The sequence below is a fragment of the Clinocottus analis genome, unplaced genomic scaffold, assembly GCF_023055335.1.
Source record: "Clinocottus analis isolate CAN_PGR_092001 unplaced genomic scaffold, fCliAna1.0.p SCAF_17, whole genome shotgun sequence".
In the NCBI taxonomy this organism is placed as follows: domain Eukaryota; kingdom Metazoa; phylum Chordata; class Actinopteri; order Perciformes; family Cottidae; genus Clinocottus; species Clinocottus analis.
Window position 1 is genome coordinate 9367146 of NW_027175898.1, and position 135222 is coordinate 9502367.

Consider the following 135222-nt stretch of genomic DNA (forward strand, 5'->3'; position numbering starts at 1 on the left):
TGCACGCCACTGTAGTCTCGCCATGTGTCCAACCGGAATGGCTGAGACCTCTCCTGTCACCGTCTCGGGCAGCCTCGCTGATTCAGACATTTGGCTCAACCAGTGGCACGTGGTTGAAACTAACTGCCAAAAACATGATTTTAAAATCGCCAGGCCTCTCACACAGGTTTACTTGAAATTCAACACATGTCCAGTTCTATAAGTTTTTAAAAAAAAATCCTTAATAACCACGAAAGTCTGTCAAGATTTTTCATCATTTTTTATTTATTTGAAAAAACACTTTTTTGACTGCATACATTGTTATGATGCGCGATTGGTCTCAGTCTTTAGGCATAATTAATCCAGCTGAAGTGACGAACATATTAAATACATAACATATATCACATGTTACATACACAACATATGTTCCTTATATTACATTTAAAATATATATGCGAGTGTGTAACATGCTATGTTACTCCAGTAAGTTTCCCCCCGTCCCCCTCCCTGCACAATGACACCGCACTACAGGTATTCAGTTGGTAAAGGTCTTCATTCGACCCAACTCTCACAGACTGTCTGGCGGTGGTCATCTCGGTCTCCTTCCACCTTCTTCCGACTGGTGCTCGGACCTTCCTCCCAGTTTTGCTTAATCAGGTCGAGTGCCCCCTGTGGTGTCCTGCCAAACAGCAGTTCAAAAGGGAGAAAAATCACGTGGAGGCCTGGGGAACCTCCTGCACGCAAACATCAGAGAGTCAAGCCATTTATCCCAATTACGTTCCATCATCATAAATAAATATAATAAAATTACGGATCATGGATTTTAAGGGCTTATTCAGACTCTCCACCACACCGTCGGTCTGGTGGGTAGTAAACGCTCTGTCTCGTTCTATAGTCTAAGGCGCTTCTTTGGGTCCTTATTGACACATGCCTTGAAGAAATCGTTGCAATCTGGAAGAAAGAAGGAGAAGAAAGAGTAAGGACAGCTCCACTGATCCATCACAATGTGAACTCAAATGAACAGATTTTTGAATGCCGACATGCTTGTGTATGTTTTTCTTACTTTCTGAATACCACCATTTCGGCCTCTGTTGCAAAAAAAAAACTACGTCCGTTCTAAATGATGGATTTTGGAGCATGTCGAAAAGGACCGCTCCAATCTGGTATACCGTGCTGGGCCCGGCTTGGTATTCCCGCTGACTGTGCCACTCTCGGGGGACGTGAGTACCTAAAATATACAAACATAACAAAAAGACAGTGAGGAAGAGGAGCTTTGTTTAATGGGTAAAGTTAGTGAAGAGTAGGTGTAAAACTGGACATCTTACCCAGAAAGGTTTGATAAGCGTCTTCTTCCTCGGCGAAGCAGCTCAGCCCAAAGTTAGTTATGCGGACTCGGACGCCATTCTCACGGAACTCAAGGAGGAGATTTTCCACCCTAATGTGCTGGTGGAAAATGCGTCTCTGCTTGAGGTCAATGTCGGCATCCAGCAGCTATCTCAGTATAATCTGACAAACAAAAACAGAGAGATGAGAGATCAGAGAGGAGAATGCTTGGACATGTTTTCATACCTGTGACTGAGTTGACTGCAGAAGCTTACCTTTGCTTCCTTTTCTTGCAAGCAGCCTCCATCAGCTGTGATGTAGGAGAGGAGGTGTACTGCCGACCACGGCCTCTCCGGTCTTCCCCGCGTTGTTCTCCAAGAGCCAGGGGAAGGTCTCCACTTCAACCTACTCAGGCTTCTTTGTCCTGTTAGCTTGGCCCCTTGTGACTTGTCGAGGGCCAAAAAGGCCTTCAGCGTTCTTGCAAGGGAGTTCTTACCGGAACATCGCTCATGGACCGGGGGAGGGTGTTGGAGAGTCGGCAACCCGAATCACCTGGTCCACTTCTATCAGCGGACAACTCCGTCTGCCTCTCTGCCTGGAGCGGTCTCCTTCCACCAACTTCCTACTGCTCTTTTGTAAAACTGGTGTAAAACTGGACATCTTACCCATAAAGATTTAATAAGCGTCTTCGGCGAAGCAGCTCAGCCCAAAGTCTGTTATGCAAACTCGGACGGTGTTCTTGCGGAAGTCAATAAGGACATTTACCACCTAATGGCCTGGTAAAAAAAATTCTGCTTAAGGGCAATAGCTGCATCTAGCAGCTGTCTCAGTATAATCTGACAAACAAAAACAGAGAGGTGAGGCATCAGAGAGGAGAATGCTTGGACATGTTTTCATACCTGTGACTGAGTTGACTGCAGAAGCTTACCTTTGCTTCCTTTTCTTGCAAGCAGCCTCCATTAGCTGTGATGTAGGAGAGGAGGTCTACGGCCAACCACGGTCTCTCCAGCACCAGGATCTGGACATCTTACCCATAAATATATTGTAAACATTTTCGTCCTCGGCGAAGCAGCTCAGCCGAAAGTCGGTTACGCAAACTTGGAATGTTGGATGTTTCATTCTAAACATAAAAAGAAACATGAGACTAGAGACAACTTATGTAAAAAGAAAACTCCAATGACGGCGCAAATAGTAGAATAATAATGATAACCAAAACAGTAACGGTAACTAGCAATAACAATGATGATGGCAGGAGTAAGTTCTTCTCATCCCTCGCTGGCTTCCCGTTGTCAATCAGTTTTTAATTTAATATTTGTATATTATTTAATATAATAATATAATAATCGGCTGATCGGATCCTGCACACAGTGAAGTCATGAGTGCAGTGAGATTTTCAAGCTCTCACTGAAAATAGCTCTTGGCTGAGTGAGTGAACCAAAACCCTGAAATCTGTGAGTCACTTAAATCCATTATTTATATACAAAAGAAAAAAAAGACTGATCTTCTCACCTACTCCTTTGTTCTGCAGAAACTGTTAAGGTTGTAATTTGGTTGACAGATAGATGATCCTTATCCTTCTTGCGTGGCACAAAACTGTACAATAAACAAATATAATCAATACTCTGTCCACTTTTAGTCCATGTTTGCATTTAAATTTTGCTATCAAAAAGAGCCATATTGTGGTGCATCATCCTATTTTTGTATTATACTTTCTTTTTGTTTTGGAGGGACCCTTTAGCGCAATGGTCTCTAAACTACGTGGAAGCCTGCGGAATCTCCCGCACGCAAACATATGAGAGTCAAGCCATTCATCCCAAATACGTTCCATCGTCATAAATAATTATAATAAATTTACGGATCACAGACTTTAAGGTCTTATTCAGACTCTCCACCAAACCGTTGGTCTGGTGGGTAGTAAACGCTCTGTCTCGTTCCACAGTCTAAGGCGCTTCTTTGGGTCCTTATTGAGACATGCCTTGAAGAAATCGTTGCAATCTGGAGAGAAAGAAGGAGAAGAAAGAGTAAGGACAGCTCCACTGATCCATCACAATGTGAACTCAAATGAACAGATTTTTGAATGCCGACATGCTTGTGTATGTTTTTCTTACTTTCTGAATACCACCATTTCGTCCTCTGTTGCAAAAAGAACATGTCCGTTCTAAATGATGGATTTTGGAGTATGTCGAAAAGGACCGCTCCAATCTGGTATACCGTGCTGGGCCCGGCTTGGTATTCCCGCTGACTGTGCCACTCTCGGGGGACGTGAGTACCTAAAATATAAAAACATAATAAAAAGACAGTGAGGAAGAGGAGCTTTGTTTAATGGGTAAAGTAAGTGAAGAGTAGGTGTAAAACTGGACATCTTACCCAGAAAGGTTTGATAAGCGTCTTCTTCCTCGGCGAAGCAGCTCAGCCCATAATCAGTTATGCGTCTCGGACGCCGTTCTCACGGAACTCAAGAAGGAGATTTTCCACCCTAATGTCCTGGCGGAAAATGCGTCACTGCTTGAGGTCAATGGCTGCATCTAGCAGCTGTCTCAGTATAATCTAACAAACAAAAACAGAGAGATAAGAGATCAGAGAGGAGAATGCTTGGACATGTTTTCATACCTGTGACTGGGTTGACTGCAGAAGCTTACCTTTGCTTCCTTTTCTTGCAAGCAGCCTCCATTGGCTGTAATGTACGACAGGAGACCTACAGCCAGCCACGGTCTCTCCAGCACCAGAATCAGCTCCTGGTCCAGATCATACCAGTCCAGCAGGTCAATGGGTGCTGAATGCCGCTCTGATTCGTCCGCCAGTTCAGCATGATGGCAACCTTTATGGGGATCTGCTTCCCGTTATTGTCCTCGTACATGAAGACAATTTTGTTTTTGGGGATATGTTTGATAGCAACCTGGGAGATACAAAAAATAGTTTTTAGTTATACTTACTGACCGTACTGTATGTGAATCTGCATGTGTGTGTGTGTGTGTGTGTGTGTGTGTGTGTGTGTGTGTGTGTGTGTGTGTGTGAGAGAACATGTATCAATTTTATGGTAGCCGGCAAACAGGGATCCGAATCCTGCCTGGCCCAGTTTCTCCTGCTGCTGGTACTTGGCCTCAAACATGGCAGATAGGTCCAATATCTGCCTCTTCCTTTCAACTGGTCCGTCATCGGCGACGGCCTTCCTCTTCGCCCTTCTCTTGCTCAGAGCTGCCTCAGGTGTGTTTCTGCTTTCTGCAGGTGAGAGAAAAACATAAAACATTACAACATTAGTGTGTCGTGAGGTGGACGACAACTCATCGTCACAGGGGATGGAGTCCAGTCGCCTGCGTTTCTCCTGTGGGTTTTTATCTTCTTCTGTTGCTTTTCTCATTTCTGCTTCATAGACGATGTTCTCCTCCAAAGAATTAAAGCGCTTTCCAAATGTGATGTCCTTGATAACTGAAGACTGCTGAAGACCTTTCTAGCAACTTCTGTGTCTGTTCCTCTAAGGCTGGAGTCTATATCAGCTACTCTCTGAGTGTTCTAAAGCTGTGGCTTTCATGGGGTGTTCCATTATGAGGTTCTATTCCACCCTTCTGCAGTCTGTGCCCCTATCTGATCTGTTTGCCTCATCGGTTAAGAGGCGGTTGCGGTATTCAAAGAATACAATCTGCGCCGACACTACGAATCCCGTCACAAAGACAGGTATGATAGCTTGCAAGCAGACAAACTCGCAAAGCTTAAAAGTGGACTGTTAACTCAGCAGAATACAGATTTGTACGCCAAGCTCAGCTGAACCAGTCATCCGTTCAGGCCAGCTTTGGGGTTGCTCAACTGACAGCAAGCAACCTTTCACTGATGGAGAGTTTGTCAAGAAATGTTTGAACGCTGTCTCGGAGGAGGTGTGTCCCGAGAAGAAAGATGGTTTTAATGCCGCGAGTCTGTCGGCGAGTACAATCACCAGACGCATTGAAGAAATCGGTAAGTAGTGTTATTTATGTCATTAATAGTTATTATTTATTTCCTGACTTTTTTTCTGTGAAGATCCCGGAAAGGGTTAACACTTGGTTATGTGTGGCCTTCTTGAAAACAATAAATGTTTACGTTTAGGCACCCCTGCGATCGTCACACTTTTTCTGTTAGAAACGGACGCCGGCCCCTCATCAGTGAAGGGAAAAGTTATGTGAGCCTCACAGGAAAAAGACCCCTGCTTTAGTGTTAACTTTAAAATAGTGCTAATGTGTTAATTTTCCGACAGCTGTAGTCTTCCCTTTTCAGCTCTTCTTGCATCCGGATGGGCTCCAGCACATTCATAATGCAGTGTATCAGCATCCATGATCATAATAACAGGAAATGCTGTCAGTGGAGTTCAAGACCTTTTCCAAGTATTAAGAAATAATCATTGTCTGCTATTTTGTGCATGACACACTGCCTCATTTGACAAATTTAAATACATTTTCCCTGTATCGTAAGCTTCTTAGTTCAAAATTAGAATCATGCAATTTACCATTGCGAGATTGGGACTGATGTGAAAACTGAAACAAGACATTTGTTAGGCATCCCTGTGCTTTCCAGCTAAATGTTTGACTAGTCTTCTCCCCCTTTGGTCTTTCTTGCTGCAAAAATGGTTTTGGGTCTTTACGCACTATGAATAAGTTAGTCACGATCCAGTTGTTTTGTCTGTCAACTAAATAACATCATAATATGCATAATTGCATGACACATCATTGTTTAGGGGCCCACTTGAGTAAGTGATGAGCTTATTAGTGAGAACTAGTTCATGCCCAGGAGAGGAGCGAGAACCATGACAGGCGTTTAGGAATCATTCTGAGAGACGTAGGATGAGATATGTGAAATATAAGGCATATGTAGAGAATTAATTGCAGTAAATCTGTGTTGCAGTCAGAAGAAAAGGAGTGAGACAAAGAACATCATAACACACTTACCGTTGTTGTGATAAAGACATTTTAATCTGGTATGTACAGTATGTACAATGTGGAGTTCTTGAACATTCAATAAAAACAAGTTTCAGTGCAGAGCAACCTTCAAGAGATATACTATATCTACTATGATGCAACACCTCTCCATAAGAGCACTTAACCAGAGTGCTGTTCAGAACTGTCTGTGCTGAGAAAGAGGAAAACCGCATGAGAGTGATCACATTTAAAGTCAACACGCAAACTAGAAATGTATCATTTCCTTACACGTTCCATTTTCTTACAGGCGCCATCATGTGTTCACAGAGCACTCTTTCCTTCTTGTTCACTTTTATAGCAAAGAAGCTATAATATTTTTTTAAATATATTTTTAACTTAAAAGAGAGAGAATTAAATTAAAGACAAGCCAAGGCTTTCAACATGAATCTAATATAATATAAAAGATTGGACACAATGCAACATATACCATTTTGTGTCCACTGACACACAGATTTGAATTACTATCTTTTTTTCTGATTCTAATGAGACAAAAACGTGTTATTACTGTTGTCATTCAATTAAATCTTTGATTGCTTTAAATTAAATATATAAACTTGTGGAATATGAGGCTGATATTTTGGAAGACCACTGAGAATTGGTGACTTTGAGTCTTTGAATGTGTTAAACTCCTCTGAAAATACTCCCACAGATCTCTTTGTTGTATCTGGTGTTCTGTTTCACACCTGAAACACAAACCTTTTTTCATTTCTGTCTGAGGACTGCATTTCTTAAATTGATTTTTGAGGCTTCAAAGAAAGTAAACGTTGTTATTGTTATGTATATGTTGTTTATTCTAATCTAATGTTTTCATCATCTTCAGACATCAAAGGATTTTGTCACCAATAATAATGATGAGATATTTTGGAGTCTATTTGAATGTAATTTGCATTAAAAGCTTTTTTATGGAACATCATGTAAAAGCATGACAAACTAAACTATTTTTTAAGATGAATGTCATTGTATGTGCTGAAACCTTGAAAAATAATCACTGTAGTAAGTGCTTGTTTTCTTTTCTTTGGCTTAAACAACCAGACAGGAAAAACCCACTTTAACAAAAAAACATCTGGAATAAAACTAAGGGGAAAAGAAACACACATATTGGCTCTATAAATTAAATCAAATCCAGTGAAATATAATTTCTCTCTGCTCATAACAAACAGTCTGTGTCTGTGCTGAGATGGAGGGAAGAAGGTACTGACACTCTGACCGGCAACAACGTGGAGTTCTTATTGACAAAACCATCATTGTTTTTACATCCAACTCCAGATTCCTGATGATGCGAACGCCTTCACTGGTTTCTTGTCGCCATTTTGCAGGTTCAGTTCCCTTCCCTCACCTCCAGATTATCTCTCTCTCTCTCTCGTTCTCTCTCTCTCTTAGTTTGTCTCTTTGACTCAGATGATTTCCAGAACGTCACAGGGAACGAAGCCTCTCTTCTTTCCACTCGTCACTCTGATGAAGCCGCTGCGTTCGCCCTCGCTGCTCACACAGATCTGAGGCAGAAAATTAAACTTACTGTACTGCTAAAACGAATAGAACGTAAAGTTTACAAGTACAGTCAAACATAGCACAACACATTTTATTGAACATTTCAATACATCTGAGTAATTGATTGAAGGGCACAATGTGCCTCTAAATACAATTTACAAGCGGTTCTGACCAGTTGAAAGAGTCATGCGCAATCCAAGTGTAAGATTTACACTAATGGATTGTATATTTCACTACTTCGAAGCTATTTTGAGTTTAAAAACCCAATAAAAATTGAACTTCATAATTATGTTGACATCCGGTTTATCTCCACAATTGGAATCATATAGCCTAACAATATCACAATTAATTAAAATTAGTTATTGATGCTATATTAATATAAACATCTTTAACTGTAAACCTACATGAATTATTCAACTCCCTCTCGTTGCAGTCATTGATTTCCCGTATGCGAGTAGGTGTACACAGTACAGAACTTAATGTTGAATTATCATAGTACCTATATGTACTGGACATTAGTTTTTCACACCAAAAGCGTAGTGACATCCTGTTGAGATACATCTGGCAAGTTACTTCCTATTTTCACATATTTAAACATGGTCTAAAGATGATACATGAAGAATACGTTCTGTTATTTTCAGCAATTAAGTGACCACACTTTCCTTTCTTTCCAACTCGGTCATTGACCCTCATGATGGACCAGAAGACATTGTATTTGCATGCTTGCTCTGAGTACTCTTAGTATCTTCCCCTGGGTTTGTGTGACAGGAAAAGAAAGGCAGCGGGTCACAAACTCATCTTGTTTTCGGTGGTTTCATCTCCACTGGGGGTTACTTGATTTAAGTCTCATATGAGTTCCAACATGCTCTGGAAAGCATTGTGGAAAAAGGAGCCTGATCTAAGTACAGCTAATATACCAGAAAAAGCTAATCTAATGGTAATTCCTTGGAAGGAACCCCTGTCAGCCTGCTCCAGCTTTCCAGTGAGTAAGCACATGCAAGGGAAGAGTTGCAGGAGGTAAGAGGCTACATGGGAGCTGCGGGAGGGTAATAAGATGGCTAAAGAGCTGCTGGGTAATGTGAATCGGATGTGCTCTAATGGCTGGGGTGTCATCATGAATTAGACACAGACGTAATGCCAATTTTTTAATGGCCAAGGTCATTGCTTCTCCAAGCCATGATGAAGAGGACGCTCATGTGATAAAGCTTGCTAATGTTTGGTCTGACTAAGTCCTTGTTATTAGTTTCAGATTTATCTGGCAGATTTTTTTGAAAGGCATTAATTCACAAGAAGGTTGCCGAGATTCTTGGAAGAATTCCTTAAAAGTCAAAGGTGTGATTCAATATTTCTAACGTTACTGCTCTCTAGTGGTGGCATCAAAAAAGACATCCAGACATTATTCAGCTGGTGTTTTTTTCATATTTGTGAAAAACCTGTGACTCACTGGGCATAATTGAATTTATAGTATATTAAATATTATATATATTATTTAATTGTAATACATTCCACACGTATTGTCTTTAATTTGAATGTGACATTTTCCTTAACAATTCCACAACAAGTTGCAGACATTGACACAGAAAAACCCTTAATAATGAGGCAGGAATGATTTAGAATATAATTCAACTATTTTAGCGAAGCATTCCTACCTGTCCCTCCTTCAGGGTGATCTGGCCTTGTCCTTTACAGCCAATGAACGTCCTGTTACACCTGAACACTTGGTCCTCAATCCGCAGCTGATGAGCAAAGGCTGCTGGGAAGAAACCGATCCTATCCTCAATTATTCCCTGAAAAAAAATCAGCAAACATGAAAACAGCTGACCCATCGCCGGGTTTCACACTCCATAAGAGGATTACAAACTCGCGGTTGTTTTCAGTAAATGTATAAAGTTATATTTTGGATCATACTATCTTATATATAGCTGGCCAATAGACATAAAGTAGATGTACTGTGTATGTCTTCCTTTTCAGTACCTATACATTGTTCTGTTTGCATGTATGAAATCAGGTAAAGTATCACTGGTCAAAGACCAAACTGGCCAGATGTCTTTGTTTATCTACAGCCTGTAGAGAACAGCAAGGAGTTAAAATGCGTGATGAGTTGCTTCGTGGTCTGGTGGCAGCCGGCTGCCTCTGTGCAGTCACGGTTTGGCCCTTTTGTCTCCCTGATTTATCTGCCATGCAGTTGTGTCCTGAGGCAGCCTGTTGCCTGGCTCCTATAATTTACAGCTGGACTTCCTTTAATTTATCAAATTCATTTTTTTAATGTGGGGTAATGTGTTGGTTTCGTACCTACCTTCCACCAGTCATCATTGGAGTCATCCGCCAACAAGATTCTGTCTCCAGCCCTGTAGTATCGAGCAAAACAAAGGAAGATATACTCAAAAACAAATTTAAAGTAAATCAAATTACTGTATATCCTACAATAAAAGGTCAATTCTACAATCATGGATCATTAAATGGTGAGGATGCTGACTTTTCACCTCGTACCTATTAGCATTAGCCTCAGTCTTAAACCCGACATCATGTATGTATCATGGCCTTCAGGTAATGTAAAAATGCAAACGGGTTTAGTTTGTTCTGGTTGTAGAAACATGGCAGTGCAACATGGAGTCTTAGTTTCAGGTCAGGATATAAGTTAAGACTCAATGTTGCATGTTGTAGAAGTACTAACTCACAGAGTGTGCATTCATTGCTGCTACAGTCATTTTTGCGAACCGGATCAATGGCCATTGGCTAAAAACTATAGCCCAGCACCTGACACTGTAAAAACTTATATACATGTGAAATTGTTGACCGATGCTTTTAGCCACATCAAACAAGGGGGTGCAGGGCTTGGAAGAGGGTGAACTAAGCGACACCGAAAAGTTAATATACGTACTGTTGACAATGAGAAGAGCTTCACCTAACCACTTGATCTTGTTTTAAGATTCCCTCTTATGCGTATGCGCTGTAGTCAAGCAATAGAGAAGGTGTTTGTGTTTTCTTTCTGATTAAATGCACCTTAATCCTGTTTGCTGTGAGTAATTCGTCTTTGTCCAGGAAACAAATGAATCATTTCACTCCATGTACCATAATCATTAGCATCTGTTCGAGGCCATCGGCTAATCTGACCAATAAAAAATCAAAAGGGCCACACAGTGGAGCCAAATGTTGGTTTACGCAATATCCCCTTTTTCCTTCCACTTGTGGTTCAGTTACAACACTGACTGTCCTTTGCTTTATATGACTGCCATGACTCAGAGAACATTGTTTATTGTAAGCGAGAAAACAGCACAGCACCTGACACTGTAAAAACTTCTAAGGCGAAAACAAAGTAGACACATGTTGTTTCAAAGAATACCAGGGAATGTACCGTATGAGCGTACTGTGCCATCAAATCAGCTGAATTATGAAAACGAGAACCATGAAAGTGATAAAACATGGTTGGTGACATCATTGTCTCTTAAATAACGAAAAGGAAGAGTGGTTTTCCTAATTCTGTATTCTAAAAGTGCAGAACTCATCATCATTACAATCACCACGTAGTTGAATGTAATCAGGTAATCAGAGCAAGTGGCTGCGACTAAAACTAATCACAAAACCTGATTTTCTCACCTAAAATGAAAACTGAACCTTTTGATTAAAGATTATATTTTACTCCTCATTTGTACTTTATGTCTCTAAGCATTTCATGTTTTGGTTACTGGCTGTAGCGAAATCCAGACGTGAAAAACATTGATGGACGCTTTCATAAGAGAATACATTTAAAACGTATCAGTGGTCAGGGAGTCCAAGAGGAGAAGTCAATGAATAATAAATGATGCTTGACGATGGAAGTTTCCCTCGACAAATCCTTATAGAGACTCAGGCTGAAGGACTCATGATGAATACTCTCTTCCTGAGGGTCTATTTCAAAGCACGTTACAGGCGATGCCCTCTCAAGCATGGTTAACAGATGGGATGCTCTGTGGCCTGAGTTTCAGATTGTATTGGGGATAATGACATAAACTCAAGTCCATACTATAGACTAAGTGTGTACAATATGTACTCTCTGCTATGGTTACCCTCACTACTGGGCTTTAATCACACCAGATTCACGAAATAGCCTAATTAGTTTATTGGCTGTTGTTGCCATAGACTGCATAAAATAAGCGTTTTCACTTATTTAACGAGTGAAACCACAAACACACAAACTGTGCATCGCTTCTTTGAACCCACTGAATCTATTGTGTAAGTGTTGATGATGATAGTGCAGCAGCCCTTTTTTGCGCTTCTGTTGACATTTCTGTATTTCCAAGTGTGAGACATTATTGCTGTCGGAATTTCCTGATATCTCCAACTCGGTATTACGACGGGTGACGTGGACTGCTTTTCATTTTTATGAAGCACTTTCTGTAGTTTTCTCTCCATATTCATAGCTGAAAGGGTATTTATCAGCACAAATCAAGGATAATCCATTTTATAATTTTAACCAAAGAATGTTGTTTTTTTCCCGCATTTAAAAATAATATATCCCCGCTTACCACTGGTACACTGTGTACGCCTCGTGGGACCTAGAAATAGACTTCTTTCCAAAGACTCTTAGGATGAATCCAAGAATACATGAGATTGACTGATATTATTAGACCTTTGTCACGCACCCACAGGTACTATTAATGAGGCCACTCCAGAGAAATTAGTCTTTGAGGATCATTACCTACAAAGATGAAGCTAATTAGTCCAAGTTGTACATCTATTCTTTTATTTTTTAACTTAAAACACTCGTTGTATAAGATAAAACACAGACGCAGTAATTAACAGACAACAGCATTATTGGCATTACAAAACAGATGAATATTGAATAGGATTGAACGGCTCTTCACCAACTTGTCATCTTATGAAACACTATATGTACGCGTGTACTTTGTGTTTTTGTGATTGTGTGCCTCGCTCTTGCATTGAATGACTGTATACGAGCAAAATGTACACTAAGATTGCATTTCAGTTTTTTGTCTTTATTTATCATTGCAAACTCACATGTGTTGCTCCAGAGCATACGATTCAGGTTCAGAGTGACGTGTGCAAACTAACCTCATGTCCAGGTCGTGGCTGTCTTGGGGAGAGAAGCTGAACAAGGCCACATAGGTGTTGAGTTTAAGGACATCCTTCGGTAGTTGGCTCTGCTCCACCTTGATGAGACACAAACACGGAAACACATGAACACACAGATTTGGTTTTGAGTCTCTCGGGAAAAGCAAAACATTGCTGACAATTTAAACAACGCTCATTCACACTTTACGAAAAACAACATAAGATGCTCCATTGTCAATTCTCTCATCGTCGTATCTCAAAATAGTCTTTTGGCATCTACATAGCGAGAAAAAAGCCTGTGTTTACAGAACACTACTAGACTGGGGAGCAGCTTAAGTTGTTCTACAATCTGTTCCTCTTAATCCACCATCAACATGAGTGGGAGAACCAGGATCAGCGTTTTCAACACTCAGGAAGTTAAAACAGGACAGTGGTGTGGGTGGAGAAGTTGTTGTCAGAGAGGTGTGAGCACAATTAGCAAGGAGATGAGCCGCTATTTTGGGGCTCATCACACCTGCTCACAAAGCTTGTGGGCGTCTTATTTCATCAACTGATACCTTAAGTCTGAATGCTGCCTGCTGTGCCCCTGAAATGATCCCTCCGAATGACAACATGTCCCTGCATAATGCCTGGACGGAAACCTTGCCAAAAGATGTAAGAATGACTTTTTAAGACACACTAATGGCTGTCGTTGTGGTGCTGTAGAGTTAATGAAGAGACGTGTTTCTGGTCTTTTGTGTCTCTCCGGTCATCATCGATGTGGCAAAGTGCCTGATGGGCGAGTCAAGTTAAAAGCAGCCGTAAGGCAAACTGCCTATGTGGCCCCTGGGTGTAAACAACAACATCAAGCCGTGGCTATCCATTACCGCTAACTAAGAGCTGATCGATGCCTTGAGAGATTCTTGATGCTGCGAGAGGCCCAGGTAACGACGTCCTTTGTAACTGATCTATCTGAAAAGAAGGCAGGGTTTAAAGTGAGGGTCAGTGTTGTGAAAGAAAAAGACGAAATAAGGAATTGGAAAAGCAGTGTTCATTCTTTTTGAATTTGTAGTAACATGTGAACATAACTTTACCATAATATCACCGTATAAACCTTTTTCATGATGAATGTGTCAGCCAATGTCTATTTACATAGCCAGCAAACATAGAGGCTTCATGAAGTCATGTTTCTGGCCAACTGGCAATTACAAATCCAATATTTACTCTTCCTCTTTATTTACTCAAAGCCACGATAAATCTACACGTACACTGGTGTATTCTTTTGTATTATTTTGTTTTATTCTTTTGCATTTTGTATGTTAAGATTTCATCAACTCCTGAGAAGAATATCTTGCTGTATAACAGCTAAATGCTCCATTATCGCTACACATAGTCATTTGATTCACTGCTTTATAAAAATTTTGATTAGTGCAGCTTCGAGAGGTAATTTTAGAAATCAATATTCAAAAAACAGTCGTTTTGCTTTTGGAGACAACACATTTTACATTTCCTGCAATAACAAATGCAACAGAGGTTTGTTTGGATCAGCAGAAGCTGCCTCAAATGTAGAGACCAACAAAACAAAGAAAACGCCACCAACAACAACATAAATCTTTTCAAACAGAGAATCCAAAAAAAAAAAAAAAAAAAACCCAGCATGTGCCAGACTATTTTACTGTCAACTGATCTCAGGTTGTTTAACTCTGAACCTGAAAGAGCGAACAGATGGGGATCCTGTGTGTGACTGCATGTGTTCCATTTGTGCGTGTGAGCCTCTCATCTCAAATTGGAGGCTCCTACTTTGGCAAAGCTGTTTTTGAGCGTTTTTCTCTGCTCATTACCCGGCAGCGCCTCCATCTGTCTGTCCGCCAGCCTGAGCTAATGGACCTGTCGGCTGACAGACAAACAGCCTGTTGCCAGCTGTGCTTGGTCCAGCCCGATAACGCAGCACAATGCGCTTCACGTCTCTTCCCCAAAATGGTCGGCTGGACTCCGAGATTGTACTGCGGAAGATAGGTGAGTGTGCGTTTTTCCTTGTATGGTTATTTGTTATTTTTTGTGTTTGTCCAAGTGTCTGCGGTGTTTTTCCATTGTTGACAATGAAGATAAACATGTTAAACTATAAAAAGTAAACAGGCTGCACATAGAAAGTGTGTGCCAGTAGCACTGATACTGCAAACCCCATTATGGAAGATAGAAAGGAAAAGAGCCGTTTTGAAATGTGCCCATGAAATATTCATTGTCACTCTGCAGGGGGTGCCAAGATATTCACAGTGTTATCACCTTTTTCCTCCCACTAGCATGAATTGTGCACCATCAGCTCTGCATCTTCACTGTAGAGAATAAAAACAGTAGCACAGACCCCAAAGCTGCAGATCCAAACATTATGTAAGGTCAAAGCTTCTCTCTATCAGTGCAGGCCAGTGGTCCTGTCAAAGCGGGTATGATTTGTTACTGCAGGAAAAGAAGTTTTCCCTTAGAGTCCTGGGAAATTCAGCAGTGACGATGGAGGCGAGGGGCAAAGTGCAGCATGCATCATGGACACAGAACGGACTGGCTGGGTATCAGTTCTCAGAGAGACCACAAAAGGTTCAGGCCCTGGTCAGTGGACAGTGTGTTCTCAGACTGCACCGATACCAAGACTCTGAGCTGCAGAATTACAATCAGTGTGAAAAGTCAGGAGAAAGGTTCACACCCGGAGTTGCTGACAGGACAGTTTAAGTTTTGCCATTTCTCTAAAAGGTTATTCAGTACATTGCATTTTCTTTTTCTGTGAAAAACACCCCCCTCAAAAGGTTACAGCTTTAGATATGTATATGTATATTAGATCATTTTATTAAATAGATGAATTTCTTACCAGCAAATCGTCAGGTTTTCTCTCAGGCTGGAAGTAATGATCTGTCCCGTTCTCAATAACTGTGAAAACTGAAAGGTGAAAAAAATAAATACAGAAAAAATGTATTACAAAAACAAAATAAATCTGTTTGCAACCTCTAAAATCTGCATATCTGTTAGATTATATGTTGGACACGTAGAAACACATACTGACTCAACTTGAAGAACTATGCCAGAAAAGTAGCAGAAATTAGAATCTTTATCCATGAATAATTATTACAAATCAAAAAGGCAAATTTCATAGCAATTAACTAGCTTGACTGCAGCTGGAAACACGAGCCTGCTGGCACTAAATCAGAGTCATTAACTCTGTTAGACTGCTGTAGCATATTCTATTATCTATATCCATGCACTATACTCAACTATTATACAATAATGTATTATTATGACTACTATTAAATTACACCATAACCTCATTCCTACTATACTATATTTAATACTATACCATGTTATTTTAATATACTGTTTTCCTACATCATATCCTATAGTATAGTGATATTTGCTTTATTACTACAACACAAAGTATCATGACTAAATCACAGGACATTATTCAATGTACACTGTTAATGTTATAGACATGCAGCTATTAATCATACTGTGTCACTTTACCGTGTAACTTGTCAATCTAACTTCTAACTACATCGCAGGTTTGTCTTTAATTGCTCTTGTTTATTCTTGTATAGTTTCTACTCATATCAGTTGAATATTTGTATACTTTATTTTACTTTTGTGCAGCTGTAATAGCATCTATTCTGGGGCTCAATAATGGCTTATTTTGTCTTGTCTTATCCCATTTATTTGAAGATATATATATATATATATATATATATATATATATATATATATATATATATATATATATATATATATATATATATATTACATCCTTTTTTCCATAAATCAGAACACTTTCAAGAAGCTAGAGCAGTGCCGCGGTCGACACATGGCGCAGGCTCAGAACACATTTCTTCTTTTGTTGGGTCAGGTGCTATTCTCTGAAGTAAATTGCTCAGCAGCATTGTATCCACGCTCCAAATTGTCCAATGCAAGGAAGTACTTTGGATTACTGTTCCCCTTGTAGTTCTGCCTTCACTGCTCGGAGGGAATGCTCCAAATTGTAAAGGGTCAGTGCGTTTCTCTTTACTACAGAGACTATTGTTGAGATGAAAACACCCCAGCCACCACTATAACAAGAGCTGCACACAATGCCGATTAAAAAAAGAGAGGTCCACATGTTTCTTTGGCCTTTCTCTAAAGGATATTCTCGAGCAGGGTCAGAGTGAGCAAGCAAATGGAGCAACTTCAGTTCTGTGGTCAACAGTTAAGAATCTTTGATGGTTCAGAGGAGAAAAATGTAATGTTGCAACTTTCTCAGACTCTCTTGTGGCAAGAGCAATGGCAGTGTTGTTTTTTTTTCGATGTGTCACTACATGGCTGTAATCCAGATGCACACAGTGTACCGCAAAAGATACTCACCATCATCGCTGTGTTTTCTCGACAGCTCCTGCCTGCTGCTGTGAGCCACCACTTCCTCTGGAACCTTATCCAAGTCACTGGTCTGCACAGAGCGTTCAAAGAGGATTTGAGTGCAGATAGAAGAGAAAAAACAGATCAGATAGATAGAGATATATACTGTAATGACAGATAGACAGATATTCTCCTCTGATTCAGTTAAAAATAGCTAAAAATTCACTCGCTTTCACAGTCCCAACAGCTGTTTTGGAGAAAACTGTAGTGTAGCAAACATGCTGTTTCTAAGTCTGCATTTGGAAACTATTATCATAACCCCTGTTGAGATCACATTGTCTCTGTGAGCCGTCACCAACACACACATTCATTCACTAACAGCTGCACAGGACAGAATGGCCTAAATCCAACAGCTTTCACTTGTCTTCATACAGAGGCCCGTATCCAGACCGCATACACAGTTTAGATTATATCAAAAGTGGTAAGCTATGAAAAACAGATTTCCTTGTGGATTCCACAAGCACAGAAAGGAGGCTGGAGAGTGTAGCTGTACAGTACAATCGGTCTCGTCCATCTTCAGGGCTGTAACATGAGTGTTTGCACCAACATCTCCCTTCATCACTGACAGTACCCGACTGCCTTTATTGGTAGTGTTTACAGCCCTGCAGCAGCAGTATCTATTGAGACCATCAGCTACAGTATGTCTGCTGCAGTGGGACAAAATATAACTATAGTATATCAATTGTGATAATCTTTATTATATCTTGACGAAAAGAAAACTTAGGAAATAGGATAAATAAAACAGAACGTTTTAGTGACCGGTATTTTGTGTTGACGGGGTAAAAACAAACACAACCAAGCATAATAAACGATCCTTTTCTCACCGAGTTTCTGTGTGGCGACTCGGAGCCGCTGGCCCTCTTGGCCTTTTGCGCCAGCGACGTCCCAAATCTCAAGGCCTCATACACGGGGTCCACCTTGTTGCCACAGGCTTCAGAAAAGAATGGAGACATGATGACAAACTAATGCTACGCTTTTAAGTTAGCCATGTGCTGCTTTACAATACTATAAAAACAGGAAGGTGAATCTTGTAAAACAGCTAAGTGGATAAGGGGTTCTGGAAGAGTGTAGGACAGTTTTTTGCTTTAGTGCATGTCATCCCACACAGAGTTAGAATTATTATGGAGATTTAAGCTGCTCACCGATGGGCATGACTTCTTTAATGCAGCCGTATTGTTCCTGGATCAGCAATGGAGAGCTGTAGTACCGTCGAAAGCCTTTTGGCTGAAAGACAGAGAGGGAACAAAGAGGGCTAAGCAACAGACTTTAAAGACAAACCAATATGCAGCACCACAGCAGCCCGACGCTGAAATACTGCACATATCTCTCATCAGTCTGACATGTCTGCACCCACACTGGATGTCAGAAATCACTGTTGTTAATGTTAAACAGACATCAAAATATTATTCAAATGAAAAATATGAAGGACTGCAGTTCCAAATCGTGCATGTGTCAAGGTCAAGATAGGAAAACAAATGGTATTAAAGTCACTGTCTTCATTTTATTTCATTCATCATGTTCTCCCTCTATCTCCAAATGCCCTAAAACATTTATAATTCATATATTCATCACCAACCTGCATCCTAGCCAATCAATACTTTCCCATCTGTTTTGAATCCTTCTTAAGTAAAGAAGAAAGACAGGAGATTGAAATTCTCCTCAATCACTGGGTCATGATTAATTCATATATCTTTTCAGATTTTTGGCATATTATTTTCTTCTGGAGATTGTCCTGCATACATATTTGACCATTTAAATTCTTTACTGGATGTGACGATCAGCATTGCAGACCTACATATTATTCGACTGTTTTTTTTGTTTACAAATAATGTATGTATTTAATGTAAAAAGATCGGGATTCATTCTTTATTTGACACTTTTGATGAGGAGAAAGCTAAAGTATCCCACTCTGAGCTCTCCAAGTCCAGCTCGAGAACTGAGATGTCAGATTTTTGGGGGCAAACTCATAAAAGAATCTGATTTTTTTTGGCTCCAAAGAAAATAAACTACTCAATGTTGCTCTCAGTGACTTCATTTAATACACTGATATTGTGACAACAGTGATTGTAAGTTTTGGGAAAATCTGGGGGACGAGTCATGGTGGCTTTTCTTCTGTGTCTTGTGCTTGTTTCTGTTCATCAAAAGTCACTCCACTCAAATTATTTATGCAATAAGGTTACAACCACACATTCCAAAGTTGTACAAAAACAAACACTGTTTTTGGAAAACAATATCTGCCTGAATCAGTGCATGAACAAAGAATCAAATTTGAGAGCTGTCTTCTTAATGATTTTTGATTTTGACAATACAGCACCAAGAAATGAAGTAACTTGTAATACTGTACATTAATAACTGCATTACACTTCTAGCTGCAATCAGTCTTTATAAAAGCTTACAGTTGCATTTCCCCATTCCACATCTTGACAGGTTTCTGTTTGATCTCACAGAGAAATTATTTCAAAAGCTTTTAAATATTGGGAGAGAACATGCTTATGGTGACTGTTTTCAGTGATCTTGTCTCTGTCAAACACTGAGTCAACGTGTGTCGTAAACACTGGGCACCAGGGACAGAAAGACATCTGGATGAAGCTGTGGCTGAAAACTGGAAAATGGGAAAACTGTTACTGGAGTTGTCGAGTCTGAATCTAAACCAATACTGTGTGTTGGGAGAAGCGAAAGCAACTCATTTTTAGTGAATGGGCTATTTGTTAGCTCAATGGGCTACATCCTGTGTAAGTTTCAAAATGTCACTGAAAAAACAAACTATTCTTTCACAGAGTCTTTGAAAAATCATAAAACATGAGCATCATTAGCTGATTATGGCTGAACGTGAAGTGATGTTATGTGACCAAAATGTGTGAACCACAAAGGCTTTACTGTTTAATAACAACATTTTTAAACTATATGTCTGATGAATTAATTGTCACTGTTTCAGTCAGAAACCTGTAGGGAAGAAATGGTGAAAGCCTGGTTTCATGGCCTATAAAGATTCAGAGCATGAGGCAACTTGATCTCTTTGCTAAAGAGTTCTCAAGCCAAGAGAAACAATCATGGCTGCTGAAGTATCCAAGTTTAGAGTAAGTTGAATTTAGAGCTGAACTCCACTGGGGAAACTTCCTTTTTTATCTATTGACCTCTCAACCTCATTTTCCACTCCTGAGAGCCGATCGTATCTTAAGGCCTCATCCCTTAGGCATCGAGTGGAGAGATGTCACAGGGCCGCCTGTACAATTAGTATGACTTCAATATCATTTCCATATGACATCTATGAACTTTATTCTCTCGGATTATCACAAACTCATCTTATTTCAAATTTCCTCTGTAACTCCAGCCACATTTTCTTAACATGGTGTAGCCAAAAACAGTGGGGAACAAGGTAAGAAAAGGTAGGAAATCACACATAAAATGTCCTGACAGTGTTACAATCTCGTTCTCCTCAGTGTGGGATGTGTGCGAATGACTAAAGAGTCCCAGTTCAGTCCTGACTGCCAGTTTGCTGGGCTGCTATGAAAGTAAAAAAAAAAACGTTCTTGGAGCAGCCTTTCGCTGGTAAACTGAATCCTCCCTAGTAAACATGCTCAGCCTGTCCCAACAGACCAACTACAAAATCAAACGGTTACATTTTACTGCAGGTTCACGTAGTATAAGAGACAATGATTGTGAATTGTGACACTTTCAAATATCATCACCCAAAAATGAAGAGAGGCCCCAAAAGTCTGTTGCTGGGAGGGAAAATGATACACAATGAATGATAACAAGGTTTGATTTCTGAATTAATGATTTTTAAGTGAGGAGGTTATTACAATACATGGTGGTGAATTACTACTACTGAAAAGCTGACTCATTGACTGTAGCAAATAACAAATAAATAAATCCCCCCTACTTAATGAGGCAGTTTTGCTCTAGTTCTTTATGTCAACATTTAAGCACATTTTAAATCAGAGCTAAACAAAAAGAAAAAGGGAATTGTGTGTCTTCTTTAATATCACCATTAACATTTTTCTCTCCGGCTTTTCACAAACAAACAAAAAATCCATCCTCAATTTAAGTTTCATCAAAGTTTTTCAGTAAGGTTTTGAAAAGGGTTAATAAGCATAAAGGGTTCAATAATTTCTTTTAAGGGGTCAATATGCTTCAAACTAACGAGTCGACCGCCGATCAATCGTGCCAACTTTCCCAATTTTGTAATAAAAAATGAAATTGAATAATTAGTGATCTGAGAATTGTTCCAGATATTATTTCACACCCTCTTATTTCACAAACAACCCATGCTTGACTTGCATATTAAAACACATACATCAAGGCTGAGACTGTGAAATGCCAAACACATCATAACACTCTCACACGTGACATCTTCAATAGAGGTTATGAAGTGGCTTCAGGGTGATTGTATTGACTCTGTTTCAGTGGTTTATGCTGACAGCAGCACGGCAGAACAGAGGTCAGGAGGAGGTCAGCGTTTTTGTAAATAGTGCGTTGCATTGCTATTATCTAACACTTAAGACAGAGTGATGATATAACGATTATGAGGACGATGACGAGGATGGATGGTGGTGACAGATGTACCAGCACACTCGCACATTAAGTGTGATTTCTGAATAAGCACATTCTAGTGGGAAACGGTCAGACGGCCAATTCTAATATGTCTGTTTTGGTTTCTATCATACTGACATAGTATTTATAAGCTCCTAAACTGTTGACAGCAAAGAGAAATGAATGTCTTCATGTTTGTATTATTTGGTGTCATGCATCTTACCAGTTTGCCCATGCAGCGCTGCTGTCCCACTCCATTCTCACATTTGTGATGTAGGCTCATCTTGCAGGCTTTGCAACGAAGCCCATGCTTTGCCGTGTTTCCTGCCAGGAACACCACATGCTTGGCTGTTGTGCCTGATACACACACAGAAAAAGAGGCAACAGGTTCAGATGTGTTATGCAGGAAGAGGCTTTGAATGGTTTCCCAAAGTGAACAGCACATTACATGCAGAAAAGGAGGGAAAATATACTGTTCAGATAGCAGTTTCGTGAATTAATTAATGAAATGAATTGTCTTTAGATGATTATTCGTCGCCTAAGGTTTCTGGAGTCTTTCCCTGCATGCACTAGGGAAAACCTGTGAAGATACATGTGGAACATTTTAACAGGGACAAAATTTAGCAAGCGTGACACATGATGTGCATTTCTTTAAAACCTTTAAAACAAACTGACTGTTATAACCAGGTGCTTTCAAAACCAGGAGAACCCATTTTAAACTGCTGCCTGTGTGAGGCTCACCCTCACTTATGAATACGTGACTCACAGTTGCTGGAATAAATGAAGATTAATCTGATTTATCAGTGAACCAAAGTTATGCAACACTGCAACAGCAAACCTTCAGCATGCTTAATGCACAGAGGTGTGTGGCTATGTCACAGATAAATATGGTAAATATGATAAACAAATGACAATGATAGTTTTGTGGAGATGTGAGATAGTGAAGAGAAAGGTGTTGGCAAAGAATAAACGCTCACATGGCAACCACAACAGAATGCCTCAAAGCAATCTTTAATGAGGATCACTGGGCTGGGGCACTGTCGTTGTGTGTGTTTGTGAGACAACGAAATACAACAAAAGGTTGAGTGATGAATAGGTAGGTACAGAAGTAAGTGTTTAAAACTGGTGATTTTACATTTAATTACATTTCAGCAATTTTTCACTGCTTGGAGGGAGTGACGTGGCCAGAACTTAAAACAGCAAGTATTAATAAATATTCCACACTCAAATAACATAAATCAAGTAAGGCTGACTGGCTGGCATTGACTTAGGCTGAGAGCTGTCTGCATGGACTGTGGATGTGTGTAAAATGTAGAATTGTTTTCGTTTATAAGAGGATAATGTTTCAAATGATCCTCACAGAAGACAAAATGAAAGAAGGGTTCCTGAGAAGAATTATCAGTAAATCATTATTATGGTCCGCATAACAGGACAAAAACACCACTTGCAGCCAGCAGCGGTGTAACGTTTGCCAGTCATTCCACATTAGCAAGAGACGACAGTGTTAACAAGTCCCAGGGCTGTTATTAGTTGTAGTCTGGCAGATATGCACCTCCAGCTCTTTATTGATCAGTCAATGAACATGTGCCCCGGCCTGGCCTCACTCCGCATGCATGCATTTGAAAATTCTGACGTGCAAAGGATTCATCGATCTTCATCAGTCTGAGTTAAGAGCACAGGGAGAATAATCAGAGCGTTAATCCTCACAGAAAGATGATCAACATTGTTCACAATTTTCATGTTTTGTCCAGTTTTTTTGTGCATTCTGAATGGGCAATTGTGGCAAGCACACTCTGTCAGCGTTTCAATCTAGATTGCAACATATTGAGTTTAGATAACACTGTAACTATGAAACCAAGAGGAACACCTGATCCCCGAACAAGACAGCAAACACCAGATACTGTGTACCTAAGGTGCAAAGCCCTTTGTGTAGTTTACTTAGCCAACAGGGGAAAAAGAATCTGTGCTTGCTCTTCACGTGCTGCAATGTGAACTGGTATCACGGATATCTGGAGCTGGAGCGCAGTGACAGGAACTCAGTAATGGGTGGAAAACTGGATATTATTCCCCATTTTAAGCTCTTGTGTTGCTTGGCGGAGCCTGACTGCCACAGAGCTGGCAGACTTGGTGAAACTGAGACGGAAACCGAGAGAAATGAGATCCTAGCCTGAACTTTTCGGTCAACACAGATCGACACAAAAAGCAACAACGGCAAGAGCAGAGGCAATGAGCACGACCTGGACCACTTTTTAGGTCACTCTAAATCAAGTCAATTAGCAATGTTCAATGAAGACTTATGAGTTTCATTCGGTCATCTTTCAGACACCCTGACTCCTGTCTGTCTCTCTGAAGACACAGGACAGGAAGCAAAGGAAGCCCTTGACAACGAGTTGTTGATTGGCTTGTTTGAGCTGACTCACCACAACATGGAGGAATAAGGAGATGCCTCCATGTTAACTCGTAACAGCTACGAAGGGAACAAACCACTGTGTTTCCGTAGTCTGATACAAGAAACTGACATTGTCGACTTCCTTCAGCAATGGTTGGGTAATGACGTGAGTGCATGTGTGTGTGTTTAGGTGCTTTTTCCTCCAGGCTTGGAGAGGAAGCCAGGACATTACAACTGTGGGGAAAGTGAGTGACAGTGCAGCTCTCCATGGCATTTACTCTTTCTTGGCTACTCTGCTTTTAAAGTTTAATCTTCATTTATAAAAGAGTAAAGGACTCCTGCCAGATTTCCCATACTTCTTGCCTCAAAATAAATTTCCCACAGTCTTTCTTCCTCAATTTTCCAATCTTTCTCCCAACAGAATCTCTCTTATGCTGCACACTCTTTACAATTGCCACACATTGATCCATTAAGCCACTGTTGTTATTTCACGCCTCTTTTTCTGTGCAAATAACCTTCATCATGACAAAAACTCCTCCACCTCTTGTTCTTATTAAGCTCTTTGGTTAATTTACATATTTTAATTAGTTTCTCCCACGGCCATTAGTTTTTTTTACTACTAAATATCCCATTATATACCCATCGAGAATCAGGGAACAAAGGCCTAGAATGCTGAATACAAAGGTAAAATATAGTTGTTTGTTATGTGTCCATCTGCAATTAGGGATTGTCAGGAGTAAGGACAAGTCTACAATCATGCCAGCATCTCTGTGAGACTACAGTTCGAACTACCTGCTAACATTTGCGACAAGCTCATGTTTTGCAGATATAACGTTTACCATGTGAATCATTCTTTAAAGTTTTTATGAACTGGCTTTTTTCAGCTGACATTTTCCACGCTGGCGCCCATGCAGTTTGACATTCTTTACTACAACTTAATAATACACTGGTGTGAGAGACATTTTCAAGACATGACAGACAATATCAGCTTTCAATTGTAACACTTAAATGAATCAATGGGGTATTAGTGCCATTGCAAGGTCATCACAACACACGGCTGTTGTGATGACAGTAAGTGTGGGTTTTGACTGACATGTGTGTACATTGTGTGTTTTAATGCAGGGAGACGTAGGAGAGCCTCAGTTTGCATCACAGTCGTATCTGTCGAGTACCCCACTTTGACCTCTCACCCCTCTGATTTATTTCTCTCTTGGATCCACCAAATGTGTCATGTGTATCTCTGGGATTTCATAGCACAGATTAGTGCTAAATTAATCAAGTGAGATTACTTTCTTATTCGTTGTGAGTATCAACTTGTCGTATTAGTTAATCCAGAAATTTGGACGCTTTGATTTGAGACATTTAAGGGATTGTGTAAGTAAATCACTGCCTAATCCCTAAATGTTTATGCAGGATCAGTGATTCCTGACTGACAGTGATAATAGTTTGTAATATTTTGTAATTGAAGCTAAAATTTCAAGCATGCCCAAATAACTATATTTCACCCTTTGTCAGCCACAGGTAACTCCATTCACTCATGTAGACATTTATTTAATACGACATTTGCGGCAAAGTCCTGCAATCAATATGTCATCATCAGCCCTTACTCTATCAGAACAGTTTTATGTTCCAGTGAAACAAATTCGCTGTGTGCCTCACAACAACTTTTATGGACAAAATTAGAGCACTGCACATAGTGTTTAGGCAGTGTAATGAAGTGAAACACAATAGAAGAGTAACCTTGGCATAAATAAAGGAAAATGTGGTTAGACGGGCACACTGAATACACGTCTGAATTAGGTTGCAATAGTACTCTTAACTTCTTCTTCTAAGGCTCTCCCCACCCACACAGGTGTTTTAAATTACTCTGGCTGGTCAGGTTGACGTTGGGTGGAGCTGTGTTTAACTTTACGATGTAATAACAATGATGATAATGTCGATATACGCCCTCACAAGTACAGCTAAATGAACAGGAGAATGAATTGAAGTGTCAATCACACGGACCTGGAAAGAGATCTAATCAGGCAATGGAAGTGAAAACACCTGTGTTATTACTCTGTTGGTCGGAAAGACTAAGAGTTTAAACTGGCTGTGACTTTTTTATTTTTTTATTTTGTTTTATTCCTAAAAGGACTCTCCTCTCATTTGTATCTTCAAACAGATGAAATGTTGGCCTTGATCTTAGTTAAAAACATGAATTGATCTTGATAAAAAAATAAAAAAATGACTAAAACATATTAAAAGCACTATTCTGTTTAACTGAGCATAGTGTATGAGCTAGTCTCTTATAAATACATGGTTTTAAAACGAAGATAAACGCCTACAGAAAAATTGTAATATATTTATTGCTCTATCAAATATTTACTAATGTAGTTCTGCTTCATCTAGTAAACCTAATAAATGGGTCAGTGAGCACTTTAATGTAATTCAGCCATTTCTGTTATGGATGACACAATTAATTTGTACAGGCTTTTATACAATACAATAAAGGATCCTCATCTCGGAATACGGTGAGTGTTTAATGTTTCCACGCCGCCTTTTACAATATTAGCATATTGTCATTAATCTACGCATTAGGGCGCGTTGGGAATTGAAAAACCTTTTGACTAAAATAGTGACATTGATTATAAGATTGCCTCTTTAATCCAATTAAACATCACCATAGATTATACACTATATTATATCATGTATTTTTCCAACTTTTGTTTATTGGGCAAAGTTAAACAAACAAACATTTTAGTTATCAAACATTTTTCTTTCCTAACACCATTAGGTATTTGCACCATCGCAGCTCATCACACACACACACACACACACACACACACACACACACACACACACACACACACACACACACACACACACACACAGAAAAACAACCTCCACCCCGACTCTCTGCTGACCGCACTGTGTTCTCATTAAAGCAGGATAAATGAAGAAGAGGGTAGCATCTCTTTTCATGAGTGGACCGCAGGACTCGGCACCTATCACCGAGCCAAGAAGGCCTGACATCATGCTTTTATTATTAACAGACCTCCAGAGGCCCATTCGAGGCTTCGGCCAGTGGATGCGTCTCACTGGCCACACCAACAGACTAGTGTAAAGAAACAATGGTCATAAATGTGTTGAAATATGTTTTATGGTGGGATGAACTTTAGTTTCACGTGATCATTTCTGAAGACCACCAAAACTGAAAGCCAATAGATGTGTTAGTGTCTTCCAAAAGAAATGTGTGCTTTTTGAAGAATTGTATCACGCTTTTGAAGAGTATTTATTTCTATTTCTTGTAGTCACCACGTGTCAAAGGTAATGGAACACCTCTATGCATTCGATGTACAAAGCTGGAAAACACAGATAACAAATGTTTGTCTGCTCAATAGCACTGTAAACGTGGAAGTGTACAGTTTTTACTGACGAACAAGAACCAGCATCAACTGATTTTTTTGGCCACTTGGAAATCAGCTGTGAGTACAGCACTGACATCTTATCAACTTAGAAGTTGATATTGTGAATTTGTCCAAAAGCAGTCGCTTGTTTCAGATCCAGCAGATGATGAAAAGGGACATATTAGTCTCTTCGGCTGCTAAACGCTCCTCTCTGTTTATCAGCTAGTAGTAATGTTCTCTGTCTGCGGTCTGGTGCAGGACAGGTCAAGTTTGTTGGCGGCTGTGGCTGGAAATAATGTTAATGAGAGAGGAGAGACTGAACTGACATAGTAAAGTTGTAGTCCATTTTCAGCTATGCTTATTCGTTAAACAACCAAAATGTCCAAAATCGATAATTTTAACATAAGTAATATTCTTTTTTTATTCCACATGTTTAGTGAGTTTTGACTTAATCTCCAAACTAAGAACTTTAAAGGACCTGTTGAATTTGCTTTTGTCAGGTTAGAAGACGGAGACCTTGAACTCAGACTAATGTACATGAGACAAAACTAAATTATCTCAATTATACAAAGAAAATCAAAGACTGTTGGCAAACTAATACAATACAGTTGTTACTCCAGTGTTACCCCAATAGTATACACACACACACACACACACACACACACACACACACACACACACACACACACACACACATGTATTCAGGCTTACAAATATATAATCAGGGGCTTGGTGAGCAGATGGTCATTGTCATTATCGTGCTGCAGAGGCCCTGAGATATAAAGACTTAGTGCTCCCTCAGTACTGATGGTAACAAGGAGGGGAGCGGCCAGAGAAACCAGAACATCTGGCGAGGGGAAAACAGGAAGGAGGAGCTGGCACTGTTGTTGGCTATATGACACCCGAGCAGACAGATGGAGGGACCTGGCGCAGTGTGCGAGAAAAAGGACGACTGAGACATTTTGGTCGCGTCAGCGGGTCAGGTTGGATGCTCAGGTGTCTGGGGCCTAAATGTCAGAGGGTGTTTGGATACTTATGCCTTGTGTGTTCCTTCTGAATAAAAAACATGATAAGGAGGATATTAAAACAAAAGGTTGGTGCTTTAGGAGACTCTAACCTTTTACATTCTGCTGTGTCCGTACCATATATGCATGTTATTGCATATGCATTACTCTCTTATTTTGATTCTGATGACAGAAAAGTTTTACGAATAACTTCAATCATGTTATCTGATGAAGGTCTCATTATGAAAAGGTTATTCCCAATGCTGTGATTGCAAAGTTCATTAGATAATGTGCAGGACTTTTTTATTTGTGTACCTCGCTTCCTCCTCTGATCTTGACACTATGCTTTGTTTGGTATTCTGATCACGCTCACGAAGGAGGGCTGCGTTGTAACCATACCTACGATCATGTGGTTGCAGACATCACAGAATGTGGGCTTCTTGAAGATGTGCTCCATGAAGCAGTGTCCGGCTGAGTCTACCTGCAGCGGGTTGCGTGACTGGGAGCGTGATGTGGGTGGAGGTGCGGAGGGGATGGCTGGAGGGACCGGAGGGATGGGCAGGTTGGTGGTGTGCGGCGGGGCCATCCCAATGTTGCACAGATGGCCCGTGCTGCTGCTCACATCTGAGAGCAGCTCCGTCTTGTTGTCGCTGCTTGTTCGGAAGAAGTTGTCTGCGCTCTTGCTGCGGATGCTCTTGGTCTTGAAGGACAAAGAGCGCTTGAGTCTCTGCAGCTAAAAGAAAGTAGAGAAAAACAGTTGGAGTAAAATGAAGCAAGGGAGAGAAACAGACAATTAAAAGGAGAGACAATGACAGAGGACAGAGAATAATTCAGTGGCAGGAATCAATTCCTGTAATATCCTAAATAAATTACAAAGTCAGTCTCTAAAACCTTCTGGCAAATGTCTCAGTGTCTGATGGCTGATGAAAGGCAATTGAGAGGGGCAACTTATCACTGCGCAATAAACAACCTTTAGGATTGCCCACCTGGAAGGTAAAGTGATTTCCTGGTGAGAGCAATGCATCACATCAACACTATTTCTCACATGCTGTGCTGCCATTTCTGGCTGCATCCTCTATCAATCTCCTAAGGCTCCTCTTTTACAGTAATGCTATTCATAACACTCCACACTGACAACCCCTCATTTAACCTCTCAGTGTGTACTTCCTCCTCCATGAAACCAACTTAATCCTGGGCTTAAACACGCAATAAAGAATCTTTAAGCTACTGTATTTGATTTTATAGTTGTGGTTTCTGGCTGGTGTTCGGCTGCAGGTCTCAGATTTATGTGACTGATGGATAAGGAAGGACTCCTACGGATCTTTGTATATCTTAACACATAGGACAAATGTGTGGATTTACAGATTTTCTGCGTGGTGCAGAAAGGTTGATCTGTCCTCTTCTAAATTTGTTCCAAAGTATTACCTATGTACACACAGACACTGTTTATGAATGACAACGTAAAACTGATTCTAAGTTGAGATACTCACGTAGACTTAAACAACACAATACAACTAAGTGAAAAAACAAACGTGAATTGTTAGCTGTTGATGTGGTTGGCTAAAAACATTGAATCACATAGAGCTTATCATTGAAGCTTTGGTATGGTGAGGATCAATTAATTGAACGGGCCACTGTGGAAAAAATCAATTTGGAACCTTTCTCTACCATTACCACCCACACACAGGAATGCACAACCCACATGACAGCACACATATATTCTACAGCAACCTTGTCAATCTTCACTTGCACGGCTTTTACACACCCTGAAAAGAAAGTTGATGGTAACACATCACAATAATGTTAACGCAGTTAGGTCTTGATAAGTGAATTATATACACAAGACATTTTTGACTGGACATCCTACACGTGTTGTACCTATTTAAAAAGGCTGTAATGGTAAAGGATACATCTTCACCGTAAGGTGGTTTTATACATTGAAACTTAAGTAAAGATCTCTCTAAATAATTGAAGTGAGGCGAAGTGCATGCATTGAGGAGCTCATGCTGAGTTTGACGTCATCAAATCTGTGGGAGCTGATTCCCATCTGAAGCAGAGAAGGTTAATGGGGGCTGGACTAGGTAATGCAGAAATACATTAAATAAGAGCCATGTATGGCATAATATTATATATGAAATCATTGTTAATAAATAAATGTAATGATGCAGCCTCGATACAAAGAGTGCCCTCTATAAATATGAGTGACTGTGGATGAAACCTTATTTGGCATTGATGTCACTAAAGTGATCTATCTTAAAGAGCAGGAAAAGTTGTAACGCAAAACCACTTGTTTATCTTTATTTACATGCAATATGCTGTTATGTCACAATGAACTAAAATCAACAGTGCGCTACAATTTACACAAGAGTGGAAGCTCACCTTGCGCTTCTGATGTTCAGGTCTCACAGTATTCTTAAAGGAGGAATAAAAACACAAACAAAGCTTCACTGTGTGGAACTCACTCTACTTGAACTGTCTGTAAGGAGGATTAAACAATTATATAATATCTTTTTAGCCTTTCTGAAGTGTTCTACGACTAATAAAGTAGTAATAATAAGAACTAATGGAAGGGAGTGTGGTTGTTTGTTCGAGGCTTTATGTGAAATGTTAGCCAGGACTCTCTTAGTAGTGACCAGATGTGCCAAAGAGCTCACGTGCACAAGCTTTAAAAGACATAATACAAAGAGGATGGCACATCTGTGATATTGATGAAAGCTTGAACGTAAATATTAATAAAGATAAAGTATGATTCTCATACGTCATTTATATGCGCGTTGGGACAGGAGAGGAGAGCGAATGTATCCATCCACTTGCATAGTGAGGAGTTTCATTATTGTACTGCTGGTTGTAGTATCTGGGCAACATGTGACCGACATAGATGGCAAAACGCCTGAGGCAGCAGCTGTGGATCTCTATCACACAGCCTACTTTCCTCCATCAGCCACAAGTTGAGAGCACAATCCCATATTGCACTTATTTATTAATGTATACATAACCGTAATACCATATTATCTCTTTTACCACTACAGAGCGTGTTTTAGGTGAATCGAGAGCTTTAAAGAGTTGTTACACCGTCATTGATCTCGCAACAATTAATCTAAATTTTAGATGAACACACACACACTTTATACAAAAGTCATAAAAGACTTTGTGTGAGGCTCGATTGTGAGTTCAAACTGATTTATGTAAAGTGTTTTTAATGGTACATTATCGTGATGCTATTCTTAAGGTATCTTTACCCACTGGGGTCTGTTGTACTTAGAATGAGTCTGTAATCACCCTTCATGGCACTTTAAATGTTTTTTCGGTCTTATTTTTACAACTGGTATGGTATCCTCCAGAGTCATAAAAACGACATAGTTTGCATGTGCGTTGTTTTTCTTTTGGGGAGCTGGTCCCTGTTGAGTCGATTTCCCTGTCATAGTGTGTTTGACCAGCTCTATTCATACGAGTTATTGGACTGATGAACAATACGGATCCCCCCGTATTACATCCGGGTTGATAAATAATAAATAACAACAGGATAGTCCTACCTTGGTTTCTTGCTGGCTGGCGTTCGCCGACGGGGATTTGGGACTCTCATTCTGGTCCCGTTCGTCCTCTTTGCCCCCACTTTCGTCCTGAATCATGTTGGCCGGTGGGATCATCCTCTCTTTTTGGGATCTTTAAAAAAAAAACTGTTGCTCTGTAGAGTTTGCTTCCTCTCAAAGCTCTTTACATATTTTCCATTCCTCTGTAGTCACCGTGACCTGCGGATACGAGGAGGGGAAGTCATTCAGCCCCGCTGCTGCTGTCGCGAAGGGAGAGATCCGAGTTCCATCCGCCGTAAGGAGAAGATGAGAAAAACGCTCTGAGGCTGCTGAAATAAGTGCTTTTCAAATCAAAAGTTGAACAACAGTCCAGTTCCGCTTGAAAGTGCCCCGTCCTTCTAAATGAGGCGTTCGCGTGTATCGTGTCGTCGTGCGTAATGCTGCCAAGACATCTCCAAGTCCACGCTGCGCGCCACGCACTGCCAGCCCTCCGATGGGAGGAGAGCTGTACGCGATCAAGGGAGGGAAGGATGTGGAAGGAGGAGAAATGTGACACAACGACTCTGTCCTGCCGGGATTCAGAGGGAAGACACTCAGTGTGAAACACCCATATGGTCAAATGAAATCACTGCGAAGTAAAACGATGTTTCACGTCATTTCATGTGTTTTATTATAGGTTTATTTTAGATTATTTTGGTGGAAGTCTTCCTGTAAAGTCTAATTGACAGTGACTGAGAGGATGTTCCTAAAAATAAATGATATGGTCAAGACAAGGGAGAGGAAAATAGTTGCATTTAAAACAGGAAGAAGCTTTGTTTTGACCCAAATTAGCCTGGATTTTAAAAAATAAATAACTCAACATGTTTTCTTTCCGGGAATTAAAAGAGACGACTGAGCAGTTTCATGTTGGCTTTCTCTTAATGTGATGCTACAGCTATATCAGACTGTCAAGTTATCTTAGAGTAGCTTAGCATAAAGACGTGAGGGAAGCCTGGCTCGCTCCTAAAACTAACTTCCTAGACTCCCAGTATCTGTAAAGCTCAATGATTAATCTTGTAATACATAAACCATGAGAGGAAAAAATGCATCTTTTACGGAGGGCTTATGTACCTGACTTTCTTGGAGGTACCACTAGTACAGCAACAAACAAAAAGCAAGAAAACTAAAATAAATAGTGTTTGTATTTATGCTAGGCTCACAGTCTGCTGGTTGTATCCTGCTCATAATTACCGGCTGTTAGCTTCTAGCTAACCGTTAGTTGGTTAAGGTGAGCGTACCTCACGGTTAGAAAAATGATACTCGAAACCAGGTGTAAAATCATTATTCAGGTAATTTATTCATGCAGCCTCAGGACAGTTATTTATCCAACTTTCAGATACTGCAGCCAAAGGTTAGTTGTTTTAAAGAGAGAAGAGAAAAGAGAACCCCAAAAGACAAGGGCTAGAAAATATAAAGTTCTCTAAGCAAAAGTACATTTTGACATTTGGGAAAGTATGCTTATCGGCTTTCTTGTCAAAGGTAAGTGAAAAGATTGATACTACTCTAAATGATTGTTCATTTTCCAATCAGTTTTCTCATCTTGCTAACTCTCAGCAAGAAAATGAACAAAAAGTCCGATTATTATTTAATAAATATACTGGAAGGTGGAGGCTATGTGTTGAAATTCATTTTTTTCTCATAAGACTCGAAAGTCAACCAAGGAAACAATGACGCTGTCATATATATATTAACACATCGATAAGCCATTCTTCGGCACAAACACCATTATGACACTGAAGCTTTTGCAGTGAATTATGAGGTGTATCACCGGCCTCAGATTGGATGTGATGCCCGCTGTAGTGATACATCACGCTGCCTCCTAAAGGCCCCCCCTGTGATGTGATGTCCTTGAAGTAATATTGCGAAAAGAAGGAGGCAGGCGCCAGACTGCAGCCTCCTCACTCTGACATGCATGCACACACCAACACAGGCCCAAAGTGAGTCTACATATCCAGCTTTCTGCTGGAAATCAATAGGGATTCCCCCTCAAACACGCTGCTACATCCCCTGACTCAAGACTTGTACGATCTAAATACTAATCATTTTAGGGCTTTCGTTAGAATCCTTTTATATTATATTATAGTGTTTCTTAATGATTTTTACTCATTACTTTTCATTTATCACAAGTTACAATACTTTTGGAGTTTTCTAAGGCATTGAGATGAAACTTCTAGAGACCACAACAGAGCTGAAGATGTACGCATTCGCATGGTAGCCCACCACCGTGCACGAGACAATCCCTCGAGTTAGTCAGAGAGCCAGACGACCAGAACGTGAGTCAATGTTGGATGTGTGCATGTATGTCCACGTGGTGTGTGTGTGTGTGTGTGTGGTTACTGTGAATCATGTTTGCAGAAATGCATGCACAGTTGTGCCAGGAAGCCATGAAGAGAGAGAGCAAAGCGCGAAAAGAGGGGACGACAGACTGAGAGAGAACGTTATGATACTCATCGTAGTGGAGGGAGGGCATGAAAAGACGAGAGAGGAAGACAGAGCGATGCAGGAGAGGAGGACAGAGTATCGGAGAATATTGAAAGTGGGAGGTTTCAGCAATGTCTTTTTGAAGATTTCTTACTTTCTTACAATAATTACGTGTGTTGATTAACAATACGAGACTTTAATACAAGTCTTAAAGACACCAGTGTGGCCTCCATCCATGTGTTCTAACGTTGAGGTATTTCCTCTTGTTTACCTGCCACCTGATGAGGCAGTCTGTAAAAATGCATTTGAAATGTTTAGCAGATTGTACATTCCTTTCCAGCAGACATTTCCGTTTGGAGGATCGTAGTCAAACTTTCCAGAAACCGATTTCAGTTTGTTTTTTAAACCCTGCTCTGGTCGTTGTCATGCATTTATTAGCAATGCATTCACTTTCTCCAAAACTATGATGATCAAAGATGTTGTTTAAAGTCAGATTGCTACAGAACTGTCAAACCAAACCGACCTTAAGATGACTCAGCCTCTTCATCGCTGGAGATGAGGGCAGACTGGGAGAGACTCGTCAATTGGATAATGATTTATTAATCTAAAACTTTGTAATGTTTGACAACAATGTCTATGATGTGCACTCATGACGTTGTCAGGTTGAGCTTGGATTTACATGTGTTGGCAGACTCGTTGATGTATATTAGGATGTGCTGATATGTGTCTTTGTGTGAATACTGCTCTGCAGTAACTGTGCTTCACCAGCTGTTTGCAGGTCGCTTCCACAGAGTTGTAAATGGTTGTTTGAGCAGCACGCTGCATATGTAATGATTTCACACGTGAAGGTGTTGCATTGGTTAAAAAAAAACATGTCACTGTAGCTTATTTCTACCTTTGGGAGATTAAACAAATCTCCAACTGTCTGGGTTGTTGCTGGTTGGATTTAATCAAACGGGATTCAGCATATACAGTCTAACACAAAAAAATATTAATGTACATTTAATATTTCCCTTTCTTTTGAAGGTAACAATTATTGATCACTATTCGGAGCTAATACAGGGTAAAAAAAAAAAAGACATGTATTTTTATTATATTTGATCAAATACATATAACACCTGCAACCATTTTCTTTAATCATTCATCATCATTATTCTTAGAATAAAGTATTTCTGTAGTAGCTACTGCCCTGACTATGAAGATTATATGTCACAACACATTTTTGTGAAAACAAACATGAGTGATGAAAGTTGTAGTGATTGAGGATGATCCGTTTTTAAATCATAATGGTTTCTGTCGCTCTCTTTTGAGCTTAATTGCATGTATCAAACTCCACATATTGCATTTTTCTCTGGGAGACTCAACATGTCAGCCCACAATATATTGGAGTAAAGTTTCCTGCTCACGCACATGATGATCACATCAGTTTCTGCCATCAGCGTTATCACATTCATGGAAGAGGAAATAGAGCTAACGTATGATTGTAGTGACATAATTAATGATCCATTCATTTGTATCTTTATTGCTCTTCTTTAGATTTAATACAACACTGATTTTTTTTCAACTCCATGGGAAATTGATGAGAAGGTGACTCGTTTTTGGAGGTTGTTCTAATTTGGATTGTATCAATGGAGCTTTTGTACCGTGAAGCTTTTTAATTTAACACTGCAGCAGTTCTATGAATGATATGGTTCAAATTGCATTGCAAAGCATTTCTTTTTGTAAATGTAATAATTTCAGAGCCAACAGCAAATAGATGAAGCATGATAATGAAAACTTTGATCACATGTCCTGCAAAGCGATAGATAAAGAGTAAAAACGATATTAAGTAGTAGACATTGCCCTTTAACGCCTGTCATCTAAAAATATTAGCAATTACCAATGACCCAGCCTGACACACACACACACACACACACACACACACACACACACACACACTTGTCCCAGCATGTGTTACAGTAATGGGCAAATGGATTCCCTAAGAACCAAAGCTAATTAGCCCATCTCATTACGAGACATCCCAGGAATAGTCTCTGCAGGGTACACAACAAGGAATGATAGATAGATATATGCTGTGTGTGTGTGTGTGTGTGTGTGTGTGTGTGTGTGTGTGTGTGTGTGTGTGTGTGTGTGTGTGTGTGTGAGAGAGAGAGAGTTAGAGAGAGAGAGAGAGAGAGAGAGAGAGAGAGAGAGAGAGAGAGAGAGAGACATTTCACTTTAGAGTTAAAAGGTCAAATTATGGGTCTCTTTGGCAATATAACTTTTAATAATGTATACTTTCTAATGACTCAGACTTGTTTTTATTTTAAAATGACATCAAAAGATTGACACTATTATTATTATGGAGTTATAGCTGATGAACGTTGGTCCTCTCGTGTTAAAGCTACAACCATAATTGAAATGTGTGTGAACATGACAGGTTGATATTAACACTCTAAAGATTATGAATTGCTAACTTTTTCTCAGCATGTCTCATTACAAACGTGTTAAACACTGTCCTGTTATCTCGCTGGACACTGATCTAAGTGAGTGCAGCTGTTCAGATTGGGGCTTTGTTCTTTCATCACTGTATTTTCTCCAAATGACGCAGTGCTGACACCTCTAGGACCATAACTGGTCTCCAGCTGGTCACAGCAAATGAGACGGCAGAGGGTAAAAACAGCTCAGCAGCTGCACCTCTGCATCACATCTCAGACAGGTTGATGTGATACACAGGTTTTGCTTTTATTAGTTTCATTTTTGAACATGTGGCATGATTGGCAATTGCTTGTGGTCACAACGCATGTTTTTGAAAAAACACAAATTCCTCATGTGTCTGTACAAGGAATGACGTTTACTGAGTCTTGTTGATAACCAGCTTCATGATCGTAGGGTCTTCATGCTGCAAAACACGGGACTACTTTTGAAAAGCAACAGTCGATCAATCAGTCAATCAATTAAGGAATCATGAACATAATCAAGCTTACATTTGAATATTTGTATGCCTGATAATTAACATGAACATACTCCACCACAATTTGAACGGAAAAGGCTGACGTCATTTAATGCTCAAACTTGTTGTTTAAATTTACGGGGCGGCCCAGAGGCGACTGTGGCTCAGTGTTAGAGCAGGGCCATCCTTCAGTCGGCAGTTTAATCCCCGGCTCCTCTAGTCCATGTCGATGTGTCCTGAGGCGAAACACTTGACTCTGAATTGCTCCCTTAGCTGTTCCTATGGCGGCTCCTGCCATCAGTGTATGAATGGGTGTGAATGGGTGAATGATGACAAGTAGTCAGAAGACTATGATGCCATTTTCAAATGTTATATCATTTTGTGGTCTCATGATAGTTGCAAAGATGAGTGTATGAATTCGGCTACTACACGTAAAGAATCCCGGATGAAAAGCAGTCTTTTTTTTTAGACACATTTGATGACTGGCTGAATACTACAATCAAACATGCAATTAATGTAAAACAACTGGTCTTTCATTCATACAGTTTAATTATATATTTGGCACCAGTTTCATGGTCAAGCACATTCCTAATCAACCTAAAATATTTGAATTTAATGGTGGTGCTAAACCAATTAGCTCAAATCTGTAATGGCTTTTTTTAAATAAGAGACTTAAGACTTTTGTTGTCTTTGTAGCACTTGTGGTTATTTTATTAATCCTAGTTTTATGTGGTAATATTCACAGTTAAAGCACAATAAACTGAGATGTTGTGTTCAAACAGGACTCAAAGCTGCTCTTTTCTTGGTCATATTTGGGAAATGATCAAAATGGGAGGCGTAAAGATATATTAATAAACTACTCATTGACAAAACTTCAAAAATCAGCTTAACAATAATCACCCAACAAAAACGATCACAATTTATCAACACTGGTCTTGTAATTGTTTAATTATTCATCAGTTTCAGCTGAAAACAGCACACTTAAAATCCACTATTTGATTAAACAACCATAAATATGTAAATAATTTATCACAAATATGTTTACAGTACAGAGCATATTGACTTCTTCCATTTTGTTTTGTTTTCTACAAAAACTGCATAATTTATGAATGGCTGACACATAGGCCATGATACTGGGGTACCATCTGGGACTCACAAACTGGCTCTTATCAATTTATTATCAAAACGTGACTCTGAGCTGAGGGAAAGAGAATTAAAATATTTTCTTTGTCTGCCATGAACCTGGGATTTTTTTCTTTTGTTGATAACTTTTAAGAGGCTATTTGGGTCGTCATTTTACAATATGACTATTTTCCTTTAGAGATAGTTTCCCGTAGCTGATGAGTGCCAGTTGCCACCCACGAGGAGCTGGCAGTCTGAGACAAGGTCATGATGATAATTTGCTCCAATTAATAACGTAAAAAATGATGAATAGGAACACACCGCAGATATCTGGGTGCTGTTCTGTCCTGATACAGATTCCATCAGCTTCATCTGTGGTCCCTCGTCACTACACGGTTCACTTTTGCTTTTTTTCCCCCATTCATCACTTCTTCCATCCTACTTGTACATTTTGGAGGCCACCGTTAAAGCCAACTTCACACGACACAATTTCAAAAGTCATCAGATCAAACTGGCTGACTTGTAAAAGTGAATCTTGAATCTTCTACGCTTTGTCATGAAAACATAAACTGTTGGCGAGAGGAATACCAGGGTCAAGGTTGTGTTGTGGAAACTAGACATAAAGGTATATTTTGACATTTCGAGGAAATTATTATACTGGCTTTCTTGCCAATAGTTAGTTCACAGGATTGATACCACTCTCATGTTTGTCATTTGAATTTATGGCTATAGACAGAAGTTTATGATCTTAGATTTGCATTAAGAGCGTAAAGAAGTAGACCAATGTAAGACCACAGTATGTCCTTTTTACACTCAAAATGAGAAAAAGTATATTATTATTTAGCGTTAGAGGAGCTGTGGGTTTTGTTACTTTGTTAAAGGGCTTGTCAGTTGTTTCGGTGTCCAGTCTTTATGCAATGAGACGTGAGAGAGGTTTTCATTTTCTCATCAAATTTTCAGCAAGGAAGCAAAAAAGGTACATTCCCCAGAACATAAAACTACTGTATTTCATTAAGGAGCAGTGGTCAGATTAAGGAAAACAGATTGAATCAAAACTATCTGAATTACAGATATTTGCATCTGCTTCACAGGAAACATGTTGATCTTAAGCGCAGAATAAAAAACAGCAGCAACAGGTCCACGGGGAGAGGCAGCACTTCCGGGCCATCAGCAGCTCCACTTATGGACGCAATTTACTTTGCATCACAAAGCAATCATGTTTAGAGGGCAAACCCACGAATACGACAGAAACACGACAAAGGTCCTAAAATAGAATCAACAGGGTGAATTCAATGGAGCTGCAGCCGCTCTTGTGGCGCTGTTCCTGTTGTGAGTCATAAGTGTTAGTTTTGTGTCTTGATGACGCGGGCGGATGCGTGGGTGACAGTGGGGGATGGGTGGGTGGGTGGTTGTGCGGGGGTCCAGGAAGGAGGAGAGGGCGGAGGGGGGCAGCAGCAGATGCATCGCCTGCGTTCCCCCAGACCCTTGTCATCCACTCAGTCTCGGCTTCATTCAGCTGGTTGTTGCTATGCTACAACATGGGAGATGACACTCAAAGTCAACACGCACACAAACACACACAAAAGCTGTTATGTTTTTACACATTGAGATTTTCTTTTAAATTCTATTTCTGAAACTATTGAAACGTCTGGCCAAAGTTTTAAACTTCAAGTGGAGTCGAACCAGAGTAATCTATCTGTGAACACTGAACAAATGAGCTGCAGCGGTCGGCATGTTAGTTATTTATTAGTCAAAAGAAGAGCCTGCGAGTTTTATCTTGGGTGATCTGGGCAGCTCGTGGTTCTCGGACTCACTTCATCTCATGATAAGGAGGAAAGAGTTTGGGAGCTTTTCTAATCATCATAAAGCTCAGTGCACTCTGTTTCTGGTATTTCCTTTTTCAAAGTTGAAGGCCATCCAGTCTATAAAACCGTCATATCGATGCCAAAAAAGGGGTACAACTCCATAACCCCACTAAAGAAACTAACTCCAAACCCTTGTGTTAAAGGGACTTGTACCCAGATATATAAATGTATTAATTCAACATTGAGATATCGTCAGTGTGCCACAGATTTAATGTTGGAAAAATAAATATTATATAAATACAAAGGCATACAGATTTTATAAAATGGCAAAATATTGTCTCATCGTCTCAAGCCACACTGCCAACAAAATATTTAAACATTTGGACATGTTCATTTGAAAGAAAGTACGGTGATGAGGCATGCAACCTGTTTAATTCATTCATATTTCAGTTGCATATCAGGAGAAATTACAAATAACATATTCAAATGCACAAGTAAAATAAAGATAATGAAAACTACTGATTTCAATTTGTTTTCAACCAGAAGAGTCAAAACTTTTTCCTGAAAATATTTCACTGATGAATCATTTGTCTTTTGCTTTCTGGAAAGCTAGAAATGTTAACTTTGTTAAGTTGCTTCTCTTTGATGATAAAAAAAACATTTTCATGCACTTTCAACTATTACTTTGAATTTAAAATGCTTATGCAGCATCTTAAGACGTGCGCCGTGAATGGAGTGGAGGCATGAGCAAGGGTGCCAATAAATAAGAGGCTACCTACTGTGACATGTTTCCTGTACCACCTGCTCTGTGAGCGTGATAGAGTGATCTCCGCGCCTCTGGTTTCGCTTCAGCACAGCTGTAGCTCACATTCAACCTGCCTGCCGCAGCCGTACTCCAAACATTTGTCAGACCGATTAATCAAAACCACAAACCCTAACAATGTTTCTGTCCAAAGTAAAACTTTAAGACACAAGAGCAATTCTCCCCCCACGAAGGGAAACCAACAAAGCAATTCATTTGATGTTATTGCCCCCTGAAAGTAACAAATGAGCTTGAAACCTGGCAGTCTCTGGGGCAGCAGGCGAAAACATTGAGGACATGGAGGGAAGCTTCTGTTTCCAGTGACAGGTCTACTTATGAAGAGCTTCCAGGAACATAAAGAGACATTGATAAAAAGCTCTGAGGTCAGGGAGATGGAGGGGCCACGCTGGCCCGTCAGTATGACAGATACTCTGCCTGCCGGCGTGTCTGCTGCTTCACTGCCACTCATCAGAGCGGGAGCCTGACTGGAGCGACCGCCCGCATGGCGGAGACACATCACCAGGTGGGACCAAGTGCCTTGTAAGTCATACAAGTCACAAATATTCGTCAAACTTAGTGATTAAAATTACTAATTTAATTAATTTTCGGTATGTTCAAACACAGTGAAATATAATAAATTCGAAGAAATTAATTTTTTTTTTTTTTCTTTGGTGATGCTAGCAGTGTGGCTCTAATGTCAATGTAAGTCTCTTCAGCCTCTTCCTGAAGACAAATGCTCAGGAACCGCCACAAACTGCTCATAAACACATGTAATAACCTGCTTTGAAATAATTTCTACAAACTTGTAGTGATGAAAATGTCTCAGTGTCACTTTGAACTGTATTTATAGGTTTAACAAAGCCTCGTTCTGACACTGAGCTCGATTAATTGAGCTCTCCACAGACAAGTTTCTGAAATAGGTAGGAAGTTCATCGTGGAAGGTAAAGAGGGACAAAGTAGGCCAAGGACTCTCACAGAAAATAGACTCATGTGGGTTAACAATAATTAAAACTCAGAGTAAAAGCCATTATCTCCATCCCCTGTTCTCTACAGCTTCTAATCATCCCATTCACTGACAGAAAACACTGCTTTAACTGGATTGGTGAAATCAGATGTATCTGCTTAGATGTTTGTGTCAAATGTGTGTGATACATTTCAAAAGTTTATCACATACATTTAAAGTGGCTCAGTACTCTATTATAAAATAAAACACTCATGTTAATTGTTTTCCCCTGCAGTGTCCCCATGTGGTGATAGTTGGCACTGCAAAGACAAATGAACTGTTCCCACAGACAACACATGGTCAGTTTCAAAACATCAGCCAATCTTTATTTACAAGTCCGAACATGACAAAAAATAAAATAAAAACAAACATGTGGTGGTGGGCTCAACCCTGCAGATGGTGAGAACCCCTTTAACAGGACAAGAGAAACAAAGTCAAAAGTTCTTTGTGAAAAATCCTCATCAACTAAATTCTCCTCTGTATTTATTCGCAGGACTAGTGATGCAGTTGGCAGAGTATGCGGTGTAAGATTTAACATCGTCTGTAAGGACACAATATTAATATATTTAAACTTGCATATAGTAGTTTTTTTTCTCATCCAGTCACTTTATATGTCACTCTGTCCGATGAGGAAATGAAGTACTGAGAAGATCACAGAGGACAAGTTGAGGGACAACTCTAGCAAGACAAAACACACTTTAACGCCACAGCATACGGCGACGCACACGCACACGCACACACACACACACACACACCTGTGCACACTGCAAAACTACACGCAAGAACTCCCATGCAGGCATAAACGTGACGGATAAAAACCAGAGTGACATGTGGAGGTAAAAGGGACTTAAGAGCAAGTGTTTTCTTATTGGGGGGTTATTGTCAACAACACACAGAAATGGTTTGTTTGAGAGAGAAAAACATCGGAATTTTAATAAAGATGAAGACGGAGGGCACATTCAGTAAAGGGCCAGCAATGAGAGGTGGGCTAAACAATCCCATGGCACTTAAACTAATAAAGGAATAAAATCAGGCTTTGGAACAGGCAGCAGATTTGCGGTAAGGCGTCAACAAGAATATTCATCATTATCATCTCTACCCATAGCTTTGTCAAAACTCTGCAGACAGAATGTTCTGTTATGTTGCGTCATAAAAAAGGTGGTTTCAGCGAGTACTTGTACACAGGCTGGAAAACTGGAAATGTGTCGAAAGAGACCTGTAAGCTTGTATCTGTCATTGCCTTTACCGGAAACACAAATGACTACAAACAATGATGGGTGCACATTTCATTCACACACACTTCTTTTTACACCACACAGTTAACTTTTATATATATTCTCGTTTCAGATTCAAAATCCGTCCTATGGTTCAGTGACAATTTATCTATATATTAATCACAAACAAGAGGACAGGCATAAGAGGTGCATTGAAGCGAGCAACACAATGCTGTGCACGTTGCAGACTCTCAACTGTAATGCAAATAACAGCACAGATCTGAAGCTTTCCACACACACACCGATAGGAAACAGTACATTTCTGCTTGTACAGTAGATCTGTTTCATTTGGACTTAAAATACGTTCAAGTATGTTAGAGGGTTTCTTGACACTGAACAAAAACAACTAAATGTTTTTTTGCATCTCATCTGTGAAAAATGCAAAAGGAACAAAGAATTGTGTTTATAGCTGTATGGATAAAGAGATACTTAGGGACATCCCTGAATTTAAGTCCACTTTAAGTCCAAACTTTGATGTTTGTGGATATCAGCCCCTCCATGATGTCCTTCAACAGTATTAAAAAAAAATGCATCTAAAATCCAAATAGCGCAGACAGAGTAACTTTTTTTATTTACTGCAATCTGTTGAGAACTTATCCAAAGATGAATTTAACATACAAGTATTTTTCCCCCCAGAGAGAAATAAACTGGATGCAATATGAATATTGTTATCAAGTGTGGGCAGATCCGCCTCACACTGCACCAGCAGATTTTAAATGTCTGAGTGTTTTTGTTCCAGCTATTGCCTTGGGCCTGAGGAGCAAAGATGTGGATCCATGGGTACATATTCCACAGGGAAAGGCCTAAAATAATGAGAAGAAAAAAAGAACACAACAACTAAGAACTCACAAGTGAGCTAAAAACGCTCTGCCACCAATCGCATTATCAATGATAACCCACCACATGCTCTCAAGGGCTCATCATACAAAATATAAAAAAACAAACTACTTTCTACAACCCTGTCCTGACTTACATGGAGCAGCAGGTTCGGGTATCGATGAGTAACACGTGGTTGGGCTACTTCCGTTTCACAGCGTCAGTATCTTCTTCCTTCAGGACAAACTTTTTCCTCAGAGCTTCTGAAATTAGAGAAGCTGAGTCCTCCTCTCTGAGGGACGTGCAGCCTCGGTTGTACCTGCAACGACACCCATAAAAAAATACAAACCATGTCTGAGAGGGTATACAATGACTCATAAAGGAATATAAGCAAATTAAACAGGAAAAATCTTCAATAGAAATATTTAAACAAAATTCTAAATCTCGTGTCTGTGTGGCTTTAATGAAGTCCAACTGACAGCTCTTACCTGTCCTTGCTCATCTTCATGCGGTTCATGTCCTTCAGAATGTCCATAACATCAGCAAAGCTGGTAGACTTTGATAGCGACACTGTATCCTCCTCTGCCTCCCGGAAGTCCATGCTGGGTCTGTCAAGGTCAAAGGTCGCTGATGCCGTCATGGAAACAGGGGGCAGAGGGTCGGGGACAAGCTCCGACACCACAGAGACCACATCTTCCTCTTCTTCATCCTCCTCTTCCTCCTCCTCCTCCGTGACATCACTGATGACAAAGGAAGCAGCAGCAGCTGCGGCGGCCGGCTGGTAGGGCACTGTCTCGAAAGGCGCCATGGAGAAGCTCATACTTGTGTCGTCTGGGGAGAGCAGGTCAGGGGTCAGCGGGTTGGAGCCTGAAAGAAAGAAGACAAGCAGAGAAATGAAAAGTCTTGTTTGTGTGTACTTGTTTAATGAAGTTTGGGTTGGACAGTGTTTAGAGATTGATCACAGAGCTGATTTGAATATCAAAAGCACAGAGAGGGAATGCCATTTCTAATATGAATTTAATTGTTGCTTTCAGTGGCTCTCCTCCCATGCTCCATTATAGCTGGAGTGGAATGCTGTGAGAGTCTACGCTCCAATGAGTGACATTTTCTCTTAAGTAGCATGTGATTTCTTCACGAGATAAGCATTTATTCTTGTTTAGTCCTCCCCTGGAAGCCCAAATGCTTCAAGAATCACATTATCTAGCTCACAGCAATGACTGTAAAACCAGTGGGAACACAATATTTTTGAATGTGTGAAACTTTCCCATGACAACCGTTGAAATTTCCAATGAAAGACACAACTGCCACTGAACTGCAGAGATTATCTTTCTCCACTGGCCTACAAAGTGATGCCAAGACATCTTAGTATCAAATAGTTTTAGGAGAATCAGGGCAGCTGTCTTGGCAAAAAAAAAGGATCACAGTCATACAAAGACATTACCCCAGCAGTGAAACATAGACTCAATAAAGCAATTTTCATTCAACACTGTTGAGAGCAGATTCAGGAATTATAATCTGAAGTATCAATAAAGAGTATCAAGTTGCGTGTCAAAGGAGTTGTAATGGCCCAAGTCTTTATCACTCGAAATCAAAGTTCAAGAACTACAGTGGACATGTATATAATGCGAGTACACTTACATTTTGGCTTTGGTTACCTACCAGAATCACTTGACACAATCTTGGCGATCTGTGCACGCAGTCTGCCGAGCTCGTCTTGCAGGGCCGTAGTACGATTTAGCGCCGTCACCCCAGGCTTCCTAAGCCCCTCTACCCTTTTGCAATCACGGCGGAAGTTAGGTACAGATGAGTTCCTGTGGAGCACCAGTAGAGGCGTGGGCCGCCATTCGTGTTTCAGAGGTCGACTGTCTGTCCTGAAAAGAGAAGAGTGGGCGATAAGCGTTACTGAACAGTAATCTTTATAAAGTCCGGCTTTTGAAGTATGCTGCGTGTTATCTCATGTCTCTCTTACCCTTTACGTATTCTTTAGAACATGCCCTAGTACTAATCAAAACTTTATCCGCAGTGTATTACAGAAGCAGCCCAATCTAATAGAACTACAATAAGTCATACCTTTGTTAAGTTTATAATGTTCAGTTTTCACCGCTACCTTCAGCTGCAAAAACTGCACTGCATTTCTTTACTCTGTATATGTGCACCGACTAAGATGGAAGCTATGCAATAATGCAGTTATAGAGCTCTGACTTGGCACTACACCATAACCTTAGTGGGTCTGTCTCAGGGCGTGGATATTTACCGCACTCTGGCATATGTCTCCTCTTCATCTGCAACAATCCAGGCTATGTCTGCCAAGGTAGGAACAATGGGGCCATCCATAGGCCGAAGAGCAGGCATGCCTGGTAGTTCCTGACGCACAAGGAAACAAGTTATTGTTGCATTTGCAATGCAAAAAAGGGGAACATTATTGATAGATTAAAAAATATATTACATGCAGGACATGTAGGATCTAACATACCTGGAAACATGCCCTTTGTGGAGGTCTGAGTGGCAGAGTGGAACCTATTCTTCTCACAACACTACGGGTGGATCCATGAGGCTTATTCTGCCAGATAGGAATAACTTCCTGTAAAGCATATATTATATTGAAAAAAAAACAGTCTCTACACAACGTATAATACTTAAATGTCAGTCTCTGAGTCTGTGATTTGCATACCTGCAGAGTCATGTGTGAGAAAGGCAGTGTTAAGCTAAACAGTGTTAAAAGACATCATTAACAGCAAAGGAAGCAAGCTTACTGTATCCGTTTCCATGGTGAAGATGGAAGTTGCACACCAACGCTTGGTGCTGACAGCGGCCGATGACGGAGCAGTTCAGTGGACAGATGCCATGTCACAGCTCACGGCGACTGCCAACTCTTGGAATATAAATGAGTGATTAGTTAAGAGCATCTGTTGAGAGACACGCAGGAGGAGACCATTGCATTATTACACCCACCAACAAAACAATAAAACGTAAGGATTATTTTGATGACAGTTTGTAGGTAACTTTTATTAATGATCACATCTCAAGTGCACTGCATGAGGTGGATATAAATGGCTTCTTGTTTTATAAAGTTGTAAATGATCATTATAAAAGTAGAGAAGCCTGAGTACTGGACAAGAGGTTCTACAATAAATATGGCCTGCCACACGCAAGCCAACAGAAAGCATGATCACTATTTGCCCAAAGTAAAAAAGAAGTTGCTAATTAACAGATATTAAAAGGTTTGGCGATCCAACTCTAAACAGTGTGTTGGTACCATGTCGTCTTCTTCTCGTGATACTAAGGCCACATAAATGTATTAATGAGCAAGGGAACATCAGCCAGCTAGCTAACTAACGTCCTGCTTGTAAAGCAGTTGACGTTAGTTGTGGCTGTTTGGACACCATAGATTGAGAATGATGACTGACAGCACAGCAGCTTTAGTGCGGTGTTTTGTGGACACCATTGCTCAGTTGATCATCAGTCGGTAGCTACGTAACGGGCATCAAACACCGTCCGTTAGCTTAGCAGTAGCAATAAAGGCCCCCTGGTTGACCCTCAACGGGCACCGATATCACTATTGGTCACCGTGTTTCCCTTCCCCTCACGAAATTAAATGAACGCCCGCAAGAGCACAACTTACGGTAGATTTCGCCTGCAAATGGGAACGCTGAGTCGTTCAATTATTCACAAGCAGCCGCTTCTCCTCTTCGTCTTTCAGCTGAGAGTTGTGTGTTTTCGCTCATTAGGCCGGAAAACCTGTTCCTCCCTTTCCTGTGATTTGATTGGCTGATAGGCCGGTGAGCTTCCTTCATTGAAACCTGTGCAACAGCGCCCCCAGGTGGAGAGGAGCAGATACAATACTAAACAACTGAAACTTTACTTTGGACAATGGGTTATTTTGATCCACTAAATATGACAGGAAATCTTGCTCTTGCCTTGACTTTTACAATTTTATTATTTCAACCGAATTATATATCAATGAATTAAATATATAAAACATACATATCTATTTGACCCACTAGTAACCATCTAAAGATGATGCATCTGAAACAATTTTTATCTCTATTTGTATGCTTGTAAACCCACAATTTCCTCATATTCTCTGGAGCTCTACATGTAGAAGAAACACTTTTCTATAATGTCATTGAACAAATATTAATCTATAAACATCAAGCATAGGAATAGGAAAAGTCTCTGTTGGCAAACAACAAGGCACATTACACGAGAAAGACTTCACACAGAGAAAGAAAAACACCTGACAATAGATTAAAATGCACAATATCCAAACTAATACAACAAAATGAATGAATTAAATAATAAGTAAACAAAAGAGAAAGGTCCCCAACATAGACTGTGTATAGCTCAAGATGTATCACTCCCATCTACTTCCGCCTTCACTGCTGTCAGCCGGCCCACGGGGATCTATCTTGACTGGGCGGAGCTTGAATATTGAACTTGTAACTGTTGTCTGCAGTGATATCACAACACTGCAATATGAGGACACGCTCATGTGACCGCCACCCGTCTCCATCCCTGGGCAAGGCACAGGTCTGTAAATATATTGCTCAGTTGACATGATGTTGCCATGAATTCTTCATCTCTGTTGAGCTGCGGATGCCATATTTTGTTCTTCCAAAGCAGCAGACGCGATCATTCTGTAATGTCGTCAAAAAATGCTTACTTCACGGTGATTATTGCACGCCCAGCATTATCAGGAAGCGGTCTGTGATCCTTTCAATCATATGCCAATATGGGTAATGTGAAGGCTGCAGCACGTTGCTGTAATGCAGAGCTACCAAGGTTTGAGGCTGGTACTGCTGTATGAGATGCCGAAACAGAAATGTAGCCAGAATGCATTCCTATGTGTCCTGAAAGAAACATATTGTGGTCATGTCTAAACGAAGCTGTGCCCTACTAATAGCTCACATATAGTTTCTTAACCATTTTGAAGCACCATAAACCGATTGATGTGTAATATTCGTGTCCTTTATATTATTATAGAAATATTAAGCTATTGAGAAATGTAAATTGTACCTAGTTAGCAACCTTTGGCCACAAGCTCACATTGACACATTGATAGTAAACACACACACGCTGTTTGTATGGATTGATTGACAACCTGGCTTCATAACCCTGCAAGCTTGTCTAACTGACTTATTTATAGGGTCATGTGGCTGCAGGTATAAGTTTTACCATCCCTTCTCCCTCCATCCGCCTAGATATTTATAAAATCACCTCATGTCATATGATTTCCTGTCTTGTGTAGCTGTAACTGGGGCCAAAGGTAGGCATGGGGAATAAAAGAAAGAGGAAGGATGCCCACTGAGCCCCTCATCCCAACACAACCACTGTCAACGTCAGACTAAAGAAAGATATAAAATGGCTCAGTCTGTGAGGAGGCCGGAAACTCTAGGAGCCATGGACCATGAGCCCCAGAGGGACAAGACCAGGACCAGCTACTTTGGCAACGTCAAGACCAGGTCAGGCTTCTAAATACATGGATTACTGGAGAGAAAACAGGGGAAAGCTCTAAGCGGACACGTGACAAGTTTCGCATAACATTTGCTTCTCAGATTTAAGCAAGATACAATTCAGTCTTTCATTCTTCTCATAAGAATGGTAACATGTCAAGGCTAACATGAAGAAGAGTAATAATATAATAATAATAACTTTTTTTAATGTAGCACTTTTAAAAACAGAGTTTACAAAGTGCTTTCACAGATTTGCAAAGCATAAACATTACCCAAATGGCGGCAAACAAAAAAGACCATACATTGAATTAAAAATAAAAACATAAGAGGACGACGTCACTTAAAAGCTGGGTTCATCCACTGTCACTGAAGGACTCCACGCTCCATCAATGAGCATCATGTGGGGGAGAGCTACAAGAGGAACTATCCATTGCGCAGACAACACCCACTCCCCCTATAAATAACTCTGATCAGACTGTGAGCGCTGCTCTATTCAGTCAATCACACTTCAAGTTCTGAAAACAAAGGAATCCGTCAGTCTCTGCTATTAAAGGGGAATCTATCCTAAAACAGTATTTATATTTCAGTGTGGACGTTTAATCTTGAACTCAAGAAATAATGCAAACCTAATGAATTAAGTCAGAATGAAGATCACGTGATGTGATGGAAAGCTACAAACACTCGTAAAAGTACCTTTGAGTTTAGAGTATTTTTCCACGCTTTCGAACTGTAATTATTTATGTCTTTTCTCTGTCTTGTATTACAGTTTTTTTAGCTTATTATTAGACATACCAAGCACTTTGACAACGACACCCTGGGTTTTTATAGTATTGTGATTACCGCTTTGTCACAGGGTGAAGTTGAGGACCCAAACACAGGAACAGAGAGGGAATCTTAACCTTCGTTAGTTTCAAACATACTCTTAGTGTTTTTTTTTAGAACACATTCAGCAGATGTGCAACCTTCTTAAATGCTGCGTGATCTAATCCGTTTTTTTGTTGTGCTCTTTCTCAGGCTGGGTTCCAAGCTTCCTCCTGGTGTCTCTCAGCCTCCACAGTTTGCTAAGCGGCCCTGGGAGACTCAACCTCAAGCGCGAGTGATGCAAGAGGCTGCAGCCAGCGGCCATCGTCAGCAGCACCAACCCACCGTGAGCCGGCCTCTCGACCACACACCCCACATCAGAAACCCCAAACTGCGGCAGTACTACCTGCAAGGTGCGTTTCCAGTGTTTGATATCTATCAATATATATATGGAGGATCCTACTCATACTGAGTCTGTTGGCAAATTCAAGTCTTTGCATAAAGTTATTTTCATACATGGAAATGAGCTGAAGTGTACTAATCTTGTTGAGCCCCTAGAACTCGGGATGCTTTTGTGTGACATACATTGTTTTTCTCCTCTCAGGGCCTTCATGGGACCTTAACAATACTGCAATGAAGCAAGAGCATATGAAAGGACTGTCAGATGACAGCACAAGCAGCGGGGTAAGTCACATGTTTTCGACTTTGTTTCAAAATATTGTACTTCTGGCGTGCATTGAGGAACACAGCATGCAGGAACAAGTGAGACATGAATTTGGGAAGTTGGGAAGCGACAGACAGATGATTGATAGATATATTGCTGCATCTATATATCATCTGATGAGGTATGCTGGATAGAGCAAGCCTTTTGTGGCTAGTAATTTATTTTCACACTTTATGGTCATGAACAAGTTTGATAAAGAGCGTCCAAGGTTCAGAGTTGAGTGTGAGAGCTCTCCGAGACGTTCACAAGCGCCATGGGAAAACAGAGCCTGTTTCAGACCCTCTACAACAAATGCAGCTGGAGGAATGTATATACAGATGTTTATTCAAAGGTATTTGTCTGCTGGGTTTTTAAGCTCACTGCTGAGCTGCTAAATATGAAAGCATATTTTTGGGGTATTTTTTTCATTCTGCTTGAGATAATCCATGTATTTATCATGAATGTGGAAAGAGTGTTAATGCTCATAACTAAGTGTTCCAGTCTACTTTGTTTGATCTCTGCTTCGCCTTTTGTTTCTTTACTGAATTTCCTTTTGTTTTCCATCTTCTTCTCCTCCCTAAAGTTGAAGTGTTTGAATCATTTGGTTTCCATTTTGTTCCTGAGCTGAATAAGCACATACTGTATTTTATGTTGCCAGTTTATTAAGAATACCAAGCTAAAAGTAATGTACTCTAACACAGCGGCCCTGCAATATATTTTAACTTTGTGAAGGTTATGATGTCCAGTTTTTGTTGAAACTGTTTCTGAGAGCTGTTGAATCAACAAATCCTCCTTTTTAAACTCTTGAGCTGCTTGTGTTTCTATGTTTAAAATAATATTCATCCATTTCTTTATTTATGTACAATCACATGAACACAAACACACAGTTTATGCCTTAGCGCACACACACCTCCAGACACGTCCACATACTCACAGCCACACTAAATCACACAGTTTCGCTGTGGTCATAATCTGTCAAGCACCAGTAATCTAATCAATGGCTCCATCTGTCAGTGGATGACAGCTATGATCTATTATATTTAACAGTTCACATCATTTGCCAAACGTTTGTACTGATTTAGAGTGTGAGCATGCAGTGACGTCTGTAAAACAGAGGGTATAATGAATCCACAATTATATTAAACTAGCAGTTATTAAAGCTCTTTGATATTATTTGCTCCTGATGTACTGCAATATTTCCTCCATAGGCCGCTGCATGCATGAAGATGGACGCAAAACCATATTGTGCATGAATGAAGAAAAAAAGTCTTAATATCTGGTTTGTCATCAGATTTGAATCTTTTCTTGCGCTTGTGTTTTAGGGTCTCTCCGGGGACACGGTGTTCCACATCTCGTCTCAGTTCAACAGTAACAACACTTCTTCAACAGAAGAGGGCAAAATAGGTCACCATCCCACCATTTGCACTTCAAATGTACCCTCCTCGTCTGCTACCCTCGTCCCCAGAGAGGTAAGAGTTTATTGTAAGCTGATGATGGCACAGTGTGTATGTTATGTGTGGGAAAAGGATGGAAAGAAAACAGTTTCTTTTCCTGTTGTTGCTGACTGGATACGCAGAACAGAAACATTTCCCCAGTCTGTCTTATGACTTCAGCTGCAAGTATTTAGCTTTAGGTAGGAATTGCATTGCTCCATCTTTTACCCATTCAGAAAATCAGTATTTCACCACAAAACATATCCGTGTGAGCAAACCTGGGCTGATAATATTCAATTTGTACTTTTTAAATTGTTGCATTTTAGCTGTAAAGATAGGCCTCCAGCCCGTCATCTACAACCCCCATGTGTGACATGGAGCTAAGATGTGACTACAAACAAAGGGAGGCGGGGAAATGCTGGCCTGTCGAAAGAGGAAGTAGTCCCTCCAGTCATTGGGTTGTATTTATTTCAATGTCAGAGCTATTCTTATCATGGCTTCTATTCTGAAGCAGCTGGTCGTCCCGAAAGGAAAAAGCACTTCCACCGGTCTAGGACCGGCTAAACAAGAACTGGACTCGGAATCTGGTCCTAAACCGAAGGGAGAAGCGGAGGCGGATCTTCAACCACAGCCATCCTCACCAGAAGCAGAATATGACAAACTACTGGTAAGAAAGATGCATATTCCTTCACTGCATGTTCTGCATTTCGAAATTGAATTGAAGAGCGCGAAAAGACCCCATAAAAATGAGTTTGAGTTGTTTACAAGTTGAGTGGATTCAGAAATCAAGAGCAGAATACTCCGGTTAGAACAAAGTCCAGAAGCAACTTTATTGGAGTAAATCCGTAGATCCAGAGGTTGCGGTGGAACGGGGCAGGGAATAGCAATTTAGCAATGACACCTGTGTTTACCCTGCAATTATATGTCAAAATGACATGATGCTGGGAAAAGGGCCTATTAGAGACCAACTAGAAAACCCCATTACACCATGTTGACATACTAAACAATATGGCAGAAGACTGGAGTATAGAGCGCTGTAGATATACAGCAGGTTGATTGGCAGCAAGAGAGAGTGCCACACCCAGACAGACAGCCGCAAGCAGAGAAAGGACAAACAGCTGACATACCAAGAAACACATACAAGGAGTGACACAGAAACCCACTAGGAAGGAGGAAGAAGTAGACAAACTGACAATTGCTATCAGTTCACTACAGTGGTTTCACCTGTAAACTTCTAAACCTGTAAACCTGAATGAGGTGTTCACATTACAGTGTATCATTGGGAAACAAATACATATTAAGAAATCTTCCTGTAAAGACGAGTTAAATAGTCAAACAATCCTATTGTTGTTGATTATTACATTTATCACAAGGCACATTTTGTTGTTGACACGCATCTGTGACATTGACAGGATGTGGAGGCGGTGCCGATGCCTGATGGACAGCTCTGCTTATTGGCTCTGCCACCAGAGTGCTGCCAGGGGGAGGGACCAGAGGCCATGCCGTACCTCAAACTGTTCTGCCGCTACATAACAGACCGTAAGGTCGGTGTGAACAGCACGCCTGTCTGGTTTCAACTCTCTACAGCAGGAGAGTACGCTAACATCATCACTTTCTGTCTCCGTTAGGGGGTAGTTTCAGGTATCCTGTTGGTGACATCTAACAAGATCTTCTTTGACCCGTGCAAGACGCATGCCCTGGTGAAGGAACATGGCTGTGAGGAATACCTCCTGTCCTGCTCCGTTGACAATCTGGCGTCTGTCGCCTTCTTCTCTGACATCTCACACGTTAGATTCAACACGTCCCAGCAGAGGTCAGCAATGATTCACTGTTCCGAAAAATTAACACATTTAACACATATTACAGGAAAAGGCAATGCAGGCATTTTCTTTTCTTTTTTCTTTTCAGGAGAAAGGGCAAGAAAATTTTCCAGAATTTGAAAACCGGCAAAAGCCGAGCAGGCGCCTTCCCAAACCCAAAAGGGGAGTCGCTCCCAGCTCTGGTGTCTGAGGCGGCATCAGATTTGTCCCGTCTGGCTCTGAGCCTGACCAAAGAGGTCTCTCGGGAGGAGGATGCAGAGAGCAGAGACATGGCAAAGGCTGAGGTGGAGCTTGATAGCAGCCCTCTGGAGGTCTTGTCGGAGGGTTCTGGAGGCGACCTGGGAGTGGCTGTCCTGAGCAGCGCTGCCACCTTCTGCTGTGGAGGTCAAGAGGCAGCGAGTAAAGTGAAGATGGAGCCGCTTCATACTGATAAAGCGGGGATGTCCTCTGAGAAGAGTCCGACTGCAGGTTCGGATGTGAAATCAGGATTGGCCTTAAAGATGGCTTATTTAGTTTTTTCTTCACCACAAGTCGGCCTTTGCTCTGTGTCTACTTTCAGTGCTTCGGAGGTCATCGGCTGGAAATCCTGGGAGTCTGATGTTTTTGCGGCTGCAGGTTCAGCCGTCTGCTGGAAAGAAAAAGGGCGCAGGAGGCCTTAAGCTGGGGTCGTCAAAACCTTTAGCTAGAAGGGATGCCTGGCTTGCCCTTTCACAAGAGAGGTACTAAAGTAACTAATGATACAGAAATGTACATGAACCAAAGATTTAAAGGGATAGTCCAGCGATTTTAATATCATAGTAAGAGAACTCACAAGAGAGCTGAGGCTACTTTCATATTGCGTCAGACTGTGAGACAAGTGGACCTGCTGTTTGTGTGGCAGATTATTTTCCCCATTTCTCATATTGGTGCTTTATGTTTAGGTATGGCCTCATCTGAAACGTCAATATTTGTGACTAATTTGTCATTGTACCTGTATTTTAGGATTCCATCAACTCCTCATGTTGCTTAATCTATCCTAATCTCCGATTTAAAGAGTTTGCCCTTGTTTGCAAGCATGACAGTAACCCTAAACACTCCATCCAACATTTCCCACAATGCAACCCGGTAGCATCTTTCATTAGGATCCCCCCAACCAAACTTCATTCAAACTAAACGCATCCAGTTGTTAACTCAGGTTTTTGGTTATGAATTTAACATCTCAAACCCAAGCTAAAAAAACCCTGATGACATCGCTATGACCTCCAGAGCCACAGAACAACTGTACACAAACCTTTTTACAGGCTGTGTTGTGCTCAAATGAACCACCTGTCCACTTCAGCCTGATATTACCACACTCCATCTTAATTTTTCAGTAAAAGTACAAAGGTTAGTGAAAGGGCGAGTATGACATCCGAACACTAACTATTTAACACTATTGGGAGGTAACTAAATGGTCACTCGGATGCTTATTTACATATTTACATATTCAATATTGAGTATTGAGTAGTATTCATGAGCATGAATACAAATCATTCAAAAGCTCCTCCCCCTAATGTCCCTTCTGGTCGTGTTGACGCAGCTGTGCTGATTGTTGGTCTAGTCAACATGTCTGAGTGACTGCTTGGTTTTCCCCCTGCAGCTCTAACGAGCTGTACGCCTACCTGACACACTGTCGACCAGACTTGTGTATATTCGAGGGAGAGGAGGAGGAGGAAGAGGAGAGGGAGGCGGACCGGGATGAAGAGGAGTTTGTACTCATTAAGGACAAAGAGGAAGGGGAAGAGGACGAGGAGGTGTTCCAGAGGCACCGCTGCTCGGGGGACGACTGGGAGGTGAGTGGGTTCATTTCAGTCTCAATAAATGTTCGGAAGACATATATGACACGACTTCCTGTGCTCTTCTCCCTCTCTCTGGGTCACACGGCTAGTATCTCAAGGTCAAGCTGATTACCAGCTGTCAGCTCATCCTGGAATATCCAGTGATTGTTGTCAGCTGGGGTGATTGTTGTCAGCTGGGGTGATTGTTGTCAGCTGGGGTGATTGTTGTCAGCTGGGGTGACTGCGGTTACGCCTCCTAGAACTGAAGAGGCTGGTTCTGCCGAACAGGTGAAAGAGTTTGAGTTGCGAGATCTAAATGTAGGAGATGAGAACGCTTACAGAAAAGACAAAGTGTGTGTTGTGTTTGAATTCATTTTAACTGAATGCACTGGTGTTTTAACAGTTCCGCAACTCCACAATAAGCTGGACAATCACTTGGTTTTCATGTGAGTAGCTGTATTTGCTTTGTTCCAGTCTTTTGTGAGGTAGATGCAGTTTAATGTTTAATTATCTTTGAGCACGTTGGGACAACTTTAACTGGAAATGCTCAGGACAGAGTAAACTAAAACTAGCCTGGACTATGAGAAGGTCCATTTTGAAGGCACATGGGCTTATCAGAAAGCAGGAATCTCAATGGGATTCTGACTTTTCTCGTGAGGATAAGTCATTGTTTGCTCGATGGTGCAAGAAAATGCACTCATTCATGAGTGTTTGGTGAGAGGTCTGTTACACAACCCAGGTCTAGTAACAACAGGTTCAAGGAGGGTTCAAGTCCAATCTCAACCCAGTGTGTGTCCAGTAGGGGGTACTTTGTTGAACACTGGGTGCTTATGTGTAAACGGAGACCTCGGTTTGGGACTGGAGTGAGGTAACGCAGGTTGTGCTGTTTTAAATACCGTCATGACATTCAGAAACTCTCACGGTCATCAGCTTGCTGACCATCTTGATGTAAATAAGACATATGATCAAGTGTTGCACCGTTTCTTCTGGCCCGGCCTGAATAAGGATGTGATACAGTACTGTAAGTCATGTATTTAAGGGAACTGGTCCCGTCTGCACCATTGTATCCGATCTTGGCTGTCGGTGAGTTATTTTGGGGATTTGTTGTTTGTGTTGGCCCACACCCTCAAACCAAGTGTGGTAATAATAATTTCTGATCAAATGTTCAACATGCTCCCATGTTCTCCTGAAGCAACACTGCTACATAAGATAATTGCTCCTGATGTCAACGTACTTGGCAAATAAACCATTCTGATAACTGATGCATTGTCACGCTTATAATTAGGTTGCATTGCTGGTTTAATTTGTGTGGAGGGAAGAAAAAAAACATCACAAACTTAGTGGGAGTGTTGCACGCTGACCACTTCTCCTTGTTTCATAATGTATCATTGTCATTTTGCAGATGGTGTTGATGGAAGAGGGTGAAAAGCCAACGCTGGTCGACAGGGACCCCGACGGACTCGATGACATCGTAGAGAGCAGCCACATTTTAGAGGCTGCACATGTCAAAGAGGTGGGGCACACACTTAAAATTAGATGCACAAACTCGTCCCACACATGCTCCAGCTTTTTGTAAATCCAACACTAAGTTTGTGTTTGTTTCAAAGCAGTGATTGTCAGAATGATGTTGCACCAGGAAAACCTTCTGATATTTCACTTTCTTACTTTTAACAATTTAAAACTATTAATAGTAAAAGGAAAAATCCCATTGACAGAAATTTTTGCCCGGCTCGCAAAAGAGATACTTGTGACTTCAATGGGACTTTGAGACTTTAGCAATGATATAAATCGTTTGCTCAGAGACATCTGCGACATTTCAATTAGAAACAAACTAAAACTCACCGGCTGTAACATAAATATGTAACATACAAATAAAACCGTTTTAAATTAAGCTTAGATTTACACTAGTGAAGCTTGCAATTGTTTTCAATGTCATAATACAACATGTCTATATAATATCAATCGGATATGTGAACCATATATACGGTTCCATATACTTTCTTTCTTTGGGATATTTGTGGGATGTGATTTGCTATTGAGATAATATTTACTTTACGTAAATCCTTCACTTCATACAGATTAAATATTAACAAGATAGTTTTGTCAGTTGGTTCAGTTAGCTCTACTTTGAGAGGACGGAGGTGTGAATATTTGACTAATCTCTCTGTAAGACCTAGTTTAGGTGGTGCAGCTTTTTTATAATTGGAGATGAGTAGATCTCCATTTAGAATTCAGTTGCTGCTCTAAACTGTCACGTGGGTGTATTCAGACGAGCCGGAGTAGAAGAGTACACCGACTGCTGCACAGATTTAGATCTCAGCATCTGGCCCTGTTCATATTTGTGCTCCTTCCTTCCTCCTCTAATCTTCTCTCAGCTATGTAAGGAGCTTCCTCCGAGGACAGTTGGCTACAGCTGGCAGCTGACTTACAGTACGTCCCGTCACGGCGCCAGCCTCAAGTCCCTCTACAGGAAACTCGGAGGCACAGACTCTCCTGTGCTCCTTGTCATCAAGGATGCACTCAATGATGTAAAAAAAAAAAAACACTGCATGTTTCCTCCAATTTCAATTTTGGATGTTGTAATATCTTTACATTTTTTTGATTGTCTTATTGCTGTCTCGTGACATTTCTACATCAGATATTCGGGGCCTTCCTTTCTCACCCCCTGAGGCTCAGTGAGACGTTCTACGGCACAGGAGAAACGTTCGTCTTCATGCTGCATCCTCGCTTCAAGGTGAGCTAACAAGCAGCTCCACCGAGGGGTTCTGTTGGTTCAGCCAATCTCTAAAACATCTGCTAAATATCACATGTTTTTTGGTGTGTGTGTGGTCAAATGTAAGGAACTTATTAAGACGGCGTATGGATGCCTGCGTGAGACAGATTTTATACAATAACTTACTAAAAGCAACACGACTAAGATTGGCGGTGGCAGAAACTGTTTTGTGGTGATTTTGCTTCTGCTTTTTCTCTGTAGTGCTTCAAATGGACTGGAGAGAACTCCTTTTTTATCAAAGGAGACTTGGACTCCTTTGTTATTGGTGGAGGCAGGTAATTCATTCACTTCCTTTCTGTTTTTGTCTGGAGAGAAAACAATCCCTATAGGCCTTTCAGTCATTCCTTTACCGTCTCTTTTTCTGCAGTGGCCACTTTGGTCTTTGGGTGGATGAGAATCTGTACCTGGGTCGCAGCAGCCCCTGCTACACTTTCAACAACTGTTGCCTCTCAGAAACCAGCGACTTCAGAGTCATGGAGCTGGAGGTGTGGACGTTCACCTGAGAAGTTCGCCGAGTTTCTCTTTGACTCGCCTCATTGTCACTGATAAGCTGGATCGAGACAGAATTTACTGTACTACTGAGCAAAAAGTAACGCGGCCGCTCATTCACTTCATGGTGACGTCCATGTCAAGAACGATTACAAACTGCTGGATTAATCCGTGTGATTTAAGTGCTGAGGATTTTACTCAACTGAACAAGGCCACCCAATCTCCCGGAGTGGGGGTTTGATGATGGACTGTTTCATGGTTGACTCATTCCTGTGGGTTAGGAGAAAAACTGTGAACAGAATAGACCGGAATTGGATTCTTTTGAGTCCCAGAAGTGTGTCTCAAACTGTACTTTGCTCTTAATGTGAATCAGTAACTTCATGACAACTCATCATTTATCATGTGAACGTGGCGGTACACCTGTCTTTAAAGCTTTCATGTTTGTGTTCAGTGAATACTGGACATTTGAAACACCCATTCGCCTTCTTATGAATAGATTTCTTTATGGAAAAACACACAGGCGCGCACACACACACAGCACAATGTCCCACAAACACCAGTCATCCGACACCAATCATTTATGGGTTCGCGTTAGTGTCATAGACAGCATAAATACATATCAGAATAATCATGTGCACAAACTTGGAGCTCCACTTAAAGTAAAGCCTATCAAATGAAAAACTTCTGTGCTTGCAATGGATTGTACGTCTCATTCATTAATATTCTGAACTCTTTTCATTTCAAGCGCTGACTCATTCATTGTGGTTTCTGAGCATGACAAAAAGCTTTAACTTAATGCATTGTCTCGAGTCAATTGTAACCATAATGAGTTCCATGCTTGAACAGAGCAAGTCTACTTTGCTTACGTTGTACATTATTGTAGCTTAATAAAATCAGCACAAAGTGAACATCTAAATGCGTTTGCATAATTTAACTCTGCAGCCACGAAAAAAACACACGATTCAGTTTGTACAAAAAACAAAACATTTTAATTATTTTATCTTTTTATGGGGGGGAAATGGCACTCGTAGGTTAGAGTAACAGTGTTTCCCCCTAAGGGCTCCAATCAGATGTTTCACATGTAGAGGACCTTGTATGACCTTTCAAAGTTACATTCAGACTAAATGTTACTCTCACTGTTAATTATTTAACAATTACTATTTAAAATGACTAATTTCCTTGTGCTCAGGGAGACAAGGACCTGAAGAGGAAACATTGTTCGTCGCATGATTGGAAAATGACAGTGAAAAAGAAGCTAATACTAAATCCAGATTGTCACTTTTTTGTTTTAACATCAAGGGTTTCCACTTGTCTAGCTAAAGACATGAACAGGTACATTGTTGTTTTAACTGAATCCTTAAAGCTGAAAACAGCAGAACACTATCATACGCTTCTCAGTTCAAGAATCAAACCTATAGCCATTTGGTGTCATTTAGTTATATAAATATGAACCTCAATAGCTGTTCTAGCTGCAGGTTGACGCTCCAGCTTTCTGTACATTAACAACAAAGCTCTTTGGTGTGGTTACAACTTCCTCAAAAAAATAAAACTGCAAAAAATTCAACATTTGGTTTCAAAATCAAAAACTGAATTATATTATGTGCCACAGCCCAGTTTAGTTTTCCTGCTGCTTTTGTCCCCTGAGTCAGGGAGGGGCGTTCCCTCCAGCAGCCTCAGCAACAACATCAGGCGTCGCCCCGCCCGAACAGAGCTTTCAGGCAACGTCTTCACAAACTGCTGAAACAACTAAAGGCAACGGCTGCACCGGCCCCCATCTCTGGGGACGCTCAGCAGCAGGAAACCACACTCAAGTCATTAAATATTGCACATGAGACATCAGGATGTAAAAGAAGAAATATAGAAATTTCTCTGTTATGATGAGCCGCTGTCTATTTATATCAACTTTAACCTTCATCTATACACAGAGAGCGACGATCTAAATGTGTAACGTGTTACTGCTTTGTATCTCAGTAAAATCTACCGTGTTGACCGTATCGTTAGGTTTGAGAAGCAATATTTCCCTGTACTGTTGGTCACTGCATAGAAAACTTTCTAACCAGGAGAGACGCCCAAATAAATAGTAACAAAGAGGACAGAAGACAAAAATATTTGTTCTGCCGCCAACACTGATGAGAAAGCTTACTCAATGGAATGATGATCGTTTCCTCCTGTTTAGTCTCTCGGGCTCTATCGCAGACACAAATTACTGTGCCAGATACTCCTTGGCTTTCTCCAACCCCTCCTTGAGGAAGCTGATATAAGTGGACGTTGAGGGGTCCTCAAACCCACCAGAGAAGCTGAACGTTGCTCCTTCCTCCTCTGGTTTCATGGCCGTCTGGTCCAGGAAGAAGTTGGCATTGATGTGGTGGAGCTAAAGCCAAACACAAGAAGTAGATGCAAGTTTTAAGACTTTTTAACCACACGGGGGTTGACTGAAAACTGTGAAGGGCATTCCTTCATTTAAATGACAGCATGTTTTCCCCTGACCTTGCTCAATCTAAGGTCGAAACCATGATTTTAACCACAGTTACTTAAATGAAATAACTTTGCTTGACTCAACTGCAGTGTTTCTACATATAATTTAACTGAACCCTGAATTTTTCGTTAATGGCATGCTGATAAGAGTAAAATAGTTACAATAGTTCCATTGGGCAGTGCCACCATCATCTCCACAGGGAAGTTGTACTTCTCCAGGTGTAATTGGGCCTTTTCACTCAACACAGAGTTCTGCTCATCAGCCTGTTTTAAAAGCAGAACATTTGAAACCGTGAATGGAGAATTAAACTTTTTTTCAGTCAACAAATCACAGGAAGAGTTTCTCGGGTGTTACGCCGCCCCAGACTGCTCACCTGCATGTTCTCCAGCTCTCTGACCAGAGACCAGCTGCTGATGAAGCTCTGGTTGAGCAGTGCCAGGACGGGCGAACTTTCCAGGACTGTCTCCCGGAGAGTTCGCCCCGAACCTACAGAGAGGAGAGACCGATGTTGAAAAAGTTCAAAATCTTAATTTGAGCTAAAAGGCTAAACTAGTGGACGAGTCATGAAGTGAGCAGAGTGAGTAACGACTGTGAGCAACACAGCAAACTTTACTGAACATTAACCACCACAGGTTACTGATTTCACCAAACCAAATAAGACAGTGTTTTAGTACTTGTGAGTTCAACTTTTAATTTCTAAAAGGAAGAAGTATTCATTCTTCTTTTCAACGCTATAAAGTAAAGTATCCATGCTCTATATTATGTCTTTTTTTTTCAACAAAAACATAATCTGATAGAATTTAGCTAATCTTCACTCATAAGAAATTGAGAATTGATTTGAGAGAAGTAACAGAAAGGTGTTTCGACTGACTGAAAACTACAATAACTCCATATCTCTTATGTAAATGCATGTCATTGTTTGAATGTAGTCCATTTAGCGATGGCCGTACCATGCTGTTGATCTCACCTCAGCAGGACTGGTCGTCTAATGCCCCCCAAAGCAGAATGGAATGCACCAGTTTATTCTCTGCTTCAGCTCGCTCAAAGGCCTCTGAAAAAGGCAGGTAGGACACCTGGGAGGGAGTAAGTTGAGGACCATGTAACAGTTGTGAAACCCCCCGAATTTATGCCAACGATGTGTCGAATAAATGCTTCATGGATGTTTACCTTCTTGAAAGGGTAGAGGCTGACCTCAAGGCGCCGGGTGGCTTCTTGCTGACTTATCTCTGAGGTCCAGTGGATGTCCTCAAAGATGAACTGGATCGGCTCACCGACGCCATCTCGACTGTCTACGACGTTGCCCTCCTCATCCATGATGATGGAGGGAGTGGACGGGCCCGTGGCCTGCAGCTCTAACTGTGAACACATCCAGAACGTTTTGAACAAGCTATATAAAATTAGGACATTTTTTGTCGGAGGAAAATCTGAAAAAATCTTTGACATTTCTGGGAGGCAAGCAGCACTTAATGATCTGTGAAATTTGATGTTTTAGGCATAAGTCCCTTCGAAAGTACAAATGGCTCAATGATGCATGGAAATACTTAATGAGGACTAATTGAAGTTAAAAAAGGAAATGGGAGCCGAACCTAATGCTCCTTAACAGGTTTGATAACCGAAAACAGAAAGGGAAATAAAATCAAGAGTGTGATGAGAACTATAAGTCAAAAGCAGTGACAAGAAACATTTAAAAAGATAGATCTCCTGACACCCAAATGGTTATAAATTGTGCTGAATGACTTTTAAACTGCTTTAACGACCGAGGACTAAATCAGGAAGTGTTGGAATATCACATAAATAAAGAAATAGAGACATTTGTCTGTTCTGAATTGTCAATGTATCACTGCAGCTGTACCTGTGGCAGATATCCGATGTCCACCTCCATGTTGCTGCTCTCACTGGCCCCGTACAGCCACTCCATGTCCACATTCAGAGACCTGACACACAACAGGACATATGGCACTAGAACTACAGAATGCGGAGTGGGGACTGCGTGCACAAAGGGAACAATGTGTGTTTGAAGGACTCACCTGTCATTGGGGACGTAGAGGTGAAAGTTACGGACGTGAGATGCATCTTTAGAGAGAACAATGTTGCCGGTGAACTTCCCCGGGGTGAACCAGAAAGGAAAGTCTGGCACGTCATTAAGCTGAAACTCTGCATGAATCCTGCAGAAGTGAACAGAACGAGGAGTTGAGTTTGTACCACAAGACCTGTTCAAAATGTAACCTGGTAATATGTAACAGAAAAGCTTTTAATAGACCAAACCAGCCATTTTATATAATGCTATACATGCACAACCATCGGTTGTAGATTAAATCAAACCTATCTAAGCAGTTATAGACTTCATAGACAAATTTATATTTGCTAATGTTACATTACTGTCACATGAAAGTGCAGTAGTAAGTGAGGACTGTTTTAAAACTTCTTCAAATTTCTTCAAAATTCAGACATCTAGTATTTCAAGCTGCAGCTAAAAAGCACTGCAAGATGTCAGAACACGGTGTCAGAAAGTCAAACCTGAGTGTGAAACACTCAATTCAGCATGTAGTATGGATCTGCAAGTTTCTTTCATTTAAAAAAGTTGCTTTCCAGCATCTGACTCGCTTGTGTTTCGACTCCAACAACAAATAGCTTTCCAAACAGGAACGAAGTACTAGAAACTGCATTAGCGCACAATCATAATGTCACATTGACATAAAAGTAAAAGGGACTCAGGCTGAGCATGCTGATATTTATTAAACCCAGTGGCTGCCCGCCAGGGACAACATTAACATTCATTGAATGTTCTGAATATTAGGCAGCACTACTGTGAAGTATACATAATGTTGTACTTAATGGGCTCAAAGGAGAAAAAGCACCTCTATAGCCTGTTATGCCTCCCACTAAATTGCTTCTCACCTGAACACAATGTCATAATAAAAGTCGTTGCTGGCACGAATGCAGGCGACTGTGCCCTGAGGCGCAAAGCGTGCCTTGATGAAGGGCCGCGGGTGGAACATACTCAACAGCGAGTGGATGAGAACCTGCAGCAGGATGAGAACAGCTCTCAATATACAGTCGGATTACCACAAGTCTCTGAACACTGGTGGGCTTTTAGGGTACCTCTTTGCCCTTTGGTGAGGGAGGGTGATAACGATTGTTGGGCAGGTACCCAGTGAAGATGTTGAGCTCGCTAGGAATCACCCACCACGTGTCGCCCACTTGCCCCTTGTTCTTTGGGGGCAACAGGGCCCTAAACTGGCTGGCAGAGAAGGAGGAAAAAGGCACTGCTGGGCTCTTCCATGAGCGCAGCCCACTCAGAGAGCTGTGAGACACCTGCAAGACCAAGAATAAACCAGAATAAAATCCATTTACTATTTCAAAATTAGAAGAACTGCTTCTCAAAAAAATGTGTTACGATTGAATCAATCTAAAGTGAATAATATTAATATGTTAATTATCTGCAATTTTATTATCGATTAAATTCTTGGTGGCTTACAAATTTGTGAATGAACTGCATAGACAATGAGCTGATGTGGACAGAGAAAATGTATTGCAAAGGTTAATGATTATTAATTGTGTTCATTCTAATAATCTCAAGAATCTCAAAGTAAGGATTATTATTTTGATTTTTTAAGTAAATCCCAGTAAATGTGTGACTTTATTTAAAACCCTTGATGAAAACTCATCTGTGATTACTATCCAGTCGTCAAGAGAGAGTACAGTTTGGCCTTGTCTTACCCCGAGGAATCCATCTTTGCTTTTTGTCATAGAATCGAGCTGCAGAGGCTGCATTTTAGCCTCCACGGTTAAAGTCTCTCCATTGGGGTCATGGGTCACTTCCTCCTCAAAATCCACCGGGGGTGTAATGCCTGTGAGGAAGCCACAGCGATCACAGGCAACATGGAGTTATATGTGAGCAGTGAGACTAATGTTTTTGTTTGTGAAGGGAAAAAAAGGTATTAAATAAATTGGACATTAGGCAAGAAAGATAATGTGATGTACCTGTGAGTTTCTCAACAATGGGTTTAAACTCCTCCGGACTGAGATAGAGGTCATGGTCGGTATCCAAGGAGGAGAAAAGAAAAAGACCCTCTGCACCCAGGGTTCGAACGCTCTCTTCCTATTGAAGGGACACACGTCTTAGACGGATCCTTACTGGGAGTTCACTTGCTTCAGGGATTTTCAATGCATTATCAAAATTAGGACAGTGAGCTGTCTCGTCACATAAAAAACAGATATTTGGGGTAATCAAAACACAGTTTTAGATGCATGGTCTCCCGTTTAGGAGTACTACAACAAATACATCCATGTTATTCTTGTGTTTTGTGGTTTCAGAGCATTGATTCAACCTCAGCAGTATCCTGTTTGGATAAAGATCAACCCAGAGGCCACAGATGTGTTTTCTCAGACTGATGCGTGCCTACTAGCGCCTGTACAATGGAGGGAGAGGGGGAGGGAAGTACAGAACAATTTGGAGGACCCTCTGTAGCCAAACAAGAGTGGATTTACACAAGAGCTTGTGTTTCACCAGCTGTGACTCACATCCACCTCCCCTAATAAAACACCATGGGTGGAAAACTGCATATTTGGTGTTTTGTGGCGACTAAAGTCTGACAAATAATGACCCTGAACACGTCTTTTTGGGAGAATAGCAGTAAAAGATAACGACTAAATATTACTACAGTCGTGTAATAGTAATCACTGAATATAGGTCATATAATGTACCTTGAGGTTAATGCAAACTTTCTATTAACACAGACATTTTACAGTTAATTTGCGTTTTTTTTTATAGCCTTTATATATATATATATATATATATATATATATATATATATATATATATATATATATATATATATATATATATATATATATATATATATTTCAGTTGTGTTCAAGTTAAGGTCACTGCTGAATTATAAGACGTGTGTAACGTTATTACAGATGTAATGTTAGATCTCACATGACGCTGGAGGAGCTGGGCATCTTGATAATACTTGATCCCAAAGGCGAGAAGAGGGACAGCGGCGAGGACCAGCAGCGTCCAGATCCCCCTGAAGACCCGGGACCCGGATCTCGGACTCTGATGCCCGTTCCGCTGTGAAACGTTGCTCTCATCCTCGGGGATTGTTTTATCTACGTCTGCGGCCATCCTCGACCTCCAACACAGCTATTTGGACAAAGGCATGACCGTTGGATAACGTCACACAAAAAAAGTGACTCCAGCAGCACTTCTGCTATCGTGTAGCCGGGGACCGGGCGTCTGTTCCGGTCGTTTCAATCGCTGGCAACAGCTGTGAATTGTTAGCTAGCAGCACAGATTTCTTATTTCCCACATCTAATTTAGAGGCATATGGATGTGGTTAAAACGCGTCAAGTGACAAAGTAATAGCAGAATAGCCCGGATGAATCCTGGGTATTCAAAATAAAAGCACGATGCTTTCCTCCGCCGTGATTCAGTGTGTTTCACGAGGTCACACACGGCTTACCACAATTACCTCACATTGTTTAGCTTCGTTCACAACGTTGCAATGTTGTCCGTTTTTTGGAAATAAAGGATTTTAACGTTGTTTCCGTACTTCCCCGCTTTCTGACGTTTCAGCGACGACGGACTTATTTTAAAAGTAATAACCGGAAGTGGTTGTTCACATTTCTTCTAACTTTTTGAAGGTTACTGGCACAGTCGTCACAATTTAAAGAGGCAGTGTTGCATTGTTCGTCCAAGGAATGTTGACTGAAAAGCCTCAATTACATGTTTATCTACCAATGCACTGTTATTATGTTGTGTAGCTTCATGTTTACCAGTTGAAGTGAAGGCTCACTTTCTGCTCAACGAGCGTTTAGAATTCCAACACATAATGGGGCAGAGTTATGTTATTGTGACAATATCTCAATTAAATATAGCCCAACCTTTTTTGGTTTGTGATCCCTTAAAATTAAGTATTGTGTGAACCTTTCTTTCAGGTTATAAGCACAGGGTAGATAGATGTCATGTACACAAAAACTGAGGAAATAATGCTTTAATTAAACTTTATAGTCCCATATGAATGCAATCTAAGTCCGCTCTATGTTATAGTTTATTAGTATTCCACAAATACCTAATATTTACAAAGGCACATGTTGCATTACATTAAGATTAAGATAATCTTTTTCTGATTCTGTTGATAGACAGCTGTTTATCAGCTAAAAGAACAAGTGAAGGGTGTCACAAAAACAACATTTAACAATGTACTCAACATGTGTGACAGCAAGAGATATAATATAAGCATCAGTCATTTTGTAAATTATGCTGTAATTGAATTAATCAGGCCATGGGTTCAAGTATGTAGCTCTGAGTCCATGTCCTCTTCCACGGTCTGTGACTTCACTTCTACTTTTTGTGGAGTGACGTAGGAGCCCATCCCCGCTGCTCTCTCGGCCTCCGCCTGTGTGTACGGTGCCTCTCTGAGCTGCTTCAACCTGGATGGAGAAAGAAGAAGAGGGAATCTCTAAAGATTACAGGGATACTTGGCCACTGCAGTTATAGGGGACAGAAATTAGGAAAAACATTTTCCACCAAGAAATATGAGTGTATCATACAAGAATGAATGGGTGAAATATGGTGCCTTACCGTCTTTTGTGCACTTTAGTTTTTAAGTGCTCTTTCAAGGACCTCAAATCCACAAAATATCTCCTGCAAGACATGAAGTGCCACAGTGTTAAAAGCTAAAAGCAAAACATCATTTTCAAAACCTTTATTTAAATCAGGACATTTAAATAAGTTCAAGAGAGACTTGATCACAGCAGGAGAAAAAGGAATGGAGATAAGATTATCTCCGTTCTTACACATCACAACCACTCACACAGAAACAAGTTCAGTTGCTTTCAGGATCTGCATAACATTCTGTCAATTCCAAAATGTCTAATATCTGTGTTGCTTGTTATTCCGCTTAATAATATAAAACATTAATTAATTAATAAAATAGGATGTATTTTTGTGAATTAAGTGACTCTAGAGTATCGAAGATAGTTCAAATCAGCCCCCACCGCTACCAGCTGCAATATGTGATGCCTGCCTGGACACTAATGCGTCAATAATTAACATATATTAACGATAATGTACATTATTTTGAAATGTGCCATCCTGCATAATGATAACGTTCAATACTGTAAGACGATTTTGATGGCAATAAGATATGATAAGATTTTCCTTTATTAGTGCCGGAGTGGGAAAATGGGTAGGATTACAGCAGTAATGCACACAGTGCACACAAGAGACACATAATAATTCAAAAAGAGTAATATAAATAAACAGTAATGCAAACAGTAAAGAATCCACAATAACAATAAAATGCTTATTATTATTTTAGTAAGATTTTGAATGCAGCATTTTTACGTGGAGCAGAGTAAATAATGCTACTTTTACTCAAGTAAAAGGCCCAAGTACTGACCCCACCATTGGTCAGTTCAGCTCATCTACAATTTGTAATGATAAGACTTAAGAAAATGATGACCATTAGGATGATGAAAGTAAATGACTAATAACAAGAGTTATCCTGATTAAACCCGCTTTTAGGACAAACGGGTACAATTCATCTCAACTCACGCGCAGTGTAAACAGTAGTGTTGAGCACATCCCGTCACATCGATGTCCACCTCCTGATGTAGCAGCTTGGCTGCGGTCTCAGGATTCAAGTCCACGTGGATCTGGTCCAGGTCTTTAGTCTTGTGTTTTGTCTTCCATGTCCTTGCAATGTGCTTCTTTTTGTCACTTGAGTGGTTACCTGTTTGTCTGGACTTCCCCATGGCCGATCCTGGTGAGTAGAAAACTGTAAAACCAGATATAAGCCAATGTAGACGTTTGAACCACGGACACGGATTTTACGCCATCAAATCAGGTCTTGCGGAGTGAACGGTGTGCCCATCGGACATTATCAGCTAAAGAAAACAAGTGATTTAGCAGATTTGCTTCTAAAAACATCGTCGTAAACCAAGTTGAGCTTTTCTTACCTTTCTACACGCGTGGCCGAGAGGAATACATTGTACTTCCGGGTCAAGGAAAGTACAAACAAAATACATTACTGTAGGGGGCGCTAAACACTCCTATTTTGTAAACAAGGTAGTAAAAAGAAAATAAACATGATGTCACGCTATATAGTCATGAAATACGAGTAGTAAACAAAGTTAATGGATAAATAAAACCGCAAACTACACAAATTAAAATTAGCTTATTATTTATGTTACTAAATCTCACTAATATTACATTAAATACATATCACATATTGAGTGGAATTTTACAATTTGTGTTCAAAGTGGTTTTCTGAATACAATAATGTCCATGCTCCCTGAGCATGTACCTGATAGTGGAGCTATCAGGTACATTTATGGTCAAGCTCATGATTTACTGCGCTCTTCGTTTTCTTTTCGATTGTAGTGTTGTTAAGGTTATAATTAAATATGTAATTTAGGGATATATATATATATATATATATATATATATATATATATATATATATATATATATATATATATATATATATATGGTTGTCATTTCATACGTTGTATTCTCCACGATGAAACGTCCGAATTGGAAGAAGGCAGAAAAAGAAAGAAAAAAAAAACATAAGTCATGAATATTGTGAGGGCGAGGTATGTCAATTGAAGTTTACACGAAATGGAAGAAAAATGAATGAAAATTAATGAATGAAAAGTACTTTATTAATCCCCAAGGAGATTTTTTTTGCCGTAGTAGCAGCATCCCACACTTACAGACATCAATGAAATAAACTAAACACACAAAATAAAATAATTAAAAAATAAAATAAAATAAATAAGAATAGGGATAACAGATATATACAAAAAAAAACAAGCTTTACTAAATAACAAATAATACAAATACACTTAACATCCCATTTCTCCAAGTCGTCCTCATTTCCCAGTATGGGTGAAGTTTAACTGACGCATCTAAATATTCCGACAGCACATGAAGGCGGCGTCAGACCGCACTGCATACGCGCCGTGGCGGAGAGCGAAGATGGCGGAGAATAATGTTGAACCGGAGCACGAATGGAGCGACCGGGCCCTGGATACGGCCGATGACACTCTAGTGGCAATGGAAACCCTCCTGGCCACACTGAGAGCCTTTGAAGACGTACTCAGGCAGCAGGAATTATCCACAGCGTCTTCCACGGAGTACTGCGATAACTTCTGTCAGGTAACGTCCACACGGAGCAGCGACGCGACCGTTAGCTCAACGTTAGCTTCCCCACGGTTGTTTTTTTTTTTTTAGCTAATCTGCGACGGCTGCTGGCCCGCTAGCTACCTGTTCACGTTTTGGGTTGGTCTGTAACCACAACTACTGCGCTGCTTTTTATTCGTGCATGCATATAATATCACGCTTCGACAATGCAACTTATTATTGTTCTGCTAATAGTAATGCAACGTGACGTTGTCAGCTGAGCAATGTGTTGCCTGTTCGCTGGTTTAGCTAACGTTAAGTTATTACGGTGAGCTCAGTGATGTGACGTTAACTCCCACAGCTTGGTCTTATTTCAAAACACACTGTCGTAAAGGAAACGTAACGGATGCTTCTATACACATGACATTGCCACAGTTTGCAAATCATGCAGGATTCTATGTGTGTGGGGCGGGGCGGCATGTTTATTCAAATGCAGTCGCGACTAAATTTGTAGCGGCTGCATAAGGATAGTTGGCTAGGTCATGTTCAGAAGTTCTTACAAATCATTTGCATGCTTTAGCTTAAGTTGTCAGATCTGCGATGTCAAATGTTACAGTGTAGTATTGTGGAGCAAACATGATTTTTCTATTGATAACAACGGAGACTCGTTCTCAATAGCATAGACTCGTGAGTAGTGTAAAAACAAACGTTTTGGGTGGAATTAGGGCAACTGCTTGACGTCCACCTTCTGGTGGTAACGTTAGTTAGCGTTACCTGCTTCATAAAACAAAGCACTTTTCATGTTCACTCCTCAAGGTTCGTGTCTTCCACTAAAATGTGGTCATCAGCCAAAGTTGATAGTAGAGAATAGTTATTCATTAGCCAAGTCACTTCATGTGTACTGTATTAGGTTGGGAGCTGTTTAAGTTCGTTGGTTTTAAGTTTGCCTAAAGTGATACTTGCATGCACCAATATAATTGAGAGACATTGATCTCTGTGGAGATAATTCTCACCTTGTAATTTCCTGAACAGTGTCTTGTTGCTGAAGTGGAGGTTAATTAATCCAACAAGGGGATTTTTAATTAACATTTGGAGTTTTTGCTGTCATGCATACACTTCAATAATATATATGAAATGTATAAATGCAATAAAACAACTACAACATACAGTTGTGCAATGCAGATATGATGGAATACATTTTGAATGACTAATATAATCAGGTAAATCAGGTTGCTTTATATGAAGGATGTAGGTGGATATGTACAGTATATGCATGCAGAGACAATTTATTTAGTACATGCAGCAGTTTTATTTCTGGCAGTGATATGCACATGTTACAAAAAAGTGTAAAAATTAAAACAATATATTATAACAATAATATATTATAATAATATATAAACAATAAAATATAGTGTGTAATTCACATTGGAGACATGCTACAAGGGACAGTCTACAACTAACTATTTTAATGGACACATCTTATTTAGTAACCTACTGACTTGGATATCTGTGTTTTCGGGGCTTGATTTAAAATATAGTGTGTGTTGTATTCATTTTCTGTGAAATCGGAAGTAGTCTGGATGTAATTAGTACACTGACATGAGTCTCCAGGGTTGAGACATTATTCTTGGCTCCCTTTGAGAGGGCACCATGTATTTAGACTTAAGGGAATTAATGTAGTGCCTCCTGTAGACACAAGCAGCTACCAGCAAGGGTTCTGCTGTCTGGAAAAGGGGACTTCTGGGAAATAGATAGTAATGATGATTTAATGTGTGATGCAGCAGACTACAAACATTGTGCTCCTTGTTCAAAGTGTCAATGAAAGAAGAGAACATTTTCTTTACGGCAATATGTTATTTGTAACATGATGAAATTCCATCTTAATATACTTCAGAGAAATACATTTTTATGTTTGGATTTTGTTGAATGAATGAAGTAAATTAAGTGTGCAATCATTACACATTTTGGTAAGTAATTCAAGTGAAACAAATTAACATGTGTACCTTACATGAGGTCTTTTTTTGGTGCATGTTCTTTCATTATCGACGGTACAGGTTTATGTCATTCTGTACAGTCAAGTCCCCTCAGGCCCAATCAAGAACATTTCACCGCAGATGGTGTCAGCTGGGATCGATCAGGGTAGACCGGTATCTCCCTCAGGAGGAAAACACCTGTTTATCTAGACAAATGTCTCTCTCACCTTGATCTCTTCTGTTTACTTTACTTTTTTTAATACAGTAATTTTACTTTTACCTAACTGCTTTTCTTCATTGCTCACATTTCGTGACATGTTTGTGTGTTCATAGGCACTGATGCACTATGCTGGGAGCAGAAACTCCATGGAGCACGGTCTGCCTCTTCTGGAGGTCTACTGTTTGTCCATAAACTGTTTTGCTGCAGCCCGATCTCACCTCACTGCAGAGTCGGACAGAGTTGCCCTTGTTTTGAAGAGACTAGCTTTGTGAGTACTGTAAAATTGATCCAATGAATATATACAAAAAGTATAATGGAGAGTATTGTCTATTTTATGTGTATACTTAGCAGTTTGTGTTGCTGAGGCCCTTTTAACTGTTCGCCTTCTTGATTTAAGAATAAAAGATCGTCTTCCAGTATTTTAGTAAGTCTTTAATAGCATGGCAACATAAACTGACAATTCTTAGTTTGCGTTGTGTAGTATTAATTCAGGTATTTGCTTTGAACATTTCTCTTATCTGTATATTGGATGATAGACCGTTCAGTTCTTCACTTAGACATTGGTATACACCCTTCATATACCTGACAAATGAATGTGCAGCTTGCTGGGTTGTTATTTGTCTTTTTGACCCATTTTCAAAACAGGGCAGCCGTTCTGGAAATTGTGTGATTTTCGGTCCTTGCTATAGTATTAATTCTACTTATTAGTCCTATATAAATCACTGTAATCTTATTGCCATTTATTCTAGGAGCTGTTTTGAACTGCTGCTGTCAGTGCCTGAGAATGAAATCCCGTATGAAGCCTGGGTTCAGTTCCACCACTCGGTTCAGGTACAGGACTTTATTTCAAAACATTGTTTGCTGATTGGTTAAAGACTTTTCATCAAGGAAAAATAAGGTGGACCAATGAAAAATGCCATTCTATTCGTGCCTCAGCAATTGTTATCAAAAGCCTTCTGATAGGATGCGAGTGAAGCATGAGAAAAATTATCCAAGCTGGTTTAGACGGCAGTGTTTGATTTTGGTTTGCCCCTTGTTGAGTCTAATCCACCAGTGTTCATCACGTCTAATTTATCTTTGGTTGACCGTTATATATGAATACATTCTTGCTGTACATAACCGTAAAATACTATTAAGAGCCATATGATCACATTGCCCCACAGAGATTAGGCCAATTATTATAGTTAGTAATGTTTACTCACTGCAAAGGAAAAGTTAAAACTGTGAATCTTGAGCTGAGCTGTGTTCAAGTTTTATTTCCAGACCTGACCCTGTTTCAGAAAGCAGGTGTAACAATCTGAGATTAATCCTCAACTCTGAGTTGATGAATCCTGAGATTGAAAACTATGACATCCAATCAGATTTTTTTTCACTCTGAGTTTAGCTAGTGTAGGCATCATTAATGGACCTGGGGAAAAGTTATGTGTTTGAGGATTTGGGCTTGAAAAAATGTATAAGTTAAAATACAGTAGACATATTTTTTGGTATCTATTTGGCTCAAGGCTCAACAGCATTTAGTGGATTTATTTTAGCTACAAATGTAGTCAATTTAGACATTTAACGAAATCTTGTTAACACTATTACTTAATTACTCTTTCAGACTTCACAAAGCGTACTTTATAAATGCCACTTTACATTGACATTATCGCATGGTAGTAGTAGAAGTGTGTGTAGCACGGTGTATGAAAACATGGTTGAATTTATTCAATTTTCTGGGTTATTAGTCTAATTTTCAGGAACTGAGCAAATAGTTATTTTTAAATTGCATTTATTTTAAAGTCTGTGTGTCTCCTGCAGATTGCCCATGATACCTTGCTACAGTATGGAAGCACAGACCTCCAAGCTTTACTCCAGATCACAGGAGAGGGGGGAGCGTGGAGCAACCCTGTCCTTACATCGCTCCTCACCGGCCAGCCCACCAACCTCGAAGAAGGTTGTAATATAGTTAACTCTTCCAGCTCATTTATTTTAGACTGCTTTACCTTTTAGCGCCTACTATTGTGTTGGCCGTGTCATGGTAGTTTACTAATCAGATATTCTTTGCATTCTGTCACTAGTTGATGCATACATCAGCTTGGAGGGCGAGGGCTTTATGGAGATGCGGGTGAAGCACCTGGAGAAGATGGGTGAAGTGGCCAAGGCAGTGGTGCTGGCCAAAGCGTGCACTGAATGCAGCGTCATCTCCAACCAAGCCACCTTTCGTCAAACATTTGTATCCCTGCTTTGTCACCTGCTGCCCAATGAGGAGGCCATCATGGAGGTATTGCACCATGTTGTGTTTGTGAGCAAGGAGAGAAATACCTCCACTAGACTTTCAGTTTTTGTCATGATGCTCTTTAAGTATACTCTTATACAGTTGAGCCTAATTTCTTCAGTTTTGGCAACTGTGATTCAAATGTTGCACAATGGCGATGGTTGAGATGGCAAGACAAATGTATCCACATTTTGAGTTTGCTGTGAAACCTACGACTTGCATGTTGCAATCCAGATTGTCTCAACAGTTCAAAGTAATGGTTGAATGGTTAAAATGTCTGGCTTCTGCTCAACAACAGCGTGACGAGACGTATCGTTCTGGCAGGACGTGTTGAGTGGTCACAGTAGACCGTCAGAGTCCAGATGAAGCACTATCTATTGTCAGAAGTCGGACTCACACAAACATCCACAGGCACAGTAATTATCTCCCTACTGGTAACATAAAATAGATTTTATTAAAATGCTGAATACAAATGTGGAAAAATTTGCAAGTCAAATCTTTTTTTAAAATGCATTAAAAAAAGGAGTCTATTTATATAGTGCACCGTCTCCAAAAATAGAGCCCCAAATTTGCATGCAAATAGAAGCTGAAAAGGGTCTTTAGATTGAGGAACGGACTCGTTGTAGCATCTGTTTTGTCTTCCAGCACTGCTTTTCTGATCATAAGGGCAATGAGTTGGCATTGACTTAGACAATGATATGTACTGTTTTTAATTTAATTATTTGTTTAAACCAAAGATACTTGAGTAGCAGTATGTGTCCTTGTATCATAACACAAGTCCTCCTCAGACTCATGGTATGGCCTTGGCTCTGTACTGACGTCTGCATAAAGTGCTTTTTTGATTTGTGTTTGGTATAATCATTGAAAGTAATTTATGTTGCACTAAAGGTTATGCCTAAATGAATGTAACTGATAATAAAAACACATAATTTCGTAATTACATTGACAAAGCAACTGCATCTCCTCATGATCTCTACCAGATCCGCTTCAGCACGAGTACCAATCCAGCATTTTATAACATTTTATTCAATTTTTGTTGTCTGTCACTTTGTCTTTAAAACTGTCAGCATTGTGTTTACTCCTTAAACAGATATCCAGACTTGACTGTAAGGATGTACTGGAGATCACGTGTAATTTGGAGACAGAAGGGGAGGAGAACACCGCCTTCATTTTGTGCACAACTTTCCTGACACAGCAGCTTCAGCAGCAGAGCCTTTACTGCTCCTGGTGAGAAGTCTCTGTTTGGGGCCAAGAGATTGGGTGGACTGCATGTAAAGTACATTATGTATTTGTTGCTATGGTCAAATGAAAGATGCCTTAACAAATACATTGTTTCTTTATCGTTGGGGTCATCAGAGAGTCAGTCAAATGTGGGTATAGTTTTATAAAAAAAGAAACTTTGAAAATAACTGTTTTCTTTTTTGTCTATCCAAAGGGAGTTGACTCTCTTGTGGAGTAAGCTTCAGAAGAGGATCGACCCTTCATCGATGTCTCTTCTGGAACGATGCCTTCAGCTAGGTGCCATTGCCAAAACCGTCCACCATTTGCTTTGCTTAGTCCGCGTCATACAAACAGAGGTGAGCCCATCATTCCATTTTTAATACTCTGTGAGAGTTGGTGCATTGGTTATATAATGTTCCCTTGTAACCAGTTAGGCAGTGTTTCCACTAGGCTATCCAGGTGTAAGTCTGTTGTTCATTAGAACGGTTATTTTTGCATTTCCAATTGTAAATGGAACGAATAGAACAACTACATTTTTGGTACCAAGTCAATCAGAGAGATCTTTCTCCCGTGCTAGATAAGACATCCGGCACAAACCCGCCATTTTAAATTGCTACACTTCCATCAATAGCAACGGCAATTTTCACTCGATCAATTTTTTAAAAATGTCAGCTTTTAAAACTACATTGGAACTCGTTAATTTTGTTTTACTTTGACATTTTACGTACAGACGTTCATAATGTGATGAATGTAAAACATAGTGTTTTATTATGTTTGTTATTATAAATGCATGGTTATTTAAAAGAGCTAATGCTAATATTACATCACTTTATTTTCAGACGGAGGAAATGGGGATACCTGCCTCAGTAGAACTTTGTGTCAAATCCCTTCAACTTCCAAAGCAGGATGACTCTGACTCGAGGATCTCTGTCTGTAAGACCGTGTCCCGCCTACTTCCAGGGGACCTTGAAGTATTACGTGCCTGCCTACTTACAGAGTTCCTGCTCGGCCCCAGCCAGGACGTCTTTGGGTCCCTTCGGGTGCTTTACTTACGCCCAGACCAAAAGTATGACCAGGAAAGTGAGGTCATACCCAACTCACTACGCTGCGAGCTGCTACTTGCACTGAAAGCCTACTGGCCTTTTGACCCTGAATTCTGGGACTTTAAAACTCTCAAGTATCACTGCATCTCCCTTCTCGGGTTGATGCCGGAGTCTGAAGGGGAAGAAGAAGAAGAGGAGGGTCAACATGAGCCACAGGGAATCACAGTGAAAGTAGAATCTGAGCACCAAAAGATAAATGGAAGTGTTGATGGTCATGGGCAGCTAAATAAAACACAGTCTTCGAACTTGCCAGAAATCCCAGGCGAATCAGAAACAAAGAAACACAGGTTCTGCTGTCGGATTTGTAAGAGGTTGGTTACTGACACCCAACTCATTCACCACTCCAAAAGACATGAAGAGGACAACAGCCACCCCTGCCCTGTGTGTTTGAAAAAGTTTAAGAGCAGGAAGGATCTCTTTCCTCATCTGAAAGACCATGTGCAGAGTGAAACGCATCTTAACAAAAACATCAAGAAAGAGGACGGGCGGAAACGGGTGGATGAGGATGATGATGTTGATATTGAACCAGGTGAGATCACCATTGACCCTTCCTTAATGCAGTATTACGAATCCACACATGATCCAGATGTGCTGCACCACATCGTGCAACAAGCCAAGACGGTGAAGGAGACGAATGTGGACAATGACGAGCATGTAACATTCGAATACATTGACCAACACTTCAGTGTGCAGAACCGGGATGAGTATCCGTGCCCAGGAACCGGGTGCACTCGGATTTTTAAACATTCCAAGTATTTGTATGTCCATTTAAAGTCGGAGCACAACGATGATGACAATGTGAAACATTTTCATCAGGTGAGAGACAAGCGGGAGAAGTGCGTTTTTTGCAGACGCCATTTTGTCTCTGCATACCATCACCGCAAACATCGAAGAGTTCACTATGGCGATCAGCCTTACATGTGTGTGGTTATGGACTGTGGTGCTCGGTTTAGTACTTCCAATGAACTTGTCACACACAAACAGGTCCATGGCTATCACCTCAACTACCAGTGTGAACTCAAAGATTGTTGCGTAACATGCTCTGACCTGGGACAAATCTATCACCATGAAGCACAACATTTCAGAGATGCAGCGTTTACCTGCTCTAGCCCTGAATGTAGTAAATACTATTTATCCAAAAAAGAATTCATAAAGCATTTATCCACACACAACATCACCTTCTCTGAAGAAGACTTTGAGGCTCAGAGGAAGGCAAAGCGGAAACTTCTTAAGACGGTCACTGAGGCAACAATACGTCCCAATAAATCAGTTGATGCAGAAGAGACTGTAAATGGAGAAGTCCGAAGGGCCTCTGCAGTAAGTTGTGCCTCATCTTTGAAAGCATCTGATAGCAGGGAGCCCAAAGCCTCAATGACCTTGGTTGCTGTGTGTTTTGATGGAAGTAAGTTCACCTGTGGTTTTGAGAAGTGTGGCATGACTTTCTCCAGAGCCAGAGATGTCCAGAGGCATTTTAAATGTGCCCACCCAGAACACCTTAAACTGGAGAACAAAGAGCACAAACATGACAGAGACCGGGGCTCAAAGTCCAAAGGGCTAAAGACTGAAACTGAGCCAGACAGTAAGGAGAATGGAAAAGAGGAGAACTCCACTTCATTTCAACCCATGGAGGCTGACAAAGAAAGAAAAGAGGCCAATCATCCAAAAAATAACGAAACAAACTCTTTAAGCCTTCAAACTGAAAATGATGCACTGAGTGGAATTCTCTTTGGGCTGGGTAAACTGGACCTGAATTCTTCGACACCTCGCATCGTGAAAAGTAAGGCACCCGAGTACAACCCAGAGTCTACTGCATCCCAAATATCTCTTCATCAGGCAATCATGGCAAAGCCTCCTGTTGTGTTGATTCAGAAGAAGCTCCTTCCTGAGGGAAAGGTGAAAGTCAAAACTGAGCAAGCAACAGAAGCTGATGAAGAAGACCGTGGTGACTCATTAGCCGCCGCTAAGCCATATGTCTGTGAAATAAAAGGTTGCGGCTTCAGGACTGCTCAGAGTTACAGCTTACGGCGACACTATAACACCCAACATAGCCACACTGTAGAGCAGGCCAGAATGTTGACTTCATCTTTTAAGCCTTATGTGTGCCAGCTTTGTTCCAAGAGTACCACTCAAAAAAAATTGTTGAGGTCTCACTATATTCAGACGCATAACCTGAGTGAGACTTTGGTGGACAAAATAAGCTATGCATCTAAACGGTATAAGGAAGAAGACCCTAAACAACCTACATCTAAGTCCTTGGCGAACCATGGTCTAAAAGTATGGAAGAAAGAGATCCCCAAGTTGAAACGCCAACAGGAGAAAAAAAAATCAACTGTGGTAAGCAAAAATGGACAAAAGTTTGACAATCATTCACCGTCTGAAGCGGAAGGAGAGGATGAAGCAGAGGGAAAAGAGGAAGACGACGAGCAGAAGGGAGAAAGTGAGGATACGACCTCACAACACGTCAGAACTACAAGACGTCTGGTAGCCAAAGGTAATCTCTGCTATATTTTGAATAAATTCACTAATCCCTTTCATTGTGTAGCGAAAAACTGTGATGCTGCTTTTTCCACCCAGGGCGGCCTGGTACGCCACCTACAGTTGATACATCATTACAATCGCTCTCAGCTTTTGTTGGAAAAGGATTTGGATGCACATCACAGTTCTGAAGTCAGAAAAGAGCCCGCTAAGAAAAGGCCTTTCCCAAACACAGATGAACCTCAGCCCCAGTACAAGTGTCACTTTGCCAACTGCACCTCTTCCTACCATCTTAAGAGCAGCTTAGCGCGTCACACTCGTGACGTACACTCTCCGCAACCAGAGCTAATAAGGTGCAATTTTGAAGGATGTACGAAAGTGTTCAGCCATGATGATGCACTTAAAAAACATACACTTTATAGTCACTGTGAGTACTACGATTCACTGGTGGTACGTCTGCAGAGCACTCACAAAAAGTCAATTACTGGATGCCAAAAGAAGCTCATCGTCGCACCACCCAGTTCTCCGAAAGAAGAACCCAGTTCAACCACCGCACCACCCAGTCCTCCGAAAGAAGAACCCGGTTCAACCGCCGCACCACCCAGTCCTCTGAAAGAAGAACCCGGTTCAACCACCGCACAGGCTGAGGGATCGAGTCCAAAGCCGGAAGTGACCCCCCAGTCTGAGGAAATGGGAGAGGAGGTGACTGTGGAGAACAAAGTATCGGAGAGGAAAAAAAATAATTTTTCCAGCCGCTATGTCTTCAGATCTCATGAAGAAGCATTACAGATGTGCCAGGATCGCTGTATGCGCGTGGCCTACCCATGTATGGTCCAGGACTGTGATTCTGTTGTCGTCTACCTGAAGAGCTTGCGCCGTCACTACCTGAGTGTTCACCAGATGCGTCCGAAAGAGCTTTTTAAGAATATGGCGGAGCTGGTTTTTAATGTTGAGCAGCTTGAGGAATTAATTCAGAGGAAGTCGGCCAGGCCAACAGTCACAGGAGCATGTTCCCCCAATGGAGTTCGCAAAATGGAGTATCAGGCAGAGCCAGAAAACACGGAGGGGCAGCCTGCCCCCATGAGCTTACACGCCATCAAGGCAGAGCCACAGGAGGAGGCTCATCATGACACACTGGAGTTCCCAGAAGAGGAAGAGCAGGACCCACCACCTGTTGAGAGAAATGGCGTCCTTGTTGGTGCAGATGAGGTGCTTTACGGTGAGCCGAGCACTGGTGGGCCCCCTGAAGACACAGCTGCAACAACACAGAACAGTCAGAAACCAGAGGAGAGATTAAGCTTGGATAAAATCAAACCTCTTCTTCGTCCCCTCACTGTTGACCTCTCTCCACCGGTCTCGCTGCGCTTTACTGCCGAGGAGGGCTTCCAAGACATGCGCACCAAGGATGGGGGTAAAATGTTGAACGGTTCAGCTCTGTTGCCTACTCCTGTTCGCCAGCCATTAAAACGGAAAAATGAATTGTCTGAACCACCTTCAAATTTGAAAGACACTCGACCCCATAGTCCTCCTCCACACCCTTTTGACATTGTGGCCTATAAGCCCACTGGCTTTGAGTCCTCATTCCTGAGGTTCATCCAAGAGACGAGCCCAAAAGACAAAAATGTGGTGCCGGGGAAACGGCGAGACTCGTTCAGACGCAATTGTTCTGTTAAGGAGAACAACCAGCTGGGAATCTCTCACACCCGCAGCAGGCGCGCTCATTCCCCGCTGCTGAAGCCCCACGCTATGACTGGAGACTTCTCATCAATCCAAAACTTGAAATCCATCTTGGACAAAGCCCTGGCTGGATGTGGGGACCTGGCTATTAAGCAGCTTCAGTACCTCAGACCTGTGGTGGTCCTGGGGAGACCTGTGTGCAGCACCACCCTGCCAGACCTCTTCCCATCAGACTCCAACAGCAAACTGCTTCTTGGAAGTTAATTTAACTGAGCACCTTTTTAACATAGCTATGACAAATGACTTTGTATTTTCACATTCTGTACAAGTATTTTTCTTTCTCCCAAAATATTAGTATTGGCCGTTTTGTTTTTTTAAGTTGCCAAACTGAATAATTATAGAATTATATTAGCATTAAGATTTACAAAAAACAAGCTTAAACGGTGCACATCGGATCCAAGTGGATTTTTTTTTCTAAGACATCTGTTATATGAAAGCTTTCAGATAACACCTCTTATGTCAATTAATTATGATCACGTGTATGTATGTATATACTGTAGTTATTCCAAGAAGACTTACAGATTTTCAGATTGTTAGAAATGGTCAGTAGCGTGTTGCAAGGCCTTCTCAGTTGTTTGAAAATGTGACTTAAAAAAAACATTTCCTTCCTGAAAAAAATACCAGAGGAATATTTTGGTTATTTTTCACTTCAGTTTACTATTAAATAAGTGTGAGGATGCAGTTGACAGATGTTGGCAGATATGTATCTAGCACTTTTTAAAGAAATAAATGTGGAAATGAAGCCCTTTACTTTCTGAATTGTGTAAATGACTTGTTCTTTTTTTAAAATATGCAACGTCACTATGAAATGGCATTGTAGGAGCTGTTTGCTAAGTTGAAAATACACATAACTAATTTAAATAATGGGTGGGTGTTAGGTATGAGAGAGGGAGACACTTCTTAAAACAAATGTGTTGAATTAAAGTTTAACAAGTTCTGGGGTCATACAATGCAATATCGGAATATTGTACACAGTGGGAGAGTGATTTCACATCATCTGCAGTGTTTCTGATAAAATATTACACAAATATGGTTGGGCTCCTTACAGGTTATTTTTTCAATAAAACTGCTGTCTTTTGCATTAATTGTGTTATTGGGGTGGTGATAATAGTCTTCAATGACCTTGATTTAAATATGTTTTTTGGGGGTCGTTTTATTTATTTTGAAATCAATGCCTTGAACAGTAAACAACTACTGCCGTATTGCTCTGTAAACACCAACCACATGTTCCGTGGTTCACTCTTGAGTGAAGTTCAGCAACTGAAAAGTGCAAGTGCATTGCCAGTAGACCTGATAGTTTCCACTTCTCTTGTTTAATTTATTCGACAGGAGTCTTTGCTTTTCGACAATTTAGCAATGGATAATGTCTTTAAACATTTTGGTTAAAATCGTGAGAGTCAAGCAGAGTATCAAATGCACATGTATGTTGTGTATCTGCTCGTATGAGTTAATATTAACAATAGTGGTTCTCAAATGGGACTATGAGTAGGGGGTAAGATATTTTTTTAAATATGTAAAATGTCCATCCATTCAAAAATCCTTTAAACATTGTAATTCAATGAATATTCAAAAAATATAAGTAAGTTCATAAACGGAACCAAAGTCATCGTCGTCGTTTCCCGGGGGTAGAATGTGTTGCCACATCTCGCCGTCAGTTTCGCATCTCGCATGAATGGAACGATATTAGCTGTAAAAGCCCTAGGAATGGAAACTGGTTGTACGGGTATCGCAGTTCGTATTTTTAGTCGGTATCTGTCGATTTAACGTGAAAACAGTGTTCCCTTTATTTAACTTTAAAGTGTTATCTGTCTCGTTTGTGTGTGTAGTGGAAGATACATAGCTAAGCTAGCTGCTAGCCTAAAACTACCAGTCAGGCTAGGTGGCGTTACTGCAACGGTTAGCGCGCGAGCTAGTCAGCCCTGCTCGAACAACATAGACCCAAAACACAGCAAAGATGGTTGAAGGCATATTTGACCTGCCGGTGGAGAAGCAGATATTTTATGCTGTTTTGGGATTTTCCTGGACTGTGTATCTATGGGAAGCATACCTTTCTTACAGACAGGTAAGTTTATCGTTTGACAGCATCCGGCTCAAAGTTCCGTTGAGGGGAAAATATGTTTACTCACGATATATATAAATATACTGACTATACTAAGTAAATGTACACTAAACATATGTTGGCAGACATGTAACTATGTTTCTAATACAATACACATTTAAAACTGATACAAAGCCCCCGACTACGTTTTAAAAATGGCATAATTGGAGTGGTTTTCTGAGTTGGGTGTTTTCCCCAGGATATTGTAGCACAATATGGCTGAATCAAAAAGGGTACAAATTTCGTGTTATTTGACAAGATGAACATTGGAGCAGGACAAGTACGATTTGATGAAGTCATTAAAAAGTATTTGCAGTTTGCTTGGTTGATTTATTTATTTCCCAAATAATTTCTAGTTAATTGAAATCCCGCCGTTTGTGTTCATAAATTAGGATTCCACTTTTTTTTTTTTTTTTTTACACCAATAGATCAAATTCAGGATAAATCTGGATAGTATCAAGGAGAAACTAAGAAGCAAATTGGATTACATTTTATTTTAGGGTCATTTTACAATATATTTTTCTCATGAGGTCCCATATGTCTGAAATATGTATCTTGAGCAAAGGGTATACATTAACTTGTGTGTAATGTGGTGCTGATCTCTTCCCCCTTCACAGAGAAGGACGTACAGATCAACAACACAAGTGCCACAGGAACTCTGGAAGATCATGGATTCCGAAACATTTGAGAAGTCACGTCTATATCAGCTGGATAAAAGCAACTTCAGCTTTTGGTCTGGACTCTATTCTGAGACTGAGGGCACGGTAGGACAACCAGTAATTTAAAAGTCACCGATCGTTTGACTTTCACAGTCAGTAGTTACTGAGGATGGGTTGATAATAGTGAGCTGTGAGTGTCAAAAAGTTTGTGCGTAATTTATGTCACTTCAAACGGACATAGAATGCTACTCAGATTGTTTACGTATAAGGGGTAATGTTTAGCTCACCATCCAGTTGAACAATTTTCATTATTGATGTGAATGCAATGTGTTCAATTTAAAATGTAATAGGCTTATGCTATTCTCAAAACTTTTCAGTTGATTCTTCTCCTGGGTGGAATCCCATTCATGTGGGATGTTGCTGGTTCTCTGATGACTCGCATAGGATTGGGTTCAGAATACGAGATCACCCAGTCGCTCGTGTTTCTGACGCTTGCCACCCTCTTCAGTGCCTTCACCGGACTTCCCTGGAGTGTGTACAACACATTTGTCATAGAGGAGAAGCATGGCTTTAACCAGCAGGTACACTGACAGACTGCACAGCTCACATAGCTCTGTCGGCTTAAAATGTGGCTGTTAAATGTTTGTAGTTTCCTTCCTCAGGAAGAACAGCAGCTGTGATCAGCTTGATTGCATGACTGCTGTATGTATTGTAACCAACATGGATTCAACATAGTCTGAGATGTGTCACACTAGCAACCCAGCTCCAAAGCTGCAGTGAAGGTTGTGTTTTAGCTGTATGTTTGGCAAACAATGACGATTGGAAACATGAAAAGCATGCAGATGGACAGTTAAGATCAAATAATAGGACAGGAACTAATTCATTTTTTACTGTGAAAGCTTCTCATCATTACAATAGATTCTATGAATTCAAGCAAAGACTTAAAATATCACCAGTTTATGACCCAGACCACTGTTAGTCGGGCATTCAAATGCACATGCATTATTTTTTATTTTCCACCATTGCCTTTTTTTAAATAAATGTCTTGTGCTCCTCTCAGACGTTGGGGTTCTTCCTCAAGGATGCTGTGAAGAAGTTTATTGTGACCCAGTGTATCCTGCTGCCTGTCACTTCGCTGCTCCTCTACATCATCAAGATAGGCGGAGACTACTTTTTCATCTACGCCTGGCTCTTCACCCTGGTTGTTTCTCTGGTTAGTGCTCCGTGCAACAAGTGTTCTTCTGTTAAAAAAACATATATAACTTGTTGAAAAGGCCTCTTTGTGTGATAAAGGACTGACTCTGTAATTGCACTTTGGCTGGTTGATGGTACTAAAAACGTGTCAACGTATGTTTTCTTCTCCTGTGTTCTCAGGTGCTTGTCACGATCTATGCAGACTACATTGCTCCCCTGTTTGACAAGTTTGCTCCTTTGCCAGAAGGAGAGCTGAAGACAGACATTGAGGATATGGCCAAGAGTATAAGCTTCCCCCTCACTAAAGTTTACGTGGTTGAAGGTAAATTAAGACTCCATACAGTTATTGATCTATTTTTAACAACTTGTCATAATCGCAAAAATATTTCCACAGGTTGATTGTAGATATGCCACTCCTAACTTGTCTTCAACGTTTTTTCTATATCCAGGTTCTAAGCGTTCATCGCATAGCAATGCGTACTTCTATGGGTTCTTCAAGAACAAACGCATTGTACTTTTTGACACCCTGCTGGAAGACTACTCTCCTCTAAACAAGTCTGGAGAGCCACAGCCCGAGCAGCCAGAGAGAGAGGATACATCGAATGAATCAACAGCCAAGCCCAAGGTTACATATGCATGAACTTTATTCAGTTCTTATTTATTGTACTCATACAAACCAGTATATAGTCTTTTTTGTAAAAACAGCACCCAAACTAATCAACATGGATTGTTTTTTTGCACTTATAGTGCAAAGTTGTTATTTCTTGTCGTGACAGTTTGAGTGAAATCGCTTTTTTTTTCTGTAGGAAACGTGGCTATTTTGCAATGCAAGGAAAGAGAACAACAATTTTCTCTTTTTTACTTGCCCAATGGAACTTACAACAGGTTTATATATGCTTATTTTGAGTGTTATCTAAAGCATGTGCAACCTCTGGCTACCCAGAGGTTGAGACTAAGAATCAAAATCAGAAGTAGCAGCCTGTAGTTCTCCCTTACATCCAGCTTGATCACTGTCCTAACAAATGACGGCGCTGCAAAAACAATTGATATTGCAGCTGCAAACTTTGCTTTTTCGGTCAATAAAGTGCACACAGGAATTTATTAGATAAATTGACCACTATTTACCGCCAACACTGAGTCAACAGCACATACAACTATTAATGTTTAATTGGCCTGTTGTAGTGACATGTGACCTGCTTGTGTGTGTAATCCAACTGTGGTTCCCTTACATCTACTTTTACAGAATAAGAAGGGATGCAACAACTCGGAGATCCTTGCGGTCCTGGGTCATGAGCTTGGTCACTGGAAGCTTGGCCACATGGTCAAGAATATTGTCATCAGTCAGGTGACTCAACTTTTTTTTCTCATTGTCCACATCAAAATTACAAGTTGGCCTGATTACACATGGTCAAATGCATACATTTTAGATGTCAATTGAGATATAAATAACATCCACTTACTCTGCTGTTTCTGCAGATGAATTCCTTCTTGTGCTTCTCCCTGTTTGCCGTTCTGATTGGACGCAAGGAGCTGTTTGTAGCTTTTGGCTTCAATGTCAGCCAACCCACATTAATAGGCTTGATGATTATCTTCCAGTTCATTTTCTCCCCATACAATGAGGTGAGTGTGGGATTGATAAACATAGTTTATGTTTATTATATAATTGTGTGTATGTGTGTGTGTGTGTGTGTGTGTATATATATATATATATATATATATATATATATATATATATATATATATATATATATATATATATATATATATATATATATATATATATATATAATTTCACAAAAGACATATTTGCACATTTAGAGTTTAATATTTTTTTTTCTTTGCAGGTCCTGTCCTTCTGTCTGACAGTCCTGAGTCGCAGGTTCGAGTTCCAGGCAGATGCTTTTGCCCGCGGCATGGGCAAAGCCCCCGAGCTCTGCTCTGCCCTCATCAAGTTAAACAAAGACAACCTGGGCTTCCCCGTGGCTGACTGGTTGTTCTCCATGTGGCACTATTCCCACCCTCCACTCCTGGAGCGCCTCAGAGCACTGGGCAGCATCAAGCAGGACTGATGGGGCTGGAAGGGGGGGGGTCGACTGCTGCCTCCTCCAAAGGGCCTCCGCAGACCGCTCCTGGCCCTGTGATGCACCCTGGCCTTTTTCTACCTATCTGCCCTCTCACCCCACCCAATCTTGTTTTAGTAATTTCTCTACTTGCCCTACTTTCTGGTTTGTTCCCTTTTGAAACTTTGTTTTAAACAAAACCAAAACATATCAGCACAAGCCAGCCTAAAAAGTCTCTTAAGCCTGAACTTAAGTCTGCACCCTTTCTACAGAGACACCTAATATGCACTTGCTGGGAGCAATAATAATTTGGCAATGTGTGTTTAGCAAGAACTATTGTTGGAGCACAGGTCACATTTTGCAGATTGACCTGAAGGTTTAGTTTCCAAAATTATTATATTTCTGTACAATTTGTTTCCACTTCCTTTTAAGAATTCTTAAAAAAAAGATGTTTCATTTCAAAAGCTGAAATTTGACCTATAGAATTATGTGTTTCTGTTGTGATGTGAACAAGACATCCAACTGAAACTCATCTTTTTTTTTTAAGCTTATATAGTGGTTAATGCTACCGTATTATTATTTTTTTTATTGTGGATTTCAAAAACAAAAAGACATGATGAAAACAAATATTCTCAAGACAATGCTTTTTGCAAATACACAGGCCAGAATTGGATTTGTCTCTCAAGTGCAACTGTTGCTTCTTTAGAGGTATCTCCAGGCAAGCTCAAGATTAAAAATGTTAATCTAGTCATCAACTCAAATTCTCACTTTTGCAAAGAAACTATGTAGATGCTAAGTCATGGTGAAACAAATGTGAGTGCCTCTGTTTTTGTTCAGATGATGGACGCATTACAAACAGAGCAGTGCAGAATATTTCATTTGAATTTAGTTCAGACATCATTTTTTACAAGCACTGCAGGGAACTTGTTTTATTTTTTCTAAAGCATATGTTTGCCGACTAGGTTCCAACCATACCTGTACATATGTAACTTAAATGAGTTAGAGTAATGGTGTATGATGTGAATTGTGAAAACTTTTGAATGTGGTTTGAAATTTTAAGTTGATGCTGTGTTTCTTCTCTTAATTTTGGGCTGGAGTGAGCCCATAGTTGCCTGGCAAGAAAAGTATTGATTGACAGGGGACCTGGGGAAGTTTCCCAACCTGGCTTATGTGGCGCGGTTCCTTTTACCACATCAGCCAGTGTTGGGTTTGTTCAGCGGGTGGACTCCATTCTATCTTTAGTGCATTGAATAAAATCCTTCAAAGCATTCCTTATTGTTGATGGATTCATTTTTTTTAAATGGTTGTGAAAAATAAACAGGAAGCATGTGTTTCTAAACATGATAGAGCATGGCTACATCCTTTACATATTACCAAGACAGTTTTCAGTAATGGGCCTATACCTGATGAGTTTTAGTTTAATGCTAGCAATAATCATGTGACAGGGCATATACTTTTTAATGAATTCACTACTTGTGCCACTTGTGGACAGAAATGTAGTAGGGTATAGGACTCGTTTACCACTAGGCCTGTGAACTGCAATTCATTTTCATGGATTCATTGTAGCTTTCTAATATTTTACTTTTATTGCAACACATATGCTTAAGATATAACACCCCCCACCCCCACCAAAAGTCGAAGGTTCTTATATTTATTTTGTCCCCACAACTTTATTTGAAAAAATAATTATAAAAAAAAACAATATAAAAGCCTGGAAAAATCTCTTGAGGAAAATAATGAAGAAATAAAAGCATAGTCTTTGATAGTTATTTAAAACGTAATGGGGACAGAAGGAAGAAGGTATGATTGACAATTTACAGGAACAGGAAGTATTCATCCATGTATGTATAAATTAGAGACATGCATTTATTTAAACAGATGATTCCTCAGTTTAATAGTTTCGCTATATGTATTGTTTAAAGAAAAGAGAAAAATTGCAGATCTGTTCATGGTAATATATGTTCATTGAAAAAAACAAAAACCCCGAAATCAACGTGATGACAGAAGCTACGTAGACAACGTACGGAATCACGCTGAAACTTTTGCGACCATACCATTTCGAAAAAGGGACACGGTGATTTTGCTCACCTTCTATTCAATTACCTGTTGACTTATATTTTAAATAAAATGTGTTTGCGTAGTGTTTGGTAATATGTGAATTGTTTGCTTGCCTCGATTTCCCATCAGACCAACTAATGCTGGTGTCGTCACCCCTGTCTGGCAAATAATGGCGCCGTCCTGTGGCGTATTTTGAGGACAAGGACACGATCCCCTGTCAGAAGTGTTTTCACATGTGAGTATCAAACATGGCGAGATTGTTGAGGCCTAGCGTCAGGACTTTTGTCACTTCACAGCTGCGAATGTCCTCCGATCAGGTAAAATGCGTACTGGAAAAGTTGAGTGTTGTGCTGCTTGTGTGTGAATATTTTTTTTATAAAGGAATTAACCTAATACTTTTAGCTAAAGGAAAGCTTGCCTGCCAAGCAGGTAGCTAAACAACAATTGGTGACATGATTGTACGTCAGACGAATGTAGTAGTAATGCAATTTAACGACCGATATACAACAGTGGCCTTAATTAATTTAGTATTCATTTAAATCATAGCAGGTTTTGTCTAAATCTAACAATTGTAGCTGCGTGTTAAAATATTTGAGAAAAGGAATCCAGTTCTATTTATTGGTTTTGTCCTCTGATGTTTTGGTTGCATTGTTACACAAACAGTTTCTGGTCTGTTCCAAGTGCCTCCATTATCACTCGGCAAACAAAGAATCCTGTTGCCCTACTGACCTTCAAAATATGGTGTTTTTCATTTGGTCCAACTGCTTCGACCTGAATATCACATTGGAAAGTCTTGTTAACAAAACCCAGGAAGTAAATTGACTTTGTAACTCTGTAACTTGAACCAACCGTCTCTGAACAATATTCTCTACAGAGTATTTACTTGTTTCTGGATTAAACATTTCCTTGTCTTGTCTCAGCTTGGTGAGCTGGGGAAAGGTGCAGGAAAAGGTGGTGGCGGTGGAGGGTCCATCAGAGAGGCTGGCGGAGCCATGGGGAAGAAGCAAGCAGCTGAGGAGGAGATGTACTTCAAGTATGCACTTTCTTTTCCAACAAACTAATGTGGACTAACCGTACAACTGTCTTTTTTTATTAAGCTCTTCTCTTACTGTCCTAATTTCTCTTTGTTCATTCTCTGTTCCCTCCCACTCTTTTCTCACTCGTTATCCTAATGGCTCCTCTCTCACCCACCACTATATCTGTCTATCTGCACACAAGGCGTAAGGAGCAGGAGCAGCTAGCCTCATTGAAGCAGCATCACCAGGAGGAAATTGACCACCACAAAAAGGAGATTGAACGCATGCAACGCGAAATTGACCGCCACAAGGGAAAAATCAGGAAGTTGAAGCACGACGACTGAGTAAAACTCTCTGGAGAAAACGTGTTCCAGTGTTCTCACCTACCCAGCCAGACACCTCTACTACTTACTCAGATTCCTGCATGCACTGTGTCACCAGGACGATCATGAATGTATTGGGAAGTGTGTAAATGCTTGAGCGTTATTAAAATCATTAATAGTGATTATTGTTTCCAGGGCGTGCTGTGAATCAAGTTGTACCTTTTCCCTTGGTCGGTGTGATGTATGTTGCATGTAAAGCACCAAAGGGAGAAAAAATAGATATTTGTAATGCTTCACATGGCAACAACTTCATCAACTTATTTCCTTGTGTTATGTATAAATAAATTTGTAGAGGAAATGACATTCATAGCTATATCTCTGACAACTACCGGTACTTGATCAATAGAAAATCCATTGATTTGAGTAATTTATTATGGAAAATTTCCAAACACTTTAATTTAAACTTAACACCTGTTAGGATTTGCTGCTTTTTACTGTTTTGTGTTTATGCATATTGCATACATTCAAGGTCATGCCCTATCTTACCCTTGAGATTATAATTTCATACACATTTCATAATCACCAGATTACAAGTAAATTACATTAACTGAACTGATCAATCATTAGTTGCAGCCCTGACATATTTGATTTGACAAGGTAGAACATATATGCATATAAAGATTTAGGTCAATATTGAATTATAGTCAAACATAATAGTAATATGCACCGTGTCGATTTTCACTACTGGGTTTAAATGCTTTTTGTGAACATTGGATTGTGTGTTTAAGTTGATAATCTGTTTTCGTGGTGCCAACCAAATAAAGTAAATTTCTTCAAATATCCACACATTAACTTGCGCAGTGAAAATGGGGTAAATGGGGACTCTGAAATAGGACCTCACTTCCACCAATTGGTAATCAGTCCTTGAAGCACAGAGGTCACATACTCTTGGTTTCAGAACTAAATAAATCAGTGTGCATGAGCTCAAAATGAACACTCGAGGATTTCAACTTTATTATTTCTCAAGTTGTTTCCACAACTTTTTCTTCTTGGAAATCAAAACGTTTCACATTCGTTTAAATTGTTGTTTCTTCCAAGCATGTTACATAGTATGTATTTTCCTCAATTCAGCAAAAGCCCATTCAAGTATTTATTCTAGCCCAAGCAATAACAAAGAGTCTCCTAAGCATTCTCTGCTGGCCTAAACAGAATCACAAAGTTATAGCTATATTAAAATTGTATTTTGTAATTTTGTATATCGTGTTTATGTAACTGTTATACGAGATCCGACTGCGGGCCGAGGTAGGAAATTCACGGCCCGTTACTGCTTTTAACCAAAGGTCCAGGTTTAAATCTTAAGGCACAAATTGAGGATAGAAAAAAAAAAATCTCAATTGAGAATCAAGAGAACATCGTATTATTATAAATAAAATGACATAGGTATAATATATAGATGTATCGTACGTAAACTTCTCCCTCCATACAAACGGCGGCGATACAAAGTGTGTGCACACTTCCCACGAAGAAGAAAAAATAAATAACGTCACTTCCGCCTACCCGTCCCTTTAAGCACGCGCAACCCCGTCCGTCTTTCTCTTCGCGCGTCATGGCGGACCCCTTCAGTAAGGTGTGTAGCCGCTGCTCAAATGTATTTTTCGTTATTAAATGGAATCTAGTATTTTTAATTTGACAGGAAAGCTAACTTTATTAGGTTAAAACACAATTTCACAAACAATACAGTTGAACCTCCTTTCTTTAAAACCTGCAGGTTCTGCTACTTGATGCCACCTACTCGGTCGGCTTGCTGCCCTCGTGGCCCAACAAGTTCTGCTTAGTAAGTTTTAAATGCGTATACTTATGTTAAAATGTGACTCAACAGTTTTTGCACAAGCCATGTGTAGAGGCCATATGAACACTAAATGAAAATGCTAAGTAGCACAGTATTAGAAGCTGTAGTTTTGCCTCAGTCTGTCTATGATGATAATTATACAGCTTTGCTTGAGTTTAACGACCATGAGAAAACTCACATGCACTACCATCTGAGACAGGATGCCAGTAATTATTAAAATGACTGGCTTTGTTTGACGTCCAATCACTAAACTATTGTCGTCTTTTAGGACACGTGGTGGCGGTGAGATGTGAAGAATCATTTGCGGAAATTTCTACTGCAACAAGCGTAAGTACATGCTTGGTAAATAACCCTTTCTTTCATTTTTATATACTTGTCGGTGATGTTTTTACTCTGTTTCACTGTTTCAATGACCACGAGACTACCTTGCATGTACGAGAAATTTAATATGTCATGGGTGCCACTGCATAATGCTTGAGGTATTTGTAACTCAGATTAAATGTCTGTATTATGTGCCCCTCTACAGTGAAGTACCTTGCCTTCCTGCGCAAGACGATGAAGACAAACTCCTCTCGTGGACAGTACCACCTCAGAGCTCCCAGGAGGATCTTCTGGAGGACTGTTGGAGGTGAATTTCTGACACTATTATAATATTATAGCCATACTGATGACAGATTCTCAAACGGATCAAGTGGAATACTTCTGCACTGTAAATTTAATTTTATGTACTTTGTAAATCGTGCTAAAACATTCTTCGCAGAGTTAGTTTACGATTAGTAAATGTGTTAAGTGTAGGCTGTACATAAAGGAGCATTACATTCATCATAGCCCATGCATTATTTCTTTGGTAAACTAAAAGGAGTTTTGCAAAAATGTGGCTAAGATGCCCTATTGATTTAATGGTGGGCCTTTTAAAGAGAACCCAACAATGATCCAGTGTGGGTAGAAATAATTTGAGTACTGGGTTAATGTCTTGTAGAGTAAGATATTTGCGTACATTTGATCCAGCACAAGTTCTTTGCTTGACCATGATGAGCACTTTCCCGAAACTGATCATCTTTTGATGAGAACATTTTTCGGATCTGATTGCTGAGTTGAGTACATTTGTGCTTGGACAAATTAAACTTTTGTTGCAACTGCAATTGTTGCTATTTGTAAATGTATTTTCTCTGCTAACCAGGCATGCTGCCCCACAAGACCAAGAGAACAGACTGAAGGTGTCTGACGGTATCCCCCCACCCTATGACAAGGTATTACATCTCAATTAACAATACCTCTATGTTTTGCCCATATGTGTTAAACGCTGTCTGTGATGATACACAACTACCCTTACCAGCCTTATTTGATAAAAGAATGAAAAGAAATACAATATCTGAGACATGCTATCCTCTCAATGGTTAGACGTGTAGTTTTCTTCTGTATCTGATTTTGGCTTTTGTTTCCCAGAGAAAGCGTGCTGTTCCATCTGCCCTGAAGATTGTGCGTCTGAAGCCCACTCGCAAGGTGAGCCTCAAATATTTGATTTCAGTTGCTGACTTTGAATTTGATATTGTGGGTCAGAAATTAATTTGTGACGTAGAATTAGAAAATGAGCCAAATGCTTTTATTTACCTGCCACAACAGTACTTTCTTGACGGTGATGAGAACCTAATACCCAAGCTGATCTATTGATGAGACAACTTCTCGGATCTGATTGCTGAGTTGAGAAAGGGCATACATTTGTGCTTGGACAAATTAAACTTTTGCTACAACTGCAATTGTTGCTATTTATTAATGCATTGAATTTACAAGTGTTTCTGCTGCTAACCAGGCAAAACCAATCAAGGACTGGCTGCTCTGGACAGGCTGAAGGGGTTTGACAGTATCCCCCTTGTCCTATGACAAGGTAATAAATCTACAGCAACAACAACAACAACAACAACAACAACAAGAAAGGGCCACTATCTCCCCGTTTGGCCCATGCATGTTAAACTCTGTCTGTGATGATACATAACTACCCTTACCAGCCTTATTTGAAAAACTAATGAAAATAAATACTGTCTGAGACAAATATCATATCAAATGTTAGATGTGTAGTTTTCTTCTGTATCTGATTTTGGCTTTTGTTTCAAAGAGGAAGTGGATTGTTCCAGCTGCCCTTAAGATTGTGCGTCTGAAGCCCACTAGCAAGGTGATCCCTAACTTGGCGCATCACCAGGAGTAAATTCACCACCACAAAGGAGATTGAACAAATCTAACAAAATCGACTCCCACAAGGGAGAAATCAGGAAGTTGAAGCACGATTGAGTGAAACCCTGTGGAGAAAACATGTTCCAGTATTCTTGTCTACGGTCATGAATGTATGGGTAACTCTATAAATGCTTTTAGAATTCAAATTGTTAATGGTGACTATTGTTTCCATGGAAAGTTGTGAATAAAGTTATAAAACTCCTTCAAGCCTTTCCCCTTGTGGTCACTGATGTGTTTTGCATGAAAAACAACTGGATATTTGTAATACTTCACATACAACTGCTTATTTCCTTATAATGTATACATTTTATGTAAATGTATCTTTTAGAGCTGTGATAGTTGACTAATCAAATTCAATGATATTAAAAAATTGCTGGTTTTAGTATCAGTTATGGTAAATTACCATACCATCTGCTTATCCTAATTGGGGTGCTGATTCCAGCTGTCATTGGTTGAGGGCAGGGTTCACGCTGGCCATGTCAGTTTGAAGCAGTTTGAGTCTCTAAGCGACATGTCTTTAGACTGGGATGAAGGCCACTGCGACAAGGTGCAAACCTGACACCAGAGATGCCTGGAAACATTTACAATAAAAAAAAACTTATTTAGCATGACAATGTAGAATACAAATTTAAGTATTTTCAATGGAGAAAAAAAGACGTCAGTGGTCCTGGGGTTTATTTATGGAGCAAAGTGCAGATGGGAAGAAACACTTTTTGGTGTGAGGGCATGATGGATTGCAGCCTTTTAGGGAAGAGACTTGACACAATTTCTGCCCAGGGCAATTGGTATCAGCTACAATCTCTTGCCTCAAAGTCCTGTAGCTGAACAAGTCTTGGAAGGAAGGCAGATTGCAGCTAATCACCCTCTCAGCAGAGCGTATGTTGAAGTGGAGGGCCATGTTGACTCGCTCATCTACAGACCTGTTGGCTGTGTAGGCAAACTGCAGCGGGTCCAGGACTGGGTTCGGTGAGGGTTTCAAGGTGGGACCGGATAAGGTGCTCAAAAGACTTCATGACCATCGAGCTCAGGGCCCCAGCCCAGCCTGGAGTCGCTGTGATCCTTGTTTTTTTGGGGACAGACATGATAGTGGACATTTTGAAGCAGGCTGGTATGTGCACAATGCTTCAAGATGGAGGGACGTATTTATACACAACACAAGGAAATACGTTAATGAAGTTGATGCCATGTAAAGTATTACAAATATAATTTTTTTCCCTTTGGTGTTTTGCATTCAACATACATTACACTAACCACCCACTACAAAATGGGAAAAGGCTTGAAGGAGTTGTACAACTTGATTCACAGCAGGTACAACTGCTGTACAGTTTTGGAGAAAAGTGACTTCAAAGTCAGCTTTAATGACATAATGATATTCATAATGTCACAATTTCCAATATTCAAACGGCTATGAAAACAGATCCTTAAATGTGTAAAGTAGAATTACAAATGTACTTTACAAATGTAAAGATCTGTTTTTATAGCCGTTTGAATATTGGAAATTGTGACATTATGAATATCATTGTCATTGAAGCTGAATTTGAATTTACTTTTCTCCAAAAATGTACAGTAAAATCTCAAGGCCATACACATGTGCATGGCAGAGGTCAGCATGAACAAGGCTGCATTGTAATTTCACTTTACAAGTTTAACAATCTGTTTGTATAGCCATTTGAATATTGGAAATTGTGAAATTATGAATATCATTATTCAATTTAAACTGAATTTGAATTCAATTTTCTCCAAAACTGTACAGTAAAATCTCAAGGCCATAAACATAGACACAGCGGGGGTCAGTCTGAACAAGACTGCCTTGTAATTTCACTTTACAAATGTAATTATCTGTTTTTATAGCCCTTTGAATATTGGAAATTGTGAAGTTATGAATGTCATTATTATATGTAAGCTGACTTCGAAGTCACTTTTCTCCAAAACTGTACAGTAAAATCTTAAGGCCATATACATGTGCATGGCAGAGGAACAAGACTGCGTTGTAATTTTACTTTACAAATGTTAGGGTCTGTTTTTATAGCCGTTTGAACATTGGAATAGACGGTCATTTATTTTCATGCATGCGGCTCACTCGGCAGATGAGGGCTCACTTGACTCCAGTCTGCTTCTATTTAGGGATAAGAATGGAATGGGAATATATACCTCTATACACCATTTACATTTTGACACACAGCCCTTCTTGATTCAAATGCATTGTGTGAACATGGGATTGTATGTCATTTCAGTTGATATTCTGTTTTAGTGGTGTCAACAATATATCAATTTCATAAAATAATCACAAACTAACTTGCACAGTGAATATGGGGACAATGAGAGCCCTGGAGTACTTGCTCATTTCGCTCGATTGGTAATTTGAAGCACAAGGACAAATACACTGGATTTCCAAACTAAATACATTAGTATGCATGACCTCTAAATGCACAAACCAACACTTTCAGCCCAATATTGGCAAGCAGTAATAACTTTTTTCATGAAAAGTCCAGGTTTAAATCTGAAAACAAAAATAATGTGTGCTCTGTTTCTTATTGTATTGTATATATTGAGTACATCCCCACCCGGGGATGAATAAAATATCTATCTATCTATCTATCTATCTATCTATCTATCTATCTATCTCTCTCTCTCTCTCTCTCTCTCTCTCTCTCTCTCTCTCTCTCTCTCTCTCTCTCTCTCTCTCTCTCTGTCTGTCTGTCTGTCTGTCTGTCTGTCTGTCTAACTATCTAAATTGAGACGAGTAAAAAACAAGAGAGCATCAAGTTATTTTAAATAAAAAAAAGAATATATATATATATATATATATATATATATATATATATATATATATATATATATATATATATATATATATATATATATATATATATATATATATATATATATATATTGTAAGTAAACTTCTCCCTCCGTACAAACGGTGGCGATGCAGCGTTTGTGCACACTTCACCCACGAGAAAGAACAACAACGTCACTTCCGTCTGCCCGTGCCTTTCAGCACGAGCAACCCCGTCTGTCTTTCTTTTCGCGCATCATGGCGGACCGGTTCAATAAGGTGTGCAACCGCTGCGGAGTCAATCTCTGGTTTTTAGCAATTTGGTGGAAGTTTAATCCGGTCATTTTTAGATAATGTACAGGTGATAACTACGATACCTCTTGGTGATATCTTACTTGTTTTCGGTGTTACTTTTAGGACTGGATTTCAAGACATGTTTGAGACTGCTCGTCTGAGTACATGCCTTCATCATGGCAGCCTCCCGAGCCAGTCAGTAGTTAGCCTGCTAGCTTAAACATGTGTCTTGTTTATATTGTATATCTAGGCAACACGCGCGCTAATTTTGTAACATTCACGCGCCAATGTTGTAACATTAAATGTCATGATTTCGTTTAGTTGAACGTATAACCTCGTAATCTAAATAATAATGCTAGCTAACGTGTCGTCGTGCCTTTACGTTGATGCTAAGCTAATGCTACCTCCTCATCGGCGAATTCCATGTGGCAGTTATCAAAATGCTCACGTGGGCAAATACGTTTCGCAAAGTTCTTCAACGTGTAATTGCTTTAAATGTGCATTTTATATAAAGTGTGACCAGTGAATGTGAAGCGCTCGTCTAATTTGGGGCATGGTAGGAATGCTAACTAACTTAAGGTGACAAATGTCCCACACGGTACCATTAAATCTTTCTTTAAATCCTGCAGGTTCTGCTACTTGATGGCAGGGGCCACCTACTCGGTCGGCTTGCTGCCCTTGTGGCCAAACAGGTTCTGCTCGGTAAGTTTTGAATACGAATACTTAAGTGTTACCCTTTTGAAATGTGACTAAACTGTTTTTGCACAAGCCATATGAACACTAATTGAAAATTGCTAAGCAGCACAGTATTAGAAGCTGCAGAGTCTCAGTCTGTCTATGATGATGAATTTACAGCTTTGCTTGAGTTTAACGACCATGAGAAAACTCACATGCACTACCATCTGAGACAGGATGCCAGTCATTATTAAAATTACTGGCTTTGTTTGATGTCCAATAACTAAACTATTGTCGTCTTTTAGGACACAAAGTGGTGGTGGTTAGATGTGAAGGAATCAACATTTCCGGAAACTTCTACCGCAACAAGCGTAAGTACATGCCTGTTAAATTAAAGTATGTAATTGTTCCTCTTCCTAGATATGCTTGTCGGTGATGTTTTTAACACTGTTGTTCGAGTTTCAATGACCATGAGACTACCTTACATGCACTACCATCTGAGACATTAAATACTAAATGGGTGCCACTACATAATGCTTTAAAGTATTTGAACTCAGATTAAATGTCTGTATTATGTGCCCCTCTACAGTGAAGTACCTTGCCTTCCTGCGCAAGAGGATGAACACCAACCCCTCTCGTGGACCGTACCACTTCAGAGCTCCCAGCAGGATCTTCTGGAGGACTGTTAGAGGTAAGTTTGTGACACTAGCATGGAAATGTATCATTGCCATACGGATGACAGATTCTCAAACGGATCAAGTGGAATACTTCTGCACTGTAAATTTAATTTTATGTACTTTGTAAATTGTGCTAAAACATTCTTTGCAGAGTTGGTTCACGAGTAGTAAATGTGTTAAGTGTAGGCTGTACATAAATTAGCATTACATTCATCATAGCCCATGCATTATTTATTTTTTTTGTAACCTAAAAGGAGTTTTGCAAAAATGTGGCTACAATGCCCTATTGATCTAATGGTGGGCCTTTTTAAGAGAACCCAACAATGATCCAGTGTGGGCAGAAATAATTTGAGTACTGGGTTAATGTCTTGTAAAGTAAGATATTTGCGTACATTTGATCCAGCACAAGTTCTTTGCTTGACCATGATGAGCACTTTCCCGAAACTGATCATCTTTTGATGAGAACATTTTTCGGATCTGATTGCTGAGTTGAGTACATTTGTGTTTGGACAAATCGTTTTTTTTGTTGCTAAAACTGCAATTGTTGCTATTTGTAAATGTATTTAACTTATAAGTATTTTCTCTGCTAACCAGGCATGCTGCCCCACAAAACCAAGCGAGGACAGGCTGCCCTGGATAGGCTGAAGGTGTTTGACGGTATCCCCCCACCTTATGACAAGGTAATGCATTTCAATTAAAAACAAAGGGCCACAATATCTCCCCTTTGGGCCCATAATTATTAAACTCAGCTGTCTGTGATGATATACAACTACCCTTACCAGCCTTATTTGAAAATCGACTGAAAAGAAATACAATATCTGAGACATGCTATCCTCCTATCAATGGTTAGTTGTGTTTTTGTCTGTATCTGATTTTCACTTTTGTTCACAGAGGAAGCGCATGGTGGTTCCAGCTGCCCTGAAGATTGTGCGTCTGAAGCCCACTCGCAAGGTGACCCATGCATATTTGATTTCACTGCTGACATAATACATATGATTTTGTGGGTCACACATTGATTTGAATTGTAGAATTTGAAAATAAGAAAATCTTCTCAGATCTGATTACTCATTTGAGTTGAAGAAAAGTTGTGCTTTTATATATTAAAGCTTTAAACATGTACTTTTTAAATGCAACATCGAAGAACATGTCAGGTAGAAGAAATCTCTGCGGCAGTAAATAATAAGCTGTCGTAGGAAAAATGTATTGACAATTTACAGGAACGAGGTTGCCATACCTTAATTGTATATAGATTAGAGGCAGTTTTACTATATTGATTGATATTAAAAAGAAATTGCAGATCTGTTAATGGTAATATAACATCTGCTGCAGTACATTTAGCCCTGCCAGTGACAATGCCACTTACTGACTTTGACACTTTCTTTCTTAGTTCGCCCTCCTTGGCCGTCTGGCACATGAGGTCGGCTGGAAATACCAGGCTATCACAGCCACTCTGGAGGAGAAGAGGAAGGAGAAGGCTAAGCTCCGCTATAGCAAGAAAAAGACAGAGATCAAGCTGACCAAGCTGGCAGAGAAGAACGTTGAGAGCAAGATTGCACAATACACAAACGTTCTGAAACAATATGGAGTCCTTGTTTGAGCTGGTTGTCTCTGGCCAATAAAGATGAATAAATGTTTATAGAAGGTGTCTTGTTGTTCATTTTTATCTTTACTGAAAGTTGTACTTAGTTGAAATTATGTAGTAATAAGTTTCTTCCATGCTAATAACAATGTTGACTATAGATGTTAATGTATGGAGAGAGGACTTGGGCCTAGTTTTCAAACCTGTCAATTTAGTTCTATTTGAGAAATGTGTAACTCTCAAGTTCTCTTGCAGTTGAAATGCAAGGCTTTTAGGTCCATAACCACATAATGCATCAATGGGTTCTTTGAGTAATTAAAGGTTCTAATGTACAACATTTGTTGCAGTACTTTCATCAGTCTTTTGAAACCTTATCTTGCATGTAATTGGTAAGATGCTGCTCTTTCAGAAACTACAAGTTAAGAATTCTCAACAGAGCTGCCATTTAAAAAATGTGATTCCTCAAATGTTTGTCGAGTGAATCTCAAAAGTAATAACCATATAACATTTGAATAGTTTTTGAATACTAGTAATAGAAAATGAGGTTGCATTTATTTCCGCAGATTCCCCAAGTCTGATTATCAATCCATATTGTTCCCTCTTTATCTAAATATTTGGTGGGCCAATTAACATGAGACACATGAATAGGATGCGATTTTAAATGCAATTTTTGCCTTTGTTGTAATTAAAAGTTTGCTACATTGTTTTATTTTACAGATGACGAGACATTTAAAGACGGTTAACAAGAGTATTATGAATAATATCCTTGTCTCAATTCAATCATTTTCATGGGAACCAGAGTTTCATTAAAATTAGGTGACCTGTTGAACTAAAGTCGTCTTGCTGACTGTAGTTAAATCTTTCTACCAGCAGAGAGCGGTGCTATACTTGACTTCATGTTGTGGACTCATGATTCTCTAGTAATCATACAAAATAAAGAAAATTAACTTAAATTATTTCAGCATTTACATTTTTATATTAGATTAGAGAAGCACTAAATTAAATAATACAGATTACTGTTTTTCTCCTGCAGTGAGGATATTAAGCAAAAAGAGAACATCTTTTAGCTTACGGTATCTTCTTTGTCAAAATAGTGTGCATTTTTTTAATAAAAAATATAATACAATCTTTCAAAAAACCCCTTAAAAACTACTGCAGTAGATAAATCAAAACACAATTCTGATGTGGACTTTACTTTTTGAAGATCACCTTCTAATAAAGCTTATTATCTTAAGGAGTACACGCACTAAAGTTTTTTTTTTTTCAAGACAAATAAGCCCACGTGCAAAACTAATGGCATTCCCATCGGACTCAGATTTACTTTAATTTGAATTATTGAAGTAGAGTGTTGACACCGTAAACATTAAGTATAGTCAACAGATCCATACACGGATATGGCTATTGCTGTCTTTCTTCTTGCGAAATACTCAAAACTCTTCATCTCAACATTAACTCAACTAAAATTATTCAAATGAAACAATCTGGGAAGTTAAGAGTGGGAGAGAAGCGCGCAATGGCATGGGTTGCCGAAAAAGGTTGCTGACCTTTAAACATAAATATACCGGCACCTCATTTTTTTGTGTCTTTGTGCTGATACATTTTCAAACCAAATATAATTCAGAGAACTTAATTTGTTGCTTTTTTTAAATGTGTAAAAATCATTGTTAAGATCATTTGACTGTTGAATGTCAATCTTCATAACTGCTCACTATGTTATCCCAACAAACTCTGAAGGCTTCTTTTTAAATGAATAAACTGTATTTTCGCGCTCTCCTCTTAATCTCATTTTGACATCATAGAAGATGTGTGAATAATTATTTCGATGTCTCAGAACATGACACCTCCAGACCCAGCATGTAGAGCCTCTCTATTTGCTGAAGTTGGATTCGGATACTGAGCCAAAACGCTTGAAGTACATCCTTCAACAAAAACCTTCCTGCCTCTGCACTTCCTCCAAGCATCTTGCAATTTCTTAAAGTGATTAGTTGCGCATGTGTGGGCATTGTATTTGTGTCATATGGCATTTCTCATTTTGAGTGACTCCAACTGAGGCGAAACGTCTTCTGATTAAAGCCTATGTTGTAAGGAGGATTTCGTCTTGTCTTCCCTCTTTCTGTGTCATAAAATATACCATACAAACACACATGCCCTTCCTAAAAGCAGGCCCACTGTGGATCAGGCGGGAGGCCAATCTGACGCCCGTCTACCTGCGTTAAGGAGGGACTTTGTGTCTTCAGCACACAGATGGTGAAATCACTGCAACGGCTCCAAAAATGAGATTTTTCGACGATGCTTGCAGTAAATCGTTCTCTAATCACACAATCTGAGACAAACTGAAAAGACCATGATTGTCTGAAACTGGTCCCACGAGTCCAGCCTGTTATGGGCTCCAACAATCATAGGCAAGAGACGTTCTCCTCCTCCTCTTCCTCCTCTTCCTCCTCCTTTGACTGGCTGGTGTTTGGTGTTCAGTCTCAGAATGGGAGCGTCCATCTGTGTGGGCGATATAACAGTCTTGTATTTGGATGGGATTCAAAGCCAAACTGAAACTTGAAGGATAAATACAATATACTGATGCGCAGCTACTGTGCATATTTATCAAATTGTGCAAATCAGTTCATATAAGTAGAAACAGCATCTGCTTCAGGATTGTGGATGAGTGTTTCCCATGAAAGCTGGCATCGTTATATATATTATAAACTTCTTTGGTGTACTGTACTTTCAAATGTCTGGACCACATTATAGCTCGGAAGCCGACGAGCATTGATAAAATCAATTTTTCCCCTTTCTTAAGCAAGACCATAGTCCTGACTATCTACTGTCAGCAATTTAAGACAACATGCAATGTGTAGTGACATGACAGGTAGTGACAAAATACAATAGTCATACATACAATGTAGTATGTAGTGACAAGCTCGGCTAAGAATCTTCCATTGGGAAAGTGTAAGCTAATTCACTTAGCTTGCTAATACCACCACTAATTATAACAGATGTTGCCTATCATTCATGTTCTATCAACACCTGCTGAGTCATTGGCAGCTCCTACTATAGCACATTATACAAAACAGGGGGTTCCTCTCGTATTAGCTGAGCCTGTCAAAACCCACAGCGACAGCTCCTGTCATTCTGTGATTTAAAAAACGTAAATACTATTTCAATTTGTTCTTGATTAATCAAGTAGAAGTTGCCTTCTACACATCAGAACCCTACAAATATATACTGATTTTACAAAGTCTAATTTTTCACTAAAAGTTTCACTGCATTTTAGTCGAACAATGCTAACCTTTATTTATCTGCTCTTGTTGTGACACACCTAAGAGATTGTACCACATCTGATGCAGGTTTTACCACAGTGTGCATCCAAAGCACAAAGGTGTGAGTAATGAGCACGATACAAAGACTTTCCCATATGCCAACACCAGCTGATTAGATTTTAAGCCTTCATTTGATGTTTCAGCAATGTCTCATTACTACTGAGTCTGTCTCAACCTTATGCTCTTGAGTCATTATGGTACCAAAGATAGCTTTAAAATCAGATTAGCAAAGAGGAGCACATCCGGATGCACAGTTTGAATATCGTACCTAATTTATTCCTGATGAAAATATTCTGCATTTCTGTGTGTGTGGGTCTATGAAGAAGTGCCATAAACTCCCTCCTTTGAACAGTGAGAGTAAAGTTTTTCCGTCTCTGCTGATGTCACCCTTGAATGGGTACACATTTATTCTATGTCTCTCTGATTAGAGAAAATTTAACAAAAAGATAAAAAGCAAGAGAAGGACATTTGAGAAAGAGTTGGAGTTTGGTCAAATTATTAATACGGAAGAAAAAATTCAGAAAATCCCCGACCTGAGTGAGAAGCAAACTTCAGGTCCTCATAAATCTGCAAAACAAAAACTGCCACATGAATATAATTGATGTCCCATTATTTGTCCATTGATAGACGGCCACTGTACTCAGATAAATAGTTTTGCTTCTTCTCTCCAGCATGATGTTCTCAAGATTCATACAATGTATTCATGCTGCTGATGTCCTGTCGGTGCCCTCTTCTGCTCTCCCTCACACTCAGAAACAGAGAACTACCCTCATTGGTCACTGAGGTACAGCCCTTTGACATGCTCTCTTTAGTCTTGATGTGATGATGATCAATTATGATGTCCAAAGTGTCACTTATATTCCCTTGTTGTGATGTTGCACTGACTGAAACTCTTTCCAAATAACACCTCAATAAAATGATCTGCTTTCCATAACTGTGGTTCCTTCCTTTAACAAAAAAAGTGCATTTAATTGATTTGAAACTGATTATACCGAAGTGGATGCTGGTATACAATAACCTTGGTTGTGAATCACTGGGCAGTAGCATAAACAATATGCACGTACATATGGGTTGAAAAAGTGAAGACGGAAATTGCATATCCCTGCAATATAGACAAACACTTATATTTCCGAGCCGTTGATGGCAGGTCATATGTATCTTTTAAACAACCTTCCTTACATTTATATATGCACCTGTGCAGCCCTGTGATGCATTTTCATCAACATGAAATGGAATCGGGCATGTCCCCGCCTTGTTTATATTCACTGACCTCTGAGTGTAATTGAATTGATTTAGAATGACAGCAGTGCAACTCGATTCATTCAGTCATGCTGAAGTCATTACATCCATTTACAGATAAGAGCAGCTGTAGAATTCAGACAAGAGTGCTGCGGTGAGAGATTGTAATTGGGCTCGCAGAGGCACCAATTGGATTCAGAAATTGAGATCGACCAATCACAGAGACCTTTATCAAGTTTATTGTAATAAAGCTCCTTTGGACGCAAGCGCACACACACACACACGATACAACGTTCACACAAGCTCAGAACCAAAGACATGGGAACGTGGAAGTTCTGGAAGCTCCATTCTCTGTGACATCCATCATGTAGACGAACCAGAGTGTCCATGACAACAAAATGAAAACGGTCCGAAACCAGCGCTTCCTCTGGTTCAACAGACATGCACAAGTGCATTCTGGGGAAGCCTGACGACTACACAGTGTGCAAGACCCTATTAGCTTCTCTGAGCAGCATGTAAATGAAGTTGACAGTTGATGATGTAGCACAAGTCTTCACAGCGACGATTAGATCAGCCGTGGCCAGGCGCTGCTCGGGGTACGCGGCTTCTAATATTGCTTTGAAGTTGCTTAATGATTTAAGCATTAAATCACTAAAAACTATTATGGCTCATACAAAAGCACATGTGCAGGAAGTAATGTATGCAGTGGGTGTCAATTTAATTAATCTAATTCAATTTAATAATACAATCAAACTAATGTGGCGATCAAAAGTTTCTCAAGAGATCTGTATCAATGCACAAGAAATATAGAATATTTGTTTTTTTTTGTGTGGAAATGATGCATGCATCTAAATATGGATTCTGGGGTTTGAATATTTCACAAATGAAGCATGACTTTGTTTCAACGAAGACCTGCAACACCATGATAGATGTCACACAGTATGTCATTATCTTATCTTCACAAGAAGAAACAGGAAGGGGAGGCTGTTAGAGGTTTTGAGGACTGCTTGTCTATGTTAGCCAGAAAGTATAGGAGACTTTCGGATCCTTGAGTCCATTTTTCACCATAAAATAAAAGATGACAAATCAATCTCACTAAAATGTCAATTGTGTAGCGTTTCTGGAGCTTGGTAAAATATTCTCCATTCTCAAGTTTTATTGATAATATCACACCATAAGTTTGTTCCATAACTGCATTTTAATATTCAAAGCTGCCTTTAAATCTTAAGCTATGTAAAGTGAAATGCTTTAATTATTTGATTAAGGACAATACTTCTATTCTCTATATGCGATGATAGACTCTTGACTTCAAACTGGAGTTTGAAACATTATAATCTTGGGGTTATGGGGACATAATGAGACAAACAGTGTTGTATAATACTCTGAGTGCCCCTTGTTCTGTGACATTGTCCCTTTTATTTAAACATTGGAGTGATTGTACTGACTCCCCTGTGATTGTCTCCTCCAACAGCATGAAGGCATCCTTTGAATGGAAAACCTTTACGATTGTGGAAAAAGGAAATATGACTTATTGCTCTATATTACTTTTTTCTTCGTTGCTCAAGGCTCCAGCGTTTATTCTCTTTGTTCCAGGTTCATCTCACATAATAAGCAGCTTTGTGAAGTTCACCATCTGCAGTCTTTTTCACAGAGATATTGATTCAGTTAAGTGGTAATTTCTGAGGTCTCAAGTGCCATTTATCTATTATCCTGTTCTTTGTGTTTATCAGTGATGTAAATGCAGTTTTCTTCATCATCAATTATGGGCTTTTTTGGGGGCAATTTAGCAGCTTTCTGAGTGTTGCAACTCTAATTTAATTATTGATTATACTGCCTCTGGGTGTTTAATCCGGTAAATGTGTTGACTGTCAGGCAGCAGAGACATATTGTTTTCTAATATTGAACTTGTATAACTGCTTTGTTGCTTGTAGCCTTTGGTACTTTTTCATTGTAAGTGGCAGTATTTTCTATACATATCAGCTTTTTAGTAAACATCTTAATTGGTCTTATAAACAATAGATACACATTAAATGTTAAAACAAGAATTATTAGACACATTATCTTCTTGAATTGATCTATTGCTTAACATTATATTCAAACTCAATATGGGTTACCCCAGGAAAGAATAGACATCACAAGAAGCCCTGTGGGTAGCTTTAACCTTCTCTTTCACAAATTAAGGATAGAAATCCAAAGAAATATGACATGACATATACAAACATATACGTATAGAAGGTAAAACACAAACAAATGGATGCTGAATGGCCCAACGTTTTAGCTGACATATCAAATTACATACAGAGACAAGAACAAAGATAAAAGAGAGGGAAGACAGATAATGCCATTAGTAGGAATACCTTTCTCAATTCTGAAATGTTGTGACAAGCAAACATGTTAGAATATGGCCTGTATTCTGTCCTCGTCTTTTTGAATCGTTGGTTTTTGACGAGATGCTTCGCTGCTCTATTGATTATGCAACCTGATTTTCCACAGCAGGGCAAAGAGCAGGGTTATCAAAGTTGAAGGGCAGAAGCTATTTTTCATTATTGGCCTCTGTGGAACAAAAAACAATTGCTGTGTATTGATTCTTTGTTGACTATAGTGCAGCTTTTTATTCATACCTGCAAACAAAGAGACAATTTAGATGATATTGCAGCTAAAGGAACTGATGTATTTATTGAGTTTTGTTCAGATAAATATCCTGGTCCACCCTGTAAACCAGCGCCTTAAATGGTTGATTTTCAAACGAGACATTTAGCCTGGAACTATATGGGAAACAAGTGGATTTCACGTGCAGCTAAAGCTTCTTTCCACACGCATCTGGGAGGCATTCCTGCTGATCGTCTCAGTCTCTTTCAGCAGAAACTCGGCTTTAGAACATGCATTGCAACAACGACCTCTCAGCAGCGCAGCACATGACCCATTAAGGCTTGAGATGCAGTCATCCACCTCCGAGCACACACACATATACACATGAACCACCCTGTTTGATGGAGCGCCTCACGAACAAACACCACCTCTAATTAATCAATGTGGACCCTGATCAATGTGGACTGTAAAATTACATTTTTTATGCTGTCGCAGCTTCGGGGAGGCTGTTTTGCTTGTATAGAAATTACCCGTAATGAGAGATACAGAGTGAGGCTGGTGATGTCAGGGGACTAATTTCACACCAATATGTTCTTACTCACTACAAAAACCCCAGCATTGTTCAGATGAAATGTTGCTGAGGAAGGTCAACACACAAGTCACATTTTTGCACATATAAGATTTTCAGGTGAGACGTACTGTATGTGGGCTACATACTGCACACACAGTCTTAGGAGAATTGTAGGATGGACAACAAGCACAAATATGCAGTCGTCCCCTCCTCCTCCTCCCCAACTAATCAACATACATGCATGCACACACTTGGGAATATGAGCAAGATATGGAATTGCTCTTAAGAAATATGTCAATGCATATATCCCCCTGAGTGTACTGGTTATCCACCACTACCAGAACAAGCAAGACCCGCAAGAGCTCTTTTTATACGCTCCCATGTTCCCAAGGTCATAATAAGCCACAGCAAATATAATGATCTTCCACATGAATTCTAGCCATGTGCTTTCTGCACGAGCAGCTCATGTCTGTGTCCGCTCGATGGATAGAGACTTCTGATGTTCTTTTGTGTTGACATCAATCTGCGCGGTCTTCATGCTTATTAGTATTTAGAGAGAGACTTCATCTGAAAGCTGGAGTTGAAAGAAATTCAATCCCTTTTAAAGTCAACACCATTTAAAACATGTCAGTTGCATAATATTCTGCCAGCGGATTATCACCAAATATTGTTGTATGTATATATATATAATATATTTCATGTGGCTTATAAATATACAAAATACAACAAGAATAGCCTTTCTCAACATGTAGTCTGGTTTGCTTCATATTTTTAGATAAGGACCGTGTTTTTCCCCAAAAGTTGTTGATCATTGCAGGATGAAGATCCTGATTCGACAGAAGAGATGACTCCGCGAGCAAGTCCAGTTTTTATGATGGAAGTTCTGTCTTCACAAAGTCATCGTTCTTTAAAACTCCCAAGAGAGATTTACATTTCTAATATCACTACGTGATCTCAATCCTACTCATGAGATTTTGCCACTTGTGCAGAAACCTTCTGCGTAGTTTCTTGATCATGGTTAACATTGTAGCTGGTGATTAACCTTGTGATTTTGGTTAGTTTTAGGCGTCACACATAACTACATTTTTACTTTCACACAGGACATGGACACCAGTTCCCTGGGTGAAAGTCCACCACACTCTTGGATGACTTTCACACACTTAACACTACGTGCTCTGAGTGTCTAATAATGACGCGGAAGGGCTTACATTGGAGGTAATTAAAACACCAGAGGGCGTGGTATTTGAGGTGAGGATAAATATCAAGGGCTGTAGCGGATGCTGTTGTCTTACAATAGAAAAGTAAACTGCAGCACATTTCATTGATTTTCTATTCTGTTTCGTTAAAAAATACACTCGCTTTACTGAGCTAAATACATTCTAAAGGCCGTTTAACTGGGACTTCAGGGCCTTAGAAATCTCACTAGACCGTGAACTGCTTCTATACTCAACTCCTGTATGTATGGAAATTTAATTAGATGAGATACACCAGAGGAGAAGAGACGTGTTTCATTCACAAACCAAATATAGCAGCGAGCGCTTTCACTGGCTTCTGCAGTTAAATGACAGGAGTTTACCTGACTTCAAGCCGCTGACAAACCGGGTTTTTATTTCTGTTCACTGCATAAAGCTTGCAGGAGAATCTTAGATGACACATGCAGAGGCAAAGAGAGATGTTTGAATACAGAAACCCACACAGTGATGAACATCTCTAATGAGGCAGTGCACAAGAACAGCGGTATCCTTGTACTCGGAGCTCAGTGCTGTACTCCCACATACCCACCTGCAAGTTGGCAAAAATAATTTACAAACTATGTTTTCTCGTTTATTTTCCCTCTATTCTATCAAATAGGAACATGATATCCATGAGCAAAGATAAGGAAGGGCGACGGAGTGCTCAGAGAATTGTGAATTGACCGTGATCATCTGTAATAACACTCACTGAGTTGCACAGTCAGTATTGATTCTCTCTCCTGTAACACACTCCAGTAACAATGAAGCCTCTCTTTGACAATCATTCATGATTGTACAAGCGAATAGTGTCTCCATCGCCAGTGTGTACTGCAGTACAGTCACAGGGGACTCTGCTTTGTTCTGGCTTTACCTCCATTCATCAATTCTCCAATAAGCATAGGGCTTTTCCTGCAACAGCTTTTAAGACCTGCTACTTTTCCTCTCCCTTTAGTTCTCTGTTCATTTTCTCCTCTTTTTCAGTTCTCTTTTCTGATGTTCCTTTCCTCATTTTTACTTATTTTTAATGATTGAAACGTTACAGAAAATGGTATGACGTTCTACCATTTGATATTGGGGTAGAAAAAGAACGGATAGAGACCACAATACAAGTGCTCTTTTGAACATTCACTGTTACAGCAAGGAGTGTGTGAACACATTGACCCGAGGATAATCCAGTGTGGATCTTGTGTTTATAGTCGATGTGATCTAATTCCTACTCGTCATATTGTGCCGCGTGGGCAGAAGCCCCCAGGGGGAAGCCTTTTATGCGAGAGGTTGCATGTGGTTAACATTAAGAAATGATGGTGATTAACACGTGGTTAACGATGTGAAACGAATGTGGTTAGGTTTAAGCAACAACGCAGCACGGTTTGGGTTAAAATAAGACGTGTTGCTCAGTAATGTAGCATGTGATGGTTCTAAATCCCATCATTTACCACCATCAGTGAAAATCACTCTTGGTGTCACAAACGCTGGTCCCCTGTGTAAAAGTCCTGTGTTCGTTTGACCACTGATGGCCTCGAGTAAATTTAAGCTGTTAAAAAATTTGAAATAGATACAAATATTGTTTTTAACAAAACAAACAAGCAACCTAACAAACTATCATTTTTATTATTTTTCCTGTATTCCTTGATGGTGTATACATTCTTCTAATGGTTGCTTCAAACCTCATTAAAATCCCAGTATTATGTACTTGAAGAGCAGCAACACACAGTGTACCTTTTCTTATGATGAGGAGAGACAGAGTGTGTGAGCAAAAGGCAAAGGCAAAAAGACATTTGAAGTGTAATTGGAACTATGTGAGTGATTGAGACTGAGTGAGTTATTGAGGAAGCCAATTACCTCCCCACATCAAACCATTAAACGACATTTGCTTTCCCCTGAATGGAAACCAAAATAAGACAAATGTTCAGTGGATTTTGTAAGAATAAGTTCCCTTTGTCCAAGTTTTTCATACAATATGACGTATTTGAAAATATTAGCAAGTTTCTGTGTTCGATTTCCATTGACCAAATACCAATACAACCAAAATCATTTAGTTTTTAATACAATTTCCTCTTTTGCGCAATATACAGCTTGTGTGAGAGAGGCTTTAGAAAGATTAAATACAAATAATATCAAAATCAAAAGTGGTAAAGAAAACCGTTTCTATTATTGCAATGATCTTGGGTAACCGTAAGTAAAAATGATGACAGCACATTGTTTTTTTCCATGTTCTTGTTCGGCAAAAAGAGTTTGCACAATGGAACAATATTTTACTATTACTTACCTAATATTACATTCTTGGATTACTTGTCACTCTGTTTAGTTTAATATACATATTATATATTAAATACAGACCGAACTATTTTATTCTTTATGCTTAAGATGGCCGGAAACTGAACATTACTTAAATGACCTCCTCCTTTAGCCGCTCTCGCTCCTCTCTCTCCTCTCTCTCCTCTCATCCATGCTGCTTCTGTTAGTTGATTGTTCCCCTCCCCCAGCTCACAGTGTGTCTCATTTACCTTCTCGCTTTCAGCACCTTCTTTTCCTGACAGGGTGGAAAGACCCATTCTTTGCATTTCATTTTCTCCCTTTTTGCTACAAGTTCCTTCCTGACAGGGATTTTTAACTCTCTGAAATGATGACACCCTGTTTCTTCCCACGCACGGTGCGTTATGATCATGTATTTCAAACTGAGGTTTTTGGCCAGACGGGGCAACCTCCCCAAAATTGACCTTTAATAAAATAATAAAAATGTAACAGTAATGATCAGTATGGAATATTTATTTCATGACAGAAGCTCCACGATTAAAATATGCACATATCGCGAATAGTAACACCTCCCCTGTTTTTACCATGACAAGATGACACATTCACAGAGGCATGTAATGCTGACCTAACTCTGAATTTATTCATGATGTTCACCTGGAGATGGCTAGAGGAATAAATTATGTCTTTCCCTGAAACCTTTTTCTTCTGGCCCCTGTCCTCGTTCATTTCTCTAGAGTTTTTCCTCACTGCAGAAGGAAGTCACTGAGAAAGAGAGAAAATGAGACAACTCATTGCCCTCGGAGGTGGAATTATTTCTCAAACTCAAAAGTAAAGTGCGTTTGCTCAGGGATGCATTAGCAGGAAGATGCTGGATAACTTCTTGATGAGTCATGGACATCTAACTAAAATAGAAGGAGTCTCTGTCTGTCTGTCAGTCCTTGAATTTATGCAGCAACCATTCATCCAATTGGCTTCACACTTGGTGGGTGTGGTGTCAAGTGTCAAGTTGTTTAAATTAGCTGTTCTCGAAAAAACTGCAAGCTGTCGTGTTTTTTTAAAGAGGTTAATAAAATAGATATAGATATAGAGATATGGCTTTAAATAAAATAACTGCACTGTAAAGATATGTCATTAAAAGTTTAAGATTTTATTAGGATCCCTGATACCGGATGTTCTGCATCAGCTGATGCCTATTTTTCATCATCAAATTCGGGGTCCAGAGCTCAAGGAGGGATTTGGACCTTACAGTAGACTAGTTCATGAACAGTAGAGTGCTAGTGCTGTCTGCAACATTTTCTTTAGAGTTGCATATTGTTGTATCATCAGCATATCTGGAGAAGCAGGCTTTTTGAAGGGTAAGCATGAGATCATTAGTAAAAACAGAAAAAAGTAAAGGACCAAGTACATTTCCCTGTGGAATTCCACACCCCATATCTTAAGACTTGGAAAAACTTCCATTTAAGAAAATACTTTGTGAACGACTGACTATAGCTTACGCTTCTTGATGAAGCAGATGGCGCACAGCAGTAACGTGAGATTTTCCAATGATAAGCTGTAATCAGATGCATCGCAGGCGGCACTGAAATCTATAAGTATTTCTCACACATTATTCTTTTCCATCAATTTTTGTCAGCCAATCGTGTGTCATTTGTGGAAGTGCTTTGAATGTTAAGTGACATTTCCTCTGCACTCTTTTACAGCTCGTAAACAATGATGACACAGGTAAATGTTTGCACACAGCTTGGCAACAGAAGTACAGCAGAGTACAACAGCTTGCTAAGCTCTACAAAAGCTTTAACAACCACCAGATCACAAATGCAACCAAAATAAATTAACTTTCCTGAACTGTGCTCAATCATTGGATAGAACGCATGGACAGGTGGGCCAATATTTAGTATAATTGGTATTAACAATAATTAATCACAAGTCACTAGATGCATACAACTCATATGTCATGACAACGTTTTGAGTTGCTATGAAGACAACCGCACAACCTCGACATTCTTATCAAGCTACTTGGGAGCAACCTCATTTTTTAAGACATATAAATGCTTCAAAATTTACACGTGGAGTATTTAATGACGCATTTTTGTAAACCAAGAACATCTCCTTTGCATTTAGTATTGCCCTCAGACCTCTTTCAGGCATCTGACCAAACACCCGTTCAAGAAGCACATTGACTTGGAGATGAGATAACCTGAAGATGCTAACTCACACTTCAGGTTTTAGGAATCATTTCTGCAGCACTAAATACCAAATCATGAGGAATCACAAATGCATCAATGCAGTAGTTTAAAGTAAGGATTTATATTTTTCCGGAAAAATAGACATTTTCTATCCAACTTCAGTTACAGTCAAGACAAATAGGACATATTTCAAGCAACACTCAATGCAACAAAGAAAAATTGGTGGTATTAACAATCCAGGAATGTAATTTATATTAGTCAACATAACAATGAGCTGCAGTGTCTTATGTTTTGCTGACACTTGGCTGGATCCTGGGGTGCCAGAAGGACACTCAAGTTCAACCAGGTGACTATTTTTGTGCCTACCAATCTGGCAGAGAGCCGATTCTGGCAGAAGGGAAGGAGGCGGCGTGTGCTTATTATGAATAATGCATAAACAAAGAAAATAGAACTAAAATTTAGATTCTGAAATAATCAGTGAAGTTATGCCGCTGTCCTCATGCTTAAATGTGAATAACGTCTTTCGGACAGCAGCTCTGTTTTGCTTTCTGCTCTCATGAAGAGATGATTGATCAAGGTTTCACTTTAGTTGCGAGGAATATAACATTGACTGTGACATGTCTGCTGAGAACAACCTCATGGAGGTGATATTTGACTATCTCTTTCTTTCAAGCTGAGACGGGCGTTATGTTCTGTTCAGAGACTGCTCATGTGTGTGTGAAACTGCATGACGTGATTGCAGCCACTCATGAAGTATTTACATTTTTCTGTTGTGATACCTCACCTTTAATATGTGTTAGCCTTTTTGTTTCGTTTCTCGAACATAACAATTTGTTCCTGTTATACTGTTAATATATTTATCGGGTAACTGTCGACTCCCCGTGAATCCTGTCTCACATTCTTAATCCCTAGTGAGAAGCTATCTGTGTGGCCGCCTTTCCAGTCTTGCCTTTGTTGGATCCAGTTATGTACGGGGACGGGAATGATGACGGTTGTTCAAACACAGAGGTGACAGAACGACAGAAATGAGACCATACTGCCGATCTTGAAGGGAATGATAGCAGCAGATAATCAGCGGTGTGTCAATGTGTGAGTTGTTACCTGTCTAATACTTAAAATTCCCATGGCCGTTTCCATTTCCTCTCTGTCTTCAAACCGCTCTCTTCTCTCTTCTCTGTCTCTGTGTGAGTAGACTCTGTGAGAGTCTAATGGCATGAAACGTAGATCTTAAAGTCTAGGAACGCCCATGGGAAAGTAAAAGCCTAGGTGAGAACGAGAAATGGAGGCAGAGGACTTGCTTTTGTCTGAAAGCCCAGAAGAATGCATTTTTATTACATATGGCTGGAGTACTCATTTACATGCTGACATCCTTCTAAGATGTCTTTCCCACACTTGCAGACAGACTATTTATGCATGGAAAGCACAATTGAATTCTTTTTTTTTTTTTTAAACTCTCACTGCATTCCTCTTTTCTCATGCATTATGTCATTATTTCTGTGCTGCCAGTCTTCTCTGTATGGATTTCCACTGAGACTCCAATACTCGACTCTAACAAGCATAAAGACAGTATGCCAGCCTGCAGCTCCCTATAGACCAATGGACAGAAACAAACAACATTGGGGTTTGTTGAGCCTTGAAAAAGACAAGCAGGACCACAAAACAAGCACGTCAGAATGACTGAGTCACAGAATAATATATATATGAGGTTGGACGCTCAGGGTGGTAAACAAACTTAAACAAACTTCTCTGATTAGTTTCACGGCTTTGTTTGACTATATTGGGAAAGCGAAAACAGAATAAAGACTATAGTAAATGCATAAGAAGTAACAGGTTAGTTTGTTTGTCAGTTAATTGGTCTATTGACTGATTTATATTTGAATTAAGATAATACAATCTGTCTAATCGCATTTTAGGATTTGGGTTAAATAAGTGTAGGGGAGAACTGCTTCTAATACTGGCATAGTTCACATGAATGGTGTTACTTTGTAGATATTATTCTACAATACATTTTGCAACGATAGCAATGCTGTTGGACTTCAAAACTTTGGCATTGGGCTGTTTTGCGTGGACGGTTTTTAACAGCCATTGGGCTGGTTTTGTTACACACCTGGTAGACCTGGACTCAACCTTTCCATAGTAGAGCAATGCTGCTCCTTTATTCCCATGTCTACTTGAATCAAATAACAGAAGATGCTGGATTATTTATTTTTTTGGACTCATGAGTTAGTGTTTATTACTTAGCTTGCTATAGCTGATCAAATCTACGAGTTACAGTCGTCATTTCAGGTGGGAAAGTTAACAATCTGTCGAATATCATGTGATTTTAGGAGCAGTGTGCTGCTGTGAGGTGCACAGGGAGCAACTGGTTGTTTTTGCTCAAGGACAATTCAACATGTGCTATGAGGAGACCAGGGATTGAACCGGCTACCTTAAGGACTCAGAAGAACCACTCAGCCCCATGAGCCACAGCCGGCCGCCCAAACAGTAGTCCATCTAAGGGTTTCCTCAGAGATGGGAGCTCATGGAGGGATGTGGATAAGACCATATTGCTGTATGGTGGAGATGTTGCGTGTTCATTTTCAATTTGTTTCTATTTACACTCACTTCTCATACCTTCATTGCAAAAATGCTGACTATAGCACGAGCAACATACACACTGAGAATGAGAAACCGCCTTTGGGAGTTGTTTTTTTTTCAACTTTCCACAAATAGCCATCAGCAGCAGCAGCTTTGGCATGAATGAATAGTTCGGTTATTTTCTTCTTTTTTTTGGAATCACTCCAGAATCCACAATCCGGGCCCCGGGAATGCCTCCACGCGTTCTAGCGAGCTAGTTAGCGTGCTAATTTCAGTCGCTATCTCTGCAACCCATTGCATTAACAACTTTGACAGAATGTCAACCCTGAAATCGCTTCACATTCAGTTGATAAGGTTAGTTCTCTTGCTGAATGTTTTTAACAGAAATTCTGGCCTTATAGATTGCAACTTTAAAAGAGGAAAAATCCCTTCTGTTGAGCAAAATAACAAATGGTCTGTGCTGTCTGACAAAGAGACGACTGCACTCCAGCGAGAGGAGAAAACTGATGTAGCGTTTCCATGTTTTCGGCTTTGCTGAATTTGCTTTCAGCACTGGCCTGGAGAGACAGACGTGAGACAGAAGTGAAGGGCGGTGTGGTTCAGATAGTGTCCTCTCATTCTTTTCAGGCTGCTGCTAAAGGTGACACATTGTTTCAGAAAAGTTTTCGTTGACTGCATAGATACATTCTGAGTTTGTTGCTGGGGCATGTGTCTCTTCTGGTCTTGTGTAGCTACCAATAGGAACAACACAGAAAAGCAATCATTTGTTTGGTTGTTTATGTGTATTATTTCACCCACATTGAAAAATGCAGATGACAGATGTTTCTGAAAAGGTCATAACTTCTTTACCGGGTCTATTCTCTCAAATGGCAAAAAAAACAACCCAAGTCTTTCTCATTATTTTATCTGAGTTTTATCTTTGGGTTTTATTTTCCTAATTTGACAAGCAAAAATTAATTATCATATGATGGGTGGAGCATAGGCTAATATACATCCACCATTTACTTTCACTGGAACATCCCTCAAGCATCCGTGGAGTTATAATCCGTTTTCGAAGAAACTTCTACTGTAGGCGTGAATCTAAAAACAAACCAAAAACCTGAATGGAAAATGTCTTATTCAATATTTTATTTTTGGCAAATCGGAGTTAGTCTCTCTCTGCTTTTTGTCCAAGTTGCCGACTTCTTCTTCTTTACTACTGCAGTGGGTGTCCTGTTTGGATGGATGAGCTAATAGGTGATTCCACATATTTATTTAAGCTGTAGACAAGAAAAGAGAGGAATCAAGAGACAAGAGAGATGAGGTAAGAAAACAAATTCGGACCATAAATCACGACAGCTGATTGTGGTCCACGCTGTGAACATCTCCTACTGCTTCCCTGTTTCTGACATTCTCATTAGCACTGCTCTCTCTTGTCTGTCTGTCTTTCTCTCACAAGCTTCCTCGCTCCTTCTTGTTTCTCTCTGTGTGACTGGATTTGGAAAGCAGCAATCACAACAAGCTTGATACTTTTTTTCTTTCCTGTAGAAAAGGTATATGCCCCATAATACGCTAGAGGAAATCACTGTCAGTGACGCAATAGTTAAAAAGGAATTACTCTCGCTTGACAGGACTTTGAGCGTCATCGACATTGATATAAACGATGGAGACCCGAGTACTGGAACTACTGTTGGTGTTAACAAGCAAAAGCTTTGATCGTTTTGACGCACACACAGTGTATCCGAGAGCGGGACAAGACTGAGATTGAGATAAAACACATCAATTTACAACGCAGGGTAAAATCAAAGCTTCAGCACATAAGAAAAGAAAATATGTCACTTTTATAGAAACTTAAATGAATGATCTCATTAATTTATATAAGAAAAAAAAGATGTACTCTGAAGGCAAATTTCCTGAAACAAGACAAGAATAATTGCAGCATCAAAGTGCATTTAAGTGTGGCCAACGCATCTGTGCAAATTAAGTCTGGTTGCAACATTAAAGGGAAAATAAGCCGGGTGAATGACTGTTAGCTCAAGGAATAGATCGTCAACATGTGGGTGACCTTCAATATTAACAAATCACATTAGCTTCTCTCATCACAGGCCTCAGGCAGTTTTATGCTCCATGACGAAACTCCAGGGGCTACATGCTTCAGGAATGATCATCACATACAAGTTGCAAATAAAATTACGTGTCCTTGAGGATTCTGGCTTGGTCCAGCATGGGGTGCTTTTGATTTGTTGAACTTGTCAAAATCAAAGAGAAAATGATATCATAAACAGAGCTCGGACAGCACAAATTCGGAGAAAACTCGCACACGATCCATTCTTGTTATCCGACATCTTGGAGGAACGATAAATTAATCCTGAGTCCACATACATTTACCTTGAGATAGTAAAGACTTCCTGATCTACGACTGCTTATTTTTCAGTTTTTCAGCATTCAAATCAATTTCAGCCTTTCTATAGTTACCCTTTTACTTGAGAAGATTATGATGTCTGTGCAATTACTGTCGACTACGTATGATTTCATTAGGAAATAGAAGAGAAGTTGGCATTGAATTATTCTTACCTGTTATGGTTACAAGCAAACTATAATTTCACGGCTGTAAATATTGTGAGGAACTGCAATGTGTAAGCAGCCAGACCAAGAACCCCCTGAAGGAGTCACACAGACATTTATATCTCGAGGAAACGTGTTCGGAGTCACTAAAGCAAATAACACAAAGTTAAGATTTGCTAAACCTGAATATACCATAATTTCTTTCCCCACAGATTTCATTATACGCAGATTTGACAAATGATACACAAGATGGTTTGGACTGCACATTGGAGCCACCTGGGTGATGTGGATGTGAATCACTTAACATTCAAATGATGGCTGCTGCGTTGCAGCTTTTCTTACATACAATTATTTCTACATTTTCCTATCGTTTCCACAGGGTTGAAATTGACTCACTATCTATACATCCCATCCCTATACAGCCTCTCTTCTTTCAAAATGTAACCGTATGAAAATGAAATGACCAAGTAAGGCTAAACTATGAGGATTGCAGCTTGCCTGGGTCAAGTTAAATGTCACGTTCGGCTCATAAATTTTGCATTGTGCAAGTCGTAAAAAAATAATGATATAACTTTTTTCCTGTGACTAATGATGGAAATGAGGCCTCTCACTTCCTACTCATCTCTGTTGAGAGTGTGCACTTTTCCCAGTCCTGATTGCAATCATGGCAGTGGGTAAAAACAAAGTTCAAGGGCTGAAGCGCAAGTGAATAAAAATAAAATATAGAATAGTTTGTAGGGGCAAATACAACTACATATTTTGTTCACAGTTCCAAACCTTTTATAGCTTAAAGGGAAGCCTCGCTGAATAAAGTTTTTGCCATTTTACGAGCACCATTAGTGCGCAATATCATGTTTTCTACACTAAACGTATACACTAGAGGGCACTTCATTGTGCGTTCTAGAATAGAAGAGCACTGGAGGACATTAGTTAGCAGGCCAACCACAGACTTAAAATAAAAAAGACAAAATGTATGATCTTGACAGCAATTTTCAAAAATACTTGCCCCTCTGCCCAATTAGCTTGCATTGCTGGGAGTCTTCCTCTTTGCTAAGCTCCAGACAGCTCGCAGGCTCCTGAAATATCATGAAATGAGCATGCCTTAAAATGCAAATCATTTTCTTTGTGTATGAAAGGAAGAGAATTTTATTTCGCGCCATGAAAGAGGAGACTGGAAACAGACAGCAAACTGAAATCAGAATCGAGCGGGAGGAAGTGTTTTTCCTTTTGCCAGTGACGAAGAGGCTTTCCCCGACTTTCCACTGTGGGTGCGAGACTTCAATTTCCACTGAATACATTTGTATAATTAGTATGTATGGACAGTGAATGAAGAGAGGCCTAATGAGCCTGACATGTGACATGTGATAGCTTAATCAACAGTCATCCAGCTTGAACCTTGAGGTATTTTGACACAAGCAGTGTCAGTGTCTCGTTGGAGCTGCGTAATTGTGAGAGCAATTAAAAGTGAGGGTGCCAATCAGACCTGCTGTGTGAAGGAGGCTAAGTATGAACCTCATACATGATTCAGGGAGACTCATATCATACTCAACACACAGGAAGACACAACACCAACATACTCAGCTCAGAGGCTTCATGCAGACTTGTTGCCGTACAGTGTGAGACTGTTGTATTTTAGCTTGATTAATTCCAAATTGACTATACTTACTAATTACTAACTATATCATTACCTTGGTAGTTGATGGATGATGAAAAAACCATGACTGTTTTATTCACTCGCATTAAAAAAATGATTGCATAATGTAATAGCAATGAAAAAATCAACATTGGTTGAATTGAGTGAAGCTGTTACCTTATTAACTGGATTAGCTGCAACTGCAGTCGACCGACAGTAAGGAAGAAAAAGTATCAGATTTGTATTTATTCTCAGAAATTAGTCAGCTCCAAATATAACCATTACTCCGTTCGTGTTCAACACCAAGAGTGTACACTTTTCTTCTTTTTTCTGTATAACGTACTTTTGACAGCAATGTTGAGAAGTTCAGGAAGAAGTACAGTATGGTGCTGCACAGTGTTGTGTTGTGTAAACAGTGTTTTCACTCCTAAATAAAATGCAGTTACTCTTTTTTATGTGTTTATAGCATTGTTCGTTTTTGAAAGAGGAACAAGGAGTCAATCCCAGTGCAAATTGCTGCAATCTCTCCGTTGCATTCAGCCTATTCATTTCAGTCTGGGTAGAGTGAATGTTGCGCTGGTGGAGTTGGAGTCCTGTTTCATTGGTGCAGAAAGTTAAACAGTTTCATGACTTTTATTATCTTGATTTTCATTAATACCTGATACAATTACTAATGTTTAACCAAGCCTTCCAACCCTCTGATGACATTTTCCAATGCCTGCAAATACAAGCAATACGAGTAAAATCTAGAACATTGAGGCTCTACAGCAGTGTTTGATCCTTGTGGTAATTACGACGGCAGATTTATCCATTTTCTACGGTTTGTTTTCACATTTTTGTCTCTGTGAGACAAATCAATGATTTTGTTTCTTTTTATGTCAGCATGAACAATCTTTTACAGACGATGTCGTTACCAGTCGGTAGAAAACACAGTCTTTATGTGGTTGTAAAATCCATTTTCAGTGGCATCTGTATACCACAGGAAAATCTGTATTGCTATTTTTGTGTTTTGATGCACTTTACCAGATGATAACCAGAAATTTCTGCTTCCTTTTTTGAGCCATCTTTAAGGTTTCTCAGCCCTTAGAATGATGCATCTAAATAACTGTTGCCTTGAAAACTGGAACGTCTCACACAAACATACACATACAACCTCATGCATTCACACATCTGCGGCTATGTTCACATCTAATGTTCTCTTGGTTTAGACCAAAGCAGAAAAGATGTGTTGTTGCCTTTTAGTTTCAGCCTGTTTATGTTTGAAGACCACCAAACACACCAAGAGCTGTAAATATGAAGTGACACGGACAGAGAGAGAACTAATTAATTGGAAAGTTTTGGTGACCTGTTATTCTGCTGCACAAAACCTGCAGGAGAAAACAAGTTTGACTGACAACTCATAATGCACTTTATCTGTGTTGGGAGGATAGATTTATTTATCTTCTCTGGAGAATTATCCGGATAAAAGCATTATTTTTTAACTACAGCTAGACAGCATCCATCGTAAATAAGACAGAGGAACATGATGTGGAGGAAAGTTCAATCAGGAAAGACACCACAAACAAAAAGGAAGACTTTTGCTTGGACTCCATTGACTAAAACCATATAAATACAGCTGTTAGCCATATGGAGCGCAGACAACAGTGGCCGTGGGGTGGTGGAAGGACAAAGAGGCGTTGATGGCAATTTGACTAGAGAGAAATTAAACAAGTGAAGGAGGAGTGAGGACACTGATTATGTCCTTTATGGATTCACAAGTCAGTCCAAACATTTTGCTCAACTAGAGACTGATTATAAGTTTTAAAGAGTTAAAGCAGAACTAATCCAAAGTCCTGAGGCCTCCCTTTGTATTGTGGTGATAACATGCTCGTGACACTGTCTTTTCAGAAACACATCTGCAGCTGCTATGCTCATGGTGTTCAGAGTTAAAATAAATAAATAAAGATCTCGGAGCTCTCTTTCCGCCAGTAAACGGCTCCAGAATGTGACTTGTGGTTGCAAGTTTTATTCCTCTATAACATAATTTCTCCCAGCTCTCTCCTCCAGAGACAGCGTGGACCACTAACAGCATGTCATCCTCTTGTGGCTCGCCGTACGACTCCACACATGTAGAGAATCCGCTGTTATTGGTACTCTGATGAAGGTACTTGTCGAGTTTCGCCAGTTTTCCACCAAATCCATGTATTCATTAGTCCGCTAAATATTCAGCTACTTGCTAACTTATTCTACCCACTCACTACTTGCACACAGATCTGGAAAGTCAATTTGTTTTGCTTGCATTAGCGATCTTTGGTGGTTAATGCCTCTGCATATCTTAACAAGCTATTGCAATCCACTGTACTCCGTCGTCAAACTGTACAGTTTGTAAACAACGATTGGCGTTGTTGTTTACAAACTGTAAAAGTCAAACACAAACAGATATTGAGAAAAACAAATAGATTTCGGATTTTCATGAACAGGAATAGTGTCATTACTAGGTTTGATCTCCCGGTGAACCTTTTTCTGATTAATGCGGTTGATCAACGTAAAAGCGTTAGTGTGTAATTTATTTTCCTAAAGTCCACAGCCTTAAGGGATAAGTCTGTCATCATGATGATGCATTTAAAAAACAAACGCGCCATTAATTGTACAAACCTGCTCTTTTAAACATAATATTGAGGCTAATTTAACCGGGCTTCTTGATTGTACGTGCGAGGGGAGCAGATTACTGAACGCTTGTGTTTCACAGATTGCATCACATTGGCCTTCAAAGTCTTGAGGTCTGACTTCCAATAGCTAGTCGCTCTTGTAGCCAATCTGACGGAAATACGGTGGATTTAGAATTTTTCTAAATTCCCTTAGAAGTTTACAGTTTGATAATGGAAGACACCGCTTTCATCTGACGGCAGTGTGGGCGTGACAGTGCGCCAAGTCGCCATACAACGAGCTTTGAGTCATCGCGATGGCCGAATAATCAGGTGGATACGAAGTGTGGGAAGCAGAAACAGCCCACGTTCACCTCGCGGTGGCCATAACTGGCTGTTACGTAACCGTCTTCTTCACCCACTGAAACGTTGGGCCGTTTCCAGAGTAGGAACTCAGTGGCAGGACTTTAACGGTTACCAATAATGAAGTGGGCCGTTTTTTTTAATCAAATCCAAGAAACAGCATGTTTGATTTCTATAAAATGATCAAATTGAAAAAGCACTTTGTGATTTATATTCAACACACAGTTTGAGTCATTGCCTCAAAACTCCTGGGCAATTATTTATTCAGAAGCCACTCCTCAGGCTTGTTTATTAAGCAATTAATTAGAGCACTGCAGGAACTGGTGACTGAGGTTATCATTGTTGTTCTTGTTTGAGGCATCACATCCTCACACACCAAATAAATAATGTACCGTGGAGAATCATTTGCTGTGAAAGGCCAAAGTAAGGCGATAAAAGAGAAGTGCAACATTATTCAAAATCACTCTTGACATTAACATACTGCAAGAATATTGTTTATAAAATGAATATATCAGGTTATTAATATTTCATTTTCTTCAGGGATAACATTTCAGGCAATGAGAGTTACTTTTCTATTCCTCGGGGAGGGGGTGAACAATAAAACACTCCAACATTTCGGTCTCCCTGGTATATGCTCTTTTTCTGTAGTGCACAAGGTTAACTTCACTGAGTATTATCCAACCATCAAAGGTTCAGGCCAGGGGCAGCTTTGAGGTTTGGGACGGGCAAAGAGGAAAAGTGCAGACACATAACATAAATATTCTAACCCTATAACTATTTTAGAGGTACTCACCATGTCTTTCTCTGCAGATGTATTATACAAAGCATACCTTTATCTTCACAGATTTACCTCTTCTGCCTTACAAAGGCAAACAGCACTTTCTTTTTTATTTTAAAATGCACCTTTGTTTCTTACCAAATAGGAAACGACTGCTTTTTGGTTTTGTCGGACTGTCTAGTCTCAAAGCGTGTCAAAGTTTACTTTTTTTGGGTAATATTTTATTTTTTCAAATATTTTCACAATGCAAGAGAACATACGGAGCGAACAGAGAACACTACACGAAACATTGCACAAGTTAAGAAAGAAAAACTACACAAGCAGATGAAATACAAAGTCAAAAGATGAAGTTCACTTTTTGATATTTGTTTTTAAAAGTAGATAATATGAGGACAATGACAAAGATGATGGTTGTCAGTAGTGCAGATTGTATGAACATCACATATAGACACATATGAGCATGAAACATGCCATTTACGTTGCTTTGGCAGTTAGTTAAATCTAATGTCCTTCACTCCAGTCACGTCCTTCAGCTCTTCTCGGGGATCCCACGTCGTTTCTAAGCAGACGGGATATGTAATCCCTCCAGTATGTGCTCAGTGCCCTGGGGTTTTCTCTCCGCTGGGCATGCCTGGAATACCTCGACAGCTTCCCAAACTGTCTCAACTGGTTTTGATTAACATGCAGCGAGTGGTGAGAGTTCCCTCTGATATCTGAGCACATCCCGTTCCTCAGGGGGAGACAAGTCTCTGTGAGAAGAAAACTCATTAAGCCTCTTAAATTCATGATCTCTTCATTACAGTCATCACCTGGATTATTATTCGGGCCCGAGCACCAGCGAAGGCTCTATTGAAACTCTAGTGCTCCATCTATTTCTTATTCTGCCACATTAATTGGCTTTTTGGGTGCTTTATTATGTCCCAAAACAGGACTCGTGAATAATTTGATATTTTAAGGGTCTTGCATTTGGGTATAAGAAAAGGGTTCTACAGCGCCCCCTAGAGTGTTTTTTAAGCTTTAAAGGCCACACTCATCTTATTTATTCACTGACGAAAGAAACTTCCATTGCATCAATTATTTCTCACACATTGAATACATAATTTCCATAATGGGTTTGTTGAGAAGCAAAATGGATTTCTGCTTAAAATGTCCTAGACTATGGTCATATACAATCTGAAGTGGTTACGCTGCTTAAATGATTTTGATCAGATTGAAGATGGCCTCATTTCTTTATTTTCACAAATTCAATTTAATGGTTTTTATTCTGAGGTTTAAACCTTCATTTGAACCCTGTTTGTGATGACCGTGACTTCATGCCCTTGTAAAATGTGAAGCTATTTTTCTGTAGATAAAAGTAAAATAGAAAGTCAGCTCAAATACCATAATAAACAAATAAAGCATTGATGATGTCTTCATATCTAAAATGTTGCAGTGGTCCATGTTGGATTCCTTTCACTGAGATTCCAGCCGTGGTGGAAGTGCTGGGACAGAAGGTGCAGTGACATTTCTTTTTTTGGAGCAGGTAATAGTTCATTGTAGAGGTTACGTGTGCGTACATAGAAAAATAAACTATTGCAAAGCCTGTTGGTTCCGCACATGTCTGGTTAACTTCCCCCACCTTCATCAAAGAGCAGTGCACAGCTGCTTTCATGAGCCTTTCCATGGGTCCTACAGCATGTTCTGTAAAAGGAAGCCACTCTCTGTAATAGAGTGAGATAAAAATAATTGTCCGAGAAGTGTTTGAGCCAAGATAGCTGGTCGCTGCTTCCATTGAGCTCAAAAAACTTCTGCTGTATAGTTCCCAGAGGAAAAGAAAGTATATTTTCTGTAACAACAGAAGCCAACTGTCCTTTTTGAAAGACGAGCAGTGCAGTGAGGGTACAGACAGCGGACTCCATTCCTGCTCTGGTGGCTAATTAGATCACAAGCGATCACATTAGATACACAAACATGTGCATGAGCAAAAAGGGAGAAATGTGTCTTTCTGTGTACTGAAAATGTTGAAACCACGAGGCGGTGATAGCAAAGACATGCTGTGCAGTTCAATCTGGCATGTTTCTGAATCCACCACCAGCAGCATCCGACACATTTTTAATCAGACAGTCATCTCTCATTTTCCTCGATGTCCGCTGATCGGCAGTCGGTTAATTTCCTGTTCGGTGTGGTGTAAACAGACCGCACACATCCATGTACACACACACACACACACACACACACACACACACACACACACACACACACACACACACACACACACACACAGACTGGAAATGAGAGCAGAAAAAGGCTTTTATCAACAACAACACTAATTACTAATTACAAAGCAGAAATGATTTTTTCAAGTCACGTATTTCCATGTGCAATGCTGGATTCTGATGCAAATCCGCCAAATGCATGAAGACCATTCAGAACATTGATCTTTTAGATTGAAGGATTACTGACAACGCCCGCTACTACAGTATGAATGCCTGCATACATTTTTCATCTCTCTATTCAGCTCTCCTGCAGTTTTACACAGCCAGTGGTGGCGCCAACGATTTTCTTCTGATAGCACTCTGGGGTTGAAGATAATCAAAGCCTCATCCGAAAACCACAATAGAAGCTTCAAATATAAATACAATGACAATTGGTAAAGCCCAATTAAAATACATTTCTCCCCCGAGCAAGCGGTGAGCAATTTGAGTGGAGTGAAGGAAAATCAAGTTGAGCACGGAGTGATATTGAGCGGAGCAAACAGCCCCTCATGAAAACTCATGTGCAGGCACTCTCACAAACACACTCAAGAAAATAAGAAATACTAAACCAGAGACATTTCTTGGAGGTGCTAGGTGCTATCCTACAGATAGCTGAGTACAAAGCTTTGTACCCAGACTTAACTTACAACTCCTGAAATGCTCTTCAGCACACAGTCAGTTCAGTGGAATCAAGCAAAGGATGAGAGTCACTTGTAATAATAGCATCACATTTCTATTGAGCTAAATCTGACCAAACACAGAGACACAGACACAGGATTTTGTTCCCGAAACGTGAAGCAAACTTTTTAAATGTTTCATGGGTATAGAGTAGTACCGGTTCGATCTCTGGTCTCGTTGTAGTTTGCACGTCGAAGTGTCCTTGAGCAAGACAATAAACAGCCCTACAAAGTATGTAGTATGACAAATGTGATAAAGTTGAAGTTTTCCATAAAGTTAATGCGAAGACGCACATTTTCAGTCAGTCAGTCAATGGCAGCATCAAACAGGAAGTAAAAGGTGTTTTGAGAATGTGTGTCGTCGCAACCACAAGCGGTCCTTGAGCATGCAGCCAAATGAACACCCCAGTTTGGTGCAGCAGTATGCAGGATTAGCTGTGGACCGATAAAGATTGATGCACACATGCCTGCACACACACACACATCTGCACACACGACAAATCTCATTAGATTCTGGTGAAGATAATATCACATTGTGAAGCAACGGGAAGGGCTAATCTATAAAGGTGAGTTTTAAATTGCGAGCTCTGGCGCAGACCCTGAGGGAGAGCGATCCAAAGGTGAGCAGGCCACACTGAAGGCCCTGTCACCCATCGTGCAGGATCTGCAGGGAGTGGTGGAGGGTAGGTGAGCGAGTGTTTAATGATGGAGAAGATTGGATTGGTACAGTAGCCATGATTTATAAACAAGGAGACGTACTTTAAAAAGAAGTGTTAATACAGTTTCTGAAGGATAGGGGTGATGTGCTCCCTCGACCGCTTGTAGCAGAGCACACTACTGGGTATCACAATCTATTTGGGATTTATTAAAGGTGTGAATTGGAGTCTTATAGCTAGCACACGGCTTGAAAGAAGAAATACAAAGATTTGTGCAAACATTCAAAGGCTCTTGTTTGTAGCCCACCACACATTCAGAGGTCAGTGACTTGAAGTTAAAGCTTCTTTCCAATAACATGTCTCCAAAATCATCCTTTTGAATAATGATAAATATGCACAATATCTGCAGCATCACTTTTTGTATTTTATTTCTTTCACACAAAGTGGGGAGGACTTGAATTTTCAGCTTGCCTTGACTTAACACATTGTGACAGCCAGCTGTAGTTACATTTATGAATCAATGATGAGATAATGTCCAGTGAAACAGCAACAGCGGATACTATTGGGTAAAGGATAGGCTCATTTCACACAGTGAGGAACAAAAAATACTATTTGAGCGAAGCCTCACTCTTAATGTCATTCCAGATCCAGCCCCAACCTCTGGCCCTGCAGCGACCTCTTTCCTGCTGTATCCATCATACGAACGTCGCCGCCCACTCACTCACCTGATTCTCATTTCACCTGATTAGTCCAGCAGCGTGTACGCCGGCCCGTTTCCATTCGCCCTCTGCCAGGTCATCTCGTCTGCACCTGCTCTTGAGTTCCAGCATTGTGCTTCTGACTGCCTGTTTAAAGGGATTTAAGAAGTTTTACTAGCTTGCTTTGTGTCACGCCTTTGGCTTCATGGATTCTTTGACACAATCATTACATAGAAGTATACAAACGTTGTTTCTAGAACACAGCGTTGCCGAGAGAGTACCGCATTTGTCTTGGGGTTAATAAAGATAATAAAATACATTTAAATTCTGATTTGGTTCGAAAATATATATCAGTGTATTTGTGTTTGGGAGGATTATAAACACACAAATAAAATGTAAATTTGGTGCACATTAGGAAAATAGGCTAAGTAAAGCATACATGGTTGCAACATCCTCGGGTGTTGCAACACCCAGGTGATACCAGTGTGGACTCAAACTTGACAACACCTCTTGAAGAAAAGACACCATGACTAAACACTCTATTTAAAAAATATTATTGTAACATGACCATGAATTTATTATCCACAGGGACCATGTCCAACCAAAGCAACGCTTTTGAGTTGACCACCCTTCTTTCTGGTTTCCGGAGTTCACGCATGTTTTCATCTACACAGTAAGGAGGCTTTACCTTCTGCTTTTGGTTGTCAAATAAAACATTGCTCAGACAGGAAACGGACCAGCAGGGCTTTTATTCTTGGCTTATGATTTTATTGCCTGTATTTCACTCTTATGCAGTCTGTGCATTACTGCACACAGCAGACACATATAGAAAGGTCTGCAGATGTGAGTTTTTACATCAATACAGCTGTCATGCAGTTGACTCATACAGTGGAATTTGCGGCCTTGGGTTAACACTACGGTACAGTTACATCAACATCAACTTCCGCTACTTAATTGATTTTTCAATTTAAAGCTTTATAAACTGCTAAATGTTGCATGCAGACATCCTGTACCATATACACAGTACACAGCACTCCATCTCATCCCGTAACTTGACCATTTGGAATGTGCTTATATCAAGTTTGCTTGTTGTTACAAAGTGAATAAATATTTCATGAAGCAAAGTGGAAAAGAGCACGAGGTGCAGAAACTATGAAAAATATACAATACCTTTGGAGCACAGCTTTTACTGCAGCTGCGACCTGTCCATATTACAACGCATTGTTTTATCATTCCAGCCTTCAGAGATGTATAGAAATAAATGAATTGGAATATCCTCAAGCGCTTATAGTCACTTATCACTGTGTTAAGGCTGTATCCATTAATATACTATTAATAATATACAAATCTTTGTTATTGACAGTCAACTTACACACAATGTAAACTGTTATAAAGGGTTTTGCCTGGAGTGAAGGCCTGCGAAATAACTTCCCTGTAACTTTAGCTATTTTAATTAAAAAAGTTAAAGCAACTAGCCAGTGAACACAGTGGAGTATTTATTCTCAGCACAGTCAGATATTTCCTCCAAGAGACCAATAGTATATTAAATATAGCATTTATATTGGTCAGGTGGCCAGAGACTCAGACTCAAATTAATGATAATGTTGATCTGTCTGCTGGATAGGAAACACATCCATTACAAGTAAAAGTACTTAAGCACAATAAGTATCAAGTATAAGTTTTAATTAAACTTATTTATCCCAGCAACTTAATGGCTACAATTGTGAATGGTTTGCATCCAACTACTGATTATCTTCTCAACCCTAAGGTCTATTTGAATAATTTAAAAAGCTATAATATACAGGAACCCTTGTGAACATAGCTAATATGTTCATATATGTGTTAGTAGTAATCATAGTAACATAGTAGTAATCCTCATAGTAATCCTGTGTAGCTTCATGCTATTTATATGAAAAGTCATATTTTCAAAAATCGGGTGTTCTCCAAAGTCACTCTCGAGTCCCTTTGAGTCTATTATGGTTTATGCTCATGTTTATTACGAAATCGTGTCATAAACATGAACAATTGACTCATATTGACTTGTAAGGCCAGGATGTGCCATTGTGCTGCATCCCACCAGATGCCCATATGAATGTTTCTGGGGGCTCTGTGGTTCAGAAATAAAAAAATAGTTATTGCAGTAATAAATGACCTATTCTGACTATAAACGTAATTTTAACGTTGTTGCTGGTGGAAGAGAGCTAACTTCACATTTTTATATTGTGTTGTATGCATCAATTATTGATCATATGTTTCATATCAAATCCTCAATCTGCAAAGCAATTTGTAAATATAATTGTATACAGTTCAATATTACATTTTATAAATTGGACAAATACTAGTATTGGAAATAAACGGTCAAAGTGCATTCTCCCTCTGTACAGCTCTAACCAATCATTTACATTATGTTTCCATTCTTCTGAGTCGGACCAATACAGAATATGAAAGGGCTCGGTGCTATTTTAAGATCGATTGTGGATTATACTTCCTGCCATGATTTGAATCACTGAACAACAGGATACATCTGATAATATATATCTGTGCAGTCAGTCAGTCGGAGAGGAACGGTAGAGACCTTTCTTTCTTTTTCTTCTCCTTAAGTGTCATACATTTCCAGTCACTGCTGATTGCTCTGCTCACGGCTCACAAAGCTTGGTGACACATTGAGATGTACTCATACAGTGAATCAGTCTCGGTGTCTTACAAGCAGTTAAGATTTTCTGTCTTGAATGACAAACCTGCCGCAAAAAATTACTATTACCCACTGGAGGCCTGGACTTCATTCGTCAGACTCAAGTTCATACGACTCCTCTGACTATCTTGGATTTTCTCATGATTCATTGAAGCCGGAGTAATATTTTTCAAAGGCAAAAGGTGTTTATAGTCTCTTTTAGTGCTTGATCAAACGCTATATATCTACACCAGGGAAAAGCAGGATTAAACGACACCATTACAATTTTATGCCTATTGACATTTGAAAAAAATGGGAACATTTCTAAAAGGGATCGATCTAGCTGATGGGAGGATTAAACCATAACCCATCATTCATTGGTGGGTTTTATGAGACACTGACAACATTTCATGTGGAAAGAGTAAAGTAAAAATAGCTTATTCTGTACCAAATATCTCAAGACTATTGACATAACTGAATAATCACTGTGTTAAACCTTACTGTTCACTCCATTTCCTTATTGATTTTCATCCCACTATTTAAATTGTTTACATGTAGCAGTAATGCGAACGGGAAAGACACTTTGAAAAACAATATAACCTATAGATTAATGCAAAGAAGGCACACACAGAACAGACAATTCTTTCTCAGCTCAAGGCTAATGAATGACGGAGCCACAGTAATTTGTGGATTGTTACAAGAGTGTAGAAGCTATTAGTAAATGTTTGGATTCATATAAATTAATTGTCAACAATTTCAATTATTTAATTGAAAATTGAAAAACAAAAATGATACTTGATTGCCATAGCTGCTTCATGTAATGCTTGTAATGACATGTAATTAATGGCTATAATGCTTTTTTCTAAATAAATCCAATTTTTCTAAATAAATCCAATGCATTATTACATGAGACATCAATATGTTTATTACTGTTCATGTATACTTACTCATGAAATTCAGTATTTTAGTTTAGCCTGTAAGCAACATTTCTGGCCATGCTAATTCGCGTACAATTATTTTCATTTATTTTGATGGTTGTGCTTGTGGAAAAGTCAGGGGGTCGTGTGTGAACCATGAATTTCCGTACCTAGTTTCATGCCAATCCATCCGATACAGTATTTGTAAATATCTTTCGTGTTTGACCAAAGTGTTCAATACAACATCACTATCTCAACAGCCATGTTGCTGATGTGACTTAAAATGTCAGACTTTTGCTGATTTCAGCTTGAAAAGGAATCGGCTGCTTTTCTCTGTAATGTAATACCTTTAGGGTTGGGACCAGTGGATGGCCAAGAAAAGTCATTTTAACACAATAACAATGGCTAAGTGGTAATGGTGATCAGCCAATTTCTACAACTCAAGTACAAACAAACAGTGCAGAGATGGACTGGTGTTTTGTAAATGACCCAGCTAGCCTGTTTGGACCCTGGTGGTGTTTGTCTATCAATGGATTCTCCCTCTCATTTCTGCCTCTGTGTTCATTTTTCAGCAGCCTGTCCTGTTGGTGTTGGAGCGGAGCTCATTTGTCAGCGGGCAGCTCACTCTGTTAAGGATGTGTGTCGTTAGCCAGGGACGACAGGGCCTTGTTTCACAGCTGAATAAGCTTCTCAGCACGCGATCCAACCCTTGATTAAAAAGTAAAAAGAAAGCACCCTGTGGAAATCTTACAAATGATGAATAGCTGTGTTCAGAGGGAGTTAATAGCGTTTGAGGTGAAGCGCTGCCAAGAAGAGAGGGACTGCATAAATATGTTGGGTGGCCAGTGAAAAACAAACACCTTAACACATGCACTGACAACTCACTTACATGCATCTATGCATGCATACAAAGGTACACTGTTCGTATAGACGGGCATAATTTTAGTATCTAATACATCTTAAGCTTATATCCTTTTTGTTTCTCCTCCCATCATTTGTTCTGGCAGGAGCGTGCAGTAATCTATTTCAGGCCTGTGCCTGATGCAAATATCCTCCTACATTTTGATTTGGACTCTGCTGCTCTTGGAAAATGCTCCACACATTCTTACTGAAACCGAAGGATGAAAAAGCTTTTTTCTCATAGCGATCAGCTTAAAGCTCCTCCAGTTTTGCAACTTGGCTCAGAAGCATTGAAAGTGGTGAGTGTTCGCCTTCACATTAAGGCTCCTCTTCCTACATCAATCATGAGGAGGTCTGGTATTGAGTGTGCTCCTCTTCATCAAGGGAACATCCAGCGTCAACGTCACCACTTCTGTGATAATCCTGAAGGTTTGAGTTTGTTACCTGAAATGGTAATTTGAGGTATTGCTTTGGGGCCGCAACTCATACAAAATAACACAAATATCTCCTGAACACAGATGCTGAATAGAGAACAAACAGTGTTGTTCATTTGGTTGTTTTATCCCGTGTAGTGTGTCATGTTGGAAGACAACTGGCACCGCATCTGGGATGTCTCACGACGTCACGATGTCAGAGTTTCCGTCTCTCATCTTACTTTGTTCGTTAACTTCTACGATGTGTTCAGTGACATCGACCCATGGGAGAACAGAGTGCTCTCATCCAGTCAGATGGATTATACCACACAGATCACGCCTGTAGATGGACTGTCCTACTATGATGTTTGCGTAGTATGCTGAGCACTTGAACTTCAGATTTTTTAAATTCTCTAAAAGAGCAATGTATCTATATTGATATCGATATAAATTATATCCAGGCTGGTATTGTCACAATCACCCAACTACTTTCAGTAATAAAGTTGAAAAAAAAAATGTAATGCCAGAACATGCATGAGCTAAAGTATGGAT

General features: G+C 39.9%; 9 protein-coding genes, 1 long non-coding RNA gene, 7 other non-coding genes and 1 pseudogene across 21 annotated transcripts; 13 read left to right on the top strand and 5 right to left on the bottom strand.

The window, feature by feature from the left end:
* Positions 1-240: 240 nt before the first annotated feature.
* Positions 241-4587, bottom strand: LOC137787807 (serine/threonine-protein kinase pim-2-like; annotated as a pseudogene).
* Positions 4588-6217: 1630 nt separating this feature from the next.
* Positions 6218-33253, bottom strand: stac (SH3 and cysteine rich domain). Of its 2 annotated transcripts, XM_068580708.1 has the most exons (13): positions 33139-33253; positions 32032-32596; positions 30878-30910; positions 28898-29231; positions 21943-22076; positions 18329-18410; positions 18011-18117; positions 17136-17217; positions 15622-15689; positions 12786-12883; positions 10030-10081; positions 9383-9520; positions 6218-7738 (listed from the first exon to the last, which is right to left on the bottom strand). In XM_068580708.1, the coding sequence occupies exons 2-13, from the start codon at positions 32143-32145 to the stop codon at positions 7640-7642; spliced, it is 1341 nt and encodes a 446-aa protein (XP_068436809.1). In that variant the 5' UTR covers positions 32146-32596; positions 33139-33253; the 3' UTR covers positions 6218-7639. The 2 variants fall into 2 exon arrangements, with proteins under 2 accessions (XP_068436809.1, XP_068436810.1); XM_068580709.1 differs by lacking the exon at positions 30878-30910.
* Positions 33254-42452: 9199 nt separating this feature from the next.
* mtfr1l (mitochondrial fission regulator 1-like) lies at positions 42453-47991 on the bottom strand. Its single transcript, XM_068581018.1, has 8 exons — positions 47865-47991; positions 46996-47114; positions 46716-46823; positions 46497-46606; positions 45902-46113; positions 44731-45109; positions 44400-44561; positions 42453-44229 (listed from the first exon to the last, which is right to left on the bottom strand). The coding sequence occupies exons 2-7, from the start codon at positions 47008-47010 to the stop codon at positions 44444-44446; spliced, it is 942 nt and encodes a 313-aa protein (XP_068437119.1). The 5' UTR covers positions 47011-47114; positions 47865-47991; the 3' UTR covers positions 42453-44229; positions 44400-44443.
* A 685-nt stretch (positions 47992-48676) lies between these two features.
* si:ch211-15d5.11 (oxidation resistance protein 1) lies at positions 48677-62306 on the top strand. Of its 4 annotated transcripts, none has more exons than XM_068580171.1 (16): positions 48677-48772; positions 49491-49704; positions 50710-50909; positions 51101-51180; positions 52522-52668; positions 53144-53299; positions 54045-54176; positions 54261-54445; positions 54541-54920; positions 55012-55171; positions 56071-56263; positions 57651-57761; positions 58624-58776; positions 58887-58982; positions 59223-59296; positions 59389-62306. In XM_068580171.1, exons 2-16 carry the CDS (start codon positions 49604-49606, stop codon positions 59522-59524), a joined length of 2304 nt encoding a protein of 767 aa, XP_068436272.1. In that variant the 5' UTR covers positions 48677-48772; positions 49491-49603; the 3' UTR covers positions 59525-62306. The 4 variants fall into 4 exon arrangements, 3 of the variants coding, with proteins under 3 accessions (XP_068436272.1, XP_068436273.1, XP_068436274.1); XM_068580172.1 differs by having other exon boundaries at positions 54544-54920; XM_068580173.1 differs by having other exon boundaries at positions 53147-53299.
* On the bottom strand, positions 60438-67566 carry selenon (selenoprotein N). The gene is made up of 13 exons (XM_068580174.1): positions 67467-67566; positions 66932-67138; positions 65971-66088; positions 65707-65837; positions 65089-65301; positions 64885-65009; positions 64014-64151; positions 63839-63920; positions 63154-63342; positions 62954-63059; positions 62360-62472; positions 62148-62249; positions 60438-61881 (listed from the first exon to the last, which is right to left on the bottom strand). Exons 2-13 carry the CDS (start codon positions 67118-67120, stop codon positions 61714-61716), a joined length of 1674 nt encoding a protein of 557 aa, XP_068436275.1. The 5' UTR covers positions 67121-67138; positions 67467-67566; the 3' UTR covers positions 60438-61713.
* A 407-nt stretch (positions 67567-67973) lies between these two features.
* znf593 (zinc finger protein 593) lies at positions 67974-69998 on the bottom strand. Its single transcript, XM_068580075.1, has 4 exons — positions 69958-69998; positions 69554-69776; positions 68579-68641; positions 67974-68427 (listed from the first exon to the last, which is right to left on the bottom strand). The coding sequence occupies exons 2-4, from the start codon at positions 69751-69753 to the stop codon at positions 68286-68288; spliced, it is 405 nt and encodes a 134-aa protein (XP_068436176.1). The 5' UTR covers positions 69754-69776; positions 69958-69998; the 3' UTR covers positions 67974-68285.
* Positions 69999-70930: 932 nt separating this feature from the next.
* rlf (RLF zinc finger) lies at positions 70931-82867 on the top strand. Its single transcript, XM_068580074.1, has 8 exons — positions 70931-71161; positions 73432-73586; positions 74068-74149; positions 75116-75251; positions 75376-75578; positions 76663-76799; positions 77008-77149; positions 77633-82867. Exons 1-8 carry the CDS (start codon positions 70931-70933, stop codon positions 82310-82312), a joined length of 5766 nt encoding a protein of 1921 aa, XP_068436175.1. The 3' UTR covers positions 82313-82867.
* An 888-nt stretch (positions 82868-83755) lies between these two features.
* Positions 83756-89379, top strand: zmpste24 (zinc metallopeptidase, STE24 homolog). Its single transcript, XM_068581065.1, has 9 exons — positions 83756-84170; positions 84824-84970; positions 85243-85446; positions 85926-86078; positions 86240-86381; positions 86509-86684; positions 87303-87404; positions 87536-87679; positions 87904-89379. Exons 1-9 carry the CDS (start codon positions 84063-84065, stop codon positions 88126-88128), a joined length of 1401 nt encoding a protein of 466 aa, XP_068437166.1. The 5' UTR covers positions 83756-84062; the 3' UTR covers positions 88129-89379.
* A 995-nt stretch (positions 89380-90374) lies between these two features.
* Positions 90375-92358, top strand: atp5if1b (ATP synthase inhibitory factor subunit 1b). The gene is made up of 3 exons (XM_068580310.1): positions 90375-90494; positions 91098-91210; positions 91396-92358. The coding sequence occupies exons 1-3, from the start codon at positions 90426-90428 to the stop codon at positions 91535-91537; spliced, it is 324 nt and encodes a 107-aa protein (XP_068436411.1). The 5' UTR covers positions 90375-90425; the 3' UTR covers positions 91538-92358.
* A 716-nt stretch (positions 92359-93074) lies between these two features.
* On the top strand, positions 93075-95796 carry LOC137788055 (uncharacterized). Its single transcript, XR_011077705.1, has 8 exons — positions 93075-93143; positions 93285-93350; positions 93634-93692; positions 93892-93993; positions 94546-94615; positions 94812-94868; positions 95176-95250; positions 95479-95796. It is a non-coding gene; the product is annotated as an uncharacterized lncRNA (long non-coding RNA).
* LOC137788273 (small nucleolar RNA Z195/SNORD33/SNORD32 family) lies at positions 93484-93565 on the top strand. The gene has a single exon (XR_011077728.1). It is a non-coding gene; the product is annotated as a small nucleolar RNA Z195/SNORD33/SNORD32 family (small nucleolar RNA).
* On the top strand, positions 94389-94461 carry LOC137788271 (small nucleolar RNA SNORD50). The gene has a single exon (XR_011077726.1). It is a non-coding gene; the product is annotated as a small nucleolar RNA SNORD50 (small nucleolar RNA).
* Positions 94668-94748, top strand: LOC137788277 (small nucleolar RNA SNORD34). The gene has a single exon (XR_011077731.1). It is a non-coding gene; the product is annotated as a small nucleolar RNA SNORD34 (small nucleolar RNA).
* Positions 95797-98568: 2772 nt separating the features above from the next.
* Positions 98569-101660, top strand: rpl13a (ribosomal protein L13a). The gene is made up of 7 exons (XM_068580951.1): positions 98569-98652; positions 99297-99369; positions 99648-99713; positions 99932-100033; positions 100614-100699; positions 100911-100970; positions 101407-101660. The coding sequence occupies exons 1-7, from the start codon at positions 98632-98634 to the stop codon at positions 101614-101616; spliced, it is 618 nt and encodes a 205-aa protein (XP_068437052.1). The 5' UTR covers positions 98569-98631; the 3' UTR covers positions 101617-101660.
* Positions 99498-99579, top strand: LOC137788270 (small nucleolar RNA Z195/SNORD33/SNORD32 family). Its single transcript, XR_011077725.1, has one exon. It is a non-coding gene; the product is annotated as a small nucleolar RNA Z195/SNORD33/SNORD32 family (small nucleolar RNA).
* LOC137788274 (small nucleolar RNA Z195/SNORD33/SNORD32 family) lies at positions 99768-99849 on the top strand. The gene has a single exon (XR_011077729.1). It is a non-coding gene; the product is annotated as a small nucleolar RNA Z195/SNORD33/SNORD32 family (small nucleolar RNA).
* Positions 100438-100510, top strand: LOC137788272 (small nucleolar RNA SNORD50). Its single transcript, XR_011077727.1, has one exon. It is a non-coding gene; the product is annotated as a small nucleolar RNA SNORD50 (small nucleolar RNA).
* On the top strand, positions 100768-100848 carry LOC137788276 (small nucleolar RNA SNORD34). Its single transcript, XR_011077730.1, has one exon. It is a non-coding gene; the product is annotated as a small nucleolar RNA SNORD34 (small nucleolar RNA).
* Positions 101661-135222: the final 33562 nt, after the last annotated feature.

Excerpts from the sequence above, each read along its gene's own strand:
- stac (XM_068580708.1), bottom strand. The coding sequence starts at position 32,145 with ATGATCCCACCGGCCAACATGATTCAGGACGAAAGTGGGGGCAAAGAG. Across the intron at positions 18,118-18,328 it reads TAAAGAAGTCATGCCCATCG|CCTGTGGCAACAAGGTGGAC; the intron begins GTGAGCAGCTTA and ends TCTTTTCTGAAG. Across the intron at positions 9,521-10,029 it reads CCAATGATGACTGGTGGAAG|GGAATAATTGAGGATAGGAT; the intron begins GTAGGTACGAAA and ends ATTTTTTTTCAG.
- mtfr1l (XM_068581018.1), bottom strand. Across the intron at positions 46,607-46,715 it reads CACAAAGGGCATGTTTCCAG|GAACTACCAGGCATGCCTGC; the intron begins GTATGTTAGATC and ends CTTGTGCGTCAG. Across the intron at positions 45,110-45,901 it reads GATTGTGTCAAGTGATTCTG|GCTCCAACCCGCTGACCCCT; the intron begins GTAGGTAACCAA and ends TCTTTCTTTCAG.
- si:ch211-15d5.11 (XM_068580171.1), top strand. The coding sequence starts at position 49,604 with ATGGCTCAGTCTGTGAGGAGGCCGGAAACTCTAGGAGCCATGGACCAT. Across the intron at positions 49,705-50,709 it reads TTTGGCAACGTCAAGACCAG|GCTGGGTTCCAAGCTTCCTC; the intron begins GTCAGGCTTCTA and ends GCTCTTTCTCAG. Across the intron at positions 55,172-56,070 it reads CTTGCCCTTTCACAAGAGAG|CTCTAACGAGCTGTACGCCT; the intron begins GTACTAAAGTAA and ends TTCCCCCTGCAG.
- znf593 (XM_068580075.1), bottom strand. The coding sequence starts at position 69,753 with ATGGGGAAGTCCAGACAAACAGGTAACCACTCAAGTGACAAAAAGAAG. Across the intron at positions 68,642-69,553 it reads CACTACTGTTTACACTGCGC|GAGATATTTTGTGGATTTGA; the intron begins GTGAGTTGAGAT and ends CATGTCTTGCAG. Across the intron at positions 68,428-68,578 it reads ACTAAAGTGCACAAAAGACG|GTTGAAGCAGCTCAGAGAGG; the intron begins GTAAGGCACCAT and ends TTCTCCATCCAG.
- rlf (XM_068580074.1), top strand. The coding sequence starts at position 70,931 with ATGAAGGCGGCGTCAGACCGCACTGCATACGCGCCGTGGCGGAGAGCG. Across the intron at positions 75,252-75,375 it reads GCCCACCAACCTCGAAGAAG|TTGATGCATACATCAGCTTG; the intron begins GTTGTAATATAG and ends TTCTGTCACTAG. Across the intron at positions 75,579-76,662 it reads ATGAGGAGGCCATCATGGAG|ATATCCAGACTTGACTGTAA; the intron begins GTATTGCACCAT and ends CTCCTTAAACAG.
- zmpste24 (XM_068581065.1), top strand. The coding sequence starts at position 84,063 with ATGGTTGAAGGCATATTTGACCTGCCGGTGGAGAAGCAGATATTTTAT. Across the intron at positions 85,447-85,925 it reads AGCATGGCTTTAACCAGCAG|ACGTTGGGGTTCTTCCTCAA; the intron begins GTACACTGACAG and ends TGCTCCTCTCAG. Across the intron at positions 87,680-87,903 it reads TTTTCTCCCCATACAATGAG|GTCCTGTCCTTCTGTCTGAC; the intron begins GTGAGTGTGGGA and ends TTTTCTTTGCAG.
- atp5if1b (XM_068580310.1), top strand. The coding sequence starts at position 90,426 with ATGGCGAGATTGTTGAGGCCTAGCGTCAGGACTTTTGTCACTTCACAG. Across the intron at positions 90,495-91,097 it reads TGCGAATGTCCTCCGATCAG|CTTGGTGAGCTGGGGAAAGG; the intron begins GTAAAATGCGTA and ends GTCTTGTCTCAG. Across the intron at positions 91,211-91,395 it reads GAGGAGGAGATGTACTTCAA|GCGTAAGGAGCAGGAGCAGC; the intron begins GTATGCACTTTC and ends TCTGCACACAAG.
- rpl13a (XM_068580951.1), top strand. The coding sequence starts at position 98,632 with ATGGCGGACCGGTTCAATAAG. Across the intron at positions 98,653-99,296 it reads TGGCGGACCGGTTCAATAAG|GTTCTGCTACTTGATGGCAG; the intron begins GTGTGCAACCGC and ends TAAATCCTGCAG. Across the intron at positions 99,714-99,931 it reads AAACTTCTACCGCAACAAGC|TGAAGTACCTTGCCTTCCTG; the intron begins GTAAGTACATGC and ends GCCCCTCTACAG.